We start from the raw sequence: 144,179 nt of genomic DNA, 5'->3' as shown, positions 1-144,179 counted from the left end.
TGGATCGGCGATAAATCGAGGGAAACAGCTGACCAAGGCAACACATCGACATTCTGTTGAATATAATAGTCCCTGACTACACGTGCAACATATGACCTTTGGTTGTCTTGTTGCAGTGTGTTGTGATCTTGCTGTCTCTGTATGAAGGGTATCACATGACACCAAATGATTTCGCCTCGATAGCGTATGCCGGTGAAATTTCCATTGACAATTTGTAGAGGGGTTCTTCCACGTGCTGTTATTCCACCCCACACCATAACACTACCTCCACCGAATTATCGACGTTGCACAACATAAGCGTCCTGATACCGCTCTCCAACGCGACGATACACTCTACAATGGCCGTCACTGCTATCCAAATTACATCTGAATTCATCAGTGAAAAAGATATTGGCCCAGTCCTGTATTCTGAATCGCAGATGTCGACTACACCACGCTAGTCTAGCGATACGATGTCAATGGAGCAGTATTGGGCGCACCGCTGGACGTATTTGTCTGATGTTGTGCCCGCGCAGACGATTATGCACAGTTCCTGGACTGATTGGTCGAAGTCCAGTAATGCTACGAGCAGTCAAACTTGCTGTCTGGAAACGATTTATCAGGTGCACAAGTCTAATGTGGCTGTCCTGTCGACGTGACGTCACTCGAGGACGCCCAGAACGTGGTCGATCCCGAGTGTTACCAGATTGTTGGAAACGTCTCCATAATGACTGGATGGTTTTCTGAATAACTCCAAAGTGTCTTGCTGCGATAGTTTGTGTCATTCCTGTTTGAAGCATCCCAACAGCACGATTGCGTTGGTTTTCGCTGATTCGTGGCATGACAGAAGGGTAAATTTTGTCAAAACTAAAGTGTATTCCTTAACGAATAAGGTGCAAACAAGCCCTTTACAATTCTTACTCCAAACAGTCTTGGCCAGTAAAACTAGTGCGTACGAACACTTCAATAAACATCTGTTCATTAACCATAGACAAGTCCGTGCATCTAAGTTGGAAACAATCCGATATTGTTAAAAAACATCACCTTTATCGATTGTTTAGATTTTATAAATATAAACAATAAATATAGAACAAATATACTAAATTTTATAATGCACAGTTTCTTTTTTCCGCTAGTATATACTTCTCTTATTATCATCAGATAATATAATCTGAAAATTATCATCCAATACATTTATTATTATTTCAACCGATTCGGAATAAATAAGATCTTGATCGATCTCCAATATTGTTCGTCCTCCGATGAAAAATCGTCAATGTGGCTGGCATTTGCATTAATTATGAGTTCAAAGTAATATCCTTGCATAACAAACGCCTCTAGATGCAAATTAATCATATATGGTCTTGCTTTTGTTTTGATTCGCAAATCTGATAGTGGTCTCTTATGAAATCCCAAAATCTGGGAATCTGGAACGATAATCGGGTAACGCTTTTCTAATCAAAGTACCTTAGCACTTCAATTTCTTCGATCGTTATTAATTTAAAAAAAGCATTTTTATGAGGAGTCTAATGAGCAAAGCTGATAATTATGGAGAAAAAAGGCATTGTTAAAAAAACGTCTCCTATGACCTTTAATGAGGAAGGAACGGGACCTGATTCGGGCTTATGGAATTGTACGTGTCGTTGGTCAGTTCGGTGGGTTTTTTTTTAAATTCTAATAATATCGACCATTCTAAAATATTTTTCTCTCATGTCAACGATAATGGTAGCTCATTGATTATAACGTTGTAACCAAGACATTTGAGCTCAAGACTTGTTTGTCACCCACTTGACATGAAGAAGTGAGAGTGTTGCAGTTTAGGTAATAACATTAAACAGATATCCGATGGTGGATTCTGACACGCTAAATAGCAACAATTGCTACGGCTTGGGCGCTAAGATTTGACTTAAAATCACATTCAAATAACCATAGATCAATTTATGTAGCATGGCAATAAATAATAAGAGGAAATAACTTCAGAAACCAGGTTCACCATACCGCAGTGTTAGACTAGACTAGAACCGTACACATTATCAATGTCTTTTATACCAAAATAAGAAAGAAAATATTTGTGAAGATTGGGATTTGCTATATTAAATGGTTACATCATGTCTCACTTATTTCTAGACAAACGCACATTTTCATTGAATCATGTGACGATATCTCTCTGAATTAGAATCACTCGTCAATCTTGAAAGTACCAACAGAGCAATGCTACCATGCTTTTTAAGCTCATTTTGTGAAGTAGAGTAGTAGTTATAAATCATGATACTCGTTGTCAAAAACAGTTTTTGAAAAACACTATATCAGAGACAGCACCGACTTTACATATATGCATTTGATTTACATTCAGTGCACTACATAACAATCAAATATAAGATATAATACAGACAGCATTCTCCAATGTCGTGAATTTACAAATGTTATAAGTGTATTTTCTTGTAAACTTGAAAACGGAACAAAATCAACACAACAGTATGATCTTCTAAAAATGAATACATAACACCACGATACATATTAAGACTTACCAAATTATGCCTCTATTACATGCATGCAATATTGAATTATCAAGTCACTGAATTTGCTGTTACATTCTATCAATTTTAACACATATATCCACCACATCGACACCTATCAATCTTTAGACATGTTGCAATCTATGTTAGTTTCCCCGGAAAAGTGTTTTCAATACATTTTAAAGGGAAATGCGAGTCAGATATATACCACAGACTAACAACTGTATTCTTTAAAGCAATCTAAAACATTTTTTGGTACAAAGGATACTATAGAATCGATTTAGTTACTTAGTGTGACTTGAAGTTTTGAGTGTGTGAATACAATTGTTTTTGGTCTCTGGAAGTGTACATCTCTACGATAACAATTTTGATGGTATTTTTTGCTTATACTATATTCATTAAAATGTGTCTTATTTAATTTTACATCAAACAGAATGGATATTAGTCTATAGAAAACAGAATCAATAGCAGTATCTGGTAAAGCCAAAAACAACTCATAGTATTCTATAGTGAAAACAATCAATGGTAGTTAATAGTAAACATAATCTATAGTGGTCTAAAGTAAACAAGATCTATAGTAGTCCATAGTAAACAGAATCAACAGTAATATGAAAGGTGAAGATAACGAACAGTGATCAATCTCATAACTCCCACAAGCAACACAAAAAAGATAGTTGGGAAAACACGTACCCCTGGACACACCAGAGGTGGGGTTAGGTATCTAGGAAGAGTAAACATCCCTGTCGACCGGTCACACCCGCCGTGAATCCTATATCCTAATCAGGTAAAAGGAGTCAACCGTGTTCAAAACCAGTGTGACAGGAACGGCCTAATAATAGGTATGGACTATGTCAGACAGGAATTTACCAAATGATAGGTTGTATTGACGAACTAGATCGTTGTAACGACTATAGAATTTGCGAAATGCTGACTTCAATCGAGACTGTTGAACCCTTTACCATCAACTTGTTTGTCAGTAGCTTACATTGATTTAAAAACTGACCACACGCAGAACAAGCTCTTGCATATCGAATCAGTTGGGAGATATAAACAACATATGCAAGTGATAATGGAATATAGCTACATAAACATGGGGAATTGACGGTGGAGAATACATATACAGTATCATTGCATCCTACTTGACATGCAGTTCCTAGAGCTCTGATACAAAATACGTCATCTAAATGAAATGAAATGTAGTGCGATTGACATTTGTAAGAATTTTACTTTGTCAGTATTATCCCCTGTACTGGCATTTTTCGTTTAATTCCTCAGCTAAATAGATAAAAAGATATTATTATTATTAATATAAGTACAGGAGTTTCAACCGTCTCAATTGAAGCACAGGATTTTGCAAATTATATGGTCGTTTTAACGATGTAGTTTGACAATACAACATATCATTAGGTCAGATGCTGTCTGACGTGTTTCATACCGATTGTTAGGCCGTTCTTGGCACACTGATTTTGACTACAAATAACTCCATTTACCTGATCAGTATAAAGGGCTCACGGCGGGTTTGACCGGTTGACAGGGGATGATAACTCCTCCTAGGCACCTGATCCCAACCCTGTGTCCAGGTGACCGTGTTTGCCCAACTATTAATTTGTGTTGCTTATAGGAGTTATGAGATTGATCACTGCTTGCTATCGTTACCTTTTGTGATGTAGGAAATTTGACTAGTCCACAGGAAAATGAATTGTGTGTCATGAGACCCTTATCCAAAGACGAAAACGCAATAATGGACATCGATCATATGAAAGACAAAGTATAAATGATGTCACGTTTGATTTACTTTTACCTTTGATCAACTGACAATTAGGTCCAAATCATTTTCGCACAAAAATTTACTCGGTTCCATTGAATTATAATTACGCTATTTGAAGAAGCCACGGCTAGTTATACTAGATTTTTCAACACCTGAATATAGCGTCATGGATCCTTTCAATTACAGGCTCTTGAAACCATGACAGGTCATGGGTGATATACCTTCGAAATCAAGTCGCAAGAAACAGTTCAAATTCACATACAGAGGAAAATATACCATCAACATAAGCAACATTATTCGTCACGAAAGGAAAATATAACTAACAGTGATCAATCTCATAACTCCTACAAGCAATACAAAATAAATAGTTGGGCAAACACGGACTCCTGGACACACCAGAGGTGGGATCAAGTGCTTAGGAGGAGTAAGCATCCCCTGTCGACCGGTCACACCCACCGCGAGCCCTATATCCTGTTCAGGTAAACGAAGTTATCTGCAGTGAAAATCAGTGTGCCAAGAACGGTTTAACAGTCGGTATGAAACACGTCAGAGAGTATCTGATCCAATAAAAGAGTTCAACCGTGTATTCCAACTTTTTGGAAGCCCAAGTCTACGTCCAGTATATCCTACAAATATACTTCTATCATTACATCCAAACATTGTAATTACAAAAAAAAATCTTTCAGCGTCTAGACATATACTACTTTATCCTTAATCCTTAATCCACCTATGTGTTCTTGTTCTTCATCTTCTTTCAACTGTAATCCAGACGGACATGTCATTACTGGTGATGTTGATATAGTTGAAAATGGGGATGCTTACTCCTCCTAGACACCTGATCCCACTTCTGGTGTGTCTAGGAGTCTGTTTTTGCTCAACTATCTATTTTGTATTGCTTATAGGAGTTAATGAGATTGATCACTGTTCATTATATTCACCTTTGATGAGGATATCAATTCACTTATCCTAAACAGTCCTAAATACAGAGAACTGCATTCTTCCGATTAGCTACATCACTTCATCTCTATTATGAATTCTGTAGGCGATTATAGCAGACGATGTGTTAAATATGGAAAAGATTGTTGTACCTTGACAAAATGGATTAAACGTATAAGAGGGATTTTAAAATATCGCATTAGAGATATCAAAACAAAGATATGTACCCTTTATCCTTTTGTGTTTAGTAAAGCAGAAGTGATAATTTTTTTTTTAGATAAGTTCACATAAGGAATATGTTTTAATTCCAAATGACAACGCTTGTAACAGCATTGCCGTTGTAAGACTCATTATTACAATTATATTTTAAACGAACTTGTCATGAATTCCACTTTTGGTAATTATGCGTATACTCCAACTGTTTTCTTTTAAAAGATGAAGTTCTTCAAAACGATGCTTCAGTTTTACACATATTTAATATCCCAGTCACAATGTCGGATCAATAGGAGTTACCATACCTATACTGACTTCCTAAACGTCAGGGGAAAAACACTTTACAAACTAAGATCTATTCCTGGGTCCAGTTAAGTGTTTTATCAAGTCCCTGTCTTTGCTAAAAAGAGCTGTAAAGGAAAAACTTCAAACGTACTCTGTAATTACATATGCCAGTAGTGGTGAAAGAAAATGTGGATTAAAAAATCGAAAGAACTTAAAATCAACCCTCGAGTTTAGTAAACAAAATAAATCCTAGTGTATAATTCATGAAATGATATAACATTTGAAAGCAAACTAAATCTGTTGTTAGACACGTCAAATTCCATTTTCACTTTCTTAGCAGCCCGACAATCATCGTTACAATGTCCGAATATATGGCGATCACACTTTAAGCTTTGGATTTTATACGAACAATTCATTGTTGGTGTGCACTTAAAGAAATATTCTTGTTTATTTTTTGAATTTCAGCTCAAAGTATCGTTTTGAGATTGAATACTGTTCGCAATCTTCCCCTTTTCATATTATAGATCGGTTATACCTGTAGATGTTAATTGGTGCATATTTTGCCGTGTACTACTTGCACTTCATTGACACCAGTGACGTAGATTGTTCTAGATGCAAGGTGAAGATAACGAACAGTGATCAATCTCATAGCTCCTATAAGCAATACAAAATAGATAGTTGGGCCAAAAAAAAAGGGCGGGGGGGGGGGTTAGTAATATCCATACTTCAGGTGCCTGTGGTTTATAGTACATATGGTACTGTAGAAATGATTGAGCCAGGAAGTGTGACTTAGAGTTTTAAGAGTGTGATTACAATCCTTTTCGCTCGGTGAGGAGTTGTACGTCTCTACGATAGAGATATTCATAAAGCTTTTCGCATCCAATATATTCGATATCATCTGTTTTATTCAATTTTAGTCGAGTTCCCGTTCCCTAAAAGCAGATAATTGAATGCAAGAAATACTGATTTTTTTACAATGGTGTTACACTTAATTTCAACTGTAAATCGTGCAAAAGTGAAGATAATAAATGTGATCAATATAAAACTTATACGGTACCAATTTTGATGCACCAGATGCGCATTTTGACAAATAATGTCTCTTCAGTTATGCTGAACCGAAATGTTTGAAATCCGAAACAAAAATGAAGTTTTAGAGCTATTATAGGGAAAAACAATGTGCGAAAAAGTGGAGTCAAATTCGTCTAAGGATAAGAGCTAAGCGTGAGTAAGATAATCCTTAATTTTGAAATGAATTTCAAAATTTTATAACAACAATTAAATATACATCCGTACTTTCAAGCTAGTAACGAAGTACTTAGCTACTGGGCTGTAGAGACCCTCGGGGATGAACAGTCCACCAGCAGAGGCCTCGACCCAGTGGTAATAATGTAGAACTTATTCGGTACCAATTCACCAGATGCGCATTTTGACAAATAATGTCTCTTCAGTAACCGAACTTATTCCCATGGTTCAAACGATATAGGCAATGTTAATGTTTTTGAAAAGAAGATCGAAATACAGGGTCAACAGTTCCGGTAACAAAAAAGTGTACTCTAATTACGCATCTATATTCTTAACACCAAAGCTGCATTCCTTTTGTTTAAAAAGATATAGCCCAGTTAAAAGGTTTCGAATAGTTGGTCAAAGTTCAAGGCACATGTTATTAGCTCAAATATCTACACCAACATATATGTTCATGATACATTTATATGTGAAATATCAAAACCCTGTCCCTTGTTTCAAGAGATATAACCCTGGTTAACGTTATTGAAAAGCAGGTCAGTGTCCAAGGTCGCAGGGTAAATAATATTTTTACCAATATAATCGTATCTTCATGAGACATCTATATGTCAAATATCAAAACCCGATCCCCATTGTTTCAAAAGATATAACCCAGGCTAAAATTTTAATAAGTATCCACAGTAGCGGTAAAGGTCAATAGGTCAAAAGTCTATATACCAAAACAAAAGTCTCTTAATGAGGCATCTCTTTGTGAAATATTACCCCCATCCCCCTCTTCGTACAAAAGTGTTAGCCCAGGTTAAACTTAATTCCTTGGATATAACACCAACACCGACGCTGACACCATGCTCATGACAATTGCTCTCGGACAGTCGTGGTGATGATCTTAAAATATCGCCCGTTACAACTGCTGTTGCTTTATCAAAATATTTCGTTAATGTAATGGATACGGCTGAATCTCTGTTTTCTGACAAACTGCCCGAGTTCGTGGTACAACCATATCAGTTTTAACCAGTCAGGGATGTGTGACAAGAAAATAACGGTATGTTCCGATTATGAGCTATGTCAGTGCGAGGCCTAGATATACTTCCTCTTACAGGCACGTAGTATCGTCTTTTCAACAACATCGAAATGGAGGGGGGGGACCTGTCTTGTCTAAAATTATTGGCAAGGGAATGAAAATAGGAGAGGTTGTCCGAACGTCAAGTCCTAATTCGTGGAAGGGGAGGAGTGTTCATCAACTAAAACTGTCTCAATCTCCGCCCGACTGCGATTAATTAGATATTGTGTGTATGTCAAACATGTTAATGTCTTGAAAAAATGATTGGTCTGAAAAGAAATAAGAACATATCGTAACTTATCACAGCATTTGTAATTCTATTAAAATGAATTTAAAACTACACTTATTTTCATTCTATTCTAAACATTGGATGGAACGGCCTATATCAAGCAGTCATAATGTGATAAAAGAAAATATAAAACTTATGGTATAATAATTATTTGATAAATACTTACATGTGCACATTGTTCTTAACAACTGATCGAGTGAAACACTGAATATTATAATTATAGGTTATAGACTTTGTATGGGAAAATATGACGACATATTTCGTCATATTTCCCATACAAAGTCTATAACCTTTTTATTATATACTTTCCATTTCATTTAGAAACTAACAATAATTTTATTTTTAACAATAACTTTATCGGTTTAACTGAGTAAAATATGAAAAACATGAAACATTTGAAAATTAACGGCGTAGAAATTTGATTGTGACGTAATGTCTGCGGGCCGGAATGTTTCCGGGCATATATCGTGTGATATATGCCCGCAAACTTTTAAACTTTTAAAGAAAAAAGAAGAGATGAAATTGAAAGTATATAATAAGCAAGTATATTGTCTCTCTACATTTAACATACATATCAGCTAGATAGTGTACCCACTCTTAGAATTGGTTAAAAGTAATGATTACATAAATCTAAACTAAAACCCAGTCTTTAGATATTTGACTCTCGTGTTTATTTTGACACCATTCATTTTGCAAATCATTTTATGTGCTGAAAAATGCGCATTTTACTGGTAATTGTATCTTAATTAAATGGTAGAATATTTACATATGTGCATTTGCCTTGTTACAGTGTATCTATGTATGATTGCGCAATATTTCCCGTGTACCAGTGCGCCCGAGACTTGATAAATATATTATCCCTCAGTTCGCTAGTAAAAGCGGGAAAATGATGTATTCACGTTATACATGTAGTAGCGTGTTTTGATAAAGTTGTTTTGTTCCATAATAATATTGACCAATAGGGGGTAGTTTACTGTCACGGGGAGTAAGCGGGTTTTGTTAGGCTGGTCACTTTCAAGCCGGCGTTCATGCAGATAGGACAGATGTTGCTATTTTCAGTTTTTATCTAGCATTTCATATCTTTGTAAAGTGTGAGGTCCGTCACACTCTCCCTGTATAATAGAGCAAAGACATCGGATACAGGCTTCCTAGAATGTTTCATGATTTTTATCGTTTTAATTCTAGGTTTTTCCTGGCCGACTCTGATGTTCACAAAGGGGATTAATGTACTATTAAATGCAATTGTACTAGTATATTTATAGGAACGGTATTGTGTATTTTCACTCACATTTGTGTATAAGTCTGAATGATAAACGCCCGTCCTCCAGCGTACACGGCTGGCTGTATGCTATGTACTTTGGTGTTGAGTTATGTTAAATGCATGTAGTAAAGTTAATACTTACACGAGCTTTATTACCAATTGATACACTACATGTGGCCAGATTGGCAAATATGTTTTATTGGGACTAAAATTGATGGACTGGTGTCTTTTCCTTAAACATATATTTCTTTTTTATTGAATCTTGATTTTTTTTAAAACAAATAAAATAATAATTGCATAGATCTTAACCAAAACTCGACCAGTCTTCAATAAAATTTGATAATTATAAGCAAATCCAAGCCTTCGTTTGAAACTAATTTTCGTGTTTTTTATAGCAGATTCCTGTTGCATAGATCGTTTTATTCTTTGGAAGATGTTCTGACAATGGTAAATGTAATTTGTTTTTTTAAAAATTCATCTCGTTACATTTAATTTTCATTTTATACATACAATTAAAACGTCGAGAGCTTGTGTTTTGTAAGCAGTGCTGTTTTATGGTTACTTAATACTTTGTGTCTTCACGCGTGTTCAATCCGAGTTTTGAAATGCACGAGTTTTACGAGGAATCGTCAGTTCATGGTTGATCTGCTAATTCTACCTGAAACTTGGCCAAATTGAAGGCGCACCACTAACACCCCACCCCCCTTATATTAAGAATTGTTTCTTATTCTGTCATTTATCTTTCATTTATTGCAAAGTAAAATTTTTTAGAAATGAAATAAAAAAATTGCATAGATCCAAGCCTACGATAAATCAATGAATTCAAGTGAGAAAAATAATGATAAACAAAAAGAAAGATTTTGGGGCGAGATCAAAAGTTCAACGTCTGACAAAAAACTAAATTTACATAGTTCTTACCAAGAACCCCCCCCCCCTAAAACTAAATATGTTGACTGTTGAAACTAATCGATTAACAGGCAAGGAAAAACGAGTATAAATAACACTCTGTATACCTTTTCCACTGTTTATCCACAAAAGAAAGCGTACATTAAAACTATTTTAAAATGTTAATTAAAATGTAATATTATCATCTGGTTTTAACAGTCACTTCGTTTTCTCTTTCCACTAATATCTAATAGATGTCGGATGACAGAAACTTGCGGAAGTTTTCATCCCCCTCCCCTTCACTATTTGAATTTAGATTTTTATCCGACATCGATCTTTAAATTTCGCCCCTTACATATGTACTTCACTTTGCCAATCATTTTATTTAAAATCTAATAAAATGTTAGATTTCGTGTCCATTACTGACTTCATTTGTTTCAGTAAATTTTTATGTAGTATGATTTTTTATGGTTGCGTAATCTGTGCGTTCGAGTTTTGAAAGGCACGGGTTTGACTGGGGTCTCTTTATCAGCACTAAAAATGACCAAATTGAAAATGTTGACATATTTCCTCTCTCATTTAAAATAACAATGTTGTTGTGTTAACCTCGCAGGAGAATATATATACATATGTCTTTTCGAAAATACCCCCCCCCCATTTTTTATACTTTGTTTGATATACATAACTTATGCATACCACGAAATTGATGATGTAATTTATGATCGGTTTTTTACCACCTCCCCAATCCCCCTCTTTCTGATGCTACTAAAATAACCATCTTCCTGATAATCAGTAATCTTCATAAATCTGTAAATATATAATAAATTGAAATAATCAAATAAAATAATAAAACTAAACATGAATAATTCTTCTGCAATACCGTGTTATATTTTTCCCGTTATGCAGTAAACAATTTGGAGCTGCGTTGCAGTAGTGTATCCCCTAATCTATCCCTTTACTACTGTTGGAAATATCAAATAAATCTGGGAAATCGTGTGTTAAAGTGCGTGATTGTGGGGCAAAGGTATATGCGTTAAAGTGTGTGATTGTGGGGAAGGGGGTTAAACAGAATCAATTGCGTCTATGGGAAACACAATCAATATTAGTCCATAGTAAACAGAATCAATAGTAGTTTATAGGGAAAAAATAAAAAGTAGTCTATCGTATACAGAATCAATAGTAGTTTATAGTAAACAGAATCAAAAGTAGTCTATAGTAAACAGAACAAATAGTAGTTTATAGTAGGCATAATAAATGGTAGTCTATATTAAAGATAACCAATTGTAAAATATAGGAAAAAAATTTCAATCTTCGTCTATAATAAACTGAATTAGTAGTAGTCTATTGTAAACAGAGTCAATTGTTGTATACAGTAAACATAATCAATTGAGTCTATTGGAAACACAACCAATAGTAGTCTATAATAAACAAAATCAATAGTAGTCTATATTAAACATAACCAATAGTAGTATATACTAAACACAATCAATTGTAATCTATAGTAAACAGAATCAATAGTAGTGTATATTAAACAGAATCAATAGTAGTATATACTAAACAGAATCAATAGTAGTCTATAGTAAACACAATCAATAGTAGTCTATGGTAAACAGAATCAATAGTAGTCTATGGTAAACAGAATCAATTGTAGTATATGGTAAACAGAGTCAATTGTAGTGTATAGAAAACAGAATCATTGGTGTTTATAGTAAATAAAATCAATTGTAGTCTGTAGTAGACATAATCAATAAAAGTCAATGGTAGAAGGAATCAAATGTAGTCCGTGGAAAACGTTTTCAATTTGAAGTTGATATTAATCAGAATCAATTGTAATATATAGAAAACAAAGTCAATTGTAGTTTATTGTAAACAGATTTAATAGTAGTTTATATTAAACATAAAATGTCTATAGAAAATATAATCAATAACAGTCTATAATAAACAGAATCAGTAGTAGTCAATCATAAACAGAATCAATAGTAGTTTATAATAAACATAAAATGTCTATAGAAAATATAATCAATAACAATCTATAGTAAACAGAATCAATAGTAGTCAATCATAAACGGAATCAATAGTAGTCTATAGTAAAGAGAATCAATAGTAGTATATTGAAAATATAATCAATAGTAGTCTTTAGTAAAAAGAATCAATAGTATTCTATGGTAAGCAGAATCAATAGTAGTCTATAGTAAACATAATCAATAGTTATCTATAGAAACAGAATCAATAGTATTCTATGGTAAACAAAATCAATAGTAGTCTATAGTAAACATAATTGGTAGAAGTCTATAGTAGAGAGAATCAATAATAGTTTATTTTAAGTAGAAGAAATTGTAGCCTACATTAAGCAGAGTCAATAGTACACTATAGTTAGCAGACTCAATAATAATATATAGTAAACAAAATCAAGTATCGTCCATAGGAAACAGAATCAACTGAGGACTACATCAAATGTAATGCACAGAATAAATCCTAGTGTGTAGTTTATTCCATGGAGGATAGTATTCAAAATAAATCATACATTATCGTAAACAGATTTCATGCTAGTCTATATTAAGCGATATAAATCCTAGTATGTACAAACAGAATATGTCCTATTATATGATAAACAAAATAAGTCCGTGTATACATAACAGAATACAGTCTTAGTGTTTAAAAAATCAACATTGATGTATGGTAAACAAAATCAATCTTAAAGTATAGTAAACAAAACTAATGCTAATGTATTTCAAACCTAATAGACAACATATCTCGCCTGAAAGATTGACTCTTTTTAGCCTATCCATTTAGCTAAAACAGTTTTTCTAAAATAGGTCAAAGTCCTAAGTTACTAAGTCAAACGCTTGGATACCATATCGAAGGTCTTGACATGCTGGATTTGTAATATCAAATTCCTATCCCCTTGGTTCAAAAGATATAGCCAATTTAATGTTTTTGAAAAGAAGGTTAATGTCCAGGGTCAGCAATTCTGGTAACAAAAGAAATGTTTTCTAATTACACAGCTATACTTATAGCATCAAAGCTTCATTCCTTTCGGTTGAAAAGCTTTCAAAAATTGGATCAAAGTTAAAGGCAAATGTCATTAGCTCAAATATCTGCACTAGAACATACCTATATCCTTGATGCATTTAGATGCAAGGTGAAGATAACGAACAGTGATCAATCTCATAACTCCTACAAGCAATACAAAATAGATAGTTGGGCAAACACGGACCCCTGGACACACCAGAGGTGGGATCAGGTACCTAGGAGGAGTAAGCATCCCCTGTTGACCGACCACACCCGCCGTGAGCCCTATATCCTGATCAGTCAAAATCAGTGTGCCAAGAACGGCTTAACAATCGGTATGAAACACGTCAGACAGCATTTGACCCAATGTGAGGTTGTATTGACGAAGTAGATCGTTATAACGACCATAGAATTTGCGAAATGCTGACTTCATTCGAGACTGTTTAAATCCCTGTACCATCAACTTGTTTGTCAGTAGCTTACCTCGATTTAAAAACTGACTATACCCAGAACAAGCTCTTGCATATCGAATCAGTTGAGATATATAAACACCATATGCAAGTGATAATGGAATATTGCTACATAAATGTGGGAAGTTGACGATGGAGAAACTGAAATCATCCCGTTTGTCATACAGTTGAGTTGTCAGTTTGCCGTTAATGTCTACTTTCAATAAAATATCTAAGTATGAAGCAGAAGTGGACGACTCTGTGGTGTCCTTTATTTCGAGCTCACAGGGATATATCAAATCGACATATGAATGGAAGCTATCATTGTTAATAGACAAAACGTCATCGATATATCTAAAAGTCGAATTGAAGGCCACAGCGAAATATTTTTTCTTCTCACGTAGTTTTTGAATAAATTCTGCTTCATATGAATATAAAAACAGGTCAGCTAACAAAGGAGCACAATTCGTGCCCATGGGAATTCCAACAGACTGTTGGAAGACCTGATCACCAAAGACCACGGAAATATTGTCAATGAGGATGTGAAGTATTAAAACCCTGCGCCCTTGATTCAAAAGATATAGTCCATGTTTAGGTTTTTGAAAAGTAGGTCATTGGCCAAGGTCAGAGAGTAAAACGTCTATTTACCAATACAATGGTGTCTTCATGTGACATTTATATGCGTAATACCAGAACCATATCCCCTTTGGTTGAAAAAGTATAGCCCAAGTTAAAGTGTTTAATAATTAAATCAAAATCCGCAATAAAGGCCAATAGGTCAAAAGTCTTGGTACCAAAACAAAAGTATCTTCACGAGGCGTCTCTTTGTGAAATATTAAAAGTATGCCCCCCTTGCTTAAAAGAAATTAGTTCAGGTCAAAACGGTTTTGTTCGAGTGTGACGCTGACGCCGACACCGTGGTCACAGCAGTACCTCTTCGGACAGTCACCCCGACGAGCTAAAATATCATTTGGTACAAATCTTATTACTTTATCAAAATATTTCGTTACTTTAATGGAGATGACCAAAATCTCTACTTTCTGACAAACTACTTGATTTCATGGTACAGCCATATTAATTTGAACCAGTGAAGAATGCATAGCAATCCAATACGTTTATTTATATGGGGATGATCTTGAGGAGTAGCTTACATACCAAGACATCTAACCGTCAGATAGGCACACTCTTTTCGCTACCGTTTATTGATCGTCATAGAGGGTTAACTGCTGGTGTTATCGATCGACGGGGATGCTTACCACTCCTATGTTCCCGATTCCAATTCTGGAGTAGCCAGTGATCCATGTTTGTCCGGCCTCCATTTATATTTCTATTGCTTAACCTTTATTCGTTTTTACTGAGGAAGGTACGAAAGCCCAGGAGGCTCATTCAAGATTCCAAATTCAAAATACGAGATTCGAATTTCGAAATTCAAAATACAAATTAACCAATCAGAATGTAGGTGACAATAGAGTAAAGGTTAGAGGATACATGCACATACACTTAACATATGACAGGATGCTTATTCTTCTAATATGTTTTCCAAACAACGAAACATTTCTTCCAAAACTATAATTGTTTTGATGAATTCTTATCATTAAGACAGGCCCGAAGAAGGTGGGTAGGGAGGGGGACAGATCCCACATATCAATTCTGCACTGTATGTGATAACCAGGTCAAATATTGACGAATACACTTCACAATACACCTTAAAGTGAAATCGTATATGAAGCCTATTAACTGATGATACCCCTCCATCAATTGATTTTAGTTTGATTTTTTCCCAGTTATCTATGAAGATAACGAACTGTGATCAATCTCATAACTCCCATAAGCAATACAATATAGATAGTTGGTTAAACACGGATCCCTATATGTAAACAATGGAGGAAATTCCAATCATGAATATATATTTATCTCGGATATAAGTGGCATCATTTAAAAAAAAATTATGCTCCAAGAAGCTTAACTACGTGCGTGATAACGACAGAATACTAATATATCCATGTTTTTAAAAAAAATCTTATCCATTGATTCATGTTATATCAGCCTACGTGATACAGGAACCTGTAAGTATGTCTGTAATATAATAATAGTAGTGGTTTATACTATATCACCTCCTAATTAATATTTACTAGGGGGTAATATAGTATGTAACCCTACTATTACTATTACGGACAAAACTACTGGTTCCTGATGTTATACATACATGGACATAGAACATACATGTACATTATGAATCAATGGGATTAGCTTTTTTTTTTTAAAAATGTGGATGAATTAGTGTTCTGTGGTAATAACGCACGTAGTTAAGCTTCCTGAAACATAAAAAATATAAAACGAGACAACATAGATGGGAGAGAAATAATTATTCATGGTTCGAATTTCCTCCGTTGTTTACATCCAGGCGCATATAAAAAAAAATAAACGGGTGAGTAAGATATTTGTACAGACATATGGAGTATGGCCACTACTACCAACACCCCTCCCCTTCTGATTCTAAATTCTCCGATTTATATATAATCGTTTTATACCGGTATGATAGAATACAATTTGTTATACCAGTGGAAGGCCTTTCTCTAAAGCTTACAAAATGTGTGAAACGATTATATAAATCGAAATTGGGATGAGGTAGACAATGAATCCACACATTTCAGAGAAATTATCGACGCAAAAAATAAATCAGAAAAGGGGGTGGGTAGCTGTTGGTAGTAGTGGCGATACTTCATACATGTTCACACGTGCGTAGGTTCAACTGAATCAATAGTAATATATAGTAAACAGAATCAATAATAGTCTATGAAAAACAGAATCAATAGTAGTCTAGGAAAACCAGAATCAAAAGTAGTCTATGGAAAACAGAATCAATAGTAGTCTATGAAAAACAGAATCAATAGTATACTACAGTAAACAGAATCAATAGTAGTCTATAGTAAAACAATCAATACTAGTCTATAGTATAGAGAACTAATGTTGATCTATAGTAAAAAGAATCAATAATAGTATATAGTAAACAGAATTAATAACAGTCTATAAGAAACAGAATCCAGTATAATCTATAATAAGTAAAATCAATATTAGTCCATAGTAAACAGAATCAATAGTAGTCTATTGTAAACATAACGAATTGTAGTCTATAGTAAACAGAATTAATAGTAGTTTATAGTGAACCGAATCAATAGTAGTCTATAATGAACAGAATCAATAGTAGTTTATAGTGAACTGAATCAATATTAGTATATAGTAGTATATAAACTATTGACCTAATCTTGAAAATTAGGTCAATGTCCAAGGTCACAGGGTAAAATTCTTGGTATCATGGTTTCTTCATGAGGCATCTATATGAGAAATATCGAAACCCTATCCCATTTGGTTCAAAATATACAGCTCAGAATAAAGTATCTAATAAGTAGGTCAAAATCCGCATTAAAGTTTAATAGGTCAAACGATTTCGTACGAAAACAAAGGTCTCTTCATAAGGCATCTTTTTTGAAATATTAAACTACCTCCCATTCGTTTAAAAAAATAACCCAGGTTAAAACTTTTTTTTCAAGTGTGACGCTGACGCCGACGCCAAAACCTTGACCATGACAATAGCTCTCCGGACAGTCATCCCTGCGAGATAAAATGTCGTCAGATACAACTCTTATTGCTTTATCAACTTATTTCGTTAATTTAATGGATATGGTTGAATCTCTATATTCTGATAAACTGCCTGATATCGTGGTACAACCATTTCAGTTTCAACCAGTCAGGAATGCATGACAAGCGAATAACGGCTGTTCATGTGAGGATGGTCTTGAAAACTAGCTTACAGATCAAATCATCTAGCCGTCAGATAAGCACACTCTTTTCACTACCGTTTACATGATCGTCATAGAGGACTGGCAGTTTGTATTATCGGTCAACGGGGATGCTCATTTCTCCTAGGTTCCCGATTCCACCTCTGTATCAGCCAATGGTCCGTGTTTGTCTGGCCTCCATTTATATTTATAAAGCTAAACCTTTTTCGTTTTTACTGTAGAAGGAACATGCCTTCTCTCGGACTTATGTAATTGTTTTTGTCGTCGGTCAAATCGGTGTTTTTTGAATCTAATACTATTGGTCATTCTGAAATACTTTAATATAATGTCAACGATAAAGGTAGCTCATTGATTATAACGTTGTAAACAAGACATTGTAAGTTTAAAACCTGTTTGTCACCCACTCACCATTAAGAAGTGAGAGTCATTTATTTTAGTAAATGACCTTAAAACAGATATCCGACGTCACTGTGGATTCTGACACGCTAAATAGCTACCATTACTACGACCCTAGGTGCTGAGATTTGACATAAATGAAAAAGATGGTCGCGTTCTAAGAGAAAAAGAACGTAACACAACAATACCATGTTATTCAGTGGTAATTAAAACATTGTGTTTGAAATAAAGAAAAAATCTCTCCTCATTATGATGTAATTATCCTCACTTTTCGATGTCACATGTGGTTATTTTGTTTTTATTTTGGTAAATAGCAAGGACTGACTGATGAGGGAACAGTTAACAAAATTTGAAGAAACATATTCCATTTACATACCTTGCACCATGACTTACTGTTAATTCAAAAACTGGACGCCGATATTATCTTTAAAAAAGGATATACATGTACAGATGATTTATTCGCCACCTTGTCTTAAAATCGTATACCAACAATTGTAGATAAGTATACGTAGCAGTAAAGAATGAGGTGGGAAACAAACAGAAATCAAGTTAATCACACTGCAGTGTAATGTTAGACTAGAATCGCTCAAATTATTACTCTGGTGTATCCAGGGGTCGGTGTTTGCCCAACTATCTATTTTGTATTGCTTATAGGAATTATGAAATTGTTCGTTATATTCACCTTTCATTAGTATTTTTATACCACCGTAGCGAATAAAATATCTGTGAAAATTATAATTTGCTGTATGAAATGGACACATCATTTTTCTCATTCATTTCTAGAGAAAACACATTTTTATTGAATCATATGATGCTATTTTTCTGAATTATAATCATTTTCCTATGTTGAAAGTACCAACAATGCAATACCACCTTACTTATTAAGCTCATATTGTGATGAAGTAGAGTAGTAGTTATGAATCGTGATACTCGTTGTCAAAACCATTTTTAAAAACGTTGGTCGCATTTTCTACTATATCAGTGTTATATTAGATACAGCATTAACACTAACTAAATTAATTTCTTTTTCTTTCAGGACTCTGCATTATAATCAAATAAAAGAGATACCAGAGACAGCATTCTCCAGTCTCGTGAATTTACAAGGGCTGTAAGTGTATTTTTGTTTTAAATTTGAAAACGAAACAAAATTGATATAACAGGATGATCCTCTAAAATTGAATATGTAATAGAACAATTCATATTGAAATTTACCAGCTGATTCATTTCAGCCTCTATCACATGCACACACGTGTAACCTACCAAGTCAATGGTAATTTGCAGTCACAGTCTACTAGTGTTAAGAACCGCATTAACACCTACCAATCTTTAAACATGTTGCCATCTATGTTAATTTATTAAATTGTTGTTTTCAAGGCATTTAAAGAGAAATGCGAGTCAGAAATTTACCATATATTAGTAACTGTACGCTCCACGACAATCTCAATATTTTAAGTACAGAGGGTATTGTAGAAACCATCGAGCCAGTAAGTGTGACTTGGAGTTTTGAGTGTGTGAATACAATTGTTTTGATCGGTGTGGATTTGTACATCTCTACTATAAAGATATTCATAATGTTTTTCACATATGATACAGTTGATTCATTTATTTCATTCAATTTTTTACGAACCGAATCAATAGTAGTCAATAGAAAACATAATCAATGGTGATCTATATTAAAAAGAATCAATAGTAGTGTATAGTAAAGATAATCAATTGTAGTCTATGATAAACAGAATCAATAGTAGTTTGTAGTAAACAGAATCAAGTTTATAGAAAACAGAATCAGATCGTAGTCAATAGTAAACATAATCAACAGTAATATATAGCGGGCAGAATCAATCTTAGTCGATAGTAAGAACAATCAATTGTAGTGTATAGTAAACATAATAAATAGTAGTTTGTAGTAAACAGAATCAATAGTAGTCTATAGAAAACAGAACCAGATCGTAGTCTATAGTAAACAGAATCAACAGTAATATATAATGAACAGAATCAATAGTAGTCTATAATCCCGTGAGGATCCTGGTTAAAATAGGTCCTCATTATCCCTTGTTTGTCGTACAAGGCGAGTAAATGGGGCTGTCCTTCGCATGAGACCGCAAAGACCAGGGCCCCGTGTCACAGCAGGTGTGAGGCAATAAAGATCCCTACCTACTCAAAGACCGTAAGCGCCCAGCATAGCAGTCTGTAATATACAGAATCAGTAGTAGTAGTTAACATTATCAATAGTCTATAGTAAACAGAACCAATAGTATTATATAGTAAACAGAATCAATAGTAGTATATAGAAAACAGAATCAATACTAGTCAATAGTAAACAGAATCAATAGCAGTCTACAGTAAACAGAAACAATAGCAGTCTCTAGTAATCAGAATCAACAGTAGTCTATAGTAAACAGAATCAATAGTAGTCTATAGTAAACAGAATCAACAGTAGTCTATAGTAAACAGAATCAATAGTAGTCTATAGTAAACAGAATCAATAGTAGTCAATAGTAAACATAATCAATAGTAGTCTATAGTAAACAGAATCAATAGTAGTCTATAGTAAACAGAAACAAAAGTAGTCTACATTAAACAGAAACAATAGCAGTATATAGTAAACAGAATCAACAGTAGTCTATAGTAAACATAATCCATTGAGGAATACAGTAAATGTACTACACAATCCAATATACTATGTAGTTTCTGTTATAAAGGGTATTAATAAAGATAAATCATAAATGGTCGTAAACAAGTTGAACTCTAGTATATATTAACCAATCCAAATGCTAGCGTATACAAAACAGAAACAATCCTATCATATGATAAACAAAATCAATCCGCATATACAATAAACATAATGAATCATAGTTAAAAATAAACAAAATCAATTCTAGTATCTACTAAACAAAATCAGTCTACGAGTTTAGTAAACAAAACCATTCAAAACGGTAAACAAAATGAATCGTAGTGTGTATTTAATGAATCCATGTAACATCTGAAAGCAAACTAGATTTGTGGTTACACAAATCATTTTCAATTTTATATGATCAAGATATCAGCATCCCGACAACCATCGTTTTCATGGCCGAGTATATGGCGATCCCATTTTAAGCTATGAGATTTATACGAACAACATATTGTAGGTATGCTTTCAAGCAAATTCCTTTGTTTATTGTGTTGAATTTTACCTCAAAGTATCGTTTTGAGATTAAATTATGTTCATGATCTTCACCCTTTCATCTTAAAGATTAGATTAATCATACCGATATATGTTTATTGATACATGCTTTGATTTTTGGTCCGTATTTGCCACGGCTCCATTTATATTTTGATTGCTAACTTTTCGTTTCATTTGTACTGGTTTGTACTACTGCTACTTAACGGACAGCTTTGACCTAGATTGTTTAACAGTCGGATGTTTATTTCTGGCTGTGTACTACTTGGAATTCATTGACACATGCGACCTAGATTATTCTAAACCTCAAGAGTACGTTCTGTTGTAGAAAGATGGTTGTATCATTGTCTTTCAAGGTTGTACTACTATTATAAATACACTGGAACTCTGATGATAAAAAATTCCGATTAGGAAAGTCCTGGTTAAATACTTTAGGCATTTTTATAATCACTGTTCGTTATCTTCCCCTTTCTTTCAAAACTGGGAATTAGGATTTCGGACTTACTATTTCTGTGTGTGTAGGTTCTGTTTGGCACGGATTTTAATATTAATTGTTTAATTACCGTAATATAGTATGTTGCTATTGTTACACTTTATTTCAATTATTATTTGTAAATGAATCCTATTAATTGTTTTATTGTCTATGTTAGTACATTCTGCTGCCATTTTATCAATGATAGGACTGATCCATAACAGTACTCAGTAAGGAACGAGTCTTATGAATTTTGTATGTTGTTGGTTTTATCGGCGGTTTTGAGTACTCTAAGATTATATTGAATTTCAGTCGTTGTCTATCATATCATCGGTAGTGTTCGTCATTGGTTATAACTTCCAATTTGTAATCAAGATACTGAATTTTCCAGACCCGATCGTCAATCATCCGCCATTAAGAAGTGAGAATCATGCATGTTAGTAAATGACTTTACTACGTATATTATATGTCGCAGTGAGATCTGGCGCATTAAAAAAATATCATTGCTTCGGTCCTGAGCGCTACGCTTTCAGATAAATATTGAAAAAAAAAGATTATCATGTTCTGGAAAAAACGAAATGCAAGAAAAATACAGTATCATTCAGCGAAAATTTAGAAATTTAGAAATGGTGCTCAAAGTAAAAAAAGAAACTCCTAAAACCCATTAAAAATCTAGTTTGTATAGGTGTTGTGCGATTGATCAATGTTAAATATCTGAACTGTTTCATGATACATCTAGTTAAAGTTAGATTCTATTTCGGTGAATACTAAAGAACGAATAATGAGGGAACGGTGAACGAAATACAAAGGAAAACAGTATCTACATTGACGCACTGTTAATTTGAAAACGAGACGTTTATGATACCTGACAAATGATATACAGCTGATAAATTCGCCGCCTCAGCTAAAAATCACATACCAACAATTATAGATAAGTATACAAAGAATGAAGAGGAAACAACTTCGAAAATAATATTCACCACAACACAGTGTTGATGTTAGACTAGAATTGGTGAAATTATTAGTGTTTTTATACCACCGTGATAAAGACAATATCTGTGAAGATTTTAAATTGCTCTATGAAGTAGTTCCACCATTTGTCTCTAGAAAAAAAAACATATTTTATTGAATTATGTGATGATACCTTTCAGAATTATCATCAGCAAACTATTTTGAAAGTTCTTGCATAACAATATCGCAATGTTTTTAAGCTCATATTGTGCAGAAGTAACGTGTTAGTTATGATTCGCGGAACCCGTTGTCGATTTTTTTCTAAAACCGTTGATTGCATTTCTTTTGTTGCATCAGTGTTATATCAGAAACAACACTGACACTAAATGTACACATTTTATTGAGGTGGCTATATGACAATCAAATAATAGAAATACCACAGACAGCATTCTCCAGTCTCGTGAATTTAAAAAACCTGTAAGTGTATTTTATGTACTTTTGAAAAGGAAATAAAATCAATATAACAGGATGGTCATCTAAAAATAAATACGTGATACATCAATGTATATTGAAATTTACCAAATGATATATTTCAGCGTCTATCACATGCACACAAAAACAGAAAATCATGTCAATGTCAAATTGCAATTAAAGTCTATTAATTTTAACAACAATATCCACCACATTGACACTTACCAATCTTTTCACATGTAGTCATCCATGTTAGTTTCCCAGAAAAATTGTTTTAAATGTGTTTTAAAGAGAAATACGAGTCAGAAATATATATGATAGACTGTTTGTTCCCATAGAATCTCACTATGTGCATAGTACAGAGGGTATTGTAGAAACGATTGAGCCAGTAAGTGTGACTTGGAGAAATGAGTGTGTAAATACAATTGTTATGTTCGGTGTGGAATTGTAAATCTCTGCCATAGAGATATTAATAATGCTTTTCGCTTATAATATATTCAATACTATCAGTTTTCTTCAAAACAGATAATTAAAGGCAAAAAATAGTGATTTTCTGCAGTAGTGTTACACATAATTCCAACTGTAAATAGTGCAAAAGTGAAGATCACAAATGTTATGAATCACACAAATTAAGAAAGATGAAAAGCTAATTTAAGAAAGGCGACGCTGACGCTTATATAATGAATACGAAATTGAGAGTAGGTAAACACAAAACCCTATTGATGATATGACACGTGAAATCAGGTGGCGGGGTTTGTAAGTATCTCATTTTGATAATCATGTACAGTGGATTCAACGCATATTATTCATGTAAATGAGCTACATCCACCATGTACTATTCGATCCCTCAATAAAACCCCACGATTGTATATTGACCTATCCATTTTGTTCAAACGGTTAAAGTTTTTGAAGAAAATAGGTCAAATTCGGAGGTTACTTGGTCAAATGCGTTGATACCATATCGAAGGGATAGGCATGCTGTATTTGAATATCAAATATTAAATCCTTATGCCCATGGTTCAAACGATATAGGCAATGTTAATGTTTTTGAAAAGAAGATCGAAATCCAGGGTCAACAGTTCCTGTAACAAAAAAATGTACTCTAATTACGCATCTATATTCATAGCATCAAAGCTGCATTCCTTTTATTTAAAAAGATATAGCCCAGTTAAAAGGTTTCGAATAGTTGGTCAAAGTTCAAGGCAAAGGTTATTAGCTCAAATATCTACACCAACATTTATCTTCATGATACATTTATATGTGAAATATCAAAACCCTGTCCCTTGTTTCAAGAGATATAACCCTGGTTAACGTTATTGAAAAGCAGGTCAGTGTCCAAGGTCACAGGGTAAATAATCTTTTTACAAATATAATCGTATCTTCATGATATATCTATATGTCAAATATCAAAACCCTATCCCCATTGTTTCAAAAGATATAACCCAGGTTAAAATTTTAAGTATCCACAGTAGCGGTAAAGGTCAACAGGTCAAAAGTCTATATACCAAAACAAAGGTTTCTCAATGAGGCATCTCTTTATGAAATATTACCCCCACCCCCCTCTTCGTACAAAAGTGTTAGCCCAGGTTAAACTTAATTCTTTGGATATAACACCAACTCCAACGCTGACATCATGCTCATGACAATTGCTCTCGGACAGTCGTCATAACGATCTTAAAATATCGTCCGTTACAACTGCTTTTGCTTTATCAAAATATTTCGTTAATGTAATGGATACGGCTGAATCTCGGTTTTCTGACAAACTGCCCGATTTCGTGGTACAGCCCTATCAGTTTTACCAGTCAGGGATGTGTGACAAGCAAATAACGGTTCTTTATGTGAGGATGGTCTTGAAGATGAGTTTACAGATCAAGGTATCTAGCCGTCAGATAGGCACACTATTTTCGCTACCGTTTACGTGATCGTCATAAAGGACTGACGGCTGGTGTTATCGGTCGAAGGAAATGCTTACTTGTCCTAGGTTCCCGATTTCACCTCTGCTGCTGCCAGTGGTCTGTCTTTGTAGGGCCTCCATTTATATTTATATTGGTACAACTTTTTAGTTTTAAAAGTCATAGGAGACGATTTTCAAAATTAATTTGTTTTGCACGAAAATGTGTTCTTCTTCAATTATTTAATATATGTAAATAAATTAGTCATAAAAAAATCGTAAGGTAACGGACGTTACCGATCGTCAAATGTTGCTGTGGTATGAAGTATCAAAATAGGATGATTACTTGTCGTCCTTGCTTGATAACGTCAAAAGAGACAAGTTTGACGCAATATATTGTATTTGCTTATATTAACAGCTGCAGATTTTAGCCATAGAAATGTTCAACATGCTTACATTTAACTGTAATGTAGCAAGTCAGTTGTTTCAATGCACTTTTGTCCAAAGTAGTCAACGTCCAGATTGACTTGGGTGTTAAATCTACATCGTGAACACAGAACTCGAAGTTGTGTGATGTGCAATCATTTTCCGTGATTACAGGGTTGATGGTGATCAGTCTCGTTCATATCATATACACTCTACTTTAGCCAAAATAATGGGTATATAGGCCTATGAAAAATTAAATCTTCGACCCGATGCAGTTCCAACCATTTTCAACAACAGACCAACTGTAAGTACGGTGAAGACGAGAATATTCTGCAGAACGTTGACTGCATTGGCCTAATGACAGTAGTATATAGATTTATAACTTAGTATTTACATGTTTTAATTTGTCAATGAAATTGAACTATGAAATACTCACACCAAGCTCTTCTGATCAGAATGTTCTTTCTAAATATGTAAGTAAATTGAAGATTAATAGGCCTAGATCTAACGTTATGTGTTGAAAGTTGCAGTATCAGACCCCCCTTTCTGTTTATAAAAGGATGTCCAGAAAAAATATGGCGCGATATTGAAATTACAAGTTTATATATAAAGTGAAATAAAGTAATGTTTACGGCCATACAAGAGTGGGGGCGATCTTTTTAATGGCGCACGCATTTGTTATTTGGTTTCCTTACTAAAAAAAACAACATTTTGTAAAGTGATAACGAAGAATTATTCTTCATATAGGCCCTAATGTCGCAAATTTGATTGTAAAAGAATCTTTATTAGCCATTTATATTTATTGATTAGCATATTCACTTGTTAAACTGAAGTAGCTGCACACATTGCATTTAAAAATCTAATAGAAAGAAATTCAAAATACGGCGCTCATTATGTGTGCAAAGGAAATTCTGGTCTGTCTAAAAGATATATCCAAATCAGGGTGGGATTTAGGCACGTAGAACAAAAGGAGGATAGGGATGGTGCCCACTTTTTTGTCAGTCAAATTTCAACTTGACTCGCCCTTTTGAAAAAAACAAACAAACACACAATCCTGCGTGTCTGAATGTGGTTAGAAATATTGCAAGTAATAAATATCTACACTGGCGGAAAAAAAAGAAACTGTGCATTATTTAATATATCAAAAAATACTAAAAAAAAAAAAAATAACACTGAACCAATTTTTTTTTTGTAATACTGTTAGCAAATGTATTCATTAAAACATTTCATAGTCCATTAATGTTAACGTCGAATAACGTCAATTTCAGCACACTCGAAAGGCACTGGTATTCGAACTTGAATTAACAAAGTTAATACCGCATGTGACCACCATTTGCATTCACGCATGCTTGACATTGATGCCACTAAAGTGTTCAGAAATGCTTGAGGGGTGTTGTTCTAGATGTTTGTTAAAGCCCGGCCTAAATCAGCCAATGCCACTGGCTGATTTGGTAAACGGCGTAGACGTCGTTCCATTTCATCCCAGATGTGTTGGATCGGCGATAAATCGGGGAAAACAGCTGACACATCGACATTCTGTTGAATAGAATAGTCCCTGACTACACGTGTAACATTTGACCTTGGGTTGTCTTGCTGCAGAGTGTTGTGATCTTGCTGTCTCTGTATGAAGGGTATCACAATACACCAAATGATTTCGTTTCGATAGGTACGCCGGTGAGATTTCTATTGACAATTTGTAGAGGGGTCCTTCCACGTGCTGCTATTCCACCCCACACCATAACACTACCTCCACCGAATTGTCGACGTTGCACAACACAAGCGTCCTAATACCGCTCTCCAACGCGACGATACACTCTACAAATTAATCTGGATTCATCAGTGAAAAAGATATTGGCCACGTCCTGTATTCTGAATCGCAGATGTCGTCTGCACCACGCTAGTCTAGCGATACGATGTCATTGGAGCAGTATTGGGCGCACCGCTGGACGTATTTGTCTGATGTTGTGCCCGCGCAGACGATTACGCACAGTTCCTGGACTGATTGGTCGAAGTCATGTAATGCTACGAGCAGTCAAACTTGCTGTCTGGAAACGATTTATCAGGTGCACAAGTCTAATGTGGCTGTCCTGTCGACGCGACGTCACTCGAGAACGCCCAGAACGTGGTCGATCCCGAGTGTTACAAGATTGTTGGAAACGTCTCCATAATGACTGGATGGTTTTCTGATGAACTCCAAAGTGTCTTGCTGCGATAGTTTGTGCCATTCCTGTTTGAAGCATTCCAACAGCACGATTACGTTGGTTTTCGCTGATTCGTGGCATGAAAGAAGGGTAAATTTTGTCAAAATTAAAGTGCTTTCCTTAACGAATAAGGTGCAAACAAACCTTTTACACTTCTTACTCCAAACAGTCTTGGCCAGTAAAACTAGTGCGTACGAACACTTCAATAAACATCTGTTCATTAACCATGGAAAAGTCCGTGCATCTGAGATGGTTACAATCCGATATTTTTAAAAAAAACATCACCTTTATCGATTGTTTAGATTTTATAAATATAAACAATAAATATAGAACAAATATACTAAATTTTATAATGCACAGTTTCTTTTTTTCCGCTAGTATATACTTCTCTTATTATCATCAGATAATATTATCTGAAAATTATCATCCAATACATTTATCATTATTTCAACCGATTCGGAATAAGTAAGATATTGATCGATCTCCGATATTGTTCGTCCTCCGATGAAAAATCGTCAATGTGGCTTGCATTTGCAATAATTATGAGTTCAAAGTAATATCCTTGCATAACAAACGCCTCTAGTTGCAAATTAATCATATATGGCCTTGCTTTTGTTTTGATTCGCAAATCTGATTGTGGTCTCTTATGAAATCCCCAAATCTGGGAATCTGGAACGATAATTGGGTAACGCTTTTCTAATCAAAGTACCTTAGCACTTCAATTTCTTAGCGTTAATATCGTTATTAATATACAAAAAGCATTTTTATGAGGAGTCTAATGAGCAAAGCTGATAATTATGGAGAAAAAAGGCATTGTTAAAAAAACGTCTCCTATGACCTTTAATGAGGAAGGAACGGGACATGATTCGGGCTTATGGAATTGTTCGTGTCGTTGGTCAGGTCGGTGGGTTTTTTTTAAATTCTAATAATATCGACAATTCTAAAATATTTTTCTATCATGTCAACGATAATGGTAGCTCATTGATTATAACGTAACCAAGACATTTGGGCTCAAGACCTGTTTGTCACCCGCTCGCCATGAAGAAGTGAGAGTGTTGCGTTTTAGTTAATAACATTAAACGGATATCCGATGTCGCGGTGGATTCTGACACGCTAAATAGCAACACTTGCTACGGCTTGGGCGCTAAGATTTGACTTAAAATCACATTCAAATAACCATAGATCAATTTATGTATCATGGCAATAAATAATAAGGAGGAAATAACTTCAGAAACCAGGTTCACCATACCGCAGTGTTGATGCTAGACTAGAACCGTACACATTATCAATGTCTTTTATACCAAAATAAGAAAGAAAATATTTGTGAAGATTGTCATTAGCTATATTAAATGATTACATCATGTCTCACTTATTTCTAGACAAACGCACAGTTTTATTGAATCATGTGGCGATATTTCTCTGAATTAGAATCACTCGTCAATCTTGAAAGTACCAACAGAGCAATGATACCATGCTTTTTAAGCTCATGTTGTGAAGAAGTAAAGTAGTGGTTATAAATCATGATACTGGTTCTCAAAAACAGTTTTTGAAATTACTATATCAGAGACAGCACTGACTTTAACTATATACATCCCATTTACATCCAGTGCGCTGCATAACAATCAAATAAAAGATATACTATAGACAGCATTTTCCAGGGTCGTGAATTTACAAATTTTATAAGTGTATTTTCTTGTAAACTTGAAAACGGAACAAAATCAACACAACAGTATGATCTTCTAAAAATGAATACGTAACACCACGATACATATTGAGACTTAGCAAATTATGCCTCTATTACATGCATGCAAGATTAAATTATCAAGTCACTGTGAATTTGCTGTTACATTCTATCAATTTTAACACAGATATCCACCACATCGACACCTATCAATCTTTAGACATGTTGAAATCTATGTTAGTTTCCCCAGAAACTTGTTTGCAATGCATTTTAAAGAGAAATGCGAGTCAGAAATATACCACTGACTAGCAACTGTATTCTTTAAAACAATCTAAAGATTTTCTTGGTACAAAGGGTACTATAGAATCGATTTAGTTACTTAGTGTGACTTGAAGTTTTGAGTGTGTGAATACAATTGTTTTTGGTCTCTGGAACTGTACATCTCTACGATAACAATATTGATGATACTTTTTGCTTATATTATATTCTATAAAATTTGTCTTATTTAATTTTAAATCAAACAGAATCGATATTAGTCTATAGAAAACAGAATCAATAGCAGTATCTGGTAAAGCCAAAGACAACTCATAGTATTCTATAGTGAAAACAATCAATGGTAGTATATAGTAAACATAATCAATAGTGGTCTAAAATAAACAAAATCTATAGTAGTCCATAGTAAACAGAATCAAAAGTAATGTGAAAGGTGAAGATAACGAACAGTGATCAATCTCATAACTCCCACAAGCAACACAAAATAGATAGTTGGGCAAACACGGACCCCTGGACACACCAGAGGTGGGATTAGGTGTCTAGTAGGAGTAAACATCCCTGTCGACAGGTCACACTCGCCATGAACCCTATATCCTAATCAGGTAAAAGGAGTCACCCGTGTTCAAAACCAGTGTGACAGGAACGGCCTAATAATAGGTATGGACTATGTCAGACAGGATTTTACCAAATGATAGGTTGTATTGACGAACTAGATCGTTGTAACGACCATAGAATTTGCGAAATGCTGACTTCAATCGAGACTGTTAAACCCTTTACCATCAACTTGTTTGTCAGTAGCTTACATCGATTTAAAAACTGACCACACGAAGAACAAGCTCTTGCGTATCGAATCTGTTGGGAGATATAAACAACATATGCAAGTGATAATGGAATATAGCTACATAAATATGGGACATTGACGGTGGATAATACATATACAGTAGCATTGCATCCTACTTGACATGCAGTTCCTAGAGTTCTGATACACAATACGTCATCTAAACGAACTGAAGTGTAGTGCGATTGACATTTTTAAGAAGTTTACTTTGTCAGTATTATCCCCTGTACTGGCATTTTTCGTTTAAATCCTCAACTAAATAGACAAATAATATTATTATTATTATTATTATTAATATAAGTATAGGGGTTTCAACCGTCTCAATTGAAGCAAAGGATTTTGCAAATTATATGGTCGTTTTAACGATATAGTTTGCCAATACAACATATCATTAGGTCAGATGCTGTCATGAATTCCACTTTTACTAATTATGCGTATACTCCAACTGTTTTTTAAAAGATGAAGTTCTACAAAACCATGCTTCGGTTTTACACATATTTAATATCCCAGTCACAATGTCGGATGAATAGGAGGTATCGTACCTATACTGACTTCCTAAACGTCAGGAAAAAAACACTTTACAAACTAAGATATATTCCTGGGTCCAGTTAAGTGTTTTATCAAGTCCCTGTCTTTGCTAAAAAGAGCTGTGAAGGAAAAACTTCAAACGTACTCTGCAATTACATATGCCAGTAGTGGTGAAATAAAATGTGGATTAAAAAATCGAAAGAACTTGAAATCAACCCTCGAGTTTAGTAAACAAAATAAATCCTGGTTTATAATTCATGAAATGATGTAACATTTGAAAGCAAACTAAATCTGTTGTTAGACACGTCAAATTCCATTTTCACTTTCTTAGCAGCCAGACAATCATCGTTACAATATCCGAATATATGACGATCCCGCTTTAAGCTTTGGATTTTATACGAACAATTCATTGTAGGTGTGCACTTAAGGACATATTCTTGTTTATTTTTTGAATTTCAGCTCAAAGTATCGTTTTCAGATTGAATACTGCTCGCTATCTTCCCCTTTTCATATTATAGATCGGTTATACCTGTAAATGTTAATTGGTGCATATTTGGATATTTAAAAAAACCATAGTTACTTGTATTGCATTAACGAAGTATCTCGTTAATTTAATGGATATAGACAGAATTCTGTTTTCTGACAAACTGCCTGATTTCGTGGCACAGACATACCAGTTTGAATCAGTCAGGGATGGGTGACAAGCAATTAACGTTTCTTCACAGGATGATGGTCTTGAATAGGAGCTTACGGATCAAGATCACTTGCCATCAGATACGCACACATATTTTCACTACGGATTACACCGTTTACTTGTTCGAGGTATAGGGCCCATGACGGTTGTGATCGGGGTACATGGGACGTTTACTCCTCATTGTCACCCGATTGCACCTCTAGTGCGGCAAGTGATCTGTATGTGCTATGGCTCCATTTATATTCTTATTGATAAAACTTTTTCATTTGTACTGTTGTGTACTACTTGCACTCAACTGACACCAATGATCTAGATTGTTCTAGAGTTGGATGTTTATTTCTTGCTGTGTATTACTTGCACTTCATTGACACCAGTGACTTAGATTGTTCTAGATGCAAGGTGAAGATAACGAACAGTGATCAATCTCATAACTCCTATAAGCAATACAAAATAGATAGTTGGGCAAAAAAGGGGCGGGGGGTAGTAATATTCATACTTCAGGTGCCTGTGGTTTATAGTACACATGGTACTGTAGAAACGATTGAGCCAGGAAGTGTGACTTAGAGTTTTGAGAGTGTGATTACAATCCTGTTCGCTCGGTGAGGAGTTGTACATCTCTACGATAGAGATATTCATAAAGCTTTTCGCATCCAATATATTCGATATCATCTGTTTTATTCAATTTTAGTCGAGTTCCCTTTCCGTAAAAGCAGATATTTGAATGCAAAAAATACTGATTTTTTTTTACAATGGTGTTACACTTAATTTCAACTGTAAATCCTGCAAAAGTGAAGATAACAAATGTGATCAATATAAAACTTATACGGTACCAATTTTGATGCACCAGATGCGCATTTCGACAAATAATGTCTCTTCAGTTATGCTGAACCGAAATGTTTGAAATCCGAAGTAACAATGAAGTTTTAGAGCTATTATAGGCAAAAACAGTGTGCCAAAAAGTGGAGTCAAATTCGTCTCAGGATAAGAGCTATGCGTGAGGGAGATAATCCTTAATTTTGAAATGAATTTCTAAATTTTATAGCAGCAATTAAATATACATCCGTATTTTCAAGCTAGTAACGAAGTACTTAGCTACTGGGCTGTAGAGACCCTCGGGGACGAGCAGTCCACCAGCAGAGGCCTCGACCCAGTGGTAATAATGTAGAACTTATTCGGTACCAATTTTGATGCATCAGATGCGCATTTTGACAAATAATGTCTCTTCAGTGATGCTGAATCCGAAATAGCAATGACATTTTAGAGCTATTATATAATGAATACACAAATTAAGAGTAGGGAAGCACAAAACTTTTTTGACCTCCATGAACCATATACAGTGCAGCCATCATAGTTTATCATAGGAGGATGGCATTGAAGAGAGGTTTAGAAATCAAGATTTCTGGTAATCAGATAGGCACACATATGTTCACTACGTATTACTCCGTTTACTTAATTAAAATATAGGGTCCACATCGGTTGTGATTGGGGGACAGATGACATTTACCCCTCCTAGGCAACTGATTTCACCTTTGTTGTGGCCAGTGCCCCGTTTTTAGACAGGGACTGTTTTGTCCTCATAGGCACCCGATTCCACATCTTGCGCGTCAAGTGGTCAACATTTGTTAGGTCTCCATTGATAGTTTTGTTGCTAAACTTTTTTTTTTCATTTGTACTGTTTGTACTACTTGTGCGCAACTGAAACCTTTGACCTAGATTGTTATAGAGTTGGATGCTTATTTATTGCTGTGTACTACTGACACTCAACTGACACCTTTCACCTAGATTGTTCTAGATCTCAGGTGCACTTCTTTAGTAGAAAGATGAAGATGGTTGCATCATAATTTTCTTTCAATATTGTACTAGAAAATTCATTCTTATTGTATATACACTAGAATTCTAATGATAAAAAGCTTTAATTAGAAAAGGTCTGGTTAGACACTTTAGGTATTTTTGAATTACTTTCATATCTAGGAACTAGAATTTTGAAATTACCAGTTTTGTGTGTGTGCATTCTGTTTGGGACGGCTTTTGATATTGATTGTTTAATTACCCTAAGATAGTATTTTGCTATTGTTACACTTTCTTTCAATTATTATTTGTAAATAAATTACCTATATTGGATTCCTAAACTACATAAAATCTCTACAAACAAAGATAAATCGCTGGATCCAGAAAAACTACATATGCAAGAAATGGTGCAAATGAAATGTGGATTAAAAAAAAAACCTGAAGAACTTTTAGTAAACTTGAAATCAGAAAACATTTTACACCACCATTCCTAACGATAAATTAAAAAAACTAGACTTTTTGACATATAGACAGTTCTTTCATCAACAACAACAAAAAAAAAAACGCAAATATTTCTATCTAGTGATCAGTCATCTAAAAACTTACTTTGTTAAACACCACTCTGACTCCACGCACAAGTACTCTCAACTTGAAATAAAAAGCATGCTGGAGTTCAATTTTAGTCTATAGTAAACAGCATCAATAGTAGTCTATGACAAACAGAATCTATAGTAGTTCAGAGTTGATAAAATAAATCGTAGTTTATAGTAAGGAGAATCAATGAAAGGTGAAGATAAGGCCTTTTTTTTTATTGAGTTGGTTTTTATCCGCCGCACTGGTTTTTTGGGATGTTGGAAAAAAAATAAAATGGTTTGTCACTCCTTTTTATATTTCCGACGCTGTAATTTTTCCTTTTCACAAAAAACCCCAAACAAACAAAAAAAAAAAAAAGAAAGAAAGAAAAGAAAATAGATTCTGTTGTCTGGATATTTGGACAGACGCCTCCGTCGATCGTTGAAATCTCGGGACAGTCCATAATATCCATGTGTCATGTGTGGAATATCAGTCAACTTCAGCCGGTCCTAACAATTATTTTGTACCTTAGTAACACTGTTTTTGCTTCCAATAAGTTATATGTTTATGAATCTAACTTCTAATTAGCATTAGTTATGCATTGCATACCATTTAGATATGTAAATCCCAAAATAAAAACAAACACTTGTTTTCAGAGGGCATCCATGACGTACGTTGGGTTGCACTAATCACCAAAACAAGTATAACCCTGCCTGACCTTATCATGCATACATTTTGCTGAGGATACACTTTTAAATTCTTATTAATAAATTTTAAAGAAATATTCTTCATAATTAATATGTGTAATTCTTCATATATTGAAGGAGGTTGAAAACATATTTAACATTATTGAATTCATTCATTGTATAGAATTTGTTCACTACCAACAATAAATTGATCTCACTTATATAAAATTCAGAATTTTTTAATAAATGTTTATAGGTTTCATGAATTTTATTTATAACTTTACTTGACTTCATAAATAAGACTTTAAAAGGTAAATTTTTAAACAAAATATAAGCTTGGTAAGGTCAGTCAGAATTTTAGTACTTCAGGTGATTAGTGCGTCCCTATATACGCCATGGTTGCCATCTTTTGAATGGAAAAACGATGTGGTTCTTTTATTTTGGGATTTACATAAATAAACGGTAAACAATGGACATTTGATAATGATAGGAAGTTAATTTAATAAACAAATATCATTTTTGAAGGAAACAGCATTATTGCCATAGTGCACAATAGTCGCTATATACCACCGTTTTAAGCTGTTAAGTTGACAGTGAAGAGAATATTAAAGTTGATGATAAAACATTGACCTCAAATTAAGTTCATTTTTATTACTTAACATTTTGTCATTTGAACTTTTTTTTTACCTCCTCCGAACGGATTTGAAAATTTTGAAATCCTAAACCAATTTAAAAAAAAATGGCCTAACAAACAGTGATCAATCTCATAACAATGGTAGTCTAGAGTACACATAATCAATAGTGGTCTGTGGTAATCAGACGTAATTGTAGGTTATAAACCCAAGCAATAGTGGTGTTTAGTAAACAGAATCTATAATACATTGATAGTATATAGTATATTGAATCAATAGTAGTATAAAGTAAACAGAATCTATAATACATTGATAGTATATAGTATATTGAATCAATAGTAGTATAAAGTAAACAGAATCAAGTGTTGTATAAAGCAAATATAATCAATAGCAGTCTATAGTAAACAAAATAAATTGTAGTCTGCAGTAAACAAAATCATTTGTAGTGTATAGTAAACATAATCAATAATAGTAAATAGTAGACCTAATCAAAAGTAGCCTACAGTAAACAGAATCAATAGCAGTATATAGTAAACAAAATAAATTGTAGTCTGCAGTAAACAAAATCATTTATAGTGTATAGTAAACAGAATCAATAATAGTAAATAGTAGACCTAATCAAAAGTAGCCTACAGTAAACAGAATCAATAGCAGTCTATAGTGAATAGAATCAAAAGTAGTGTATAGTAAACATAACAAATAGTAATCTATGTTAAACAGAATCAATTGAGTCTATGGGAAACAAAATCAATAGTAGTTCATAGTAAACAGAATCAATAGTAGTCTATAGTAAACAGAACAAATAGTAATCTATATTAACCCTTTGCCTATTACGCCGCCTATGACGTAACAGTAGCATTTGCTTTCGCCGCTGAATGATGACGTTACCCTTTTCCCCACAGCGCTTTGGGGTCGATTTGTGAAAATTCGGAATTTTTAACACATTTCTTCACTACGTTTTCCATTGTTATATATTCTGTTAGTTTATCGTTGATAGTTCTGATAAAAGATGATACTGTAAGACTGTCGAATCGGGAGTGGAAGTATGATTACGATAAATATAGGGCAAAATATTTTCTTGTGAAAATATTTATAATACAAAATTTGCCTTTTTTAAAAATTAATTATTCTACATGTATGTTTGTATAACAAAAGAAATGCCACAAATGAATACTTCTTTATCTACTAGTATTTTTCAAAATTATATCAAAAGATCTGTATTTCCAACGTTGTTTTTTCCTCCGATATGTTCTATATATTATTTGTTTTAATTAAAACATTCTTATCATAAAAAATCATAAAATTTCATCTTGATTTCAAAGAAAAAACGTAATCAATTTAGTTTTGGACAAGGTTTAACATATTCATTTCTACTGACGAATGATTCAAACTTTACTTAATAAAAATAAACGAATATATTACATCATGTTTTGAAAATAAGAATTCGCCTATGTAGTTGAATTTTTTTTGACGCATGCATAAATTCTCTTCAATGTTCAAAACAAGATGTGGAAAAAACCCAAACAAAGCACCGCTTTACATTACACTGTCCGCATCCGTATGCCGTGTCCTACTTTGGGGTGTGTGTACTTTAGAACAGAAATTTCAAAAATGCACTGTATACACCTTGCAATTGTCTTTTGCGGTGTCCTGTATGTTCCGATTACGAGCTATGTCAGTGCGAGGCCTAGATATACTTCCTCTTACAGGCACGTAGCATCGTCTTTTCAGCAACTTCGAAATGGAGGGGGGGGGGGGCGAACCTGTCTTGTCTAAAATTATTGGCAAGGAAATAAAAATAGGGGAGGTTGTCTGAACTTCAAGTCCTAATTCGTGGAAGGGGAGGAGTGTTCATCAACTAAAACTGTCTCAACCTCCGCCCGACTGCGATTAATTAGATATTGTGTGTATGTCAAACATGTTAATTTCTTGAAAAAAATGATTGGTCTGAAAAGAAATAAGAACATATCGTAACTTATCACAGCATTTGTAATTCTATTAAAATGAATTTAAAACTACACTTATTTTCCTTCTATTCTAAAAATTGGATGAAACGGCCCATACGAAGCAGTCATAATGTGATAAAAGAAAATATAAAAATTATGGTATAATAATTATTTGATAAATACTTACATGTGAACATTGTTCTTAACAACTGATCCAATGAAACACTGAATATTATAAGCAAGTAGATTGTCTCTCTACATTTAACATACATATCAGCTAGCTAGTGTACCCACTCTTAGAATTTGTTAAAAGTAATGATTACATAAATCTAAACTAAAACCCAGTCTTTAGATATTTGACTCTCGTGTTTATTTTGACACCATTCATTTTGCAAATCATTTTATGCGCTGAAAAATGCGCATTTTACTGGTAATTGTATCTTAATTAAATGGTAGAATATTTACATATGTGCATTTGCCTTGTTACAGTGTATCTATGTATGATTGCGCAATATTTCCCGTGTACCAGTGCGCCCGAGACTTGATAAATATATTATCCCTCAGTTCGCTAGTAAAAGCGGGAAAATGATGTATTCACGTTACACATGTAGTAGCGTGTTTTGATAAAGTTGTTTTGGTCCATCATAATATTGACCAATAGGGGGTAGTACACTGTCACGGGGAGTAAGCGGATTTTGTTAGGCTGGTCACTTTCTAGCCGGCGTTCATGCAGATAAGACAAATGTTGCTATTTTCAGTTTTTATCTAGCATTTCATATCTTTGTAAAGTGTGAGGTCCGTCACACTCTCCCTGTATCATGGAGCAAAGACATCGGATACAGGCTTCCCAGAATTTTTCACGATTTTTATCGTTTTATTTCTAGGTTTTTCCTGGCCGACTCTGATGTTCACAAAGGGGAGTAATGTACTATTAAATGCAATTGTACTAGTATATTTATAGGAACGGTATTGTGTATTTTCACTCACATTTGTGTATAAGTCTGAATAATAAACGCCCGTCCTCCAGCGTACACGGCTGGCTGTATGCTATGTACTTTGGTGTTGAGTTATGTTAAATACATGTAGTAAAGTTAATATTTACACAAGCTTTATTACCAATCGATACACTACATGTGGCCAGATTGGCAAATATATTTTATTGGGACTAAAATTGATGGACTGGTGTCTTTTCCTTAAACATATATTTCTTTTTTATTGAATCTTCAATTTTTTTAAAACAAATAAAATAATAATTGCATAGATCTTAACCAAAACTCGACCAGTCTTCAATAAAATTTGATAATTATAAGTAAATCCAAGCCTTCGTTGGAAACTAATTCTCGTGGTTTTTTTATAGCAGATTCCTGTAGCATAGATCGTTTTATTCTTTGGAAGATGTTCTGACAATGCTAAACGTAATTTAAAAAAAAAATTCACATATTTTTTACAAAGAATTTGAATTTAGATTTTTATCCGACATCGATCTTTAAATCTCGCCTCTTACATATGTACTTCACTTTGCCAATCATTTTATTTAAAATCTAATAAAATGTTAGATTTCGTGTCCATTACTGACTTCATTTGTTTCAGTAAATTTTTATGTAGTATGATTTTTTATGGTTGCGTAATCTGTGCGTTCGAGTTTTGAAAGGCACGGGTTTGACTAGGGTATCTTTATCAACACTAAAATTACCAAATTGAAAATGTTGACATATTTCCTCTCTCATTTAAAATAACAATGTTGTTGTGTTAACCTCGCAGGAGAATACATATACATTTTAGAAAATATTTCCCCCCATTTTTTATACTTTGTTTGATATACATAACGTATGCATACCACGAAATTGATGATGTAATTTATGATGGTTTTTTACCCCCCCCCTCCCCCTCTTTCTGATGCTACTAAAATAACCATCTTCCTGATAATCAGTAATCTTCATAAACCTGTAAATATATAATAAATTGAAATAATCAAATAAAATAATAAAACTAAACATGAATAATTCTTCTGCAATACCGCGTTAGATTTTTCCCGTTATGCAGTAAACAATTTCGAGCTGTGTTGCAGTAGTGTATCCCCTAATCTATCACTTTACTACTGTTGAAAATATCCAATAAATCTGGCAAATCGCTCACTTTATCACTATTTTGTCTTACAACCCAAGATATAAAATAACCCACTTTTCTCTGTATCAACGATAAAACGTAGTCAAAACAAATGCGAATTGAAAGTGTGTTAAAGTGCATGATTGTGGGGCAAAGGTATATGCGTTAAAGTGCGTGATTGTGGGGAAGGGGGTTAAACAGAATAAATTGCGTCTATGGGAAACAGCGTCAATTGTTGTATACAGTAAACATAATCAATTGAGTCTATGGGAAACAGAACCAATAGTAATATATAGTAAACAGAATCAATAGTAGTCTATATTAAACATAACCAATAGTAGTATATACTAAACACAATCAATTGTAATATATAGTAAACATAATCGATAGTAGTGTATATTAAACAGAATCAATAGTAGTATATACTAAACATAATCAATTGTAGTCTATAGTAGACAGAATCAATAGTAGTTTATAGTAAACACAATCAATAGTAGTCTATAGTAAACAGAATCAATAGTAGTCTATATTAAACATAACCAATAGTAGTATATACTAAACACAATCAATTGTAATCTATAGTAAACATAATCAACAGTAGTCTATAGTAAACAGAATCAATAGTAGTCTATACTAAACATAATCAATTGTAGTTTATAGTAAACACAATCAATAGTAGTCTATGGTAAACAGAATCAATAGTAGTTTATAGTAAACACAATCAATTGTAATCTATAGTAAACATAATCAACAGTAGTCTATAGTAAACAGAATCAATAGTAGTATATACTAAACATAATCAATTGTAGTGTATAGAAAAGAGAAGCATTGGTGTTTATAGTAAATAAAATCAATTGTAGTCTGTAGTAGACATAATCAATAAAAGTCAATGGTAGAAGGAATCAAATGTAGTCCGTGGAAAACGTTTTCAATTTGAAGTTGATATTGAACAGAATCAATTGCAATATATAGAAAACAAAATCAATTGTAGTTTATTGTAAACAAATTTAATAGTAGTTTATAGTAAACATAAAATGTCTATAGAAAATATAATCAATAACAGTCTATAGTAAACAGAATCAATAGTAGGCAATCATAAACGGAATCAATAGTAGTCTATAGTAAACAGAATCAATAGTAGGATATTGAAAATATAATCAATAGTAGTCTATAGTAAAAAGAATCAATAGTATTCTATGGTAAACAGAATCAATAGTAGTCTATAGTAAACATAATCAATAGTAGTATATAGTAAACATAACAAATAGTAGTCTATAGAAACAGAATCAATAGTATTTTATGGTAAACAAAATCAATAGTAGTCTATAGTAAACAGAATTGGTATAAGTCTATAGTAGAGAGAATCAATAATAGTTTATATTAAGTATAAGAAATTGTAGCCTACATTAAGCTGAGTCAATAGTACACTATAGTTAGCAGACTCAATAATAATATATAGTAAACAGAATCAAGTGTCGTCCATAGGAAACAGAATCGATTGAGGACTACATCAAATGTAATGCACAGACTAAATCCTAGTGTGTACTTTATTCTATACAGGGTAGTATTCAAAATAAATCATACATTATCGTAAACAGATCGCATGCTAATCTTTATTAAACGATGTAAATCCTGGTGTGTACAAACAGAATATGTCCTATTATATGATAAATTGATAAGTCTGTGTATACAGAACAGAATACAGTCTTAGTGTTTAAAAAAATCAACATTGATGTATGGTAAACAAAATCAATCTTAAAGTATAGTAAACAAAACCAATGCTAATGTATTTCAAACCTAATAGACAACATATCTCGCCTGAAAGATTGACTCTTCTTAGCTTATCCATTTTAGTTAAAACAGTTTTTCTAAAATAGGTCAAAGTCCTAGGTTATTAGGTCAAAGGCTTTGATACCATAGTGAAGGTCTTGACAGGCTGGATTTGTAACATCAAATCCCTGTCCCCTTGGTTCAAAAGATATAGTCAATTTAATGTTATAGTCCAGGGTCAACAGTTCTGGTAGCAAAAGAAATGTTTTCTAATTACACAGCTTTACTTATAGCATCAAAGCTTCATTCCTTTCGGTTGAAAAGCTTTCAAAAATTGGGTCAAAGTTAAAGGCAAATATCATTAGCTCAAATATCTGCACTAGAACATACCTATATCCTTGGGGTATTTAGATGTGAAGTATTAAAACCCTGCGCCCTTGATTCAAAAGGTATAGCCCATGTTCAGGTTTTTGAAAAGTAGGTCATTGGCCAAGGTCAGAGAGTAAAACGTCAATTTACCAATACAATGGTGTCTTCATGTGACATCAATATGCGTAATACCTGAACCCTATCCCTTTGGTTGAAAAAGTATAGCCCAGGTTAAAGTTTTTAATAATTAAGATAGCTCCTTACTTTTCATGTTATCTGATAAATCCTGTCAGAATTGTGTTTATTATACAGACAAACATTCCAGCAAAAGAAAACAACCACAAAATAAAGGTCTAATCACATCAGATTTACTAAACCAGCCTATCAAACATGTATACCCCCTATCATCTGTTAACAGTTTTTTAGCGTTTTTACCAATTATGACATTTTAAGCTACAACTTGTGTAAAAATAGTACAATAGTCATTATATTACACATGGTTGTTCTAATTATTTACCTTAAAGTATATACACATTTGTTTTTATGAATGGAAAGCACTAAAAGAAAATTTTACATAATATATGCCTCATTCTCACAAAAATTGTACAACAAGAATCATTGAGAAAATTGGACATCATGTCATTTTTATGGAAATTCCTCTGACACAAACATTTAAATTTGATAGTAAATTAAGGATAAACATCTGTTTAACAAAAAACAATAAAAAAAATCACATGTCATCACATTTATTTTTATCTCAGGGCCAATAATGTAAAGGTACCCCCAATGAAATCGACAACGAGAATCATTGCCAAAATTGAACATAACGGCACTTTAATGCATATTTCTTTGACCAAAGCATAAAATTCTTATACTTAATTAAGAATGAACATTTGATTAACAGAAAACAATAAAAGAATCACATGTCTTCACATCTATTATTATCCCAGAGCCAATAATGTAAAGGTACCCCCAATGAAATTGACAACGAGAATCATTGCCAAAATTGAACATAACGGCACTTTAATGCATATTTCTCTGACCAAAGCATAAAATTCTTATACTTAATTAAGAATAAACATCTGCTTAACAGAAAACAATAAAAGAATCACATGTCTTCACATCTATTATTATCCCAGAGCCAATAATGTAAAGGTACCCCCTTAAAATGGACAACAAGAATCATTGCAAAGATTTAACGTAACGGCACTTTAATGCATATTTCTTTAACCAAAGGTCTTCACATCTATTTTTATCCCAGAGCCAATAATGTAAAGGTACCCCTTGAAATGGACAACAAGAATCATTGCAAAGATTTAACGTAACCAAAGATAACATCTTTATATTTAATTGAAAATAAACATCTCAAATGAAATCTAATTTGATAATACTTTACATGAACTTTGCTTCATTCAATAGAAACAATGTATGTGTACTACATATATATGGCTCATTTTCACATCACATGAACAGCCTTTGAGAAATTGATACATATATACAGTATGCATATATATAAAAACACACGATCTAAATTTTATAAACACAAAATTAAAAAAAATAAGTCTTATAGATTTGACAAATACTGTACAACTTTTCCAATGTCAGATTTTGACTTTGACACTCTCGGTTTCTTAGAATCTTGCAAGTTCTTACTAAACACGTTATGAATGAGATCGTCGGTGCAGGTATACGTATGATCGTAGTTGGATATAGGCGTTAATTTAGTTGCGGTGGAAGAGTCTGACGCGTGTTGCTTATCCCATCGTGCGTCTCTAGACGTGTTTAGACGTTTAAGTTTCGCTTCTTTACAATATTTTCCTTGAAGTTTATGCCGCGCCATTGGATACGCTTTTTGCACGGTATAAATCAAACCGATCACGGTCAAAAACGGTAAAATACGAAATGGTGAAACTGACCGATATTGGTTCCGTCTTTTACAATCGCAAGTGACGTATAGCGAGTATGGCATTACTTTAAGTTAAAATCCGCAATAAATGCCAATAGGTCAAAAGTCTTGGTACCAAAACAAAAAAATGAAAGTTGAAGATAACGAACAGTAATCAATCTCATAACTCCCATAAGCAATACAATATAGATAGTTGGTTAAACACGGATCCCTATATGTAAACAATGGAGGATATTCCAACCATGAATATATATTTATCTCGGATATAAGTGGCATCATTTAAAAAACATGCTCCAAGAAGCTTAACTACGTGCGTGATAACGACATAATACTAATCTATCCACGTTTTAAAAAAAAATGTCTTATCCATTGATTCATGTTATATCAACCTACGTGATACAGGAACCGGTAAGTATGTCTGTAATATAATAATAATAGGGGTTTATACTATATCACCTCCTAATTAATATTTACTAGGGGGTAATATAGTATGCAACCCTACTATTACTATTACGGACACAATTACTGGTTCCTGAGGTTATACATACATGGACATAGAACATACATGTACATTATGAATCAATTGGATAAACGTTTTTTTAAAAATGTGGATGAATTAGTGTTATGTGGTAATAACGCACGTAGTTAAGCTTCCTGAAACATAAAAAATATAAAAAGAGACAACATAGATGGGAGAGAAATAATTATTCATGGTTCGAATTTCCTCCATTGTTTACAGCCAGGAGCATATAAAAAAAATAAACGGGTGAGTAAGATGTGTGTACAGACATATGAAGTATGGACACTACTACCAACACCCCCTCCGTTTCTGATTCTGAATTCTCCGATTTATATATAATCGTTTTATACCGGTATGAAAGAATAGAATTTGTTATACAAGTAGAAGGCCTTTCTCTAAAGCTTACAAAAAGTGTGAAACGATTATATAAATCGAAATTGGGATGAGGTAGACAAGAAATCCACACATTTCAGAAAAAAATTATCGACGCAAAAAATAAAATCAGAAAAGGGGGTGGTTGGGTGGGTGGATGTTGGTAGTAGTGGCGATACTTCATACATGTTCACACGTGCTTAGGTTCAACTGAATCAATAGTAATATATAGTAAACAGAATCAATAGTAGTCTATGAAAAACAGAATCAATAGTAGTCTATGAAAAACAGAATCAATAGCAGTCTATGAAAAACAGAATCAATAGCAGTCTATGAAAAACAGAATGAATAGCAGTCTATGAAAAACAGAATCAATAGCAGTCTATGAAAAACAGAATCAATAGTAGTCTATGAAAAACAGAATCAGTAGTAGTCTATGAAAAACAGAATCAATAGTATACTGCAGTAAACAGAATCAATAGTAAAACAATCAATACTAGTTTATATTATAGAGAACTAATGTTGATCTATAGTAAAAAGAATCAATAATAGTATATAGTAAACAGAATCAACAACAGTCTATAATAAACACAATCCAGTATAATCTATAATAAGTAAAATCAATATTAGTCCATAGTAAACAGAACCAATAGTAGTTTTTTTGTAAACATAACAAATTGTAGTCTATAGTAAACATAATTAATAGTAGTCTATAGTGAACTGAATCAATAGTAGAATATAGTAGTCTATAAACTATTGACCTAATCTTGACAATTAGGTCAATGTCCAAGGTCATAGGGTAAAATTCTTGGTATCATGATAATGGTGCCTTCATGAGGCATCTATATAAGAAATATCGAAACCCTATCCCATTTGGTTCAAAATATATAGCTCAGAATAAAGTGTCTAATAAGTAGGTCAAAATCCGCAGTAAAGTGTAATGGGTCAAACGATTTGGTACGAAACAAAGGTCTGTTCATAAGGCATCTTTTTTGAAATATTAAAACTACCTCCCATTCGCTTAAAAAAATAGCCCAGGTTAAAACTTTTTTTTCAAATGTGACGGTGACGCAGACGCCAAAACCTTGACCATGACAATAGCTCTCCGAACAGTCGTCCCTGCGAGATAAAATGTCGTCAGATACAACTCTTATTGCTTTATCAAATTATTTCGTTAATTTAATGGATATGGTTGAATCTGTATATTATGATAAACTGCCTGATTTCGTGGCGCAGCCATTTCAGTTTCAAGCAGTCAGGAATGCATGACAAGCGAATAACGGCTCTTCATGTGAGGATGGTCTTGGAAACTACCTTACACATCAAGATATCTAGCCGTCAGATAAGCACACTTTCCGCTACCGTTTACATGATCGTCATAGAGGACTGGCAGTTTGTATTATCGGTAAACGGGGATGCTCACTTCTCCTAGATTCCCGATTCCACCTCTGTATCAGCCAGTGGTCCGTGTTTGTCTGGCCTCCATTAATATTTATAAAGCTAAACCTTTTTCGTTTTTACTGTAGAAGGAACATGCCTTCTCTTGGACTTATGTAATTGTTTTTGTCGTTGGTCAGATCGGTGTTTTCTGATTCTAATACTATCGGTCATTCTGAAATACTTTAATATAATGTCAACGATAAAGGTAGCTCATTGATTATAACGTTGTAAGCAAGACATTGTAAGTTTAAAACCTGTTTGTCACCCACTCACCATTAAGAAGTGAGAGTCATGTATTTTAGTAAATGACCTTAAAACAGATATCCGACGTCACTGTGGATTCTGATACGCTTAATAGCTACCATTACTACGACCCTAGGTGCTGAGATTTGACATAAATGAAAAAGATGGTCGCGTTCTAAAAGAAAAAGAACGCAACACAACAATACTATGTTATTCAGTGGTAATTAAAACATTGTGTTTGAAATAAAGAAAAAATCTCTCCTCATTATGTAATTATCCTCACTTTTCGATGTCACATGTGGTTATTTTGTTTTTATTTTGGTAAATAGCAAGGACTGACTGATGAGGAAACAGTTAACAAAATTTGAAGAAAAATATTCCATTTACATACCTTGCACCATGACTTACTGTTGATTCAAAAACTGGACGCCGATATTATCTTTAAAAAAGGATATACATGTACAAATGATTTATTCGCCGCCTTGTCTTAAAATCATATACCAACAATTGTAGATAAGTATACGTAGCAGTAAAGAATGAGGAGGGAAACAAACACTCCAGATATCAAGTTGACCACACTGCAGTGTAATAGTGGGGCAGATTATGTCAAAAATATGTAAAAATCTTGCATTTAATGATGCAAGCATGAAATTTGGCATGCATACTCCTCAGACATCATTCTTTCCAGAAAGAACGTTAGCCACCTGAAAAACTCAATATGGCGGCCATTTTTCAAGATGGCGTCTGATTCGTCAACAAATTAAATTTCTGATGATGAAAGCTCTGTTAACAGTTTGTGTCTCGATACAACAGCATATTTCCAATTGTAAATGCATATATGTGGTTCTTCATCATGCATGAATTGGAAAATGTGTGCTTTTGGAACATTTAGTAGGTTGTATTACCCATTTATGTGTCAGTTAGAGGAATCTGAAGTTCGTATTTCGGAATCTTCTGTACCATGCTTTTAAGTCCTTGTTTCGTTCCTTGTTATTGAGGATTTATCTTCTGTAAGTCTTTTTTGTACCTCTCTAAGGATTAAAAAACATTAATGGTATTCGAAAATAAAAGTGTATGTCATGGCACAACCAGGGCACTCTGGTGACATCACTACTATGAAACTCAGCATGGGGTTCAATACCAGCTATACCAAAAGTTTCTTAGTATAGTGTTCTAAATACTATCCGACTAGCCCCAAAAGCAATTGTTTTGTTTTATGGTCAGATAGTCGCGCCTGAAGAGACAGAATGTATCAACGCGGGAAAGCCGAGCCAAGGGTAACGGCGCATTTGTTACCCGGATGGTGTACAGATCGCGCGGAACTTAAATGGTATTGGATGAACGATCGAGCTAAGTGTAGGTACTTTGATTAATCCCGAACTTAGTTGTATCCCATATTTCAATGCGCGTTTTACAATTTCAGGTGGTAAAAGGATAAGCCCTCGACCTTAAGTTGATTATATAATAGTATATATTTGATAGTTGTTAAAATCATGTCAGAATTAAGACCGTTCGCACTCACACTTCAAACTGACTGGAGCAAATGCTGTTTTTGTCAGATGGAAAAAGATGAAGATTTGAAGCACCCACTGGCTCGTTGGCAATGATTGTGATGGGTATACAATGATCGCTCGAAATATCCCTCTCTTTAAAGTAATCAATCGGATGCCAATGAATCTAGAGCCAGACATATTAGACCAGGGAGGAAGCATAGAGGAAATCCTACGCAAAAACAAAGCTAAATATCACCAATGATGTAGGATTCTGTTTAATAATAGCAAATTCGAAAGGGCTAGGAAGAGAACTCGAATTAAAACAAATGATCACGATGAAGACATACCATCAAAAAGGGGGCGTTTAATTATTCAGCATCGGGCGTGTTTTTTGTGTGAAAAAGCAGCTCCACTCTCTGGACTACGACAGGCAATGACAATGGAAGTCGATAAAAAACGTAATGAATGTGCAAGAAACTTGAATGATGGAAAATTGCTAGCTGTGTTAAGTAGTTGTGATGTTATTGCACAAGAACTTAAATACCGTCGCTCTTGCTTGACGTCCTTATACAACAGAGAGAGAGTGTGTGTGTTTCTGTCTAATCTACAGAGTGAGAAGGAACAATCTGTCTCAGATAAAAACGTTCATCCGATAGTTTCTGTCTGGTGCCAACACTCATAATGAGGTAGATCATGAACAAACTGGACAAGTACAAAGGACTTTCATCGAAAGGGTGGATAAATTGTATGACACAATGAAAGAAATGGGTAATCCTTTCACGGAAGACACAAATGAGCTGTTAATATTAGATACCAAAGAGTGCTGCTCATCCAAGTGCCGCAGAGATGGTTGCAGATCACGTTGTCAAAGGTAAACAAAAGTTTGATAACTTTTTGAAAAGTTTACATGAAGGAGAGAGGTCCAAATTCTATGACACCATCAGGAAAAACGGAAACGGTCTTTTTCAGGCAACAACCAGATCCATCATCTAAACACCTAAAACAGAAACATTTGAAGGAAGAATGCCAACTTTTTTCCAAACTGTTCATATCCTGTCAGTCAAGAGAGTGTGATTTCCAGGAATTTTTTAAACATGAAAACCAAGCATTCCTTGCGTCACTTAGTGATAACGGAAAACTTCTCTCCTGTCAGAAGTCTCAGCTTGTTCCACTACTTGAAGATAAAATAACACTGCCAGACGTACTTCCAGGTGTCGAAGTTATTATCATTAATGGATTAGATTTGGTTAATGCTAATCCACCTCGAACATCCAAAACGTTTGAAGAATATGCTATGAAGAAATTTGCTTCCAAGATCCAATCTTATTCTTCAAGGTACTTGAGGACAGACATTGTTTTCGATGTTTACAGATCATGCAGTTCAAAAGCAGAGATAGGATCTAAAAGGGGCGTTGGAGCTAGACGCAGGGTAACCACTTCCGGTAAAATCTTTGGATTGAGTTTGGACAAGGCAAAAATCTTAGATGGATTCCTGTTCATGACATCTGCACTGTTATTGGGCCTGAAATGTCTCGTGGAATATTATTTTTCCACGCTTTTAATGGTTGTGACGTGATTTCATCTTTTCGCGGTAAGGGCAAGAAGACAGCATGGCAAACGTGGAATGTGTTTCCACAAGTGACAGAGGTATTTACCAAGCTAAGTCACTATCCACTCAACATAAGTGATCGAGACCAAGAACTGTTTGTTATTACAATGTACGACAGGTCCAGTTCAATTGTGCATATTGATGAAGCTAGATTAGATCTTTTTCCAAAAAAAACAACAACGATCTGATGACTCCATTCCACCGACACATGCGGCTTTGATCGAACATATAATTGTGCGAGATGGAAACTGTTAGTCCGGGGGAATGGGGCTGGGTCAAGAAGGGCGATTTGTGGGAAATGTTGTGGACTAACCTTGTCCCAATTGCTCAGAGGTGCCAACAGTTGACAAAATGCGGATGCAATACTGAGTGTCGTGGAAGGTGCAAGTGTTACCGTTTGAGCCTACCGTGCACGGCTATGTGTAGCTGTAACTGTGAGCAGTAAAATACCTGAATACATTTTTGCAGGCTCAGAAATATTATTTGAATTTGAATTGCGGAGTTACTGCTTTGATTACACATTGCTGTACATGTGTTATTTTGACATTGGCGACGGTCTTTTAAAAGAGCCATAGTCTTGATTTTATTACTGCAGAGTTACTGCTTTTCATATTATACTTTTGTATCATTGAATATCCTTATCCTTTTTGTAGTCCGGTGTTGTCTTTATTATGACCGGACTTATATGGCTATAATTCACCATCAGCTGGCAATTTTTAAAGATGACCGCTAACTATAGAAGTCGGAACTTTTTGATATTAGTGATTTCTTTATGCATATAGAGTTCGATTTTTGGGTTTGTAAATAAAGTGTGTGCAGGGTGCGCAAAGTTTTCAATATTGAAATTTTGTTGTAAAAATTATCAATTTTCCTTGAAATTCTGTACATTTTTTTTACTGTAATTCTATTTTCAAAACTAAATGTGTACATTCTCTGGTATCTAAGGAAAGCTAGGGCCATATTCTACTTAATGATAGTCACATTTTTTAGTTTCAATGCATGTTGGACACCATAAAAGCGTATTTAGTCGAGATCGGTTATGTTATTTTCATCATGGGAGCCATCTTGGATTCAAAATGGCCACCAATGTCGAAATTGAAGTGGCTAACGTTCTTTTTCCTAAAAGTGATATGTATAGAGCATTTGTGCAAAGTTTCATGCTTGCATCATTAAGTGCAAGATTTTTTACAGATTCTGCCCCACTATAATGTTAGACTAGAATCGCTCAAATTATTACTCTGGTGTATCCAGGGGTCGGTGTTTGCCCAACTATCTATTTTGTATTGCTTATAGGAATTATGAAATTGTTCGTTATATTCACCTTTCATTAGTATTTTGTATACCACCGTAGCGAATAAAATATCTGTGAAAATTATAATTTGCTGTATGAAATGGATACATCATTTTTCTCATTCATTTCTAGAGAAAACACATTTTTATTGAATCATATGATGCTATTTTTCTGAATTATAATCATTTTCCTATGTTGAAAGTACCAACAATGCAATACCACCTTGCTTATTAAGCTCATATTGTGATGAAGTAGAGTAGTAGTTATGAATCGTGATACTCGTTGTCAAAACCATTTTTAAAAACGTTGGTCGCATTTTCTACTATATCAGTGTTATATCAGATACAGCATTAACACTAACTATATCAATTTCTTTTTCTTTCAGGAGTCTGAGTCGTAATCAAATAAAAGAGATACCAGAGACAGCATTCTCCAGTCTCGTGAATTTACAAGGGCTGTAAGTGTATTTTTGTTTTAAATTTGAAAACGAAACAAAATTGATATAACAGGATGATCCTCTAAAATTGAATACCTAATAGAAGAATTCATATTGAAATTTACCAGCTGATTCATTTCAGCCTCTATCACATGCACACACGTGTAACCTACCAAGTCAATGGTAATTTGCAGTCACAGTCTACTAGTTTTAAGAACCGCATTAACACCTACCAATTTTTAAACATGGTGCCATCTATGTTAATTTATTAAATTGTTGTTTTCAATGCATTTAAAGAGAAATGCGAGTCAGAAATTTACCATATATTAGTAACTGTACGCTCCACGACAATTTCAAGATTTTAAGTACAGAGGGTATTGTAGAAACGATCGAGCCAGTAAGTGTGAGTTGGAGTTTTGAGTGTGTGAATACAGTTGTTTTGCTCGGTGTGGATTTGTACATCTCTACTATAAAGATATTCATAATGTTTTTCACATATGATACAGTTGATATCATTTATTTCATTCAATTTTTTACGAATCAATAGTAGCCAATAGAAAACATAATCAATGGTGATCTATATTAAAAAGAATCAATAGTAGTGTATAGTAAAGATAATTAATTGTAGTCTATGATAAACAGAATCAATAGTAGTTTGTAGTAAACAGAATCAAGTTTATAGAAAACAGAATCAGATCGTAGTCTATAGTAAACATAATCAACAGTAATATATAGCGGACAGAATCAATCTTAGTCGATAGTAAGAACAATCAATTGTAGTGTATAGTAAACAGAATAAATAGTAGTTTGTAGTAAACATAATCAATAGTAGTCTATAGAAAACAGAACCAGATCATAGTCTATAGTAAACAGAATCAACAGTAATATATAATGAACAGAATCAATAGTAGTCTATAATCCCGTGAAGATCCTGGTTAAAATAGGTCCTCATTATCCCTTGTTTGTCGTACAAGGCGAGTAAATGGGGCTGTCCTTCGCATGAGACCGCAAAGACCAGGGCCCCGTGTCACAGCAGGTGTGACACAATAAAGATCCCTACCTACTCAAAGACCGTAAGCACCCAGCATAGCAGTCTGTAATATACAGAATCAGTAGTAGTAGTTAACATTATCAATAGTCTATATTAAACAGAACCAATAGTATTATATAGTAAACAGAATCAGTAGTAGTATATAGAAAACAGAATCAATACCAGTCAATAGTAAACATAATCAATAGTAGTCTACAGTAAACAGAAACAATAGCAGTCTACAGTAAACAGAAACGATAGCAGTCTCTAGTAAACAGAATCAACAGTAGTCTATAGTAAACAGAATCAATAGTAGTCTATAGTAAACAGAATCAATAGTAGTCAATAGTAAACATAATCAATAGTAGTCTATAGTAAACACAATCAAAAGTAGTCTATAGTAAACAGAAACAAAAGTAGTCTACATTAAACAGAAACAATAGCAGTATATAGTAAACAGAATCAACAGTAGCCTATAGTAAATATAATCCATTGAGGAATACAGTAAATGTACTACACAATCCATCATACTATGTAGTTTATGTTATAAAGGGTATTAATAAAGATAAATCATAGATGGTCGTAAACAAGTGAAAACCATTCAAAACGGTAAACAAAATGAATCGTAGTGTGTATTTAATGAATCCATGTAACATCTGAAAGCAAACTAGATTTGTGGTTACACAAATCATTTTCAATTTTATATGATCACGATATCAGCATCCCGACAACCATCGTTTTTATGTCCGAGTATATGGCGATCCCATTTTAAGCTATGAGGTTTATACGAACAACATATTGTAGGTATGCTTTCAAGCAAATTCCTTTGTTTATTGTGTTGAATTTTACCTCAAAGTATCGTTTTGAGATTAAATTATGTTCATGATCTTCACCCTTTCATCTTAAAGATTAGATTAATCATACCGATATATGTTTATTGATACATGCTTTGATTTTTGGTCCGTATTTGCCACGGCTCCATTTATATTTTGATTGCTAACTTTTCGTTTCATTTGTACTGGTCTGTACTTCTGCTACTTAACGGACAGCTTTGACCTAGATTGTTTAACAGTCGGATGTTTATTTCTTGCTGTGTACTACTTGGAATTCATTGACACATGCGACCTAGATTATTCTAAACCTCAATAGTACGTTCTGTTGTAGAAAGATGGTTGTATCATTGTCTTTCAAGGTTGTACTACTATTATAAATACACTGGAACTCTGATGATAAAAAAATCCGATTAGAAAAGTTCTGGTTAGACACTTTAAGCATTTTTATAATCACTGTTCGTTATCTTCCCCTTTCTTTCAAAACTGGGAATTAGGATTTCGGAATTACTATTTCTGTGTGTGTAGATTCTGTTTGGCACGGATTTTTATATTAATTGTTTAATTACTGTAAGATAGTATGTTGCTATTGTTACACTTTCTTTCAATTATTATTTGTAAAGAAATCCTATTAATTGTTTTATTGTCTATGTTAGTAAATTCTGCTGCCATTTTATCAATAATAAGTCTGACCCATAACAGTACTCAATAAGGAACAAGTCTTATGCATGTTGTGTGTTGTTGGTTTTATCGGCGGTTTTCAGTACTCTAAGATTATATTGAATTGCAGTCGTTTTCTATCATATCATCGGTTGTGTTCGTCATTGGTTATTACTTCAAATTTGTAATCAAGATACTGAAATTTCCAGAGCCGATCGTCAATCATCTGCCATTAAGAAGTGAGAGTCGTGCATGTTACTAAATGACTTTACTACGTATAGTATATGTCGCGGTGGGATCTGACGCACTAAACAAATATCATTGCTTCGGTCCTAAGCGCTACGCTTTCCGATAAATATTGAAATAAAAGATGATCATGTTCTGGAAAAAACGAAATGCAAGAAAATCACAGTATCGTTCAGCGAAAATTTAGAAATTTAGTAAATGGTGCTCGAAGTAAAAAAAAAACAAACACCTAAAACCCATAAAAATCTAGTTTGTGTAGGTGTTATGCGATTGATCAATGTTAATTATCTTAACTGTTTCACGATACATCTAGTTAAAGTTAGATTCTATTTCGGTGAATACTAAGGACCGACTAATGAGGGAACGGTGATCGAAATACAAAGAAAAGCATTTCATTCTACTTTGACGCACTGTTAATTTAAAAACGAGACGTTTATGTTACCCGAAGAATGATATACAGCTGATATATTCGCCGCCTCAGCTAAAAATCACATACCAACAATTATAGATAATTATACGAACCAGTAAAGAATGAAGAGGAAACAACTTCGAAAATGATAGTCACCACACTGCAGTGTTGATGTTAGAGTATAATCGCTGACATTATTGGTGTTTTTATGCCACCGTAACAAAGACAATATCTGTGAAGATTTTGATTTGCTGTATGAAATGGTTACACCATTTGTCTCATTTATCTCTAGAAAAACATATTTTATTGAATTATGTGATGGTACATTTCAGAATTATCATCAGTGAACTATTTTAAAAGTTCTTGCATAACAATACTGCCATGTTTTAAGATCATATTGTGAAGAAATAAAATGTTACTTATGATTCGTGGTGCCCGTTGTTGATTTTTTTTTTCTAAAACCGTTGATTGTATTTCCTTTGTTGCATCAATGTTATATCAGAAACAGCACCGACACTAAATGTACACATTTTTTCCCCAGGTGGCTATATAAGAATCAGATAATAAAAATACCACAGACGGCTGTAAATTTGAAAAGGAAAGAAAATCAAGATAACAGGATGGTCATCTAAAAATAGATACACGATACATCGATGCATATTTAAATTTAACAAATTATACATTTCAGCGTCTATCACATGCACGCAAAAGCCGAAAATCATGTAAATGTCAAATTGCAATCAAAGTCTATTACTTTTAACAACGATATCCACCACATTGACACTTACCAATCTTTTCATAGGTAGTCATTCATGTTACTTTCCCCAGAAAATTGTTTCCAATGTGTTTTAAAGAGAAACACGAGTCAGAAATATATATGACAGACTGTTTGTTCCCAGAGAATCTCACTATGTGGACATTAGATACGATATTGTAGAAACGATTGAGCCAGTAAGTGTGACTTAAAGAAATGAGTGTGTAAATACAATTGTTATGTTCGGTGTGGAATTTTAAATATCTGCCATAAAGATATTAATAATGCTTTTCGCTTATAATATATTCAATATTATGAGTTTTATTCAAAACAGATAATTAAAGGCAAAAAATATTGATTTTCTGCAGTGGTGTTACACATAATTCCAACTGTAAATAGTGCAAAATGAAGCTCACAAATGTTATGAATCACACAAATTAAGAAAGATGAAAGGCTAATTTATGAAAGGCGACGCTGACGCTTATGTAATGAATACGAAATTGAGAGTAGGTAAACACAAAACCCTATTGATGATATAACAGGTGAAATCAGGTGGCAGGGTTTGTAAGCATATCATTTTGATAACCATGTACAGTGGATTCAACGCATATTATTCATGTAATTGAGCTACATCCACCATGTACGATTCGATCCCTCAATAAAACCCCACGATTGTACATTGGTCTATCCATTTTGTTCAAAAGCTTAAAGTTTTTGAAAAAAAATAGGTCAAATTCGGAGGTTACTTGGTCAAACGCGTTGATACCATAACGAAGGAATGGGCATGCTGCATTTGAATATCAAATATTAAATCCTTATTCCCATGGTTCAAACGATATAGGCAATATTAATGTTTTTGAAAAGAAGATCGAAATCCTGGGTCAACAGTTCCGGTAACAAAAAAGTGTACTCTAACTACGCATCTATATTCATAACATGAGAGCTGCATTCCTTTTGATTAAAAAGACATAGCTCAGTTAAAAGATTTCGAATAATTGGTCAAAGTTCAAGGCAAATGTTATTAGCTCAAATATCTACACCAACATATATGTTCATCATACATTTATATGTGAAATATCAAAACCCTGTCCCTTGTTTCAAGAGATATAACCCTGGCTAACGTTATTGAAAAGCAGGTCAGTGTCCAAGGTCACAGGGTAAATACTCTTTTTACCAATATAATCGTATCTTCATGAGACAAGTATATGTCAAATATCAAAACCCTATCCCTATTGTTTCAAAAGATATAACCCAGGTTAAAATCTTAATAAGTATCCACAGTAGCGGTAAAGGTCAATAGGTCAAAAGTCTATATACCAAATCAAAGGTCTCTTAATGAGACATCTCTTTGTGAAATATTACCCCCACCCCCTCTTCGTACAAAAGTTTTAGCCCAGGTTAAACTTAATTCTTTTTATATAACACCAACGCCGACGCTGACAACATGCTCATGACAAATGCTCTCGGACAGTCGTCGTGACGATCTTAAACTATCGTCCGTTACAACTGCTGTTGCTTTATCAAAATATTTCGTTAATGTAATGGATTTTGCTGAATCTCTGTTTTCTGACAAACTGCCCGATTTCGTAGTACAGTCATATCAGTTTTAACCAGTCAGGGATGTGTGACAAGCAAATAACGGTTCTTCATGTGAAGATGGTCTTGAAGATGAGTTTACAGATCAAGGTATCTAGCCGTCAGATAGGCACACTATTTTCGCTACCGTTTACGTGATCGTCATAGAGGACTGACGGCTGGTGTTATCGGTCGAAGGAAATGCTTACTTGTCCTAGGTTCCCGATTTCACCTCTGCTGCGGCCAGTGGTCCGTCTTTGTAGAGCCTCCATTTATATTTCTATTGGTAAAACTTTTTCGTTTTAAAAGTCATAGGGGACGATTTTCAAAATTAATTTGTTTTGCTCGAAAATGTGTTCTTCAAATATTTAATATATGTAGATAAATTAGTCATACAAAAATCGTAAGGTAACGGACGTTACCGATTGCCAAATGTTGCTGTGGTATGAAGTATCAAAATAGGATGATTACTTATCGTCCTTGCTTGATAAGGTCAAAAGAGACCAGTTTGACGCAATATATTGTATTTGCTTATACTAAAAGCTGCATATTTTAGACATAGAATTGTACAACGTGCTTACATTCAGCTGTAATGGAGCAAGTCAGTTGTTTCAATGCACTTTTGTCCTAAGTATTCAACGTCCAGATTGACTTGGGTGTGAGATGTACATCATGAACACAGAACTCGAAGTTGTGTGATGTGTAATCATTTCCCGTGATTACAGGGGTTGATGGTGATCAGTCTCGTTCATATCATATACACTCTACTTTAGCCAACATAATGGGTATATAGGCCTATGCAGTTCCAACCATTTTCAACTACAGACCAACTGCAAGTACGGTGAAGACGAGAATATTCTGCAGAACATTGACTGCATTGGCCTAATGACAATGGTACAGAGATTTATAACTTAGTATTTACATGTTTTAATTTGTCAATGAAATTGAACTATGAAATACTCACATCAAGCTCTTCTGATCAGTATGTACTCTCTAAATATGTAAGTAAATTGAAGATTAATAGGCCTAGATCTAACTCTATATGTTGAAAGTTGCAGTATCAAACCCCCCTTTCTGTTTATAAAAGGATGTCCAGAGAAAATATGGCGCGGTATTGAAATTACAAGTTTATATATCAAGTGAAATAAAATAATGTTTTACAGTCATACAAGAGTGGAGGATGATTTTTTTTAATGGCACACATATTTGTTGTTTGGTTTCCTTACTAGGGACGAAATGAAAAAAAAAATTGTAAAGTGATAGCGAAGAATTATTCTTCATATAGGCTCTAATGTCGCAAATTTGATTGTAAAATAATCTTTATTAGCCATTTATATTTATTGATTATAATATTCACTTGTTAAACTGAAATAGCTGCATACATTGGATGTAAAAATCCTAATAGAAAGAAATTCAAAATACGGCGCTCATAATGAGTGCAAAGGAAATTCTGATCTGTCTATAAGATATATCCAAATCAGGGTGGGATTTAGGCACGTAGAACCAAAGGGGGATAGGGATGGTGCCAACTTTTTTGTCAGTCAACTTTCAACATGACTCCCCCTTTTGATAAAAACAAACACACAATCCTGCGTATCTGAATGTGGTTAAAAATATTGCAGGTAATAAATATCTACACTGGCAGAAAAAAAGAAACTGTGCATTATTTGATATATCAAAAAAAAAAAAAATAACACTGAAACAATTTTATTTTTTGTAATACTGTTAGCAAATGTATTCATTAAAACATTTCATAGTCCATTAATGTTAGCTTCGAATAACGTCAATTTCAGCACACTCGAAAGGCACTGGTATTCGAACTTGAATTAACAAAGTCAATACCGCGTGTGACCACCATTTGCATTCACTAAAGTGTTCAGAAATACTTGAGGGGTGTTGTTCTAGATGTTTGTTAAAGCCTGGCCTAAATCAGCCAATGCCACTGGTTGATTTGGTAAACGGCGTAGACGTCGTTCCATTTCATCCCAGACGTGTTGGATCGGCGATAAATCGGGGAAAACAGCTGACCAAGGCAACACATCGACATTATGTTGAATAGAATAGTCCCTGACTACACGTGCAACATTTAACCTTGCATTGTCTTTCTGCAGTGTGTTGTGATCTTGCTGTCTCTGTATGAAGGGTATCACATGACACCAAATGATTTCGTCTCGATAGCGTACGCCGGTGAGATTTCCATTGACAATTTGTAGAGGGGTCCTTCCACGTGCTGTTATTCCACCCCACACCATAACACTACCTCCACCGAATTATCGACGTTGCACAACATAAGCGTCCTGATACCGCTCCCCAACGCGAAGATACACTCTACAATGGCCGTCACTGCTATCCAAATTAAATCTGGATTCATCAGTGAAAAAGATATTGGTACAGTCCTGTATTCTGAATCGCAGATGTCGTCTACACCACGCTAGTCTAGCGATACGATGTCAATGGAGCAGTATTGGGTGCACCGCTGGACGTATTTGTCTGATGTTGTGCCCGCGCAGACGATTACGCACAGTTCCTGAACTGATTGGTCGAAGTCCAGTAATGCTACGAGCAGTCAAACTTGCTGTCTGGAAACGATTTATCAGGTGCACAAGTCTAATGTGGCTGTCCTGTCGACGCGACGCCACTCGAGAACGCCCAGAACGTGGTCGATCCCGAGTGTTACCAGATTGTTGGAAACGTCTCCATAATGACTGGATGGTTTTCTGATGAACTCCAAAGTGTCTTGCTGCGATATTTTGTGTAATTCCTGTTTGAAGCATCTCAACAGCACGATTACGTTGGTTTTCGACCATTCGTGGCATGAATGAAGGGTAAATTTTGTCAAAACTAAAGTGCTTTCCTTAACGAATAAGATGCAAACAAACCTTTTACACTTCTTACTCCAAACAGTCTTGGCCAGTAAAACTAGTGCGTACGAACACTTCAATAAACATCTGTTCATTAACCATGGGAAAGTCCGTGCATCTCAGTTGGGTACAATCCGATATTGTTAAAAAACATCACCTGTATCGATTGTTTAGATTTTATAAATATAGACAATAAATAAAACAAATATACTAAATTTTATAATGCACAGTTTCTTTTTTTCCGCTAGTATATACTTCTCTTATTATCATCAGATAATATAATCTGAAAATTATCATCCAATACATTTATCATTATTTCAACTGATTCGGAATAAATAATATCTTGATCGATCTCCAATATTGTTCGTCCTCCGATGAAAAATCGTCAATGTGACTGGCATTTGCATTAATTATGAGTTCAAAGTAATATCCTTGCATAACAAACGCCTCTAGTTGCAAATTAATCATATATGGCCTTGCTTTTGTTTTGATTCGCAAATCTGATTGTGGTCTCTTATGAAATCCCAAAATCTGGGAATCTGGAACGATAATCGGGTAACGCTTTTCTAATCAAAGTACCTTAGCACTTCAATTTCTTAGCGTTAATATCGTTATTAATATAAAAAAAAGCATTTTTATGAGGAGTCTAATTAGCAAAGCTGATAATTATAGAGAAAAAAGGCATTGTTGAAAAAACGTCTCCTATGACATTTAATGAGGAAGGAACGGGACCTGATTCGGACTTATGGAATTGTTCGTGTCGTTGGTCAGTTCGGTGGGTTTTTTTTAATTCTAGTACTATCGACAATTCTATAATATTTTTCTATCGTGTCAACGATAATGGTAGTTCATTGATTATAACGTTGTAACCAAGACATGTGAGCTCAAGATCTGTTTGTCACCCGCTCGCCATGAAGAAGTGAGAGTGTTGCATTTTAGTTAATAACATTAAACAGATGTCCGATGTCGCGGTTGATTCTGACACGCTAAATAGCAGCAATTGCTACGGCTTAGGCGCTAAGATTTGACTGAAAATCACATTCAAATAACAATAGATCAATTTATGTAGCATGGCAATAAATAAGGAGGAAATAACTTCAGAAATCAGGTTCACCATACCGCAGTGTTGATGCTAGACTAGAACCATACACATTATCAATGTCTTTTATACCAAAATAAGAAAGAAAATATTTGTGAAAATTGTGATTTGCTATATTAAATGGTTACATCATGTCTCACTTATTTCTAGACAAACGCACATTTTCATTGAATCATGTGACGATATATCTCTGAATTAGAATCACTCGTCAATCTTGAAAGTACCAGCAGAGCAATGCCACCGTGCTTTTTAAGCTCATTTTGTGAAGTAGAGTAGTAGTTATAAATCAGGATACTCGTTGTCAAAAACGGTTTTTGAAAAACATTATATCAGAGACAGCACCGAGTTTACATATATGCATTTGATTTGCATCCAGTGCGCTGCATAACAATCAAATAGGAGATATACTACAGACAGCATTCTCCAGTGTCGTGAATTTACAAATTTTATAAGTGTATTTTCTTGTAAACTTGAAAACGGAACAAAATCAACACAACAGTATCAATTTCTAAAAATGAATACGTAACACCTCAATACATATTAAGATTTACCAAATTATGTCTCTATTACATGCATGCAATATTGAATTATCAAGCCACTGTGAATTTGCTGTTAAATTCTATCAATTTTAACACAGATATCCACCACATCGACACCTATCAATCTTTAGACATGTTGCAATCTATGTAAGTTTCCCCAGAAACGTGTTTTCAATGCATTCAAAAGAGAAATGCGAGTCAGAAGCATACCACTGACTAACAACTGTATTCTTTAAAGCAATCTAAATATTTTCTTGGTACAGAGGATATTGTAGAGTCAATTTATTTAGTGTGACGTGGAGTTTTGAGTGTGAATACAATTGTTTTTGGTCTCTGGAATTGTACATGTCTTCTATAGCAATATTGATGATGCTTTTTGCATATGATATATTCGATAAAATTTGTCTTATTTAATTTTACATCAAACAGAATCGATATTAGTATATAGAAAACAGAATCAATAGCAGAGTATGGTAAAGCCAAAGACAATCAATAATATTATATAGTAAAAACAATCAATGGTAGTATATGGTAAACATAATCAATAGTGGTCTAAAGTAAACAAGATCTATAGTAGTCAATAGTAAACAGAATCAATAGTAATATGAAAGGTGAAGATAACGAACATTGATTAATCTCATAACTCCTACAAGCAATACGAAAAGACAGTTGGGCAAACATGTACCCTTGGACACACCAGAGGTATGAACTATGTCAGACAGCATTTGACCCAATGGTAGGTTGCATTGACGAACTGGATCGTTGTAACGACGATAGAATTTGCGAAATGCTGACTTCAATCGAGACTGTTGAACCACTGTACCATCAACTTGTTTGTCAATAGCTTACATCGATTTAAAAACTGAGCACACGCAGAACAAGTTCTTGCGTATGGAATCAGTTGAGAGATATAAACAACATATGTAAGTGATAATGGAATATAGCTACATAAACATGGGAAGCTGACGGTGGAAAATGCAAATACAGTATCATTGCATCCTACTTGACATGTAGTTCCTAGAGTTCTGATACAAAATACGTCATGTAAACGAACTGAAGTGTAGTGCGATTGACATTTGTAAGAATTATACTTTGTCCGTATTATCCCTTGTATTGACATTTTTCGTTTAATTCCTCAGTTAAATGAATAAATAAATATTATTATTATTATTATTAATATAAGTACAGGGGTTTCAACCGTCTTAATTGAAGTCAGCATTTTTCAAATTCTATGGTCGTTCTAGTTTGCCAATACAACATATTATAAGGTCAGATGCTGTCTGACGTGTTGCATACCGATTATCAGAGTGTTCTTGACACACTGATTTTGACTACGGATACCTCCATTTACCTGATCAGTATATAGGGCTCACGGCGGGTTTGGCCGGTTGACAGGGTATGCTTACTCCTCCTAGGCACCTGATCCCAACCCTGTTTCCAGGGGTCCGTGTTTGCCCAACTATTTATTTGTTTTGCTTATAGGAGATAAGAGATTGATCACTGTTCGTTATTGTCACCTTTTATCATTTGCATGATGACATAATAGTCACTCGATATCGTCACCTTTTATGATGTAGGAAACTTGACTAGTCCACAGGGGAATGAATTGAGTGTGATGAGACTCTTGCTTAAAGACGAAAACACAATAATGGACATCGATCATATGAAAGACACAGTATACATTATGTCACGTTTAATTTACTTTTACCTTACATTAACAGCCAATTAGGTATAAATCAGTTTTGCACAAAACTTTACTCTGTTCCATAGAGTTATAATTACGTTATTTGAAGAAGCCACAGCTAGTGTATACTTGAATTTTCAACACCTGAATATAGCATAAACTATATGATAATGGATGCTGCCAATTACAGGCTCTTAAAACCATGACAAGTCATGGTGATATACCTTCGAAATTAAGCCGCAAGTTTCTTAAGTTGAAATTTACATACAGATGAATATATACCATCAACATAAGCAACATTATTCGTCACGAAAGGTGAAGATAACGAACAGTGATCAATCTCATAACTCCTACAAGCAATACAAAATAAATAGTTGGGCAAACACGGACCCCTGGACACACCAGAGGTGGGATCAAGTGCCTCGGAGGGGTAAGCGTCCCCTGTTGACCGGTCACACCCGCCGTGAGCCCTATATTCTGTTCAGGTAAACGACGTTATATGCAGTAAAAATCAGTGTGCCAAGAACGGCTTAACAATCGGTATGAAGCACGCCAGACAGCATTTGACCCAATAAAAGAGTTCAGCCGTGTATTTCAACTTTTTGCAAGCCCAAGTCTACGTCCAGTATTTCCTACAAATATACTTCTACCATTACATCCAAACATTGTAATTACAAAACCAAATCTTGCAGCGCCTAGACATATACTATCTTATCCTTAATTCCCCTATGTGTTCTTGTTCTTTGTCTTTTTTCAACTGTAATCCAGATGGACATGTCATTACTGGTGATGTTGATGTAGTTGAAAATTGGGATGCTTACTCCTCCTAGACACCTTATCCCACCTATGGTGTGTCAAGGGGTCCGTTTTTGCTCAACTATCTATTTTGTATTGCTTATAGGAGTTAATGAGATTGATCCCTGTTCATTATATTCACCTTTGATGACGATATCAATTCACTTATCCTAAAATGTCCTAAATACAGAGAACTGCATTCTTCCGATTAGCGACATCACTTCATCTCTATTTTGAATTATGTAGGCGATTATAGCAGATGATTTGTTAAATATGGAAAAGATTTGTGTACATTGACAACATGGATTACACGTATAAAAGGGATTTTAAAATATCGCATTAGAGATATCAAAACAAAGATATGTACCCTTTATCCTTTTGTGTTTAGTAAACCAGAAGTGATAAAAGAATCAGATAGATTCACATAAGGAATATGTTTTAATTCCAACTGACAACGCTTGTAACATCTTTGTCGTTGTAAGACTCATTATTAAAATTGTATCGAACTTGTCATGAATTCCACTTTTGGTGATTATGCGTATACTCCAACTGGTTTTTTTTAAAGATGAAGTTCTTCAAAACCATGCTTCAGTTTTACACATATTTAATATCTCAGTCACTATGTCGGATGAATAGGAGTTACCGTACCTATACTGACTTCCTAAACGTCAGAAAAAAACACTTTACAAACTAAGATCTATTGCTGAGTCCAGTTAAGTGTTTTATCAAGTCCCTGTCTTTGCTAAAAAGAGCTGTGAGGAAAAACTTCAAACGTACTCTGCAATACATATGCCTGTAGTGGTGAAATAAAATGTGGATTAAAAAATCAAAAGAACTTGAAATCAACCCTCGAGTTGCTTGTCGACCATCCCTGACTGATTCAAACTGGAATGTCTGTGCCACGAAATCAGACATTTTGTCAGAAAACAGAATTCTGTCTATATCCATTAGATGAACGAGATACTTCGTTAATGCAATAGAAGTAGCTGTTTGGTTTTTTTTCCAATATCCAAATATGCACCAATTTACATCTACAGGTATAACCGATCTATAATATGAAAAGGGGAAGATAGCGAAGAGTATTCAATATCAAAACGATATTTTGAGCTGAAAATCAACAAATCAATTAACGTTTCTTCACATGATGATCGTCTTGAAGAGGAGCCTACGGATCAATATCACTAGCCATCAGATACGCACACATATTTAACTACGGATTACACCGTTTACTTGTTCGAGGTATAGGGCCCATGGCGGTTGTGATCGGGGTACATGAAACGTTTACTCCTCATTCGCACCCGATTACACCTTTAGTGCGGCAAGTGATCCGTATTTACTAGGGCTCTATTTATATTCTTATTGCTAAACCTTTTTCATTTGTACTGTTGTGTACTACTTGCACTCAACTGACACTAATCACCTAGATTGTTCTAGAGTTGGATGTTTATTTCTTGTTGTGTACTACTTGCACTACATTGACACCAGTGACTTAGACTGTTCTAGATCTCAAGGGAACTTTCTGGAGTGGAAACATGACGCAATGGTTGCATCATTGTCTTTTAAAATACTAGTAATAAATTAATGTCTGCTATAAATAGACTGCAATTCTGATGACAATAAAAAAAAACTCTGATTAGAAACCCTCTGGTTAGACACTTTAGGTATTTTGAATTATTTTCATAATTGGGAATGCGGATTTTGGAATTACTTTTTGTGTTTGTAGATTCTGTTCGGCACGGATTTCATATTTCATAGGTCGACAGGGAATGCTTACTCCTCCTAGGCACCTGATCCCACCTCTGGTGTGTCCAGGGTTCCGTGTTTGCCCAACTTTCTATTTGGTATTGTTTATAGGAGTTATGAGATTTATCACTGTTGGTTATCTCCACCTATGTTATGAAATAAAACATAACATGGGGAAACATATGCTTCAATGAATCCGCTTTGCAACTAGATATATATCTTATAGCATAGGATAAAATCGGCTTGATCCGCTAGGTAATCAAAAGTAACCCTTCTTATTAGTGAACAAAACCTTTCCAAGTTGATGAAAACAGAATCATAAATTGACTAAATCAATGTTATCGTTAATGTCCAAAATTAAATGGAATTTCAGGTATACATAATCAATAGTAGTCTAAAGTAAAGAGAATTAATTGTAGTCTATAGTAAACATAATCATTTGCATTCTATAGTAAACACAATAAAAAGAGTATATAGGGAAGCGAATCAATAGTAGTTTAAGGTAAAATTGATACAAAATCTAAACCGAATCAAAAGTAGTCTAAAGTTAAGAGAATCAATAGTAGTCTATAGTAAACACAATCATTAGTAGTCTATAATAAACATAATCAATAGTAGTCTATAGTAAACATTATCAATAGTAGTCTATGGTAAACATAATCAATAGTAGTCTATTGTAAACAGAATCAATAGTAGTCTATGGTAAACAGAATCAATAGTAGTCTACAGTAAACAGAATCAATAGTAGTCTATGGCAAACATAATCAATTGTAGTCTATAGTAAACAGAATCAATAGTAGTCTATAGTAAACAGAATCAATAGTAGTATATTGTAAACAAAATCAATAGTAGTCTATGGTAAACAGAATCAATAGAAGTCTATAGTAAACAGAATCAATAGTAGTCTATAGTAAACAGAATCAATAGTAGTCTATAGTAAACAAAATGAATAGTAGTCTATAGTAAACAGAATCAAGAGTAGTCTATAGTAAACAGAATCAATAGTAGTCTATAGTAAACAAAATCAATAGTAGTCTATGGTAAACAGAATCAAGAGTAGTCTAAAGTAAACAGAATCAATGGTAGGCTATTGTAAACAGAATAAATTGAGGACTGCAGTAAATTTAATGCACAAAATAAATCCTAATGTGTATGTTATGTCATAAACGATAACAATGAAAATAAATCACACATTATCTTAAAAAAATCATGCTAGTTTACATTAAAGAGAAAGTTAACCCTAACCACATTGTTGCTTTTATGAATACAGTATTAGTTACTGATATCGTCAATGACAGTCTTTAAGAACAAAAGAATCCTTGCCTAGCGATTAATCTATCATAATCTATCATAAAATTCAAATCTACCGCCGCTAAGAAAGCGGCCGTCGAAATTTAATTGATGACGTCACACCGACGGTTACGGTTTATTCATCAGCAGCACTGTAAACATAACAAATCACGAACAGTTAAGTTTGGAGTCGCTTAGCTTTAAGCCAGTTATTTTGGAAGAAGAAATTAAGAAAAGATGGCATTCAGTCAAGTCGCAGACCAAGCAGACGGTAAACAGTTCTTCACACAAATGTCTCGAATCTCAACTTGTCATTACGCAAATGATGGTCAACATTATACATTGTCTTTATTTTCAAATGACTTGGTGGGATCAGGAAATTTAAAGAAAAACAATTTCTTTCACATTTCCCCTGGGTATTAATTCGTGCAATTAACAGCTTGACAGGAACCTATGCGTAAAACCTTGCATATGTACATCATTGATGATCTTAGAATCTCATCAAAACTGAAACAGACAGTGTGACATCAAAATCATTGATTTTCGTGGTCTTGAATGCAAAAGAGTTTCACATCATGGCAACCTCTATAGAGAGGAATTTCAACTTTCAAATTAGTAATGATGTTTATCTAGGCCGTTTATTAGAAGAAAATTACGACAATTTCTTTTAATCGTATAATTAATCCTATCATTTATCATGTAAATGATTTGGATTGCCTTCCCCTTTAAGCAAAGTATGTGCTAGTATAGAAAAACAGAAACAGTCCTATTATATGAATATCAAAATAAATCTGGGTATACAGTACACAAAAACAGTCTTGATGTTAAGCAAAAAAATCAACCCCAGTGTATAGGAAGCAAAATTAATCTAAGTGTATAGTAAAGAAAATAAATCATAGAGTACGGAAACAAAATATATCCTAGTGTATCCTAATCCTAACCTTAAGCCATGAAATGATGTAAACTTTGACAGTAATCTTAATGTGGTGTTACACACGTCAGTTGTCATCTTTATATTATCGCGATATCAGTAACCCAGTAGTCACCACATCCATGTCTGACTATATATTATGTTTCAAGCTATGAAGGTTTATACGAAGAGGGCATAGTAGGTATACTGTCAAGTAGATTCCCTAGTTTATTTCGTTGAATGCAATGCGAAGACAACTAATAATAACATTACTTCATACTATCGTTATGATATCTTTTTTTCCATTATCTTCATATTTTCATCTTAACGATCATAGTAGTTATAGTATGCTTGGATATTTGAAGAAGTGCTGTCACAAGACAACATAGCTCGCTTGGAAGTGTGTCTCTTGTTAGAGCATCCCTTTAGTTCTATGAAAATCATTTCAAAATCCAAGGTTACTAGGTTAAACACTTTGATATCATATCGAATGCCTTATTTGACGATGAAATATCAAATCCCTACCCCATTGGTTCACACGATATTTGATTCAATTACTAGCAATGCTAATATTTATGAAACGAAAGCAAAAGTTCATGGTCAACAGATCCGATAAGAAAAGAAATTAAGTATAATTGCCCATCTTAGTTATAACATCAAAGCCCCATTCCTTTCCGTTCACAAGGTATAGTCCAGTTACAAGCTGTCGGAAAGTTGCTCAAATTTCAAGATAAATGTCATTAGCTCAAATATCTACACCAAAACATATATATCTTCATGAGGCATTCGTATGTGAAATATCAAAACCCCTTCCCATTAATTCAAAATATATAGCCCATGTTCACCTTATTGAAAAATAAGTCAATGTCCAAGGTCACAGCGTAAAAAGTCTTCGTATCGATATAATGGTGTCTTCATAAGGCATCTATATGTGAAATATTAAAATTATGTCCCCTTTGTTCAAAAGATATAACCCAGTTTAAAGTATTTAATAAGTAGGTAAAAATCCTAAAGATCAATAGATCAAAAGCCTTCTTACCAAAACAAAAGTTACTTTATAAGGCATGCCTTTGTGAAATATTAAAAGTATGTCCCTCTTGGTTCAAAAGATTTAATCCTGGGTAAATCTTGTGTCTTCAAGTGTGATGCCGACGCCGACGCCAACACCGTGATCTTGACAAAAGCTCCCCGAACAGACATCCTGACGAGCAAAAATATCGTCAGTTACATATCTTATTGCTTTTTCAAAATATTCCATTAATTTAATGGATATGATTGAATATTTGTTTTCTGATAAACTGTTTCATTTCGTAGTACAGCCATATTAGTTTGAGCCAGTCAGGGATACATGACATGTGAACACGGTTCTTTATAGGAGGATAGTTTTGGAGAGGCGCTTACAGATCAAGACATCTAGCCGTCAGATAGACACTCTTCTCGCTGCCGCTTACTTGATCGTCATAGAGGGCTATTTGCTGGTGTTATCGGTCGATGGGGATGATTACTCCTCTTACGTTCCCGATTTCAACTCTGGATCAGCCAGTGATCCGTGTTTGTCTGGCTGCTATTTCTATTTCTATTGTTAAACCTCTTTCGTTTTTAGTGCGGAAGGAACTTATGGGATTATTCTTGTCGTTGGCAGGATCGGTATTTTTTAAGATTCTAATATTATCAAAAATTCTGAAATAGTTTTTTATAATGTCAACGATAATTGTAGCTCATTGATTATAACGTTGTAACTAAGACATTGTGAGTTTAAGACCTGTTTTTCACCCGCTCACCATTAAGTAATGAGAGTAATGAATTTTAGTAAATGACATTAAAACAGATACCCTGTGCCGCGTTGGATTCTGACACCCTAAATTGCAACCATTGCTACGGTCTTGTGCCTATGGTTTGACATAAAGAACTGAACAAGATTGTTACGTTATAAAACAAACCGTAATACATACATACCGTGCCATTCAGCGGTAAATAAGAAATTGTGTTAAAAGTATAAAAAAAAAAACCCGGTGTGGCTTAAAATCTCATACCAACAGTCTTAGATAAGTATGTGTAGCAGTAAAGAATGAGGAGAAAAAACTTCAGAAATCAAATTCACCGTACTGCAGTGTTGATGTTAGACTAACAGCGCGCACATCATTGGTGTCTATTATAGAAAATAGTAAAGAAAATATCTGCAAAGATTAGGGTTTGCTGTATTAAATGGGTACACCATTTGTCTCATTGTCAAAAACGTTTTTTTGAAAACGATGATCGCATTTTTTCTGCGATATTCTGTAAGTTTATTTTCCTTGTACATTTTAAAACGAAACAAAATGAACATAATAAGATGATCCTAAAAAATAGACACGTAAAACAACAATATATATTGAAATTTACCAAATAATTCATTTGAGTCCCTATCACACAGGATTAAACTATCACCCCAACGGCAGTTCACATCCACAGTTTTATAATATTAACAACCACATCTACATTTGACAATTTTAAACATGTTGTCATCTATATCTATATCAGTTTCCCCAGAACTTATGTTCAATGTATTCTAAAGAAAAATACGAGTCAGAAATATACCATAGACTGTTAAATATATGCTTCACGACAATGTCAAGAGTTTTAGTACAGAGGTATGGTAGATATGATTGAGCCAGTAAGTTTGACTTAGAGTGTTGATTGTGTGTATAGGATTGTTTTTGCTCGGTGTGGAATCTTACATCTTTACAAAAGAAAGATTCATAATGCTTTTCGCATATGTTATATTCGATATCACCTGGTATTTCATTTTAGTCGAGTTCCATTTTCCTGTTTTATTCTATTTTGCACCAAACAGGATCGATAAAAGTCTATAACAAAGAGGATAAATAGTAGTATATAGTAAACAAAATCAATAGTAGTCTATATTAATCATAATCAATAGTAAACAGAATCATCTGTAGTCTCTAGTAAACAAAATCATTTGTAGTATATAGTAAAAAAAATCAAAAGTAGTTTAAGCAAACCAATTGAATTGTAGTCTATAGTGAACATAGAACATAGCTTAAATTTAAAGTTTAGAACATAGGTTGGTCGAAATGCGCATATTGTGCATCAAAATTGGTACCGTATAAATTTTACATAATGACTCCCGGGTCGAGACCTCTGCTGGTGGATTATTAGTCCCCGAGGGTCTCTACAGCCCAGTATCTAATTACTTCGTTACTATCTTGAAAATACGAATGTATATTTAATTGCTGTGATAAAAGTTAGAAATTCATTTCAAAATTAAGAATTATCTCCCTCATGCATAGCTCTTATCCTTACACGAATTTGACTCCATTTTTTTGGCACACTGTTTTCCCCTAAAATAGCTCTTACAATTTCAGTATTTCGGATTTCAAAAATTCCGGTTGAGCATCACAGTAGAGACATTATTCGTCTAAACGCACATATGGCGAATCAAAATTAGTACCGTATACGTTTTTCATAGTAAACAGAACCACAAGTAGTATGTAGTAAACAGAAGCAATTGCTGTCAATAGTAAACACAATCAATTGCTGTCAATAGTAAACACAATCAATTGTTGTCAATAGTAAAGACAATCAATTATTGTCAATAGTAAACATAATCAATTGTTGTCAATAGTAAACATAATCATCTGATGACTACAGTAAACGTAATATATAGAATACATCCCACTGTGTAGTGTATGCCATAAAGAATAGTAATAAAATAAGTTATACTGGATTGTAACCAATATCAATTTTAGAATATACAACACAGAATCATTCCTACCATAATGAAAAAAGAAATTCAAACCGTACATACAGTAAGCATAAATAATACTAGTGTAAAACAAACAAAATGAAATCTTCGAGTTTAGTAAATAAAACAAATCCTAGTACATGGTAAACAAATTAAATCTTAGTGTATAATTCATGAAACGATGTAACATCTGAACGGAAGCTAAATGTGTGGTTAAACAAGTGAGTTTCCACTTTTTGTATAATCACGATCTCAGCAACCCGACAATCATCGTTCCCATGTCCGAGTAAATGGCGACCCCGCTTTAAGCTATGAAGTTTATACGAACAACTAATTGTATGTATGTTTTCAAGAAAATTCGCTTGTTTATTTTGTTGAATTTTGCCTCAAAGTACCGGTGTGAGAGGGAATACTGTTCGTGATATCCACCAGATCTCCCTCATGCATAGCTCTTGTCCTGAGACGAATTTTACTCCACCTTTTGGCACTCTGTATTTCCCTAAAATAGCTCTTACAAGTTTATTGTTATTTCCGATTTTAAAAATTTCGGTTAAGTATCACTGAAGAGACATTATTTGTCGAATTGGCACTGTATAAGTTTTATATTATGACCTCAGGGTCGAGACCTCTGCTGGTGGACTTTTAGTTCCCGAGGGTCTCTACAGCCCAGTAGCTAAGTACTTCGTTACTAGCTTGAAAATACGGATCAATATTTAATTGTTGTGATAACATTTAGAAATTCATTTCCAAATCAATGATTACCTCCCTCATGCATAGCTCTTACCATTAGAAAAAATTAACTGTAGTTTTTGGCACTCCGTTTTCCCTACACTAGCTCTCAAAAGTTTATTGTTATTTCCGATTTTAAAAAAATCGTTTGAGTATAATTGAGGAGACATTATTTGTCGAAATGCACATCTGGTGCATGAAAACTGATACCGTATAAGTTTTACATTCTACCGATTGATGTTAATTGATGCGTACGTGGATATTTGGAATAAAATATATAATCAGTTACTAGTATTGCATTGATGAAAGATCTCGTTGATTTAATAAATATGAATAAATTCTGTTTTCTGATCTCGTGACAGAACCATATCCGTATACACCAGTTAGTTATGGGTGACAATCAAATAACGGTTATCATAGGAGGATGGCCTTGAAGAGGGGTTTAAAAATCAACATATCTGGTAATCAGATAGGCACACATATGTTCACTACGGATTACTCCGTTTACTTAATTGAAATAAAGGGCCCACATCGGTTGTGATTGGGGGAAAGGGGGTGTTTACTTCTCCTAGGCACCTGTTTTCAGCTTTGTTGTGGTCAGTGGCCCGTTTTTAGACAGGGAACGTTTTGTCTTCATAGGCAACCGATTCCACATCTTGCACGGCCAGTGGTCAATATTCGTTAGGGCTTCATTGGTATTTCTATTGCTAAACCTTTTTTTTTTCATTTTCACTCTTTTGTACTACTTGTACTTAACTGACACCTTCGATCTAGATTGTTCTAGAGTTGGATGCTAATTTCTTGATGTGTACTACTGACACTCAACTGACACCTTTGTCCTAGATTGTTCTAAATCTCAGGTGTACTTTCTTTAGTAGAAAGATGAAGTAATGGTTGTAACATAGTCTTTCAATATTGTACTAGAAAATTCATTCTTATTGTATATGCATTGGAATTATAATGATAAAACACTTTAATTAAATAAAAAATCTGGTTAGGCACTTTAGGTATATTTGAATTACCTTCATAACTAGGAACTAGAATTTTGGAATGCTATTTCTATGTGTGTAGATTCTGTTTCGCACGCATTTTCATATTGATTGTTTAATTTCCGTAAGATAGTAGTTTGCTATTGTTACACTTTCTTTCAATTATTAATTGTAAATGAATATTATCAATTGATTCATTGCCTTTGTTAGTGAAATCTACTGCAGTTTTATCAATGGCAAGTCTGACCCATAACAGTACTCAGTAAGAAACAAATCTTATAAATTTTGTGTGTCGTTAGTTTTATCGGAGCTTTTCAGAAATCTAATATTATATACAATTGTAAAAGTTTTCAATCATGTGGCCAGTAGTGGTTGGTCATTGGTTATAAAGTCTACTTTGTAACCAAGATACTAAAAGTTCAAGACCTGCTCGTCAAACATCCGTCATTAAAACGTGAGAGTCGTGTATTTTAGTAAATGACTTTAAAATGTATACTAGGTGTCGCGGTGAAGTGTAGTACGCTAAACAAATACCTTGATACGGATCTGAGTGCTACATTTGGATATAGAAAAAATTGTTCTAGATGAGAAACCGAAATGCAAAAAAATTACAGCATTGTTCAGCAGAAATTTAAAATGGAGGTTGAAGTAAAAAAAAAAAACACCGATAAAAATCCAGTTCGTTTAGGAACTATGACATTGATCAATGTTCATTATTTTAATTTTTTCATGAAATATGTTGTTAAAGTTATACTTTATTTTGGTGAATACTGAGGACAGAATGATGAGTGAGCGGTGAACAAAATGTGAAGGGAACTTTTCATTCTACCTTAACGTACTGTTAATTTAAAATCCACACGCCGATGCTACATATACCTGGAAAATAATATACGACTGATGAATTCGCCGCCTTGGCTCAAAATAGCATACCAACAATTACAGATAAGTATACCTACTAACAAAGAATGAGGAGGAAATACCTTCTGAAATCAGATTCACCACATTGCAGTGCAATGTTTGACTAGAATCGCTCAAATTATTAGCTTCTATGTTAGCACTGTAGCAAAGAAATTATCGTTTGCTGTATGGAATGGTTACAGCATTTGTCTCATTTATATCTATAGGAAACACATTTTTACTGATTTATGTGATGGCACATTTCTAAATTATAATCAGCAAACTATCTTGAAAGTGCATGGAAAACAATATCGCCATGCTTTTTAAGCTCATATTGTGAAAAAGTAAAGTAGTAGCTATGGATCGCGATACTCGTTATCAAAAAGAGTTTTTTTTTAAAAAAGCGAGGTTCCCATAAACACCACTCTGACTCCACGCACAAGTACTCTGAACTTGAAATAAAAAAGTATTTTGGAGTTCAATTTTAGTCCATAGTAAACAACATCAATAGTAGTCTATGACAAAGAGAATTAGTAGTAGTTCAGAGTTGATAAAATAAATCGTAGTTCATAATAAGGAGAATCAATGCAAGGTGAAGATAAGGTCTGTTTTTATTGAGTTGGTTTACGGATCTGCCGCACTGGTTTTTTGGGATGTTGAAAAAAAAATGGTTTTTCACTCCTTTTTATATTTCCGACGCTGAAATTTTTCCTTTTCACAAAAAAACCAAAACAAACAAAAAAAATAAATAAAGAAAGACAATAAAATATATTCCGCTGGACTGGATATTTGGACAGACGCCTCCGTCGATCGTTGAAATATCGGGACAGTCCATAATATCCATGTGTCATGTGTGGAATATCAGTCAACTTCAGCCGGTGCTAACAATTATTCTGCACCTTCGTAACAATGCTTTTTGCTTCCAATAAATTATCTGTTTATGAAACTAACTTCTAATTAGCATTAGTTATGCATTGCAGATGGCATTCATGACGTTCGTTGGGTTGCACTAATCACCTCAACAAGTATAACCCTGCCTGACCTTACCATGGATACATTTTGCTGAGGATACACTTTTAAATTCTTATTAATGCTTTTTAAAGAAATATTCTTCATAATTAATATGTGTAATTCTTCATATATTGAAGGAGGTTGAAAACATATTTAACATTATTGAATTCATTCGTTGTATAGAATTTGTTCACTAACAAAAATAAATTGATCTCACTTATATAAAATTCAGAATTTTTTAATAAATGTTTATAGGTTTCATGAATTTTATTTATAACTTTACTTGACTTCATAAATAAGCTTTTGAAACTTAAAAGTACATTTTTAGACAAAATATAAGCTTGGTAAGGTCAGTCAGAATTTTAGTACTTCAAGTGATTAGTGCGTCCCTATATACGTCATGGTTGCCATCTGTTGAATGGAAAAACAATGTGGTTCTTTTATTTTGGGATTTACATAACTAAACGGTAAACAATGGCCATTTGATAATTATAGGAAGTTAATCTAATAATCAAATATCAATTTTAAAGGAAACAGCATTGTTGCCATGGTGCACAATAGTCGCTATATACCACCGTCTTAAGCTGCTAAGTTGACAGTGAAGAGAATATTAAAGTTGATGATAAAACATTGACCTCAAACCAAGTACATTTTTATTACTTAACATTTTTTCATTTGAACTTTTTTTTTACCTCCTCCGAACGGATTTGAAAAATTTGAAATCCTAAACCAATTTTAAAAAAAATGGCCTAACAAACAGTGATCAATCTCATAACAATGGTAGTCTAGAGTACACATAATCAATAGTGGTCTGTGGTAATCAGACGTAATTGTAGGTTATAAACCCAAGCAATAGTGGTGTTTAGTAAACAGAATCTATAATACATTGATAGTATATAGTATATTGAATCAATAGTAGTATAAAGTAAACAGAATCTATAATACATTGATAGTATATAGTATATTGAATCAATAGTAGTATAAAGTAAACAGAATCTATAATACATTGATAATATATAGTATATTGAATCAATAGTAGTATAAAGTAAACAGAATCAAGTGTTGTCTATGGCAAATATAAGCAATAGTAGTCCATAGTAAACAGAATCAATAGTAGTGTATCGTAAACAGAATCAATTATAGTCTATAGTAAACAAAATCAATTTTAGTCTATAGTAAACAAAATCAATAGCAGTCTATAGTAAAGAAAATCAATAGCAGTATATAGCAAACAAAATCATTTGTAGTGTATAGTAAACAGAATCATTTGTAGTGTATAGTAAACAGAATCAATAATAGTAAATAGTAGACTTAATCAAAAGCAGCCTACAGTAAACAGAATAAATAGCAGTATATAGTAAACAAAATCAATTGTAGTCTGCAGTAAACAAAATCATTTATAGTGTATAGTAAACAGAATCATTTGTAGTGTATAGTAAACAGAATCAATAATAGTAAATAGTAGACCTAATCAAAAGTAACCTACAGTAAACAGAATCAACAGCAGTCTATAGTGAATAGAATCAATAGTAGTGTATAGTAAACAGAACAAATATAAATCTATATTAACTCTTTGCCTATCACGCCGCCTATGACGTAACAGTAGCATTTACTTTAGCCGCTGATTGATGACGTTACCCTTTTCCCCACAGCGCTTTGGAGTCCATTTGTGAAAATTCGGAATTTTTAACACATTTCTTCACTATGTTTAACAGAATCAATTGAGTCTATGGGAAACAAAATCAATAGTAGTCCATAGTAAACAGAATTAATAGTAGTCTATAGTAAACATAATAAATACTAGTCTAAAGTAAACAGAACAAATAGTCTTTGCCTATCACGCCGCCTATGACGTAACAGTAGCATTTGCTTTCGCTGCTGATTGATGACGTTACGCTTTTCCCCACAGCGCTTTGGAGTCCATTTGTGAAAACACATTTCTTCACTACGTTTTCCATTGTTATATATTCTGTTAGTTTATCGTGGATAGTTCTGATAAAAGATGATACTTTAAGACTGTCGGGAGTGGAAGCATGATTACGATAAATATAGGGGAAAATATTTTCTTGTGAAAATATTTATGATACAAAATTTGCCTTTTTCAAAAATTATTCTACATGTATGTTTGTATAACAAAAGAAATGCCACAGATGAATACTTCTTTATCTACTAGTATTTTTCAAAATCATATCAAAATATCTACATTTCCAACGTTGTTTTTCCTTCGATACGTTCTATATATTATTTGTTTTAATTAAAACACTCTTATCATAAAATTTCATAAAATTTCATCTTTATTTCAAAGAAAAAACGTAATCAATTTAGTTTTGGACAAGGTTTAACATATTCATTTATACTGACGACTGATTCAAACTTTACTTAATAAAAATAAACGAATATATTAGATCATGTTTTGTAAATAAGAATTCGCCTATGTTGTTGAATTTTTTTTGACGCATGCATAAATTATCTTCAATGTTCAAAACAAGATGTGGAAAAAAAAAACAAACAAAGCATCGCTGTACATTACACTGTCCGCGTCCGTATGCCGTGTCCTACTTTGGGGTGTGTGTGCTTTAGAACAGAAATTTCAAAAATGCACTGTATACACCTTGCAATTGTCTGTTGCGGTGTCCTGTATGTTCCGATTACGAGCTATGTCAGTGTGAGGCCTAGATATGCTTCCTCTTACAGGCACGTAGCATCGTCTTTTCAACAACATCGAAATGGAGTGGGGGGCGAACCTGTCTTGTCTAAAATTATTGGCAAGGAAATAAAAATAGGGGAAGTTGTCCGAACTTCAAGTCCTAATTCGTGGAAGGGGGGGGGGAGTGTTCATCAACTAAAACTGCCTCAATCTCCACCCGACTGCGATTAATTAGATAGTGTGTGTATGTCAAACATGTTAATGTCTTGGAAAAATGATTGGTCTGAAAAGAAATAAGAACATATCGTAACTTATCACAGCATTTGTAATTCTATTAAAATGAATTTAAAACTACACTTATTTTTCTTCTATTCTAAAAATTGGATGAAACGGCCCATATCAAGCAGTCATAATGTGATAAAAGAAAATATAAAATTTATGGCATAAAAAATTATTTGATAAATATTTACATGTGCACATTGTTCTTAACAACTGATCGAGTGAAACACTGAATATTATAAGCAAGTATATTGTCTCTCTAGATTTAACATACATATCAGCTAGCTAGTGTACCCACTCTTAGAATTGGTTAAAAGTAATGATTACATAAATCTAAATTAAAACCCAGTCTTTAGATATTTGACTCTCGTGTTTATTTTGACACCATTCATTTTGCAAATCATTTTATGCGCTGAAAAATGCGCATTTTACTGGTAATTGTATCTTAATTAAATGGTAGAATATTTACATATGTGCATTTGCCTTGTTACAGTGTATCTATATATGATTGCGCAATATTTCCCGTGTACCAGTGCACCCGAGACTTGATAAATATATTATCCCTCGGTTCGCTAGTAAAAGCGGGAAAATGATGTATTCACGTTATACATGTAGTAGCGTGTTTTGATATAGTTGTCTTGGTCCATTATAATATTGACCAATAGGGGGTAGTGTACTGTCACGGGGAGTAAGCGGGTTTTGTTAGGCTGGTCACTTTCTAGCCGGCGTTCATGCAGATAGGACAAATGTTGCTATTTTCAGTTTTTATCTAGCATTTTATATCGTTGTAAAGTGTGAAGTCCGTCACACTCTCCCTGTATCATGGAGCAAAGACATCGGATACAGGCTTCCTAGAATGTTTCATGATTTTTATCGTTTTAATTCTAGGTTTTTCCTGGCCGACTCTGATGTTCACAAAGGGGATTAATGTACTATTAAATGCAATTGTACTAGTATATTTATAGGAACGGTATTGTGTATTTTCACTCACATTTGTGTATCAGTCTGAATGATAAACGCCCGTCCTCCAGCGTACACGGCTGGCTGTATGCTATGTACTTTGGTGTTGAGTTATGTTAAATGCATGTAGTAAAGTTAATACTTACACGAGTTTTATTACCAATCGATACACTACATGTGGCCAGATTGGCAAATATATTTTATTGGGACTAAAATTGATGGACTGGTGTCTTTTCCTTAAACATATATTTCTTTTTTATTGAATCTTCATTTTTTTTTAAAACAAATAAAATAATAATTGCATATATCTTAACAAAAACTCGACCAGTCTTCAATAAAATTTGATAATTATAAGCAAATCCAAGCCTTCGTTTGAAACTAATTCTCGTGTTTTTATAGCAAATTCCTGTTGCATAGATCGTTTTATTTTTTGGAAGATGTTCTGACAATGGTAAACGTAATTAAAAAAAAAAAATTCATCTCGTTACATTTAATTTTCATTTTATACATACAATTAAAACGTCGAGAGCTTGTGTTTTGTAAGCAGTGCTGTTTTATGGTTACGTAATACTTTGTGTCTTCACGCGTGTTCAATCCGAGTTTTGAAATGCACGGGTTTTACGACGAATTGTCAGTCCATGGTTGATCTGCTAATTCTACCTGAAACTTGGCCAAATTGAAGGCGCACCACTAACACCCCCCTATATTAAAAATTGTTTCTTATTCTGTCATTCATCTTTCATTTATTGCAAAGTAAAAAATTTTAAAAATGAAATAAAAATTGCATAGATCCAAGCCTACGATAAATCAATGAATTCAAGTGAGAAAAATAATGATAAACAAAAAGAAAGATTTTGGGGCGAGATCAAAAGTTCAATGTCTGACAAAAAACTAAATTTACATAGTTCTTACCAAGAACCCCCCCCCCTAAAACTAAATATGTTGACTGTTGAAACTAATCGATTAACAGGCAAGGACAAACGAGTATAAATAACAATCTGTGTACCTTTTCCTCTTTTTATCAACAAAAGAAAGTGTACATTAAAACTATTTTAAAATGTTAATTAAAATGTAATATTATCATCTGGTTTTAACAGTCACTTCGTTTTCTCTTTCCACTAATATCTAATAGATGTCGGATGACAGAAACTTGCGGAAGTTTTCATCCCCCCCCCTTCACTATTTGAATTTAGATTTTTATCCGACATCGATCTTTAAATTTCGCCCCTTACATATGTACTTCACTTTGCCAATCATTTTATTTAAAATCTAATAAAATGTTAGATTTCGTGTCCATTACTGACTTCATTTGTTTCAGTAAATTTTTATGTAGTATGATTTTTTATGGTTGCGTAATCTGTGCGTTCGAGTTTTGAAAGGCACGGGTTTGACTGGGGTCTCTTTATCAGCACTAAAAATGACCAAATTGAAAATGTTGACATATTTCCTCTCTCATTTAAAATAACAATGTTGTTGTGTTAACCTCGCAGGAGAATATATATACATATGTCTTTTAGAAAATACCCCCCCCCCCATTTTTTATACTTTGTTTGATATACATAACTTATGCATACCACGAAATTGATGATGTAATTTATGATCGGTTTTTTACCACCTCCCCAATTCCCCTCTTTCTGATGCTACTAAAATAACCATCTTCCTGATAATCAGTAATCTTCATAAATCTGTAAATATATAATAAATTGAAATAATCAAATAAAATAATAAAACTAAACATGAATAATTCTTCTGCAATACCGTGTTAGATTTTTCCCGTTATGCAGTAAACAATTTGGAGCTGCGTTGCAGTAGTGTATCCCCTAATCTATCCCTTTACTACTGTTGGAAATATCAAATAAATCTGGGAAATCGTGTGTTAAAGTGCGTGATTGTGGGGCAAAGGTATATGCGTTAAAGTGTGTGATTGTGGGGAAGGGGGTTAAACAGAATCAATTGCGTCTATGGGAAACACAATCAATATTAGTCCATAGTAAACAGAATCAATAGTAGTTTATAGGAAAAAAAAAATAAAAAGTAGTCTATCGTATACAGAATCAATAGTAGTTTATAGTAAACAGAATCAAAAGTAGTCTATAGTAAACAGAACAAATAGTAGTTTATAGTAGGCATAATAAATGGTAGTCTATATTAAAGATAACCAATTGTAAAATATAAAAAAAAAATTCAATCATCGTCTATAATAAACTGAATTAGTAGTAGTCTATTGTAAACAGAGTCAATTGTTGCATACAGTAAACATAATCAATTGAGTATATTGGAAACACAACCAATAGTAGTCTATAATAAACAAAATCAATAGTAGTCTATATTAAACATAACCAATAGTAGTATATACTAAACACAATCAATTGTAATCTATAGTAAACAGAATCAATAGTAGTGTATATTAAACAGAATCAATAGTAGTATATACTAAACAGAATCAATAGTAGTCTATAGTAAACACAATCAATAGTAGTCTATGGTAAACAGAATTAATAGTAGTCTATGGTAAACAGAATCAATTGTAGTATATGGTAAACAGAATCAATTGTAGTGTATAGAAAACAGAATCATTGGTGTTTATAGTAAATAAAATCAATTGTAGTCTGTAGTAGACATAATCAATAAAAGTCAATGGTAGAAGGAATCAAATGTAGTCCGTGGAAAACGTTTTCAATTTGAAGTTGATATTAATCAGAATCAATTGTAATATATAGAAAACAAAGTCAATTGTAGTTTATTGTAAAGAGATTTAATAGTAGTTTATAATAAACATAAAATGTCTATAGAAAATATAATCAATAACAGTCTATAGTAAACAGAATCAATAGTAGTCAATCATAAACGGAATCAATAGTAGTCTATAGTAAAGAGAATCAATAGTAGTATATTGAAAATATAATCAATAGTAGTCTATAGTAAAAAGAATCAATAGTATTCTATGGTAAGCAGAATCAATAGTAGTCTATAGTAAACATAATCAATAGTTGTCTATAGAAACAGAATCAATAATATTCTATGGTAAACAAAATCAATAGTAGTCTATAGTAAACAGAATTGGTAGAAGTCTATAGTAGAGAGAATCAATAATAGTTTATTTTAAGTAGAAGAAATTGTAGCCTACATTAAGCAGAGTCAATAGTACACTATAGTTAGCAGACTCAATAATAATATATAGTAAACAAAATCAAGTATCGTCCATAGGAAACAGAATCAACTGAGGACTACATCAAATGTAATGCACAAAATAAATCCTAGTGTGTAGTTTATTCCATGGAGGATAGTATTCAAAATAAATCATACATTATCGTAAACAGATTTCATGCTAGTCTATATTAAGCGATATAAATCCTAGTATGTACAAACAGAATATGTCCTATTATATGATAAACAAAATAAGTCCGTGTATACATAACAAAATACAGTCTTAGTGTTTAAAAAATCAACATTGATGTATGGTAAACAAAATCAATCTTAAAGTATAGTAAACAAAACTAATGCTAATGTATTTCAAACCTAATAGACAACATATCTCGCCTGAAAGATTGACTCTTTTTAGCCTATCCATTTAGCTAAAACAGTTTTTCTAAAATACGTCAAAGTCCTAGGTTACTAAGTCAAACGCTTGGATACCATATCGAAGGTCTTGACATGCTGGATTTGTAATATCAAATTCCTATCCCCTTGGTTCAAAAGATATAGCCAATTTAATGTTTTTGAAAAGAAGGTTAATGTCCAGGGTCAGCAATTCTGGTAACAAAAGAAATGTTTTCTAATTACACAGCTATACTTATAACATCAAAGCTTCATTCCTTTCGGTTGAAAAGCTTTCAAAAATTGGATCAAAGTTAAAGGCAAATGTCATTAGCTCAAATATCTGCACTAAAACATACCTATATCCTTGATGCATTTAGATGCAAGGTGAAGATAACGAACAGTGATCAATCTCATAACTCCAACAAGCAATACAAAATAGATAGTTGGGCAAACACGGACCCCTGGACACACCAGAGGTGGGATCAGGTACCTAGGAGGAGTAAGCATCCCCTGTTGACCGACCACACCCGCCGTGAGCCCTATATCCTGATCAGTCAAAATCAGTGTGCCAAGAACGGCTTAACAATCGGTATGAAACACGTCAGACAGCATTTGACCCAATGTGAGGTTGTATTGACGAAGTAGATCGTTATAACGACCATAGAATTTGCGAAATGCTGACTTCATTCGAGACTGTTTAAATCCCTGTACCATCAACTTGTTTGTCAGTAGCTTACCTCGATTTAAAAACTGACTATACCCAGAACAAGCTCTTGCATATCGAATCAGTTGAGATATATAAACACCATATGCAAGTGATAATGGAATATTGCTACATAAATGTGGGAAGTTGACGATGGAGAAACTGAAATCATCCCGTTTGTCATACAGTTGAGTTGTCAGTTTGCCGTTAATGTCTACTTTCAATAAAATATCTAAGTATGAAGCAGAAGTGGACGACTCTGTGGTGTCCTTTATTTCGAGCTCACAGGGATATATCAAATCGACATATGAATGGAAGCTATCATTGTTAATAGACAAAACGTCATCGATATATCTAAAAGTCGAATTGAAGGCCACAGCGAAATATTTTTTCTTCTCACGTAGTTTTTGAATAAATTCTGCTTCATATGAATATAAAAACAGGTCAGCTAACAAAGGAGCACAATTCGTGCCCATGGGAATTCCAACAGACTGTTGGAAGACCTGATCACCAAAGACCACGAAAATATTGTCAATGAGGATGTGAAGTATTAAAACCCTGCGCCCTTGATTCAAAAGATATAGCCCATGTTTAGGTTTTTGAAAAGTAGGTCATTGGCCAAGGTCAGAGAGTAAAACGTCTATTTACCAATACAATGGTGTCTTCATGTGACATTTATATGCGTAATACCAGAACCCTATCCCCTTTGGTTGAAAAAGTATAGCCCAAGTTAAAGTGTTTAATAATTAAATCAAAATCCGCAATAAAGGCCAATAGGTCAAAAGTCTTGGTACCAAAACAAAAGTATCTTCACGAGGCGTCTCTTTGTGAAATATTAAAAGTATGCCCCCCTTGCTTAAAAGAATTTAGTTCAGGTCAAAACGGCTTTGTTCGAGTGTGACGCTGACGCCGACACCGTGGTCACAGCAGTACCTCTTCGGACAGTCACCCCGACGAGCTAAAATATAATTTGGTACAAATCTTATTACTTTATCAAAATATTTCGTTACTTTAATGGAAATGACCAAAATATCTACTTTCTGACAAACTACTTGATTTCATGGTACAGCCATATTAATTTGAACCAGTGAAGAATGCATAGCAAGCCAATACGTTTATTTATATGGGGATGATCTTGAGGAGTAGCTTACATACCAAGACATCTAACCGTCAGATAGGCACACTCTTTTCGCTACCGTTTATTGATCGTCATAGAGGGTTAACTGCTGGTGTTATCGATCGACGGGGATGCTTACCACTCCTATGTTCCCGATTCCAATTCTGGAGTAGCCAGTGATCCATGTTTGTCCGGCCTCCATTTATATTTCTATTGCTTAACCTTTATTCGTTTTTACTGAGGAAGGTACGAAAGCCCAAGAGGCTCATTCAAGATTCCAAATTCAAAATACGAGATTCGAATTTCAAAATACGAGATTCGAATTTCGAAATTCAAAATACAAATTAACCAATCAGAATGTAGGTGACAATAGAGTAAAGGTTAGAGGATACATGCACATAAACTTAACATATGACAGGATGCTTATTCTTCTAATATGTTTTCCAAACAACGAAACATTTCTTCCAAAACTATAATTGTTTTGATGAATTCTTATCATTAAGACAGGCCCGAAGAAGGTGGGTAGGGAGGGGGACAGATCCCACATATCAATTCTGCACTGTATGTGATAACCAGGTCAAATATTGACGAATACACTTCACAATACACCTTAAAGTGAAATCGTATATGAAGCCTATTAACTGATGATACCCCTCCATCAATTGATTTTAGTTTGATTTTTTCCCAGTTATCTATGAAGATAACGAACTGTGATCAATCTCATAACTCCCATAAGCAATACAATATAGATAGTTGGTTAAACACGGATCCCTATATGTAAACAATGGAGGAAATTCCAATCATGAATATATATTTATCTCGGATATAAGTGGCATCATTTAAAAAAAAATTATGCTCCAAGAAGCTTAACTACGTGCGTGATAACGACAGCATACTAATATATCCATGTTTTTAAAAAAAGTATTATCCATTGATTCATGTTATATCAGCCTACGTGATACAGGAACCTGTAAGTATGTCTGTAATATAATAATAGTAGTGGTTTATACTATATCACCTCCTAATTAATATTTACTAGGGGGTAATATAGTATGTAACCCTACTATTACTATTACGGACAAAATTACTGGTTCCTGATGTTATACATACATGAACATAGAACATACATGTACATTATGAATCAATGGGATTAGCTTTTTTTTTTTTAAAAATGTGGATGAATTAGTGTTCTGTGGTAATAACGCACGTAGTTAAGCTTCCTGAAACATAAAAAAATATAAAACGAGACAACATAGATGGGAGAGAAATAATTATTCATGGTTCGAATTTCCTCCGTTGTTTACAGCCAGGCGCATATAAAAAAAATAAACGGGTGAGTAAGATATTTGTACAGACATATGGAGTATGGCCATTACTACCAACACCCCTCCCCTTCTGATTCTAAATTCTCCGATTTATATATAATCGTTTTATACCGGTATGATAGAATACAATTTGTTATACCAGTGGAAGGCCTTTCTCTAAAGCTTACAAAATGTGTGAAACGATTATATAAATCGAAATTTGGATGAGGTAGACAAGGAATCCACACATTTCAGAGAAATTATCGACGCAAAAAATAAATCAGAAAAGGGGGTGGGTAGCTGTTGGTAGTAGTGGCGATACTTCATACATGTTCACACGTGCGTAGGTTCAACTGAATCAATAGTAATATATAGTAAACAGAATCAATAATAGTCTATGAAAAACAGAATCAATAGTAGTCTAGGAAAACCAGAATCAAAAGTAGTCTATGGAAAACAGAATCAATAGTAGTCTATGAAAAACAGAATCAATAGTATACTACAGTAAACAGAATCAATAGTAGTCTATAGTAAAACAATCAATACTAGTCTATAGTATAGAGAACTAATGTTGATCTATAGTAAAAAAGAATCAATAATAGTATATAGTAAACAGAATTAATAACAGTCTATAAGAAACAGAATCCAGTATAATCTATAATAAGTAAAATCAATATTAGTCCATAGTAAACAGAATCAATAGTAGTCTATTGTAAACATAACAAATTGTAGTCTATAGTAAACAGAATTAATAGTAGTTTATAGTGAACCGAATCAATAGTAGTCTATAATGAACAGAATCAATAGTAGTTTATAGTGAACTGAATCAATATTAGTATATAGTAGTATATAAACTATTGATCTAATCTTGAAAATTAGGTCAATGTCCAAGGTCACAGGGTAAAATTCTTGGTATCATGGTTTCTTCATGAGGCATCTATATGAGAAATATCGAAACCCTATCCCATTTGGTTCAAAATATACAGCTCAGAATAAAGTATCTAATAAGTAGGTCAAAATCCGCATTAAAGTTTAATAGGTCAAACGATTTCGTACGAAAACAAAGGTCTCTTCATAAGGCATCTTTTTTGAAATATTAAACTACCTCCCATTCGTTTAAAAAAATAACCCAGGTTAAAACTTTTTTTTCAAGTGTGACGCTGACGCCGACGCCAAAACCTTGACCATGACAATAGCTCTCCGGACAGTCATCCCTGCGAGATAAAATGTCGTCAGATACAACTCTTATTGCTTTATCAACTTATTTCGTTAATTTAATGGATATGGTTGAATCTCTATATTCTGATAAACTGCCTGATATCGTGGTACAACCATTTCAGTTTCAACCAGTCAGGAATGCATGACAAGCGAATAACGGCTGTTCATGTGAGGATGGTCTTGAAAACTAGCTTACAGATCAAGACATCTAGCCGTCAGATAAGCACACTCTTTTCACTACCGTTTACATGATCGTCATAGAGGACTGGCAGTTTGTATTATCGGTCAACGGGGATGCTCACTTCTCCTAGGTTCCCGATTCCACCTCTGTATCAGCCAATGGTCCGTGTTTGTCTGGCCTCCATTTATATTTATAAAGCTAAACCTTTTTCGTTTTTACTGTAGAAGGAACATGCCTTCTCTCGGACTTATGTAATTGTTTTTGTCGTTGGTCAGATCGGTGTTTTCTGATTCTAATACTATCGGTCATTCTGAAATACTTTAATATAATGTCAACGATAAAGGTAGCTCATTGATTATAACGTTGTAAGCAAGACATTGTAAGTTTAAAACCTGTTTGTCACCCACTCACCATTAAGAAGTGAGAGTCATGTATTTTAGTAAATGACCTTAAAACAGATATGTGACGTCACTGTGGATTCTGACACGCTAAATAGCTACCATTACTACGACCCTAGGTGCTGAGATTTGACATAAATGAAAAAGATGGTGGCATTCTAAAAGAAAAAGAACGTAACACAACAATACCATGTTATTGAGTGGTAATTAAAACATTGTGTTTGAAATAAAGAAAAAATATATCCTCATTATGATGTAATTATCCTCACTTTTCGATGTCACATGTGGTTATTTTGTTTTTATTTTGGTAAATAGCAAGGACTGACTGATGAGGGAACAGTTAACAAAATTTGAAGAAAAATATTCCATTTACATACCTTGTACCATGACTTACTGTTAATTCAAAAACTGGACGCCGATATTATCTTTTAAAAAAGATATACATGTACAGATGATTTATTCGCCGCCTTGTCTTAAAATCGTATACCAACAATTGTAGATAAGTATACGTAGCAGTAAAGAATGAGGTGGGAAACAAACAGAAATCAAGTTCATCACACTGCAGTGTAATGTTAGACTAGAATCGCTCAAATTATTACTCTGGTGTATCCAGGGGTCGGTGTTTGCCCAACTATCTATTTTGTATTGCTTATAGGAATTATGAAATTGTTCGTTATATTCACCTTTCATTAGTATTTTTTATACCACCGTAGCGAATAAAATATCTGTGAAAATTATAATTTGCTGTATGAAATGGACACATCATTTTTCTCATTCATTTCTAGAGAAAACACATTTTTATTGAATCATATGATGCTATTTTTCTGAATTATAATCATTTTCCTATGTTGAAAGTACCAACAATGCAATACCACCTTGCTTATTAAGCTCATATTGTGATGAAGTAGAGTAGTAGTTATGAATCGTGATACTCGTTGTCAAAACCATTTTTAAAAACGTTGGTCGCATTTTCTACTATATCAGTGTTATATCAGATACAGCATTAACACTAACTTAATGAATTTCTTTTTCTTTCAGGGTTCTGAGTCGTAATCAAATAAAAGAGATACCAGAGACAGCATTCTCCAGTCTCGTGAATTTACAAGGGCTGTAAGTGTATTTTTGTTTTAAATTTGAAAACGAAACAAAATTGATATAACAGGATGATCCTCTAAAATTGAATACGTAATAGAACAATTCATATTGAAATTTACCAGCTGATTCATTTCAGCCTCTATCACATGCACACACGTGTAACCCACCAAGTCAATGGTAATTTGCAGTCACAGTCTACTAGTTTTAAGAACCGCATTAACACCTATCAATCTTTAAACATGTTGCCATCTATGTTAATTTATTAAATTGTTGTTTTCAATGCATTTAAAGAAAAATGCGAGTCAGAAATTTACCATATATTAGTTTTTATTTTGGTAAATAGCAAGGACTGACTGATGAGGGAACAGTTAACAAAATTTGAAGAAAAATATTCCATTTACATACCTTGTACCATGACTTACTGTTAATTCAAAAACTGGACGCCGATATTATCTTTTAAAAAAGATATACATGTACAGATGATTTATTCGCCGCCTTGTCTTAAAATCGTATACCAACAATTGTAGATAAGTATACGTAGCAGTAAAGAATGAGGTGGGAAACAAACAGAACTCAAGTTCATCACACTGCAGTGTAATGTTAGACTAGAATCGCTCAAATTATTACTCTGGTGTATCCAGGGGTCGGTGTTTGCCCAACTATCTATTTTGTATTGCTTATAGGAATTATGAAATTGTTCGTTATATTCACCTTTCATTAGTATTTTTTATACCACCGTAGCGAATAAAATATCTGTGAAAATTATAATTTGCTGTATGAAATGGACACATCATTTTTCTCATTCATTTCTAGAGAAAACACATTTTTATTGAATCATATGATGCTATTTTTCTGAATTATAATCATTTTCCTATGTTGAAAGTACCAACAATGCAATACCACCTTGCTTATTAAGCTCATATTGTGATGAAGTAGAGTAGTAGTTATGAATCGTGATACTCGTTGTCAAAACCATTTTTAAAAACGTTGGTCGCATTTTCTACTATATCAGTGTTATATCAGATACAGCATTAACACTAACTTAATGAATTTCTTTTTCTTTCAGGGTTCTGAGTCGTAATCAAATAAAAGAGATACCAGAGACAGCATTCTCCAGTCTCGTGAATTTACAAGGGCTGTAAGTGTATTTTTGTTTTAAATTTGAAAACGAAACAAAATTGATATAACAGGATGATCCTCTAAAATTGAATACGTAATAGAACAATTCATATTGAAATTTACCAGCTGATTCATTTCAGTCTCTATCACATGCACACACGTGTAACCTAGTGAGTGTGTGAATACAATTGTTTTGATCGGTGTGGATTTGTACATCTCTACTATAAAGATATTCATAATGTTTTTCACATATGATACAGTTGATATCATTTATTTCATTCAATTTTTTACGAACCGAGTCAATAGTAGTCAATAAAAAACATAATCAATGGTGATCTATATTAAAAAGAATCAATAGTAGTGTATAGTAAAGATAATCAATTGTAGTCTATGATAAACAGAATCAATAGTAGTTTGTAGTAAACAGAATCAAGTTTATAGAAAACAGAATCAGATCGTAGTCAATAGTAAACATAATCAACAGTAATATATAGCGGACAGAATCAATCTTAGTCGATAGTAAGAACAATCAATTGTAGTGTATATTAAACAGAATAAATAGTAGTTTGTAGTAAACAGAATCAATAGTAGTCTATAGAAAACAGAACCAGATCGTAGTCTATAGTAAACAGAATCAACAGTAATATATAATGAACAGAATCAATAGTAGTCTATAATCCCGTGAGGATCCTGGTTAAAATAGGTCCTCATTATCCCTTGTTTGTCGTACAAGGCGAGTAAATGGGGCTGTCCTTCGCATGAGACCGCAAAGACCAGGGCCCCGTGTCACAGCAGGTGTGAGACAATAAAGATCCCTACCTACTCAAAGACCGTAAGCGCCCAGCATAGCAGTCTGTAATATACAGAATCAGTAGTAGTAGTTAACATTATCAATAGTCTATAGTAAACAGAACCAATAGTATTATATAGTAAACAGAATCAATAGTAGTATATAGAAAACAGAATCAATAGTAGTCAATAGTAAACAGAATCAATAGCAGTCTACAGTAAACAGAAACAATAGCAGTCTCTAGTAATCAGAATCAACAGTAGTCTATAGTAAACAGAATCAATAGTAGTCTATAGTAAACAGAATCAACAGTAGTCAATAGTAAACATAATCAATAGTAGTCTATAGTAAACAGAATCAATAGTTGTCTATAGTAAACAGAAACAAAAGTAGTCTACATTAAACAGAAACAATAGCAGTATATAGTAAACAGAATCAACAGTAGTGTATAGTAAACATAATCCATTGAGGAATACAGTAAATGTACTACACAATCCATTATACTATGTAGTTTCTGTTATAAAGGGTATTAATAAATATAAATCATAAATGGTCGTAAACAAGTTGAACTCTAGTATATATTAACCAATCCAAATGCTAGCGTATACAAAACAGAAACAATCCTATCATATGATCAACAAAATCAATCCGCATATACAATAAACATAATAAATCATAGTTAAAAATAAACAAAATGAATTCTGGTATCTAGTAAACAAAATCAGTCTACGAGTTTAGTAAACAAAACCATTCAAAACGGTAAACAAAATGAATCGTAGTGTGTATTTAATGAATCCATGTAACATCTGAAAGCAAACTAGATTTGTGGTTACACAAATCATTTTCAATTTTATATGATCAAGATATCAACATCCCGACAACCATCGTTTTCATGGCCGAGTATATGGCGATCCCATTTTAAGCTATGAGGTTTATACGAACAACATATTGTAGGTATGCTTTCAAGCAAATTCCTTTGTTTATTGTGTTGAATTTTACCTCAAAGTATCGTTTTGAGATTAAATTATGTTCATGATCTTCACCCTTTCATCTTAAAGATTAGATTAATCATACCGATATATGTTTATTGATACATGCTTTGATTTTTGGTCCGTATTTGCCACGGCTCCATTTATATTTTGATTGCGAACTTTTCGTTTCATTTGTACTGGTTTGTACTATTGCTACTTAACGGACAGCTTTGACCTAGATTGTTTAACAGTCGGATGTTTATTTCTGGCTGTGTACTACTTGGAATTCATTGACACATGCGACCTAGATTATTCTAAACCTCAAGAGTACGTTCTGTTGTAGAAAGATGGTTGTATCATTGTCTTTCAAGGTTGTACTACTATTATAAATACACTGGAACTCTGATGATAAAAAATTCCGATTAGGAAAGTCCTGGTTAAATACTTTAGGCATTTTTATAATCACTGTTCGTTATCTTCCCCTTTCTTTCAAAACTGGGAATTAGGATTTCGGACTTACTATTTCTGTGTGTGTAGATTCTGTTTGGCACGGATTTTAATATTAATTGTTTAATTACCGTAATATAGTATGTTGCTATTGTTACACTTTATTTCAATTATTATTTGTAAATGAATCCTATTAATTGTTTTATTGTCTATGTTAGTACATTCTGCTGCCATTTTATCAATGATAGGACTGATCCATAACAGTACTCAGTAAGGAACGAGTCTTATGAATTTTGTATGTTGTTGGTTTTATCGGCGGTTTTGAGTACTCTAAGATTATATTGAATTTCAGTCGTTGTCTATCATATCATCGGTAGTGTTCGTCATTGGTTATAACTTCCAATTTGTAATCAAGATACTGAATTTTCCAGACCCGATCGTCAATCATCCGCCATTAAGAAGTGAGAATCATGCATGTTAGTAAATGACTTTACTACGTATATTATATGTCGCAGTGAGATCTGGCGCATTAAAAAAATATCATTGCTTCGGTCCTGAGCGCTACGCTTTCAGATAAATATTGAAAAAAAAAATTATTATGTTCCGGAAAAAACGAAATGCAAGAAAAATACAGTATCATTCAGCAAAACTTTAGAAATTTAGAAATGGTGCTCAAAGTAAAAAAAGAAACTCCTAAAACCCATTAAAAATCTAGTTTGTATAGGTGTTGTGCGATTGATCAATGTTAAATATCTGAACTGTTTCATGATACATCTAGTTAAAGTTAGATTCTATTTCGGTGAATACTAAAGACCGAATAATGAGGGAACGGTGAACGAAATACAAAGGAAAACAGTATCTACATTGACGCACTGTTAATTTGAAAACGAGACGTTTATGATACCTGACAAATGATATACAGCTGATAAATTCGCCGCCTCAGCTAAAAATCACATACCAACAATTATAGATAAGTATACAAAGAATGAGGAGGAAACAACTTCGAAAATAATATTCACCACAACACAGTGTTGATGTTAGACTAGAATTGGTGAAATTATTAGTGTTTTTATACCACCGTGATAAAGACAATATCTGTGAAGATTTTAAATTGCTCTATGAAGTAGTTCCACCATTTGTCTCTAGAAAAAAACATATTTTATTGAATTATGTGATGATACCTTTCAGAATTATCATCAGCAAACTATTTTGAAAGTTCTTGCATAACAATATCGCAATGTTTTTAAGCTCATATTGTGCAGAAGTAACGTGTTAGTTATGATTCGCGGAACCCGTTGTCGATTTTTTTCTAAAACCGTTGATTGCATTTCTTTTGTTGCATCAGTGTTATATCAGAAACAACACTGACACTAAATGTACACATTTTATTGAGGTGGCTATATGACAATCAAATAATAGAAATACCACAGACAGCATTCTCCAGTCTCGTGAATTTAAAAAACCTGTAAGTGTATTTTATGTACTTTTGAAAAGGAAATAAAATCAATATAACAGGATGGTCATCTAAAAATAGATACGTGATACATCGATGTATATTGAAATTTACCAAATGATATATTTCATCGTCTATCAAATGCACACAAAAACAGAAAATCATGTCAATGTCAAATTGCAATTAAAGTCTATTAATTTTAACAACAATATCCACCACATTGACACTTACCAATCTTTTCACATGTAGTCATCCATGTTAGTTTCCCAGAAAAATTGTTTTAAATGTGTTTTAAAGAGAAATACGAGTCAGAAATATATATGATAGACTGTTTGTTCCCAGAGAATCTCACTATGTGCATAGTACATAGGGTATTGTAGAAACGATTGAGCCAGTAAGTGTGACTTAAAGAAATGAGGGTGTAAATACAATTGTTATGTTCGGTGTGGAATTGTAAATCTCTGCCATAAAGATATTAATAATGCTTTTCGCTTATAATATATTCAATACTATCAGTTTTCTTCAAAACAGATAATTAAAGGCAAAAAATAGTGATTTTCTGCAGTAGTGTTACACATAATTCCAACTGTAAATAATGCAAAAGTGAAGATCACAAATGTTATGAATCACACAAATTAAGAAAGATGAAAAGCTAATTTAAGAAAGGCGACGCTGACGCTTATATAATGAATACGAAATTGAGAGTAGGTAAACACAAAACCCTATTGATGATATGACACGTGAAATCAGGTGGCGGGGTTTGTAAGTATCTCATTTTGATAATCATGTACAGTGGATTCAACGCATATTATTCATGTAAATGAGCTACATCCACCATGTACGATTCGATCCCTCAATAAAACCCCACGATTGTACATTGACCTATCCATTCTGTTCAAACGGTTAAAGTTTTTGAAGAAAATAGGTCAAATTCGGAGGTTACTTGGTCAAATGCGTTGATACCACATCGAAGGGATAGGCATGCTGTATTTGAATATCAAATATTAAATCCTTATGCCCATGGTTCAAACGATATAGGCAATGTTAATGTTTTTGAAAAGAAGATCAAAATCCAGGGTCAACAGTTCCTGTAACAAAAAAATGTACTCTAATTACGCATCTATATTCATAACATCAAAGCTGCATTCCTTTTATTTAAAAAGATATAGCCCAGTTAAAAGGTTTCGAATAGTTGGTCAAAGTTCAAGGCAAAGGTTATTAGCTCAAATATCTACACCAACATTTATCTTCATGATACATTTATATGTGAAATATCAAAACCCTGTCCCTTGTTTCAAGAGATATAACCCTGGTTAACGTTATTGAAAAGCAGGTCAGTGTCCAAGGTCACAGGGTAAATAATCTTTTTACAAATATAATCGTATCTTCATGAGATATCTATATGTCAAATATCAAAACCCTATCCCCATTGTTTCAAAAGATCTAACCCAGGTTAAAATTTTAAGTATCCACAGTAGCGGTAAAGGTCAACAGGTCAAAAGTCTATATACCAAAACAAAGGTTTCTTAATGAGGCATCTCTTTATGAAATATTACCCCCACCCCCCTCTTCGTACAAAAGTGTTAGCCCAGGTTAAACTTAATTCTTTGGATATAACACCAACTCCAAGGCTGACATCATGCTCATGACAATTGCTCTCGGACAGTCGTCATAACGATCTTAAAATATCGTCCGTTACAACTGCTTTTGCTTTATCAAAATATTTCGTTAATGTAATGGATACGGCTGAATCTCGGTTTTCTGACAAACTGCCCGATTTCGTGGTACAGCCCTATCAGTTTTACCAGTCAGGGATGTGTGACACGCAAATAACGGTTCTTTATGTGAGGATGGTCTTGAAGATGAGTTTACAGATCAAGGTATCTAGCCGTCAGATAGGCACACTATTTTCGCTACCGTTTACGTGATCGTCATAAAGGACTGACGGCTGGTGTTATCGGTCGAAGGAAATGCTTACTTGTCCTAGGTTCCCGATTTCACCTCTGCTGCTGCCAGTGGTCTGTCTTTGTAGGGCCTCCATTTATATTTATATTGGTACAACTTTTTAGTTTTAAAAGTCATAGGAGACGATTTTCAAAATTAATTTGTTTTGCACGAAAATGTGTTCTTCAATTATTTAATATATGTAAATAAATTAGTCATAAAAAAATCGTAAGGTAACGGACGTTACCGATCGTCAAATGTTGCTGTGGTATGAAGTATCAAAATAGGATGATTACTTGTCGTCCTTGCTTGATAACGTCAAAAGAGACAAGTTTGACGCAATATATTGTATTTGCTGATATTAACAGCTGCAGATTTTAGCCATAGAAATGTTCAACGTGCTTACATTTAACTGTAATGTAGCAAGTCAGTTGTTTCAATGCACTTTTGTCCAAAGTAGTCAACGTCCAGATTGACTTGGGTGTGAAATCTACATCGTGAACACAGAACTCGAAGTTGTGTGATGTGCAATCATTTTCCGTGATTACAGGGTTGATGGTGATCAGTCTCGTTCATATCATATACACTCTACTTTAGCCAAAATAATGGGTATATACGCCTATGAGAAATTAAATCTTCGACCCGATGCAGTTCCAACCATTTTCAACAACAGACCAACTATAAGTACGGTGAAGACGAGAACATCCTGCAGAACGTTGACTGCATTGGCCTAATGACAGTAGTACATAGATTTATAACTTAGTATTTACATGTCTTAATTTGTCAATGAAATTGAACTATGAAATACTCACACCAAGCTCTTCTGATCAGAATGTTCTCTCTAAATATGTAAGTAAATTGAAGATTAATAGGCCTAGATCTAACGTTATGTGTTGAAAGTTGCAGTATCAGACCCCCCTTTCTGTTTATAAAAGGATGTCCAGAAAAAATATGGCGCGATATTGAAATTACAAGTTTATATATAAAGTGAAATAAAGTAATGTTTACGGCCATACAAGAGTGGGGGCGATCTTTTTAATGGCGCACGCATTTGTTATTTGGTTTCCTTACTAAAAAAAACAACATTTTGTAAAGTGATAACGAAGAATTATTCTTCATATAGGCCCTAATGTCGCAAATTTGATTGTAAAAGAATCTTTATTAGCCATTTATATTTATTGATTAGCATATTCACTTGTTAAACTGAAGTAGCTGCACACATTGCATTTAAAAATCTAATAGAAAGAAATTCAAAATACGGCGCTCATTATGTGTGCAAAGGAAAATCTGGTCTGTCTAAAAGATATATCCAAATCAGGGTGGGATTTAGGCACGCAGTCAAATTTCAACTTGACTCGCCCTTTTGAAAAAAACAAACAAACACACAATCCTGCGTGTCTGAATGTGGTTAGAAATATTGCAAGTAATAAATATCTACACTGGCGGAAAAAAAAGAAACTGTGCATTATTTAATATATCAAAAAATACTAAAAAAAAATTAACACTGAACCAATTTTTTTTTTGTAATACTGTTAGCAAATGTATTCATTAAAACATTTCATAGTCCATTAATGTTAACGTCGAATAACGTCAATTTCAGCACACTCGAAAGGCACTGGTATTCGAACTTGAATTAACAAAGTTAATATCGCATGTGACCACCATTTGCATTCACGCATGCTTGGCATTGATGCCACTAAAGTGTTCAGAAATGCTTGAGGGGTGTTGTTCTAGATGTTTGTTAAAGCCCGGCCTAAATCAGCCAATGCCACTGGCTGATTTGGTAAACGGCGTAGACGTCGTTCCATTTCATCCCAGATGTGTTGGATCGGCGATAAATCGGGGAAAACAGCTGACCAAGGCAACACATCGACATTCTGTTGAATAGAATAGTCCCTGACTACACGTGTAACATTTGACCTTGGGTTGTCTTGCTGCAGAGTGTTGTGATCTTGCTGTCTCTGTATGAAGGGTATCACATGACACCAAATGATTTCGTTTCGATAGGTACGCCGGTGAGATTTCTATCGACAATTTGTAGAGGGGTCCTTCCACGTGCTGCTATTCCACCCCACACCATAACTCTACCTCCACCGAATTGTCGACGTTACACAACACAAGCGTCCTCATACCGCTCTCCAACGCGACGATACACTCTACAAATTAATCTGGATTCATCAGTGAAAAAGATATTGGCCACGTCCTGTATTCTGAATCGCAGATGTCGTCTGCACCACGCTAGTCTAGCGATACGATGTCATTGGAGCAGTATTGGGCGCACCGCTGGACGTATTTGTCTGATGTTGTGCCCGCGCAGACGATTACGCACAGTTCCTGGACTGATTGGTCGAAGTCATGTAATGCTACGAGCAGTCAAACTTGCTGTCTGGAAACGATTTATCAGGTGCACAAGTCTAATGTGGCTGTCCTGTCGACACGACGTCACTCGAGAACGCCCAGAACGTGGTCGATCCCGAGTGTTACAAGATTGTTGGAAACGTCTCCATAATGACTGGATGGTTTTCTGATGAACTCCAAAGTGTCTTGCTGCGATAGTTTGTGCCATTCCTGTTTGAAGCATTCCAACAGCACGATTACGTTGGTTTTCGCTGATTCGTGGCATGAAAGAAGGGTAAATTTTGTCAAAATTAAAGTGCTTTCCTTAACGAATAAGGTGCAAACAAACCTTTTACACTTCTTACTCCAAACAGTCTTGGCCAGTAAAACTAGTGCGTACGAACACTTCAATAAACATCTGTTCATTAACCATAGAAAAGTCCGTGCATCTGAGATGGCTTCAATCCGATATTTTAAAAAAAAACATCACCTTTATCGATTGTTTAGATTTTATAAATATAAACAATAAATATAGAACAAATATACTAAATTTTATAATGCACAGTTTCTTTTTTTCCGCTAGTATATACTTCTCTTATTATCATCAGATAATATTATCTGAAAATTATCATCCAATACATTTATCATTATTTCAACCGATTCGGAATAAGTAAGATCTTGATCGATCTCCGATATTGTTCGTCCTCCGATGAAAAATCGTCAATGTGGCTTGCATTTGCAATAATTATGAGTTCAAAGTAATATCCTTGCATAACAAACGCCTCTAGTTGCAAATTAATCATATATGGCCTTGCTTTTGTTTTGATTCGCAAATCTGATTGTGGTCTCTTATGAAATCCCCAAATCTGGGAATCTGGAACGATAATTGGGTAACGCTTTTCTAATCAAAGTACCTTAGCACTTCAATTTCTTAGCGTTAATATCGTTATTAATATACAAAAAGCATTTTTATGAGGAGTCTAATGAGCAAAGCTGATAATTATGGAGAAAAAAGGCATTGTTAAAAAAACGTCTCCTATGACCTTTAATGAGGAAGGAACGGGACATGATTCGGGCTTATGGAATTGTTCGTGTCGTTGGTCAGGTCGGTGGTTTTTTTTTAAATTCTAATAATATCGACAATTCTAAAATATTTTTCTATCATGTCAACGATAATGGTAGCTCATTGATTATAACGTTGTAACCAAGACATTTGGGCTCAAGACCTGTTTGTCACCCGCTCGCCATGAAGAAGTGAGAGTGTTGCGTTTTAGTTAATAACATTAAACGGATATCCGATGTCGCGGTGGATTCTGACACGCTAAATAGCAACACTTGCTACGGCTTGGGCGCTAAGATTTGACTTAAAATCACATTCAAATAACCATAGATCAATTTATGTAGCATGACAATAAATAATAAGGAGGAAATAACTTCAGAAACCAGGTTCACCATACCGCAGTGTTGATGCTAGACTAGAACCGTACACATTATCAATGTCTTTTATACCAAAATAAGAAAGAAAATATTTGTGAAGATTGTCATTAGCTATATTAAATGATTACATCATGTCTCACTTATTTCTAGACAAACGCACAGTTTTATTGAATCATGTGGCGATATTTCTCTGAATTAGAATCACTCGTCAATCTTGAAAGTACCAACAGAGCAATGATACCATGCTTTTTAAGCTCATGTTGTGAAGAAGTAAAGTAGTGGTTATAAATCATGATACTGGTTCTCAAAAACAGTTTTTGAAATTACTATATCAGAGACAGCACTGACTTTAACTATATACATCCCATTTACATTCAGTGCGCTGCATAACAATCAAATAAAAGATATACTATAGACAGCATTTTCCAGGGTCGTGAATTTACAAATTTTATAAGTGTATTTTCTTGTAAACTTGAAAACGGAACAAAATCAACACAACAGTATGATCTTCTAAAAATGAATACGTAACACCACGATACATATTGAGACTTAGCAAATTATGCCTCTATTACATGCATGCAAGATTAAATTATCAAGTCACTGTGAATTTGCTGTTACATTCTATCAATTTTAACACAGATATCCACCACATCGACACCTATCAATCTTTAGACATGTTGAAATCTATGTTAGTTTCCCCAGAACCTTGTTTGCAATGGATTTTAAAGAGAAATGCGAGTCAGAAATATACCACTGACTAGCAACTGTATTCTTTAAAACAATCTAAAGATTTTCTTGGTACAAAGGGTACTATAGAATCGATTTAGTTACTTAGTGTGACTTGAAGTTTTGAGTGTGTGAATACAATTGTTTTTGGTCTCTGGAACTGTACATCTCTACGATAACAATATTGATGATACTTTTTGCTTATACTATATTCTATAAAATTTGTCTTATTTAATTTTAAATCAAACAGAATCGATATTAGTCTATAGAAAACAGAATCAATAGCAGTCTCTGGTAAAGCCAAAGACAACTCATAGTATTCTATAATGAAAACAATCAATGGTAGTATATAGTAAACATAATCAATAGTGGTCTAAAATAAACAAAATCTGTAGTAGTCCATAGTAAACAGAATCAAAAGTAATGTGAAAGGTGAAGATAACGAACAGTGATCAATCTCATAACTCCCACAAGCAACACAAAATAGATAGTTGGGCAAACACGGACCCCTGGACACACCAGAGGTGGGATTAGGTGTCTAGTAGGAGTAAACATCCCTGTCGACAGGTCACACCCGCTATGAACCCTATATCCTAATCAGGTAAAAGGAGTCACCCGTATTCAAAACCAGTGTGACAGGAACGGCCTAATAATAGGTATGGACTATGTCAGACAGGATTTTACCAAATGATAGGTTGTATTGACGAACTAGATCGTTGTAACGACCATAGAATTTGCGATATGCTGACTTCAATCGAGACTGTTAAACCCTTTACCATCAACTTGTTTGTCAGTAGCTTACATCGATTTAAAAACTGACCACACGAAGAACAAGCTCTTGCGTATCGAATCAGTTGGGAGATATAAACAACATATGCAAGTGATAATGGAATATAGCTACATAAACATGGGAAATTGACGGTGGATAATACATATACAGTAGCATTGCATCCTACTTGACATGCAGTTCCTAGAGTTCTGATACACAATACGTCATCTAAACGAACTGAAGTGTAGTGCGATTGACATTTTTAAGAAGTTTACTTTGTCAGTATTATCCCCTGTACTGGCATTTTTCGTTTAAATCCTCAACTAAATAGACAAATAATAATATTATTATTATTATTAATATAAGTATAGGAGTTTCAACCGTCTCAATTGAAGCAAAGGATTTTGCAAATTCTATGGTCGTTTTAACGATATAGTTTGCCAATACAACATATCATTAGGTCAGATGCTGTCATGAATTCCACTTTTACTAATTATGCGTATACTCCAACTGTTTTTTAAAAGATGAAGTTCTTCAAAACCATGCTTCGGTTTTACACATATTTAATATCCCAGTCACAATGTCGGATGAATAGGAGGTATCGTACCTATACTGACTTCCTAAACGTCAGGAAAAAAACACTTTACAAACTAATATCTATTCCTGGGTCCAGTTAAGTGTTTTATCAAGTCCCTGTCTTTGCTAAAAAGAGCTGTGAAGGAAAAACTTCAAACGTACTCTGCAATTACATATGCCAATAGTGGTGAAATAAAATGTGGATTAAAAAATCGAAAGAACTTGAAATCAACCCTCGAGTTTAGTAAACAAAATAAATCCTGGTTTATAATTCATGAAATGATGTAACATTTGAAAGCAAACTAAATATGTTGTTAGACACGTCAAATTCCATTTTCACTTTCTTAGCAGCCAGACAATCATCGTTACAATGTCCGAATACATGGCGATCCCGCTTTAAGCTTTAGATTTTATACGAACAATTCATTGTAGGTGTGCACTTAAGGAAATATTCTTGTTTATTTTTCTAATTTCAGCTCAAAGTATCGTTTTGAGATTGAATACTGCTCGCTATCTTCCCCTTTTCATAATATAGATCGGTTATACCTGTAAATGTTAATTGGTGCATATTTGGATATTTAAAAAACCATAGTTACTTGTATTGCATTAACGAAGTATCTCGTTAATTTAATGGATATAGACAGAATTATGTTTTCTGACAAACTGCCTGATTTCGTGGCACAGACATACCAGTTTGAATCAGTCAGGGATGGGTGACAAGCAATTAACGTTTCTTCACAGGATGATGGTCTTGAATAGGAGCTTACGGATCAAGATCACTTGCCATCAGATACGCACACATATTTTCACTACGGATTACACTGTTTACTTGTTCGAGGTATAGGGCCCATGACGGTTGTGATCGGGGTACATGGGACGTTTACTCCTCATTGTCACCCGATTGCACCTCTAGTGCGGCAAGTGATCTGTATGTGCTATGGCTCCATTTATATTTTTATTGATAAAACTTTTTCATTTGTACTGTTGTGTACTACTTGCACTCAACTGACACCAATGATCTAGATTGTTCTAGAGTTGGATGTTTATTTCTTGCTGTGTACTACTTGCACTTCATTGACACCAGTGACTTAGATTGTTCTAGATGCAAGGTGAAGATAACGAACAGTGATCAATCTCATAACTCCTATAAGCAATACAAAATAGATAGTTGGGCAAAAAAGGGGCGGGGGGGTAGTAATATTCATACTTCAGGTGCCTGTGGTTTATAGTACACATGGTACTGTAGAAACGATTGAGCCAGGAAGTGTGACTTAGAGTTTTGAGAGTGTGATTACAATCCTGTTCGCTCGGTGAGGAGTTGTACATCTCTACGATAGAGATATTCATAAAGCTTTTCGCATCCAATATATTCGATATCATCTGTTTTATTCAATTTTAGTCGAGTTCCCTTTCCGTAAAAGCAGATATTTGAATGCAAAAAATACTGATTTTTTTTACAATGGTGTTACACTTAATTTCAACTGTAAATCGTGCAAAAGTGAAGATAACAAATGTGATCAATATAAAACTTATACGGTACCAATTTTGATGCACCAGATGCGCATTTCGACAAATAATGTCTCTTCAGTTATGCTGAACCGAAATGTTTGAAATCCGAAGTAACAATGAAGTTTTAGAGCTATTATAGGCAAAAACAGTGTGCCAAAAAGTGGAGTCAAATTCGTCTCAGGATAAGAGCTATGCGTGAGGGAGATAATCCTTAATTTTGAAATGAATTTCTAAATTTTATAACAGCAATTAAATATACATCCGTATTTTCAAGCTAGTAACGAAGTACTTAGCTACTGGGCTGTAGAGACCCTCGGGGACGAGCAGTCCACCAGCAGGGGCCTCGACCCAGTGGTAATAATGTAGAACTTATTCGGTACCAATTTTGATGCATCAGATGCGCATTTTGACAAATAATGTCTCTTCAGTGATGCTGAATCCGAAATAGCAATGACATTTTAGAGCTATTATATAATGAATACACAAATTAAGAGTAGGGAAGCACAAAACTTTTTTGACCTCCATGAACCATATACAGTGCAGCCATCATAGTTTATCATAGGAGGATGGCCTTGAAGAGAGGTTTAGAAATCAAGATTTCTGGTAATCAGATAGGCACACATATGTTCACTACGTATTACTCCGTTTACTTAATTAAAATATAGGGTCCACATCGGTTGTGATTGGGGGACAGATGACATTTACCCCTCCTAGGCAACTGATTTCACCTTTGTTGTGGCCAGTGCCCCGTTTTTAGACAGGGACTGTTTTGTCCTCATACTCACCCGATTCCACATCTTGCGCGTCAAGTGGTCAATATTTGTTAGGTCTCCATTGATAGTTTTGTTGCTAAACTTTTTTTTTCATTTGTACTGTTTGTACTACTTGTGCGCAACTGAAACCTTTGACCTAGATTGTTATAGAGTTGGATGCTTATTTATTGCTGTGTACTACTGACACTCAACTGACACCTTTCACCTAGATTGTTCTAGATCTCAGGTGCACTTCTTTAGTAGAAAGATGAAGATGGTTGCATCATAATTTTCTTTCAATATTGTACTAGAAAATTCATTCTTATTTTATATACACTAGAATTCTAATGATAAAAAGCTTTAATTAGAAAAGGTCTGGTTAGACACTTTAGGTATTTTTGAATTACTTTCATATCTAGGAACTAGAATTTTGAAATTACCAGTTTTGTGTGTGTGCATTCTGTTTGGGACGGCTTTTGATATTGATTGTTTAATTACCCTAAGAGAGTATTTTGCTATTGTTACACTTTCTTTCAATTATTATTTGTAAATAAATTACCTATATTGGATTCCTAAACTACATAAAATCTCTACAAACAAAGATACATCGCTGGATCCAGAAAAACTACATATGCAAGATGTGGTGCAAATGAAATGTGGATTAAAAAAAAACCCTGAAGAACTTTTAGTAAACTTGAAATCAGAAAATATTTTACACCACCATTCCTAACGATAAATTAAAAAAACTAGACTTTTTGACATATAGACAGTTCTTTCATCAACAACAACAAAAAAAAAACGCAAATATTTCTATCTAGTGATCAGTCATCTAAAAACTTACTTTGTTAAACACCACTCTGACTCCACGCACAAGTACTCTCAACTTGAAATAAAAAGCATGCTGGAGTTCAATTTTAGTCCATAGTAAACAGCATCAATAGTAGTCTATGACAAACAGAATTTATAGTAGTTCAGAGTTGATAAAATAAATCGTAGTTTATAGTAAGGAGAATCAATGAAAGGTGAAGATAAGGCCTTTTTTTTTATTGAGTTGGTTATTATCCGCCGCACTGGTTTTTTGGGATGTTGGAAAAAAAAAAATGGTTTGTCACTCTTTTTTATATTTCCGACGCTGTAATTTTTCCTTTTCACAAAAAAACCCCCAAACAAACAAAAAAAAAAAGAAAGAAAGAAAAGAAAATAGATTCTGTTGGACTGGATATTTGGACAGACGCCTCCGTCGATCGTTGAAATCTCGGGACAGTCCATAATATCCATGTGTCATGTGTGGAATATCAGTCAACTTCAGCCGGTCCTAACAATTATTCTGCACCTTAGTAACACTGTTTTTGCTTCCAATAAGTTATATGTTTATGAATCTAACTTCTAATTAGCATTAGTTATGCATTGCATACCATTTAGATATGTAAATCCCAAAATAAAAACAAACACTTGTTTTCAGAGGGCATCCATGACGTACGTTGGGTTGCACTAATCACCAAAACAAGTATAACCCTGCCTGACCTTACCATGCATACATTTTGCTGAGGATACACTTTTAAATTCTTATTAATGAATTTTAAAGAAATATTCTTCATAATTAATATGTGTAATTCTTCATATATTGAAGGAGGTTGAAAACATATTTAACATTATTGAATTCATTCATTGTATAGAATTTGTTCACTACCAACAATAAATTGATCTCACTTATATAAAATTCAGAATTTTTTAATAAATGTTTATAGGTTTCATGAATTTTATTTATAACTTTACTTGACTTCATAAATAAGACTTTAAAAAGTAAATTTTTAAACAAAATATAAGCTTGGTAAGGTCAGTTAGAATTTTAGTACTTCAGGTGATTAGTGCGTCCCTATATACGCCATGGTTGCCATCTTTTGAATGGAAAAACGATGTGGTTCTTTTATTTTGGGATTTACATAAATAAACGGTAAACAATGGACATTTGATAATGATAGGAAGTTAATTTAATAAACAAATATCATTTTTGAAGGAAACAGCATTATTGCCATATTGCACAATAGTCGCTATATACCACCGTCTTAAGCTGTTAAGTTGACAGTGAAGAGAATATTAAAGTTGATGATAAGACATTGACCTCAAATCAAGTTCATTTTTATTACTTAACATTTTGTCATTTGAACTTTTTTTTTACCTCCTCCCAACGGATTTGAAAATTTTGAAATCCTAAACCAATTTTTTTAAAACAAATGGCCTAACAAACAGTGATCAATCTCATAACAATGGTAGTCTAGAGTACACATAATCAATAGTGGTCTGTGGTAATCAGACGTAATTGTAGGTTATAAACCCAAGCAATAGTGGTGTTTAGTAAACAGAATCTATAATACATTGATAGTATATAGTATATTGAATCAATAATAGTATAAAGTAAACAGAATCTATAATACATTGATAGTATATAGTATATTGAATCAATAGTAGTATAAAGTAAACAGAATCTATAATACATTGATAGTATATAGTATATTGAATCAATAGTAGTATAAAGTAAACAGAATCTATAATACATTGATAGTATATAGTATATTGAATCAATAGTAGTATAAAGTAAACAGAATCTATAATACATTGATAGTATATAGTATATTGAATCAATAGTAGTATAAAGTAAACAGAATCTATAATACATTGATAGTATATAGTATATTGAATCAATAGTAGTATAAAGTAAACAGAATCTATAATACATTGATAGTATATAGTATATTGAATCAATAGTAGTATAAAGTAAACATAATCTATAATACATTGATAGTATATAGTATATTGAATCAATAGTAGTATAAAGTAAACAGAATCTATAATACATTGATAGTATATAGTATATTGAATCAATAGTAGTATATAGTAAACAGAATCTATAATACATTGATAGTATATAGTATATTGAATCAATAGTAGTATAAAGTAAACAGAATCAAGTGTTGTATAAAGCAAATATAATCAATAGCAGTCTATAGTAAACAAAATAAATTGTAGTCTGCAGTAAACAAAATCATTTGTAGTGTATAGTAAACAGAATCAATAATAGTAAATAGTAGACCTAATCAAAAGTAGCCTACAGTAAACAGAATTAATAGCAGTATATAGTAAACAAAATCAATTGTAGTCTGCAGTAAACAAAATCATTTATAGTGTATAGTAAACAGAATCAATAATAGTAAATAGTAGACCTAATCAAAAGTAGCCTATAGTAAACAGAATCAATAGCAGTCTATAGTGAATAGAATCAAAAGTAGTGTATAGTAAACAGAACAAATAGTAATCTATGTTAAACAGAATCAAATGGGTCTATGGGAAACAAAATCAATAGTAGTTCATAGTAAGCATAATCAATAGTAGTCTATAGTAAACAGAACAAATAGTAATCTATATTAACCCTTTGCCTATTACGCCGCCTATGACGTAACAGTAGCATTTGCTTTCGCAGCTGAATGATGACGTTACCCTTTTCTCCACAGCGCTTTGGGGTCGATTTGTGAAAATTCGGAATTTTTAACATATTTCTTCACTACGTTTTCCATTGTTATATATTCTGTTAGTTTATCGTTGATAGTTCTGATAAAAGATGATACTGTAAGACTGTCGAATCGGGAGTGGAAGCATGATTACGATAAATATAGGGCAAAATATTTTCTTGTGAAAATATTTATAATACAAAATTTGCCTTTTTTAAAAATTAATTATTCTACATGTATGTTTGTATAACAAAAGAAATGCCACAAATGAATACTTCTTTATCTACTAGTATTTTTCAAAATTATATCAAAAGATCTGTATTTCCAACGTTGTTTTTTCCTTCGATATGTTCTATATATTATTTGTTTTAATTAAAACATTCTTATCATAAAAAATCATAAAATTTCATCTTGATTTCAAAGAAAAAACGTAATCAATTTAGTTTTGGACAAGGTTTAACATATTCATTTATACTGACGACTGATTCAAACTTTACTTAATAAAAATAAACGAATATATTACATCATGTTTTGTAAATAAGAATTCGCCTATGTAGTTGAAAATATTTTGACGCATGCATAAATTCTCTTCAATGTTCAAAACAAGATGTGGAAAAAAAACAACAAAGCACCGCTTTACATTACACTGTCCGCATCCGTATGCCGTGTCCTACTTTGGGGTGTGTGTACTTTAGAACAGAAATTTCAAAAATGCACTGTATACACCTTGCAATTGTCTTTTGCGGTGTCCTGTATGTTCCGATTACGAGCTATGTCAGTGCGAGGCCTAGATATGCTTCCTCTTACAGGCACGTAGCATCGTCTTTTCAACAACATCGAAATGGAGGGGGGGGGGGGGCGAACCTGTCTTGTCTAAAATTATTGGCAAGGAAATAAAAATAGGGGAGGTTGTCCAAACTTCAAGTCCTAAATCGTGGAAGGGGAGGAGTGTTCATCAACTAAAACTGCCTCAATCTCCGTCCGACTGCGATTAATTAGATAGTGTGTGTATGTCAAACATGTTAATGTCTTGAAAAAATGATTGGTCTGAAAAGAAATCAGAACGCATCGTAACTTATCACAGCATTTGTAATTCTATTAAAATGAATTTAAAACTACATTTATTTTCTTTCTATTCTAAAAATTGGATGAAACGGCCCATATCAAGCAGTCATAGTGTGATAAAAGAAAATATAAAATTTATGATATAATAATTATTTGATAAATACTTACATGTGCACATTGTTCTTAACAACTGATCCAATGAAACACTGAATATTATAAGCAAGTATATTGTGTTTCTACATTTAACATACATATCAACTAGCTAATGTACCCACTTTTAGAATTGGTTAAAAGTAATGATTACATAAATCTAAACTAAAACCCAGTCTTTAGATATTTGACTCTCGTGTTTATTTTGTCACCATTCATTTTGCAAATCATTTTATGCGCTGAAAAATGCGCATTTTACTGGTAATTGTATCTTAATTAAATGGTAGAAGATTTACATATGTGCATTTGCCTTGTTACAGTGTATCTATGTATGATTTCGCAACATTTCCCGTGTACCAGTGCACCGAGATTTGATAAATATATTATTCCTCGGTTCGCTAGTAAAAACGGGAAAATGATGTATTCACGTTATACATGTAGTAGCGTGTTTTGATGAAGTTGTTTTGTTCCATTATAATATTGACCAATAGGGGGTAGTATACTGTCGCGAGGAGTAAGCGGGTTTTGTTAGGCTGGTCACTTTCTAGCCGGCGTTCATGCAGATAGGACAAATGTTGCTATTTTCAGTTTTTATCTAGCATTTTATATCTTTGTAAAGTGTGAGGTCCGTCACACTCTCCCTGTATCATGGAGCAAAGACATCGGATACAGGCTTCCTAGAATGTTTCATGATTTTATCGTTTTAATTCTAGGTTTTTCCTGGCCGACTCTGATGTTCACAAAGGGGATTGATGTACTATTAAATGCAATTGTACTAGTATATTTTTAGGAACGGTATTGTGTATTTTCACTCACAATTGTGTATAAGTCTGAATGATAAGCGCCCGTCCTCCAGCGTACACGGCTGGCTGTATGCTATGTACTTTGGTGTTGAGTTATGTTAAATGCATGTAGTAAAGTTAATACTTACACGAGCTTTATTACCAATAGATACACTACATGTGGCCAGATTGGCAAATATATTTTATTGGGACTAAAATTGATGGACTAGTGTCTTTTCCTTAAACATATATTTCTTTTTTATTGAATCTTCATTTTTTTTAAAACAAATATAATAATAATTGCATAGATCTTAACACAAACTCGACCAATCTTCAATAAAATTTGATAATTATAAGCAAATCCAAGCCTTCGTTTGAAACTAATTCTCGTGTTTTTATAGCAAATTCCTGTTGCATAGATCGTTTTATTCTTTGGAAGATGTTCTGACAATGGTAAACGTAATCTTTAAAAAAATTAATTCATCTCGTTACATTTAATTTTCATTTTATACATACAATTAAAACGTCGAGAGCTTTTGTTTTGCAAGCAGTGTTGTTTTATGGTTACGTAATACTCTGTGTCTTCACGCGTGTTCAATCCGAGTTTTGAAATGCACGGGTTTTACGACGAATTGTCAGTCCATGGTTGATCTGCTAATTCTACCTGAAACTTGGCCAAATTGAAGGCGCACCACTAACACCCCCCCCCCCTATATTAAAAATTGTTTCTTATTCTGTCATTCATCTTTCATTTATTGTAAAGTAAAAAATTTTAAAAATGAAATAAAAATTGCATAGATCCAAGCCTACGATAAATCAATGAATTCAAGTGAGAAAAATAATGATAAACAAAAAGAAAGATTTTGGGGCGAGATCAAAAGTTCAATGTCTGACAAAAAACTAAATTCACATAGTTCTTACCAAGAACCCCCCACCCCACCCCACCCCCATAAAACTAAATATGTTGACTGTTGAAACTAATCGATTAACAGGCAAGGACAAACGAGTATAAATAACAATCTGTGTAAATTTTCCACTGTTTATCCACAAAAGAAAGCGTACATTAAAACTATTTTAAAATGTTCATTAAAATGTAATATTTCATCTGGTTTTAACAGTCACTTCGTTTTCTCTTTCCACTAATATCTAATAGATGTCGGATGACAGAAACTTGCGGAAGTTTTCATCCCCCCCCCATCACTATTTGAATTTAGATTTTTATCCGACATCGATCTTTAAATCTCGCCCCTTACATATGTACTTCACTTTGCCAATCATTTTATTTAAAATCTAATAAAATGTTAGATTTCGTGTCCATTACTGACTTCATTTGTTTCAGTAAATGTTTATGTAGTATGATTTTTATGGTTGCGTAATCTGTGCGTTCGAGTTTTGAAAGGCACGGGTTTGACTAGGGTCTCATTATCAACACTAAAAATGACCAAATTGAAAATGTTGACATATGTCCTATCTCATTTAAAATAACAATGCTGTTGTGTTAACCTCGCAGGAGAATACATATACATATGTCTTTTAGAAAATATTTCCCCCCATTTTTTATACTTTGTTTGATATACATAACTTATGCATACCACGAAATTGATGATGTAATTTATGATGGTTTTTTTTACCCCCACCCCACTCTCCCCCTCTTTCTGATGCTACTAAAATAACCATCTTCCTGATAATCAGTAATCTTCATAAACCTGTAAATATATAATAAATTGAAATAATCAAATAAAATAATAAAACTAAACATGAATAATTCTTCTGCAATACCGCGTTAGATTTTTCCCGTTATGCAGTAAACAATTTGGAGCTGCGTTGCAGTAGTGTATCCCCTAATATATCCCTTTACTACTGTTGGAATATCAAATAAATCTGGCAAATCGCTCACTTCATCACTATTTTGTCTGACAACCCAAGATATAAAAAAACACTTTTCTCTGCATCAACGATAAAACGCAGTCATGCGGATTGAAAGTGTGTTAAGTGCGTGGTTGTGGGGCAAAGGTATATGCGTTAAAGTGCGTGATTGTGGGGAAGGGGGTTAAACAGAATCAATTGCGTCTATGGGAAACAAAATCAATATTAGTCCATAGTAAACAGAATCAATAGTAGTTTATAGGAAAAGAATAAAAAGTAGTATATCGTAAACAGAATCAATAGTAGTTTATAGTAAACAGAATCAAAAGTAGTCTATAGTAAACAGAACAAATAGTAGTTTATAGTAGGCATAACAAATGTTAGTCTATATTAAAGATAACCAATTGTAGCATATAGGGAAAGAAATAAACCATCGTCTATAATAAACGGAATTAGTAGTAGTCTATTGTAAACGGAGTCAATTGTTGTATACAGTAAACATAATCAATTGAGTCTATGGGAAAGAGAACTAATATTACTCTATAGTAACCAGAATCAACAGTAGTCTATAGTAAACAGAATCAATAGTAGACTATAGTAAACAGAATCAATAGTAGTCTATAGTAAACAGAATCAATAGTAGTATATAGTAAACACAATCAATAGTAGTATATACTAAACATAATCAATTGTAGTCTATAGTAAACAGAATCAATATTAGTCTATGGTAAACAGAATCAATATTAGTCTATAGTAAACATATTCAATTGTAGTGTATAGAAAAGAGAATCATTGGTGTTTATAGTAAATAAAATCAATTGTAGTCTGTAGTAGACATAACCAATAAAAGTCAATGGTAGAAGGAATCAAATGTAGTCCGTGGAAAACGTTTTCAATCTGAGGTTGATAGTGAACAGAATCAATTGTAATATATAGAAAACAAAATCAATTGTAGTTTATTGTAAACAGATTTAATAGTAGTTTATAGTAAACATAAAATGTGTATAGAAAATATAATCAATAACTGTCTATAGTAAACAGAATCAATAGTAGTCAATCCAAACAGAATCAATAGCAGTCTATAGTAAACAGAATCAATAGTAGTATATTGAAAATATAATCAATAGTAGTCTATAGTAAAAAGAATCAATAATAGTATATGGTAAACAGAATCAATAGTAGTCTATCTTAATCAAAATCAATAGTAGTGTATAGTAAACAGAATTGGTATAAATCTATAGTAGAGAGAATCAATAATAGTTTATATAAAGTAGAAGAAATTGTAGCCTACATTAAGTAGAGTCAATAATACACTATAGTTAGCAGACTCTATAATAATATATAGTAAACAGAATCAAATGTCGTCCATAGGAAACAAAATCGATTGAGGACTACATCAAATGTAATGCACAGACTAAATCCTAGTGTGAACTTTATTCTATAAAGCATAGTATTCAAAATAAATCATACATTATCGTAAATAGAGTCCAGGCTAGTCTTTATTAAGCGATATAAATCCTAGTATGTACAAACAGAATATGTCCTATTATATGAAAAACAAAATAAGTCCGTGTATGCAGAACAGAAAAGAGTCTTAGCTAAATCAACATTGATGTAGAGTATACAAAATCAATCTTAGAGTATAGTAAACAAAACTAATCCTAATGTATTTTAACCCTAATAGACAACATATCTCGCCTGAAAGATTGCCTCTTCTTAGCCTATCCATTTAGTTAAAACAGTTTTTTTCTAAAATAGGTCAAAGTCCTAGGTCACTAGGTCAAACGCTTTGATATCATATCGAAAGTCTTGACATGCTGGATTTGAAATATTAAATCCCTATCCCCTTGGTTCAAAAGATATAGCCAATTGAATGTTTTTTAAAAGAAGGTCAAAGTCCAAGGTCAACAGTTCTGGTAACAACAGAAATGTTTTGTAGTTACGCAGCTAAACTTATAGCATCAAAGCTTCATTCCTTTCCGTTCAAAAGCTTTCAAAAATTGGGTCAAAGTTAAAGGCAAATGTCATTAGCTCAAATATCTGCACTAGAACATACCTATCTCTATGGGGCATTTAGATGTGAAGTATTAAAACCTTGCGCCCTTGATTCAAAATATATAGCCCATGTTCAGGTTTTTGAAAAGTAGGTCATTGACCAAGGTCAGAGAGTAAAACGTCTATTTACCAATACAATGGTGTATTCATGTGACATCTATATGTGCAATATTAGAACCCTATCCCCTTTGGTTAGAAAAGTATAGCCCAGGTTAAGTTTTTTAATAATTATGTCTAAATCCGCAATAAAGGCCAATAGGTCAAAAGTCTTGGTACCAAAACAAAAGTATCTTTCCGAGGCCTCTCTTTGTGAAATATTAAAATTATGTCCCCCTTGGTTAAAAAAAATTAGTTCAGGTCAAAAATTTTTTGTTTAAGTGTGACGCTGACGCCGACACCGTGGTCACGGCAGTAGGTCTTCGGACAGTCGCTTAGACGAACTAATATATCATCTGGTACAACTCTTATTACTTTATCAAAATATTTCGTTACTTTATTTGAGATTACCGAATCTCTATTTTCTGAAAAACTACTTGATTTCGTGGTACAGCCATATTAATTTGAACCAGTCAAGGATACATAGCAAGCCAATACGGTTATTTATGTGGGGATGATCTTGAGGAGGAGCTTACATTCAATATCCAAGAGCTTGTTCTACATATAGTCAGTTTTTAAATTGAGGTAAGCTACTGACAAACAAGTTGACGGTACAGGGGTTTCAACAGTCTCGATTGAAGTCAGTAAACGGAGTTATCCGCCGTCAAAATCGTTGTGCCAAGAACGGATTAACAATCGGTATGAAACACGTCCGACCGCATTTGACCCAATGCGAGGTTGTAAATTAATGTTAAAACTTTGTACATCTTTTAATTGAAAACTGTTTGCTCTTTATGTTCTTAAAGTTTAATTTCTCAGTGGTGTTAGATTATTGAAAAACGCCGCTTGTCCACGGAATGTTTGGACAACCCTCGCATGTTAATGACGTTATATCTTGTCTGCCGACGCAACGTTATACAAAGGCAACTTTCCAAGTAACCCTTTTCTTCAAAGGAAGCAATACCATGCTATATTTTATGTTTTTATGAAGTACCTTGTCATATGATTAAATTTTGACAATGTTATTAAATTCAAATAATTGGCCGATTTTGACCTTTTGTTTCACTAGCTCTTTGAAAACAAAAGAAAAATAATGTGAGATTCCTCTAAAAATATAAATTTTATGAAATAGATCAATCTATGTTGATAATTAGCAAAATGAAAGAGTTGAACGTCTATCACATGTACATGTACGGATCTATAAACCATCACCTCAATTTTCATTTCAGTAGCAATATATTTCATCTTGTAGCGGTATTCACCACATTAACGCTTCGAAATCTTTAAACATATGGTATTTTATTGTCGCTATGACGATCTAATCTGCTAATCCAACCTATTAATTGGGTTGAATGCTATCTTGCATTTTTCATATGAATTCTTATATCGTTCTTACACACTGATTTTGACTACTGATAACACCGTTTACCTGATCAAAATATAGGGCTCACGGCGGATATGGCCGGTTGACATGGGATAATTACACATCCTAGGCACATCTGGTATATCCAGAGATATGTGTTTGCCCAACTCTATAATTTGTATTGCTTATGAGAGCTATGAGATTGATCACTGTTCGTTGTTTCCGCCTTTCTATAACTTTAAGGAAACCTTTTTTTTTCACATCTGGGCATTACTAAGACATACTCAAGCTAAATTAAAAAAAAAAAAAGAACACACCGGTTATCACTGTAACACGTTTGAGACTTTGTCTTTAGTTGATGAGGCTGATTTTTTAGTTGATGAGTCTGAGTCTTTAGTTGATGAGGCTGAGTCTTTAGTTGATGAGGCTGAGTCTTTAGTTGATGAGGCTGAGTCTTTAGTTGACGAGGCTGACTTTTTTAGTTGATGAGGCTGAGTCTTTAGTTGATGAGGCTGAGTCTTTAGTTGATGAGGCTGATTTTTTAGTTGATGAGGCTGAGTCTTTAGTTGATAATATATCTCTGAATGCAAAAGAAAATACGATACTTAAGTTAGAGCTTACCATAAACGATGTGTGAGAAGACATTTATATGGTCTGGTTGGTAAAGAAAATTACCTCGTGAATACATCCTGGCTAAGGGACTTTGACACATATTTTGTGTAACCTGAAAAATGGCAAACTATTAATGTAACATTTGTGTTTTGTGGGACCTTGTTATTTCTAATCTGTATATTGGCTGTGGAAAGAAACGTTAATCAACAAAAGAACTGTAATTTGATACAATCAATATACTGTCGATTTGATGAACAACAACAACGCATATGGTAGTTATGAATCGTTGTGAAAAGCAATTTAACACGTTTTGAACGCATTCATTCAGCTTTATCAACAACAGCGTTGGTACTAGGTGTTGCATCCCAAATCGTCGCCCCTCAAATCACCGTTGACAAATTTGGATGAAATTTCACCCCAAATCGTCGCCCGACATCCCAAATCGTCGCCCCGGCTCACGATTTGCGACAAAATTGGACTATCATTAGAGGCGACGACTGGGGATGTTCTATTGTACGTCGCCAGGCCTAAATCGTTGCCTGCTAATAGTTTATTGACGTGTTTTGGATAGATTGCACAGGACTTATTTTATTGTACCCCTTCTTATATGGAGGTACATAGGTTTCACTTGATCTATTTGTCCGAACCCATATCTCTGATATTTGTCTACCTATTGGGCTGAAAGGATGAGGTGAAACAGCAATTATAGTTTGCCCCCTTAACACTGTACAACAGTTAAGGTTTCATACATAGAGGCCACATGCGATGGTTTCCAAATAGTTTGAATAGTTCCATTTGTTTTTGTCAAGAGGAATGTCGACATATCAAATGCTTTTTAAACCCTATAACAAGCAGTTTTTGTCATAGTATTCCTTCATGAATAATGATAAAAAAAAGTGAGCGGGTCTTAACACACAGGATATCATTCACTTTTGGATTATGGATAGATCGCGTGCTTTCCCCGTTTACAAATCACGTGGCATTATTTATCTAATTGTGTTGGAATCTTGATATTTGTTATTGAATGGAGGCTATGTATGCTCTTTACTGAATACATATATGCTGCATATGTGATCGGTATTATAAATCATTTTATAAATTTTTGAGCTCGTATAATTGTTGATGAAAATATCTTGATTATCTATTTTTTATATTAAAAAAAACACGTGCTGTGATAATACATGAATATGCAGTACGCGTAGGTCTTAATCTTTCGGTTAATTATGTTACAGGTAGAATGATCAACCAAAATAGATACCTCTAATGAGTAAAATTTTAACACAGAAAGTAAAATCATACTAGTGCACTCCACTTTACTGTAAACAAAGGAATATCTTCAATTATTTGTTTTGAAAATTAGACTCAGAAACGTCTACTTATTTCTGACAAAGATATGTACACGAGTATGTAACGTAATTAATACAACTTATCACATCTTAGTAAATAAATATAAATGCACGTATACCGTATGTATCGAATACACCCAGTTTAAGTATATAAAGTTGAAAGAGTGTTTATGTTTCTAAAACAGCGGTCAATACATCCAAATCACGTGATATCATATTTTGTATAGAGGGAGCTAACCCGGGTAGGTCATTGAGTTCAAACAGGTTTCCATAATGGAGAAACCTCTAGTGAACATTTTGCTAATGTTTAATTTAATAAAAATATCGACGATATGGGTTACGTTTACAGCCTTTAAAAATTTAAAGTTTGTGATAATATACAAACATAGCCTAACTTATTTGACTCTACATAATATCGTCCATATATATCCAGACCTGTAAAAGTATAGGCGGCAAAATTCCTATGGGAATTTCAGCTAATATAACATTTAAATCATAAAAGTGCAAATGTTGATACGTTGAATCATGTAAATTTTCACATGAAATGAGAACATTGAGTTTTAAAGATATATTGGGGGCCACTTCACATGACCATTTCACTTCATTCTTTTGTATGTGCATCAAAATTGGTACCGTATAAGTTTTACATTATGGCCCCTGGGTCGAGGCCTCTGTTGGTGGACTATTAGTCCCCGACGGTCTCTACAGCCCAGTAGCTAAGTACTTCGTTACTAGCTCGAAAATACGGATGTATATTTAATTGTTGTTATCAAATTTAGAAATTCATTTGAAAATTAAGGATTATCTCCCTCACGCATAGCTCTTATCCTTAAACGAATTTGACTCACTTTTTTTGGCACATTGTTTTTGCCTATAATAGCTCTAAAACTGCATTGTAATTTCGAATTTCAAACATTTCAGTTGAGCATCACTGAAGAGACATTATTTGTCGAAATGCGCATCTTGTGCATCAAAATTGGTACCGTATAAGTTTTACATTATGACCTTTGGGTCGAGGCCTTTGCTGGTGGACTGTTAGTCCCCGACGGTCTCTACAGCCTAGTAGCTAAGTACTTTGTTACTGGCTTGAAAATACGGATGTATATTCAATTGCTGTTATTAAATTTAGAAATTTATTTCAAAATTAAGGATTATCTCCCTCACACATAGCTCTTATCCTTATACGAATTTGACTCCACTTTTTTGGCACACTGTTTTCCCCTATAATAATTGTTATTTCGGATTTCAAACATTTCGGTTGAGCGTCACTGAAGAGACATTAATTGTCGAAATGCGCATCTGGTGCATCAAAATTGGTACAGTATAATTTATATATATATACTACAATTGACTCTCTGACATGCCACCCCAAAACTGAGAATTCTGGAATGAGGGCTTAAAGGGCCATGAACTGACACAATGTTCAGCAACTCTGCAATATAGCTGGTATTTGTGAACCGATATGAGGGTTACATATATTCGTCGCATGTTCCGATCGACAGGGGATGCTTAATCGTCATATGCACCTGATACCACTTCTAGTGTGTCCGGGGGTCACTGTTTTCCCAATTATCTATTTTGTACAGTGGAGCCTCGTTAATCCGGACACTTTGGTTCCCAGCAAAATCGTCCGGATAAATGAAGCGTCCGGATAATTGGATCGCATATTTTCTATCTTTACATAAGTAACCAATTATTGCCTACTTTATTGATGCATAGTGAATTAAACACATTCTAAATAGGATTTGACCATTTGCATTAGTAAATGAATTATGATGATGTTAACATTTACATTTCTTTCAAAGCACTAAAATTTGATGTACATGTTCAGTGTATTTGCCTGTGCTTACATTGTACATATATCTTCATCGTCCAAAGTTAATATAAGAATTTCGTGATTACATGTATCATGTCAGTTGACTACATTCTTTAACCAAAATTCAATCTGCAAGACTTTATATTTCTTATTCTATAATTATCCAAGACAATATCGAGAGAGAAAAAATAATCTAAGCTCGTAATATCAAGAACTACTACTGCTTTGATCTAGCCACGCGCAATATCATTTTCATGCGATAATAGCGGAACAAAACTCGGGTGAAACTTAACATTTAATTGTCATTTTCCTTAAAATGGTAATTTTCTCACTTCTACCCAGAGTTTAAAAATTCAAAATCAATAAAGCTCTACAGCATCGTAACAGGAATCATTCGTATACAGGCATATTCTACATGCGTGGCATTCTAAACGTTAAAAACTTACTACGTATACATGTGCATTAACATACATGTATATTTCACGCCAAGCAACAGTATAAAATCCAGAATCTAGAAGCATAATCTACACTCTTTAGATTTGCATAAGTCGATAATCAATTTACGAATCAGTACAACTGATAAGTGTAGCAATTTAAAAAATTATCATTACAGCATGATGTTTAATCTATTTATATTATTAGGCTATTCATCAAGACTATAAAATAATATGCTACTGATTTATTTACAAAAATTAACACGACACACAATAAAATCTTATGTGCAAAAATTGGCAATACAATGTCTCGATCGGCACGTGCTATCTAATTGACATATCATCATACACCACCTAATTATAGGGAGGTGTTGACAGGGTACAGGTAATCGCTTCAATTAGACAGTTTGGCTTGTTTTCTTTATAATTTACGCCTTGCTAAAATTGTCCGACACAGACCTTCCCTAAACAAAATTACTGTCCGGATTAACGGTACAATTTTCAATGCATTATAACGTTTTGTAGTAACATGTGACCGTCCGGATCCGGAACGCGAATTTCCGGATTAATGATGCAAAATAATGTATAAAAATTCCGTTCCCTAGAAAAACCGTCCGGAAGGTGAAGCGTCCGGATTAATGGCGTCCGGATTACCGAGGCTCCACTGTAATTGCTTAAAGGAGTCATGAGATTGATCACTGTTCGTTATCTTCATCTTTCATTTACTTCCCGTCACATGAAATATCTTGATTGCGAGCGCAAAACATTGTTAGCTGTAATAATAGCAAACTATTCACGACTGTCACTCTGGTGTTTGTGAACCGATTGAGCTAGAATTGTGTTTTGTAAATTATATGGGGCTTACCACATATATTTAATTTATTTGTTTGTTTGCTTGTTTTATCGTTTATTTATTTGCAGAGAGAGAGAGAGAGAGAGAGAGAGAGAGAGAGAGAGAGAGAGAGAGAGAGGGAGCTCACGGGGATATATGAAATCGACATATGAATGAAAGCTAGTATTGTTAATAGACAAAACGTCATCGATATATCTAAATGTCGAATTGAAGGCCACAACGAGAGATTTTTTCTTCTCGCGTAGAAGTTTTTGAATAAATTCTGCTTCATATAAATATAGAAACAGGTCAGCTAACAAAGAAGCACAATTCTTGCCCATGGGAATTCCAATGTTTTCCGTTTTTATTGTATATGTAAAACTTATACGGTACCAATTTTGATGCACCAGATGTGCATTTTGACAAATAATGTTCGAGCATTTTTCAGCCATGACACACGCGGCTTAGTTAAGGCTTTCCTCATAAATACCAGTGCTGTAAAAAATGTACTTTACCGCACTAGCACATTACATGACGTCACAATAAAAAATACGTGATGATTAAGGTCATGACGTACATATCTACATTCCTTTTGCAGTTGAAAATGTCAAAATATTTTCCGTTATTTACTACCGCTGTCAAACAATAAACCGCCATCGTGTAAAGTTTCTGTCAAATGGGCTATATTAATTCTCTTAGATATTGAAAGTTTCAATTTCTTCTTTATATAGCATACATGCTAAAGTAATATCCATATTATATTGTGATCTTGATATCACCCCTAATCTGCACGTATATAGTTACTTTCACAATGAACTCATTTGCATAAACAGGGTTTTCGTACATACAAATTTCATCATTGGCACGACACCCCGAGGTTTTTGAGTGAAAGATGTTTGATTTATGTGACATGTGAACTTCAGTGCAAAAGGAAAGTTAGTGTAGCAAGTTGTGTCTTCAACAGAAAACATGTTTTTTCAGGCTAGATTCAATTTCGTATATGCAAAAATCGCCGCATCTTCCATATTCTATGCAAAAATTAGACATGTTACAAGTCACGGTAAACTTGATCCAATCAATTTTCAAATTAAGAAATTAATATGTTTTAAAGTTATATTAACATCAACTTGCATTGATATCTGGATATCATGCCAATGGAACGATTTATACATACACGGTACGATTTTATATTGATACTTGATCACGTGATATACAGCTGATGTAGAGACTGTCGGTCTTGTGAAAAATGTATGCGAGGTCAATATGTCCTTAATTATATATACATATTTTTTTTTATATAAAAGGGTTGTGCGTACATAATTTGTCAAAAATGTATCTGTTTATTAATGCTTTTTTTTCCTCTGATATATTTCTATGGCCCTACTTAACGCAACTACGCACTTGAAAAAATAGAATTGAAATTTTGGTTTCTAATCTGATTTTTCAATGTGCATGCTTTGACATTTATAATCAAAAATGTGTACAAACAAGATAGTAACTAAAATCAAACAGTATTTGCGCAGTTGAATTATATTGAAGGAGAATAATTAGCTGAGGAATTTAAATATCATTTATCTGATGACTTTAAATCATTAATTATAGTAACGTTTAAAAAGATCGGGCAAAGACTAACATGGTTCAATGATTAAATTTACTCACGTCAAATGTTAAGCTGATTGTTGCATATAAAAGTGAACTCTCTGCCTAGCTGTTGTGAAATCAATTCAGGATTGGCTGTATTTTACATATAATGCTTTAATTGCGAGAGCTATACCATTTCGCAAATTCTATGCTCGTTATAACGATATCGTTTGCCAATACCACCTAGCATTCAGTCAAATGTTGTCTAACTCGTTGGTTTGACTACGGATAGCTTTGTTTATAAAAGTGTCTATAGATAGGTGATAGAGATTGCCACTGACATAAGGTGAAACGCCATTATCCATCTGTCCTTTTTATCCATTACCTGTTCGCCAAGTTCAATTTCACGATTTGACAAACATACCAATGCATAACAATATAAACAACATATCGTCATTGTTTAGTATCAGTACACGCTTCAACACTTCAACATATCTGAGCCCTTGCGAATTTTGTGATTTTTAGGTTTGAAGTGGATAAAATATGAAATCTGCGGTCAATTCAACCACAGTGTAAATACTTAAAAAGGGTACTGGATATGGCTTAAAGTTAACACAACATAGACATAGTGTTAACGCAAATTAGTTAATCACATGGTTAACATTAACATGCAAGTTGACAGCATGTTAAAGTTTTCTATCTTTCGAAAAACCGGGCCCTGGACGCTACAACTTCTCATAAATATGTGACAAAGATTTATAGGTCTCAACATAAATAGATAATTTTCAAAGACGTGAAACAAAATAGATTATCTCATGGATTTGTTGGCAACTTAAAGTCGTTGTATTCGCTCAATTGTAACAAGTTTAGCTATTTATTTTTCCACTCACTTTAGAATATGATTTGAATTAAAACAGAAAGTACGAAAATAATATTGATCACGATAAACCATACATATTGCATTTGAAGATGAGTGTAAATCCATGAGGGGACAAAAAAATCGATGAAAAAGAGAATTGAATTGGATTGCTCTGGGTGGGATCCAATTCAAATTAAATAAATCGAGGTATGGTTTAATTTTGTACTGGGTGGTATCTCAATCGCCAGGCAAAACCATACAAATTTTATTCCATGAATAAAAGGAGAACAACGAAAAGTGCTCAATCTCATACCTCCTATGAGCGAAACAGAATAGAAAGTTGGGCAAACATGGACCCCTGGATATATCAGTGGTGGGATCAGGTGCCTACAAGGAGTAAACATCATCTGTCAACCTGTCACACCCGCCGTCAGCACTAAATATTAACCAGATAAACGGGGTCATCCGTATTCAACTCAATGTGCAAAGAACGGTTTAGCAATATATATAAAACAAGTCAGAAATAATGACCCAATGATAGCTTATATCTGCAGACTTTGGCGTGTGAGCAGTCAACAGGGGATACGTATTTCTTCGAGTCACGTAATTCCACACATTTAGGGGTCCGTGTTTGCGCAACTTTCTATTTTTTTGTATTCATTATAGGAGTTCGTTAATATTAAGTTTCATCGTTATAACGACTAACTAATTTGCAAAATGGTGACTGTAAATTGGATTGGTGAAACCCCTTCACCGTCAATTTGTTTGTCAGTAATCGGCCTATAAATGAATACATTACAACATGCGCTAGAGACGCTACACTTGAGTTATTGGGAAGACATTCATCAGGAATGGTCAAATACACAGACATGACCTTACTATGTTTATTTTTATGTGGTGATTCAATTTTAAGTTACAATATGTTTTGGATTATTAATCAGAAATTGATATGTTCATATATCAAAGTGTGTTACAATCATACATGTTATTAATATGACCTGTTTCGTAAAAGAAAAATATCCACGAACACGTACTGGTCATATGACTTTGACATAAGTTATGGGTAACCCCAAGAAAGCAAACTATCAATGTAATATTCGAGTTTTGTAGTAATATTAGTAATATCTTCCAATATGCATATCAACCGTTGAAAGAAACTTATATTAACAGACTCTAAACTGATACAATTAATATGTTGTCAAATGTTAATTATTTTGATAACATGAGAATCATACCTCACATATTGTAAAGTCTGAAATTGATATTTAGGACTATGAAAGGTGATGATAACGATCAGTATTAAATCTTATAACTCCTACAGGCAATACAATATAGAGAGTTTGACAAGCACGGACCCATATATATATATACCAAAGGTGGGGTCGGTTGCCTAAGAGGAGTAAGCATCCTCTGTCAACCGGTCACACCCACCGTCTCTATTTTCTATTGCTTATAGGAATGATGAGATTGATCACATTTCGTTATTTCCACGGGTCATGAAGATCTAGTAGTTATGAATTGTTGTCGAAAACATTGAACATGCATTAAACACATTAATTAAGCTATATCATAGACGGTACATATGTTTGTTTATCTTTCAGGTACCTAAATCAAAATCAACTCACAGAGATACCAGAGGCAGCATTTTACAGTCTGCTGAATTTAAAAGAGTTGTAAGTGTTGTTTCCTCGAAATTTTTATCAAAAAGGAAATCAAAATAAGATGATGTCTTTCTGAAAAATATGTTTTTAGAATTAGAAATATGAAATGATTGAGTGTCAACCACATGTATAATCAATGACTTCAGTTTCAATTTTAAATAGCAATATATGTATTCTGGAATTTACCACTTGGACACTTGCAAACTGTTAAACATGTTATATGTGATATTATCACATAAGTACATGTTTCACATTCCGAACCAAAGATTAACTATACCAAACGATATAGCACATGTTTCTATGTTTCCATGTTTCTACATGGTTGTATAATTTTATCACTTTGTTGATATTTATTAGACCAATGATAATCAAATATTTGTAACCATCAAGGACAGTACGTCATACTCCCTCAAACAGTACTTCAGTTAACGGAATTCTTATAGGACATTGACTATGAAAAAAAAAACCAAATGTTTGTCTCGTAAGCGATCAACAGAAACAGGGTATCAGATATGCTGATAGAGTGATAAGAATTTATCGATTAAGAGCCGCAGATAATTTAATTAATGTAATTACTCGTGTGAAACATGTACTAAGTATGTTAAACTTTCATCTTACCACTCGATTTACTTCCTCGTGTCGTTTACCACCAAATATGTTGGTACTTGAAACAAAAACTTACCAACATATGATTAGTGTGCTTAGAAGATGTTTTCAACAGGAAGGTGAATCGGTAGTATATCATAGAGTAGTAATCATATGATCCTAGGTGATCTCACGAGCTGCATTGTTATTTTGAAATAACACTTATAGCTAACCCAATAACATCCAAGTGTATGATTTCCCAACGCTAAACATATGCATAACTCACTAAAATGAAAGGTGAATATAACGAATAGTCATCAATCTCATCAATCCCATAAGCAATACAAATAGATAGTTGGGCAAACACAGATCCCTGGACTCAGAAGTGGGATCGGGAGGAGTAAGCAGTCCCTGTCGATGGGTCACACCCCCTGTGAACCCTATATGTTGATCAGTTAAACGTATTCAAAATCAGTGTGCCACGAACGGTCTTACAATCGGTATGAAATACGTTCAACAACATTTGATCCAGTGATGAATTGTATTGGTAAACTATATCGTTGTAACGACCATAGAGTTTGCGAAATGCTGACTTAAAAGAAGAATGTTGAAACCCCTGTACCGTGAACTTGTTTGTCAGTAGCTTACATCGATTTAAAAACTGACAAAACGCAGAACAAGCTCTTGCGTATCGAATCAATTGAGAGATATAAACATCATATGAGCTGTTCTCAACAAAAAGGGCCCTTATCTCATCTAACAATATTTAACGTCATAATGAAAAAAAGCGACGTATTTTTTCTACGGGAGAACTTTGTCACAGAAGATCATGTGTCTTGTGTAAACATTGATTAAAGAAAGACCGTCATGGACGAATTTGAGGTAAGGATATCATAAAGCAATATCTACATTGTTCATCTCAAGAACTCTATGCATTTCCTACATAGTATTTAGATTAAGATCCTCCAAATATTATACAGGCTTTGATCGTCAGTATACATATATAGGCGGTCTGAATAGGCTTCCGTACTTCAAACATGAAGAGGTTCTAGTAATCGCAGTTCATTTAGTAGATTTAGGGGGGGGGGTGGAATCCATTAACAAGGCAAAGATAACTTATTATCAGCATAAATGCAATTATTGGAATGAAATAAGGTTGTAAATCGTAACATGTTACAGGTATTTTTAAAAATCTTGAAATTCTTATATGATATCTTTATTCACTTGAATTTTCGTTATTTTCCATGGTAAATATCAACAACCACAGCCTGAAGTAAGAACAATAAGAGCAAGAACAGTCTGTGATATCATATCAACAATAAAAAATACATGCAGTAATGTGTGTAATAAAAGAAGTAAATAGAGGGGGTTTACTGTAGGATAGAGAGGATTTACTATAGGATTAAACATTCAATTTGAAGAATTTATTGATATGTTAAGATCGTAAGTAATATGTTCAGAGTTTACGCATTGATAAATTCTTCAAAAAGAATGTTAGATTCTTATAATTCCAGTTCGTTCACTTTATCATCAATTGAAAAAAAATGAATAGTTCCCCCACATTATCTTATTTGTTTTCAGGCTCGCACATATACCTAACATTTTTGAATTTATTGCTGTGTAAATTATCGTTTATATTTATTTTTGTCCAATCAAAACAATTGTAATAAATGACATTGGAATTACACATGCATATCTTGTTAAAATTATCCACAAGTTATTTCTTCATAATAATTCACTCTACATATTTATGCTAAGTGGTACTTTTAAATGTGACATACGATGAATAAAATTTAACAGATATTCATATTATCAATATAGGTAATTTTGATGACCTTTCATTATCAATTTAACAGAAATTAATTAAAATGCTTATAGAACAGTTTGGGCCATGGTCACAGCCTGAGTATACCGATGAACAGGATCACATAGATTCAATAGCTGCAGGTGATGAAATACTACGGAACGAATAATGAGGGGACGGTGAACGAAATACAAAGGAAAACATCTCATTCTACCTTGACGTACTGTTAATTTAAAAACGAGACGTTTATGATACCTGAAAAATGATATGCAGCTGATAAATTCGCCGCCTCAGCTAAAAATCACATACCAACAATTATAGATAAGTATACAAAGAATGAGGAGGAAACAACTTCGAAAATAATATTCACCACAAAACAGTGTTCATGTTAGACTAGAATCGCTGAGATTAGTAGTGTTTTTATACCACCGTGCCAAAGACAATAGCTGTGAAGATTTTAAATTGCTCTATGAAGTAGTTCCACCATTTGTCTCTAGAAAAAACATAGTTTATTGAATTATGTGATGATACCTTTCAGAATTATCATCAGCGAACTATTTTGAAAGTTCTTGCATAACAATATCGCAATGTTTTTAAGCTCATATTGTGCAGAAGTAAAGTGTTAGTTATGATTCGCGGAACCCGTTGTCGATTTTTTTCTAAAACCGTTGATTGCATTGTTTGTTGTTGCATCAGTGTTATATCAGAAACAACACTGACAGTAAATGTATACATTTTTTTGAGGTGGCTATATGACAATCAAATAATATATAAATACCACAGGCAGCATTCTCCAGTCTCGTGAATTTAAAAAACCTGTAAGTGTATTTTGTGTACTTTTGAAAAGGAAATAAAATCAATAAAACATGATGGTCATCTAAAAATAGATATGTGATACATCGATGTATATTGAAATTTACCAAATGATATATTTCAGCGTCTATCACATGCACGCAAAAACAGAAAATCATGTCAATGTCAAATTGCAAATTAAAGTCTATTAATTTTAACAACAATATCCACCACATTGACACTTACCAATCTTTTAACATGTAGTCATTTCATGTTAGTTTTCCAGAAAAATTGTTTTAAATGTGTTTTAAAGAGAAATACGAGTCAGAAATATATATGTTAGACTGTTTGTTCCAAGAGAATCTCACTATGTAAGTGTGACTTAAAGAAATGAGTGTGTAAATACAATTGTTATGTTCGGTGTGGAATTGTAAATCTCTGCCTTAAAGATATTAATAATGCTTTTCGCTTATAATATATTCAATATTATCAGTTTTATTCAAAACAGATAATTAAAGACAAAAAATACTGATTTTCTGCAGTGGTGTTACACATAATTCCAACTGTAAATAGTCCAAAAGTGAAGATCACAAATGTTATGAATCACACAAATTAAGAAAGATGAAAGGCTAATTTATGAAAGGCGACGCTGACGCTTATATAATGAAACTAAATTGAGAGTAGGTAAACACAAAACCCTATTGATGATATGACAGGTGAAATCAGGTGGCGGGGTTTGTAAGCATCTCATTTTGATAATCATGTACAGTGGATTCAACGCATATTATTCATGTAATTGAGCTACATCCACCATGTACGATTCGATCCCTCAATAAAACCCCACGATTGTACATTGGCCTATCCATTTTGTTCAAAAGGTTAAAGTTTTTGAAAAAAAATAGGTCAAATTCGGAGGTTACTTGGTCAAACGCGTTGATAACATATCGAAGGAATGGGCATGCTGCATTTCAATATCAAATATTAAATCCTTATTCCCATGGTTCAAACGATATAGGCAATGTTAATGTTTTTGAAAAGAAGATCAAAATCCAGGGTCAACAGTTCCGGTAACAAAAAAGTGTACTCTAATTACGCATCTATATTCATAACATCAAAGCTGCATTCCTTTTGTTTAAAAAGATATAGCCCAGTTAAAAGGTTTCGAATAGTTGGTCAAAGTTCAAGGCAAATGTTATTAGCTCAAATATCTACACCAACATATATGTTCATGATACATTTATATGTGAAATATCAAAACCCTGCCCCTTGTTTTAAGAGATTTAACCCTGGTTAACGTTATTGAAAACCAGGTCAGTGTCCAAGGTCACAGGGTAAATAATATTTTTACCAATATAATCGTATCTTCATGAGACATCTATATGTCAAATATCAAAACCCTATCCCCATTGTTTCAAAATATATAACTCGGGTTAAAATTTTAATAAGTATCCACAGTAGCGGTAAAGGTCAATAGGTCAAAAGTCTATATACCAAATCAAAGGTCTCTTAATGAGGCATCTCTTTGTGAAATATTACCCCGACCCCCCTCTTCGTACAAAAGTGTTAGCCCAGGTTAAACTTAATTCTTTGGATATAACACCAACGCCGACGCTGACACCATGCTCATGACAATAGCTCTTGGACAGTCGTCGTGACGATCTTAAAATATCGTCCGTTACAATTGCTGTTGCTTTATCAAAATACGTCGTTAATGTAATGGATATCGCTGAATCCCTGTTTTCTGACAAACTGCCTGATTTCGTAGTACAACCATATCATTTTTAACCAGTCAGGGATGTGTGACAAGCAAATAACGGTTCTTCATGTGAGGATGGTCTTGAAGATGAGTTTGCAGATCAAGGTATCTAGCCGTCAGATAGGCACACTATTTTCGCTACCGCTTATGTGATCGTCATAGAGGACTGACGGCTGGTGTTATCGGTCGAAGGAAATGCTTACTTGTCCTAGGTTCCCGATTTCACCTCTGCTGCGGCCAGTGGTCCGTCTTTGTAGGGCCTCCATTTATATTTCTTTTTCGTAAAACTTTTTCGTTTTAAAAGTCATAGGAGACGATTTTCAAAATAAATTTGTTTTGAATGAAATGTGTTCTTCTTCAATTATTTAATATATGTAAATATGTTAGTCATAAACAAAATCGTAAGGTAACGGACGTTACCGATTGTCAAATGTTGCTGCGATATGAAGTATCAAAATAGGATGATTACTTATCGTCCTTGCTTGATAACATTAAGAGACCAGTTTGACGCAATATATTGTATTTGCTTATACTAACAGCTGCAGATTTTAGCCATAGAAATGTTTAACATGCTTACATTCAACTGTAATGTAGCAAGTCAGTTGTTTCAATGCACTTTTGTCCAAAGTATTCAACGTCCAGATTGACTTGGGTGTGAAATCTACATCATGAACACAGAACTCGAAGTTGTATTTTGTGCAATCATTTTTCGTGATTACAGGGGTTGATGGTGATCAATCTCGTTCATATCATATAAACTCTACTTTAGCCAAAATAATGGGTATATAGGCCTATGAGAAATTAAATCTTCGACCCGATGCAGTTCCAACCATTTTCAACAACAGACCAACTGTAAGTACGGCGAAGACGAGAACATCCCGCAGAACGTTGACTGCATTGGCCTAATGACAGTAGTACATATATTCATAACTTAGTATTTACATGTTTTAATTTGTCAATGAAATTGAACTTTGAAATACTCACATCATGCTCTTCTGATCTGAATTTTCCCTCTAAATATGTAATCAAATTGAATATGAATAGGCCTAGATCTAACTTTATGTGTTGCAAGTTGCAGTATCACTCCCTTTACGGCACATTTCGTCGTTTCGGCACGTTTAGTCGCCGACGACCATTTGTGCCACACGTATCGTCGGCAGGCGACCGAACGTGCCGTTAGGGTGGATACGATTGGTCGCCAATTTTAGGCCATGCCCGAGCACGAATGGTCGCCACCCAAGGTCCCACTCCCAAACCTCAACTTTGCTTTTCTCCTCCTCCTCCAGCATCTATTCCTCTTCTTTCTCTTTCTCCTTTCTAATCCTCCTCCTCCTCCTTCTCCAAATTCTTCTTCAATTTCTTCCGGTTTGATCAAACTGAACGAGTCTGGTAATAGCTAAGGGAGATGTGGCACTCTCTAGTAGGCTTCGATTAATAATTAGAAAAATCACAGCTCATCTTATTCCTATTCAAAACAGCTCTTCAAACCTTTGACGTGTTTCAAGTGTGCAGAGAATACGCTTAATCTCGCATTTCATAAATGTGGCGTAAAAAGGTAGGCCTACAAGAGGAGAAAGTGCACAAAACATGACATGATATACCCACAAAACTGTAGTATTCCTCCATAAACGTCTACTCTTCAACATGTCAGAGCTATCCCCGCGCTGTCCTCTAATCACCCCATGTAACCCTCTCTCTCTCTCCCTCTCTCTCTCTCTCTCTCTCTCTCTCTCTCTCTCTCTCTCTCTCTCTCTCTCTCTCACGCAAACATACACACAGTTCTCTCTCTCGTCCACGCCAAATTCAATACCAGACAGAAAGACAATTGTATTTGGGCTAAATATTGGGCTAAATACTTTTAAAAATAATGGCTTTAAAAAATAGTGGCTCTATTTTAAGAGAGCCAATTCCATGTCATACCTATGAAGTTGATTTATAGATTTGCTTAATCCACCTGTTCAATTTGATGTGTATTTGTAAAAGTTCCAGTTTTGTAGCTATTTTGTACATTTTACTTCATGCTTATTGCTTGTACAGTAGTTGGCTTAAATTCATTTTTCTAAATTTTGTTCATCATGATAGTACTGGTGGATTTTTTTTTACATGAAGTTAACATGGTAAGTGGTAAAGCGCTGTTCATGAATATCATGTTAACTAAAACTAAAACTGTGCATGCAGTGTTGTTTATACCGAATTAAAAAAAATCATTTTCTTATCAAACCATGACAAAAGGTAGTACTTGTTTTGTATTTCACTCTGTGTGCTCATGTGTATTTGTATGCGTGTTTGAGCACTCATCCTTATCAGGATGTATGTCACGCCATATTTACATTTACTCCTTTATAAAGGTACCTTATATCTATGAGATATCTTCTATTTCGAATAAGATATCTAATATATTTTATAAGATGTCTCATATAATTTACAGTTGATAATATATCTCATAAAATATACATTGTATAAGATATTTTTAAAACTATATAAGAAATTTCATAAACTTTATAAGATATCTTGTATATTAAACAAGATGTCTTATTAACTTTATGATATATCTTAAAAAGAGAGAAGATGTCTTATAAATTTATTTTTGTAAGATATTTTATAAAACATAAGATATCTTAAATGTTTTATAAGAAGATATCTCATAATTGAATTTTTATAAGATATTTCATCAATTTTATGAGATATCATATAAAACATACGGTATGTCAAATATGTTTTATAAGATATCTTATACATGTTATAAAAGTAAATTCACAAAGTTTTGGGTCAGAATTTACTAACAAAGGCAGTCAAACAAGTAATAACATTTATTTGCAATTATTGAAAGAAAGTTATAATAATAACAAAGTACATGTACTAACTCAGATAAGGTGAACACTAAACAATGCCCGTGCTGAGCCGAATCTGTATACAAAACAAATCACGAATCGGTTGTTAATTTCCAAAGAAATTTCTAAATCCTAGTCCCAGTTATAGAATAATAAAAAACGCCTAAAGTGCTTGTTTAACCAGAGCTTAACATCGTCTAAATTCACATTGTATTCAAAATCAGAATCAATTTTCTGGTACATGTACATTCTTGAAAGACACAGTTCGTTATCTTTCTACAACGTGATAAACATCGAACTCTAGAACAATCTAGGTCACAGGTGTCACTCAAGTGCAAGTATAACACAACAATAGGACACTTTATATAGTTTATAAGATATCTTATAAAAATGCATTGATGAGATATCTTATAAAAATATAAGATATCTTATAAATTTTAAGAAATAACTTATAAAACATATAAGGTATCTTATATGTTTTACAAGAAATCTTATAAAATAAATGAGATATATAATAAAATTTCTTTTATGAGATGCATTATAAAAGTTATAAAATATCTTATAAGAGTTAATGAAATATCTTAAATCAAAAATGTTGATAAGACATCTTATAAGGTTTATGAAATATATTGTATAATATATGATATCTCGTATAAAGAAACATATCAAGATATTTTTTATCTTTTATAAGATGTCTTATATGATTTATGAGATATCTTTTAACAGGAATAAATGTAAAAACGAAGCGCCATCAGGATGGTATGTTAGAGTATTGTGTTGCTAAAATGTTGCGACTCGTGTGTTTGCAAAATAAATTCACATCACATTCCATCCAGAAATGCCCAGGTTTTTTGTTTGATGGCTTTGTATCGTACTTGACTTGTGTCACAAATGTGTGCACGTATGTGCATCTGTATTGCAAAACAAACTTTATTACATATGAATGCACACACATACGCACGCATATACACACATGCATGTATATACACATGCATGCACACATACACGCGCGCACACACTCACACCGTCACTCAAATACACACAGACACGTACAAACAAACACACAAGTGAACACACACCCTTTTTGCAAAACAAAAGCAAAGTTGGGGTTTGGGACAGGGGTCTTGGGTGGCGACCATTCGTGCTCGGGTATGGCCTAAAATTGACGACCATTCGTGTCCACCCTAACGGCACATTCGGTCTCCAGGCGACGATACGTGCGGCACGAATGGTCGCCGGCGAGCGAACGTTCCATGGTGACCAAATGTATCATAACACACCCCCCTTTCTGTTTATAAATGGATGTCCAAAGAAAAGATGGCGCGATATTCAAATTACAAGTTTATATATCAAGTGAAATAAACTATTTTACGGTCATACGAGAGTGGGGGTGATCTTTTTTAATGACGCACACGTTTCGTATTCGGTTTCCATACTTGGGACAAAATAAAAAAAAGATTTTGTAAGATGATAGCATAGGCATTAATGTCGCAGATTTGATAGTAAAAAAAACAACTTTATTAGCCACTTATATTTATTGATTGTCATATTAACTTGTTAAACTGAAATAGCTGCACACAATGCATGTAAAATTCTTAATGGGAAGAAATTCAAAATTCTGCATTCATAATGTGTGCAAAGGAAATTCTGAGCTGTCTAAAAGATATATTCAAGTCAGGATGGGATTTAGGCACGTAGAACCAAGGGGGGGGGGGGGTTAGGGATGGTGCCCACCTTTTTTGTCAGTCAACCTTCAACTTCACTCCCCCTTTTCAAAAAAAAAACCACCCACAATCCTGCGTGTCTGAATGTGGTTAGAAATATTGCAGGTTATAAATATTTACACTAGCGGAAAAAAAACCAACTGTGCATTATCTAATATATCAAACAATAATAAAAAATAACAATGAACCAATTTTATTTTTTTAATACTTTTAACAAATGTATTCGTTACAACATTTCATAACCCATTAATGTTAACGTCGAATAACCTCAATTTCAGCACACTCGAAAGACACTGGTATTCGAACTTGAATTAACAAAGTTAATACCGCGTGTGACCACCATTTGCATTCACACAGGTTTAACATTAATGCCACTAAAGTGTTCAGAAATGCTTGAGGGATGTTGTTCTAAATGTTTGTTAAAGCCCGGTCTAAATCAGCCAATGTCACTGGCTGATTTGGTAAACGGCGTAGACGTCGTTCCATTTCATCCCAGACGTGTTCGATCGGCGATAAATCGAGGGAAACAGCTGACCAAGGCAAGACATCGATATTCTGTTGAATAAAATAGTCTCTGACTGCACGTGCAAGATGTGGTCTTGTGTTGTCTTGCTGCAGAGTGTTTTGATTTTGCTGTGTCTGTATGAAGAGTATCACATGGCACCGAATGATTTTGTCTCGATATCGTACGCCGGTGAGATTTCCATTGATAATTTGTAGAGGGATCCTTCTACGTGCTGTTATTCCACCCCACACCATGACGCTACCTCCACCGAATTATCGACGTTGCACAACACAAGTGTCCTATCACCGCTCCCCAACACGACGATACACTCTACAATGGCCGTCACTGCTATTCAAATGAAATCTGCATTCATCAGTAAAAAGAATATTGGCCCAGTCATGTATTCTGAATAGCAGATGACGTCTGTACCACCCTAGTCTAGCGATACGATAACATTGAAGCAGTATTGGGCGCAACACTGGGCGTGTTTGTCTGATGTTGTGCTTCTGCAGATGATTACCGACAGTTCTTGAACTTGGTCGAAGTCCAGGAATGCTATGAGCAGTCAAACTTGCTGTCTGAAAACAATTTACCAGGTGCAGAAGTCTAATGTGGCTTTCCTGTCGAGGCAACGGTACTCGAGGACGCCCAGAACGTGGTCGATCCCAAGTGTTACCAGATTGTTGGAAACGTCTCCATATTGACTGGATGGTTTTCCGATGAACTCCAAACTGTCTTGCTACGATATTTTGTGCCATCCCTGTTTGAAGCATCCCAACTGCACGATTGCGTTGGTTTTCGCTGAGTCGTGGCATGACATAAGGGTAAATTTTATCAAAACTAAAGTGCTTTCATGAACGAATAGGGTGCAAACAAACCATTTACACCTTTTACTCCAAACAGAATTGGCCAGTAAAACTAGTGCGTGCGAACACTTCAATAAATAACCTCTGTTCATTAACCATTAAAAAGTCCGTGCATCTGATTTGGGTTATATCCGATATTGTTAAAAAAACATCACCTTTATCGATTGTTTAGATTTTATGAATATAAACCAGAAGTGATAAAAGAATTAAATATGTTCAGATGAGGAATATGTTTTATTTCCAACGGACAACGCTTGTAACAGCATTCTTATTGTAAGATTCATTATTACAATTGTTTTTAAACGAACTTGGCATGAATTCCACTTTTGGTAATTATGCGTAACTATTTTTTTAAAGATAAAATTCTTCAAAACCATGCTTCAGTTTTACAAATATTTAATATTCCAGTGACTATGTCGGATGGATATGAGTTACCCTACCTATACTGGATTCCTAAACGTCAGAAAAAAAAATTACAAACTAAGATACATCGCTGGATCCTGTTAAGTGTTATATCAAGTCCCTGTATTTGCTGAAAAAAATAACAGCTGTGAAGGAAAAACTTCAAACGTATTCTGCAATTACATATGCAAGTAATGGTGAAATAAAACATGGATTAAAAAATTCGAAAGAAGTTGAAATCAACCCTCGAGTTTAGTAAACAAAATAAATCCTAGTGTATAATTCATGAAATGATGTAACATTTGAAAGCAAACTAAATATGTGGTTTGACACGTCAATTTCCATTTTCACAATCTAAGCAGCCCGACAATCATCGTTACAATGTCCGAATATATGGCGATCTCGCTTTAAGCTTTGGCATTTATACGAACAATTCATTGTAGGTATGCACTTAAGCCAATATTCTTGTTTATTTTGTTGAACTTCACCTCAAGTTATCGTTTTGAGATTGAATAATCTTCGCTAGCTTCCCCTTTTCATATTATAAATTGGCTATACCTGTAGATGTTAATTGGTGCATATTTGGATATTTGAAAAAAAAACCGTTACTTGTATTGCATTAACGAAGTATCTCGTTAATTTAATGGATATAAACAGCATTCTGTTTTCTGACAAACTGCCTGATTCCGTGGCACAACCATACCAGTTTGAATCAGTCAGGGATGGGTGACAAGCAATTAACGTTTCTTGATAGGATGATGGTCTTGAAGAGGAGCTTAAGGATCAAGATCACTAGCAATCAAATACGCACACATATTTTCACTACGGATTACACCGTTTGCTTGTTCGAGGTATAGGGCCCACGGCGGTTGTGATCAGGGTACATGGGACGTTTATTCCTCAGTGGCACCCGATTGCACCTCTAGTGCGGCAAGTGATCCGTATTTGAATGGGCTCCATTTATATTCTTATTGCTAAAACTTTTTCATTTGCACTGTTGTGTACTACTTGCACTCAACTGACACCAATGGCCTAGATTGTTCTAGAGTTGGATGTTTATTTCTTGGTGTGTACTACTTGCACTTCATTGACACCAGTGACCTAGATTGTTCTAGATCTCAAGGGAACTTTCTTGAGTAGAAATATGACGCAATGGTTCCACCATTGACTTATAGAATGCTAGTCCTAAATTAATGTCTGTTATAAATAGACTGCAATTCTGATGATAATTTTAAAAAAAAAACTCTCATTAGAAACCCTCTGGTTAGAGACTTTAAGTATTTTTGAATTATTTTCATAATTGGGAATGAGGATTTTGGAATTTCTATTTGTTTTTGTAAATTCTGTTTGTCACGGATTTCATAATGATTGCTTTACAACCGTTGAGTTAGTACATTGCTATTGCTAAACTTTTCATTATAAATAAATCTTATTAATCGTTCGATTTCTTTTGTTAATAAATTCTGTTACTGTAGTGTCAATGGTAAGTCTGACCCATAACAGTACTCAGAAAGGAACACGTCTTATAAATTTTGTGTGTCGTTGGTTTGATCGGAGCTTTTCAGAAATCTAATATTATATACAATTGCAGAAGTTTTCTGTCATGTCACCAGTAGTGGTTGGTCATTCATTATAACGTCCACTTTGTAACCAATATACCGAGAGTTCAAGACCCGCTCGTCAAACATCCGAAACTAAGATGTGAGAGTCATGCATTTTAGTAAATGACTTTAAAACGTATATTAGATGTTACCGTCGATTCTGGCACGCTAAACAAATATCATTGACACAGCCCTGAGCGCAACGCTTTAAAATAAATATTTGAAAAAGATGGTCATGTTCTGGGAAAAAAACGAAACACCAGGAAATAACAGTGACATTCAGCGGAAATTTAGAATTGATGGTTGAAATAAAATAAAACCCATGAAAATCAAGTCCGTATATCAGTTAAGAGATTGATCAATGTTCATTATATTAACCTTTTTAATATTACATGTAGTTAAAGTCATATATCGTTTCGGTGAATACTAAGGACCAAATGATGAGGGAATAGTTTGTGAAATGTGAAGGAAACATTTCATTCCACCTTGATATACTGTTAATTTAAAAACCAGACGCCGATGTTACCTAAAAATTGATATATTGCTTATAAATTTAAATTCCTGGTTTAAAATCGCATACCAACAATCATACATAGGTATATGAAGGGAGAGAAGAATGAGAAGGAAAATCACTTCATCGTAATGGAGTGTAATGTTTGACGAGAATCGCTCAAATTAATAGTGTCGTTTATACCACTGTAGCAAAGAAAATATATGTGAACATCAAGGTTCGAAATACTGCCAGCTTTAAAAAAAGAATCAATCGTATTTTATAACAATAAAATGGATGTTAATCTATAGTAGCTATAATCATTGATATCCTATATTTAACATAATCAATTGTAGTCTATAATGAAAGGCGAAGATACCGAATAGTGATCAATCTCATAACTCCCATAAGCAATAGAAAAGAAACAGTTTGGCAAACAAGGACCCCTGGAAATACTAAAAGTGGGATCAGGTGCCTAGGAGGAGAAAGCATCACCTGTCGACCGGTCACACCCACCGTAAGCCCTGTGTCTTGATCAGGTAGATGGAGTTATCCGTAATCAAAATCTGTGACAAGAACGGCCTAACAATCGGCGTGAAACACGTCAGACAGCATTTGACCCAATTACAGTTTGTATTCGCAAACTTGATCGTTATAACGACCATAGCATTTACGAAATGCTGATTTTAAACGAGACTGTTGGAACCCCTGTACCACCAACTTGTTTGTCACTAGCCTGCTTGGATTATAAAAACTGACCACCCACAAAACAAGCTCGTGTGTATCGAATCATTTATGAAATGTAAACACCATATGTAGGTGATGATGGGGTAAACTACGTAAATATGGAAAATTGACGATGGAGAAGTTGAAATCCCGTTTATCATAAAGTTGAGTTAAGAGTTTGCCGTTAATATCTACATTCAATGAGATATCTAAGTATGAGGCAGAAATGGAAGACTCTGTTGTGTCTTTTTTTCGAGTTCACTGGGGTATATTGAATCGACATATGAATGAAAGTTATTATTGTTAATAGATAATACATCGTCGATATATCTAAATGTCGAATTGAAGGACACAGCAAGAAATGTTTTTCTTCTCACATAGAAGTTTTTGAATAAATTCTGCTTCAGTTCTTGGCACACTGATTTTGACTGCGGATATCTCCGTTTACCTGATCAGGATATATGGCTCAGGGCGGGTGTGACTGATCAACAGGGGATGCTTACTCCTCATAGGCACCTGATCCCACCTCTGGTGTGTCCAGGGGTCCGTGTCTGCCCAACTATCTATCTTGTATTGCTTATAGGAGTTATGAGTTTGATCACTGTTCGTAATCTTCACCTTGCATGATACAGTTGATATAATTTAATTCATTCAATAGTAGTCAATAGATAACATAACCAATGGTGGTCTATATTAAACAGAATCAATAGTAGTGTATAGTGAAGATAATCAATTGTAGTCTATGATAAACCGAATCAATGGTAGCTTGTAGTAAACAGAATCAATAGTAGTCTATAGAAAACAGAATCAGATCGTAGTCTATAGTAAACAGAATCAACAGTAATATATAGTGAACAGAATCAATAGTAGTCTATAGTAAACATAATCAATAATAGTATATGGTAAACAGAATCAATAGTAGTATATAGGGAACAGAATCAGATCGTAGTCTATAGTACACAGAATTAACAGTAATATATGGTGAACAGAATCAATATTTGTCGATAGTAAGAACAATAAATTGTAGTGTATAGTAAACAGAATCAATAGTAATTTGTAGTAAACAGAATCAATAGTAGTCTATAGAAAACAGAATCAGATCGTAGTCTATAGTAAACAGAATCAACAGTAATATATAGTGAACAGAATCAATAGTAGTCTATAATCCCGTGGGGATCCGGGTTAAAATAGGTCCTCAGTATCCCTTGCTTCTCGTACGAGGCGATTAAATGGGGCGGTCCTTCGCATGAGACCGCAAAGACAACAGGTGTGGCACGATAAAGATCCCTATCTACTCAAAGACCGTAAGCGCCCAGCATAGTAGTCTGTAATAAACAGAATCAATAGTAGTCTAATGTTAACATTATCAATATTCTATAGTAAACATAATCAATAGTAGTCTATAGTAAACATGATCAATAGTAGTCTATAGTAAACAAAATCAATAGTAGTCTATAGTAAACAGAATGAATAGTAGTCTATACTAAACAGAATCAATAGTAGTCTATAGTAAACAGAATCAATAGTAGTCTATACTAAACAGAATCAATAGTAGTCTATAGTAAACAGAATCAACAGTAGTCTATGGTAAACAGAATCAATAGTAGTCTATGGTAAACAGAATCAATAGTAGTCTATAGTAAACAGAATCAATAGTAGTCTATGATAAACACAATCAATAGTAGTCTATAGTAAACAGAATCAATAGTAGTCTATACTAAACAGAATCAATAGTAGTCTATACTAAATAGAATCAACGGTAGTCTATAGTAAACATAATCAATTGAGAGACACAGTAAATGTAATACACATAATATATTGTACTGTGTAATTTATGTTATAAAGGATATTATAAAAAAAATCATAGATGATCGTAAACAAGTCGAACCCTAGTCTATATTAAGGAATCTAAATGCTAACATATACAAAACAGAATAAATCCTATCATATGATGAACAAAATCAATCCACATATACAGTAAACATAATGAATCACAGTTTAAAATAAACAAAACCAATTCTAGAATCTTGTAAACAAAATCAACTTACGAGTTTAGTAAACAAAACCATTCAAAACGGTAAACACAATGAATCGTAGTGTGTATTTAATGAATCCATGTAACATCTGAAAACAAACTAAATTTGTGGTTACACAAATAATTTTCAATTTGATATGATCACGATATCAGCATCCCGACAACCATCGTTTCCATTTCCGAGTATATGGCGATCCCATTTTAAGCTATGAGGTTTATACGAACAAGCATTATTAGTATGCTTTCAAGCATATTTCTTTGTTTATTGTGTTAAATTTTACCCCAAAGTATCGTTTTGAGATTAAATTATGTTCATGATCTTCACCTTTTCATCTTAAGGATTAGATTAATTATACCGATATATGTTTATTGATACATGCTTGGATGTTTGGTCCGTATTTGCCAGGGCTCCATTTATATTTTGATTGCTATTTTTTTATCATTTGTACTGGTTTGTACTACTGCTACTCAACGGACAGCTTTGACCTAGATTTTTTTTAACAGTCGGATGTTTATTTCTTGCTGTGTACTACTTGGAATTCATTGACACATGCGACCTAGATTATTCTAAACCTCAAGAGTACGTTCTGTTGTAGAAAGATGGTTGTACTACTATTATAAATACACTGGAACTTTGATGATAAAATATTTCGATTAGAAAAGTTCTGGTTAGACACTTTAGGCATTTTTATAATCACTTTTCGTTATCTAACTCTTTCTTTCAAAACTGGGAATTAGAATTTCGGAATGACTATTTCTGTGTGTGTAGATTCTGTTTGGCACGGATATTTTATATTAATTGTTTAATTACTGTAAGATAGTATGTTGCTATTGTCACACTTTCTTTCAATTATTATTTGTAAATAAATCCTATTAATTGTTTTATTGTCTATGTTAGTAAATTCTGCTGCCATTTTATCAATAATAAGTCTGACCCATAACAGTACTCAGTAAGGAACAAGTCTTATGCATGTTGTGTGTTGTTGGTTTTATCAGCGCTTTTCAGTACTCTAAGATTATATTGAATTGCAGTCGTTTTCTATCATATCATCGGTAGTGTTCGTCATTGGTTATAACTTCCAATTTGCAATAAGATACTGAAATTTCCAGAGCCGATCGTCAACCATCCGTCATTAAGAAGTGAGAGTCATGCATTTTAGTAAATTACTTTACTACGTATATTAAATGTCGCGGTGGGATCTGGCGCACTAAACAAATATCATTGATTCGGTTCTGAGCGCTACGCTTTGAGATAAATATTGTAAAAAAGATGATCATGTTCTGGAAAAAACGAAATGCAAGAAAATTGCAGTATCGTTCAACGAAAATTTAGAAATTTAGTAAATGGTGCTCGAAGTAAAAAAAACAAACACCTAAAACCCATAAAAATCCAGTTTGTATAGGTGTTATGTGATTGATCAATGTTAATTATCTTAACTGTTTCACGATACATCTAGTTAAAGTTAGATTCTATTTCGGTGAATACTAAGGACCGAATAAAGAGGGAACGGTGAACGAAATACAAAGAAAAGCATTTCATTCTACCTTGACGCACTGTTAATTTAAAAACGAGACGTTAAGTTACCCGAAGAATGATATACAGCTGATAAATTCGCCGCCTCAGCTAAAAATCACATACCAACAATTATAGATAATTATACGAACCAGTAAAGAATGAAGAGGAAACAACTTCGAAAATGATAGTCACCACACTGTAGTGTTGATGTTAGAGTAGAATCACTGACATTATTTGTGTTTTTATACCACCGTAACAAAGACAATATCTGTGAAGATTTTGATTTGCTGTATGAAATGGTTACACCATTTGTCTCATTTATCTCTAGAAAAACATATTTTATTGAATGATGTGATGGTACATTTCAGAATTATCATCAGTGAACTATTTTAAAAGTTCTTGCATAACAATACTGCCATGTTTTAAGATCATATTGTGAAGAAGTAAAATGTTACTTATGATTCGTGGTGCCCGTTGTCGATTTTTTTTTTCTAAAACCGTTGATTGTATTTCCTTTGTTGCATCAATGTTATATCAGAAACAGCACCGACACTAAATGTACACATTTTTTCCCCAGGTGGCTATATAAGAATCAAATAATAAAAATACCACAGACAGCTGTAAATTTGAAAAGGAAAGAAAATCAAGATAACAGAATGGTCATCTAAAAATAGATACACGATACATCGATGCATATTTAAATTTAACAAATTATATATTTCAGCGTCTATCACATGCACGCAAAAGCCGAAAAGCATGTCAATGTCAAATTGCAATTAAAGTATATTACTTTTAACAACGATATCCACCACATTGACACTTACCAATCTTTTCACAGGTAGTCATTCATGTTATTTTCCCCAGAAAATTGTTTCCAATGTGTTTTAAAGAGAAACACGAGTCAGAAATATATATGACAGACTGTTTGTTCCCAGAGAATCTCACTATGTGGACAGTAGATACCATATTGTAGAAACGATTGAGCCAGTAAGTGTGACTTAAAGAAATGAGTGTGTAAATACAATTGTTATGTTCGGTGTGGAATTTTAAATATCTGCCATAAAGATATTAATAATGCTTTTCGCTTATAATATATTCAATATTATGAGTTTTATTCAAAACAGATAATTAAAGGCAAAAAATACTGATTTTCTGCAGTGGTGTTACACATAATTCCAACTGTAAATAGTGCAAACTGAAGCTCACAAATGTTATGAATCACACAAATTAAGAAAGATGAAAGGCTAATTTGTGAAAGGCGACGCTGACGCTTATGTAATGAATACGAAATTGAGAGTAGGTAAACACAAAACCCTCTTGATGATATAACAGGTGAAATCAGGTGGCGGGGTTTGTAAGCATCTCATTTTGATAACCATGTACAGTGGATTCAACGCATATTATTCATGTAATTGAGCTACATCCACCATGTACGATTCGATCCCTCAATAAAACCCCACGATTGTACATTGGCCTATCCATTTTGTTCAAAAGCTTAAAGTTTTTGAAAAAAAATAGGTCAAATTCGTAGATTACTTGGTCAAACGCGTTGATACCATATCGAAGGAATGGACATGCTGCATTTGAATATCAAATATCAAATCCTTATTCCCATGGTTCAAACCATATAGGCAATATTAATGTTTTTGAAAAGAAGATCGAAATCCAGGGTCAACAGTTCCGGTAACAAAAAAGTGTACTCTAAGCATCTATATTCATAACATCAAAGCTGCATTCCTTTTGATTAAAAAGATATAGCCCAGTTAAAAGGTTTCGAATAGTTGGTCAAAGTTCAAGGCAAATGTTATTAGCTCAAATATCTACACCAACATATATTTTCATGATACATTTATATGTGAAATATCAAAACCCTGTCCCTTGTTTCAAGAGATATAACCCTGGTTAACGTTATTGAAAAGCAGGTCAGTGTCCAAGGTTACAGGGTAAATAATCTTTTTACAAATATAATCGTATCTTCATGAGATATCTATATGTCAAATATCAAAACCCTATCCCCATTGTTTCAAAATATATAACCCAGGTTAAAATTTTAAGTATCCACAGTAGCGATAAAGGTTAACAAGTCAAAAGTCTATATACCAAAACAAAGGTCTCTTAATGAGGCATCTCTTTGTGAAATATTACCCCATCCCCTCTTGGTACAAAAGTGTTAGCCCAGGTTAAACTTAATTCTTTGGATATAACACCAATGCCGACGCTGACATCATGCTCATGACAATTGCTCTCGGACAGTCGTCGTAACGATCTTAAAATATCGTCCGTTACAACTGCTTTTGCTTTATCAAAATATTTCGTTAATGTAATGGATACGGCTGAATCTCGGTTTTCTGACAAACTGCCCGATTTCGTGGTACAGCCATATCAGTTTTACCAGTCAGGGATGTGTGACAAGCAAATAACGGTTCTTTATGTGAGGATGGTCTTGAAGATGAGTTTACAGATCAAGGTATCTAGCCGTCAGATAGGCACACTATTTTCGCTACCGTTTACGTGATCGTCATAAAGGACTGACGGCTGGTGTTATCGGTCGAAGGAAATGCTTACTTGTCCTAGGTTCCCGATTTCACCTCTGCTGCGGCCAGTGGTCTGTCTTTGTAGGGACTCCATTTATATTTATATTGGTACAACTTTTTAGTTTTAAAAGTCATAGGAGACGATTTTCAAAATTAATTTGTTTTGCACGAAAATGTGTTCTTCTTCAATTATGTAATATATGTAAATAAATTAGTCATAAAAAAAATCGTAAGGTAACGGACGTTACCGATCGTCAAATGTTGCTGTGGTATGAAGTATCAAAATAGGATGATTACTTGTCGTCCTTGCTTGATAAGGTCAAAAGAGACAAGTTTAACGCAATATATTGTATTTGCTTATATTAACAGCTGCAGATTTTAGCCATAGAAATGTTCAACGTGCTTACATTCAACTGTAATGTAGCAAGTCAGTTGTTTCAATGCACTTTTGTCCAAAGTAGTCAACGTCCAGATTGACTTGGGTGTGAAATCTACATCGTGAACACAGAACTCGAAGTTGTGTGATGTGCAATCATTTTCCGTGATTACAGGGGTTGATGGTGATCAGTCTCGTTCATATCATATACACTCTACTTTAACCAAAATAATGGGTATATAGGCCTATGAGAAATTAAATCTTCGACCCGATGCAGTTCCAACCATTTTCAACAACAGACCAACTGTAAGTACCGTGAAGACGAGAACATCCTGCAGAACGTTGACTGCATTGGCCTAATGACAGTAGTACATAGATTTATAACTTAGTATTTGCATGTTTTAATTTGTCAATGAAATTGAACTATGAAATACTCACACCAAGCTCTTCTGATCAGAATGTTCTCTCTAAATATGTAAGTAAATTGAAGATTAATAGGCCTAGATCTAACATTATGTGTTGAAAGTTGCAGTATCAGACCCCCCTTTCTGTTTATAAAAGGATGTCCAGAAAAAATATGGCGCGATATTGAAATTACAAGTTTATATATAAAGTGAAATAAAGTAATGTTTACGGTCATACAAGAGTGGGAGCGATCTTTTTAATGGCGCACGCATTTGTTATTTG

At 33.8% G+C, this 144,179-nt stretch overlaps 1 protein-coding gene across 1 annotated transcript; it reads left to right on the top strand.

Annotated features, from left to right (window-relative positions):
- The first annotated feature begins 48,276 nt into the window (after window positions 1-48,276).
- Window positions 48,277-108,399, top strand: LOC130049767 (uncharacterized). The gene is made up of 6 exons (XM_056147758.1): window positions 48,277-48,392; window positions 48,491-48,856; window positions 50,807-50,878; window positions 88,039-88,110; window positions 89,162-89,233; window positions 108,360-108,399. The coding sequence occupies exons 1-6, from the start codon at window positions 48,277-48,279 to the stop codon at window positions 108,397-108,399; spliced, it is 738 nt and encodes a 245-aa protein (XP_056003733.1).
- Window positions 108,400-144,179: the final 35,780 nt, after the last annotated feature.

The sequence above is a fragment of the Ostrea edulis genome, chromosome 8 (assembly GCF_947568905.1).
Source record: "Ostrea edulis chromosome 8, xbOstEdul1.1, whole genome shotgun sequence".
In the NCBI taxonomy this organism is placed as follows: domain Eukaryota; kingdom Metazoa; phylum Mollusca; class Bivalvia; order Ostreida; family Ostreidae; genus Ostrea; species Ostrea edulis.
Note: the sequence above shows the minus strand (reverse complement) of the source record. Positions and strands in the feature narration are given on the sequence as shown.

What these genes read in the sequence shown, in the direction of transcription:
- LOC130049767 (XM_056147758.1), top strand. Translation starts at nt 48,277, where the DNA reads ATGAAAGAAATGGGTAATCCTTTCACGGAAGACACAAATGAGCTGTTA. An exon ending in ATCCAATCTTATTCTTCAAG is followed by an intron (nt 48,857 to 50,806) that starts GTACTTGAGGAC and finishes TTTTTCTTTCAG; the next exon opens with GAGTCTGAGTCGTAATCAAA. An exon ending in CTCGTGAATTTACAAGGGCT is followed by an intron (nt 50,879 to 88,038) that starts GTAAGTGTATTT and finishes TTTTTCTTTCAG; the next exon opens with GGTTCTGAGTCGTAATCAAA.